Source organism: Mustela nivalis, assembly GCF_964662115.1.
Source record: "Mustela nivalis genome assembly, chromosome: 19".
Classification (NCBI taxonomy): Eukaryota; Metazoa; Chordata; class Mammalia; order Carnivora; family Mustelidae; genus Mustela; species Mustela nivalis.
Window position 1 is genome coordinate 39,209,550 of NC_139038.1, and position 133,265 is coordinate 39,342,814.

The 133,265-nt window shown below is 57.1% G+C and overlaps 9 protein-coding genes and 1 long non-coding RNA gene across 37 annotated transcripts; 5 read left to right on the plus strand and 5 right to left on the minus strand.

The window, feature by feature from the left end:
- Positions 1 to 385: 385 nt before the first annotated feature.
- Positions 386 to 1,204, minus strand: HBM (hemoglobin subunit mu). The gene is made up of 3 exons (XM_082713767.1): positions 1,049 to 1,204; positions 679 to 883; positions 386 to 569 (listed from the first exon to the last, which is right to left on the minus strand). The coding sequence occupies exons 1-3, from the start codon at positions 1,138 to 1,140 to the stop codon at positions 441 to 443; spliced, it is 426 nt and encodes a 141-aa protein (XP_082569893.1). The 5' UTR covers positions 1,141 to 1,204; the 3' UTR covers positions 386 to 440.
- Positions 1,205 to 1,836: 632 nt separating this feature from the next.
- LOC309854490 (hemoglobin subunit zeta-like) lies at positions 1,837 to 3,276 on the minus strand. 2 transcript variants are annotated; one of them, XM_082713763.1, is made up of 3 exons: positions 2,895 to 3,276; positions 2,185 to 2,389; positions 1,837 to 2,061 (listed from the first exon to the last, which is right to left on the minus strand). In XM_082713763.1, exons 1-3 carry the CDS (start codon positions 3,008 to 3,010, stop codon positions 1,933 to 1,935), a joined length of 450 nt encoding a protein of 149 aa, XP_082569889.1. In that variant the 5' UTR covers positions 3,011 to 3,276; the 3' UTR covers positions 1,837 to 1,932. The 2 variants fall into 2 exon arrangements, with proteins under 2 accessions (XP_082569889.1, XP_082569890.1); XM_082713764.1 differs by lacking the exon at positions 2,895 to 3,276 and adding an exon at positions 2,501 to 2,556.
- Positions 3,277 to 11,391: 8,115 nt separating this feature from the next.
- On the plus strand, positions 11,392 to 20,254 carry LOC309854507. Of its 2 annotated transcripts, none has more exons than XR_014306264.1 (4): positions 11,392 to 11,493; positions 12,181 to 12,341; positions 18,198 to 18,343; positions 19,948 to 20,254. It is a non-coding gene; the product is annotated as an uncharacterized lncRNA (long non-coding RNA). The 2 variants fall into 2 exon arrangements; XR_014306265.1 differs by lacking the exon at positions 11,392 to 11,493 and adding an exon at positions 11,666 to 11,760.
- On the minus strand, positions 12,631 to 15,242 carry LOC309854559 (hemoglobin subunit zeta). 2 transcript variants are annotated; one of them, XM_082713848.1, is made up of 3 exons: positions 14,971 to 15,242; positions 12,989 to 13,193; positions 12,631 to 12,845 (listed from the first exon to the last, which is right to left on the minus strand). In XM_082713848.1, exons 1-3 carry the CDS (start codon positions 15,060 to 15,062, stop codon positions 12,717 to 12,719), a joined length of 426 nt encoding a protein of 141 aa, XP_082569974.1. In that variant the 5' UTR covers positions 15,063 to 15,242; the 3' UTR covers positions 12,631 to 12,716. The 2 variants fall into 2 exon arrangements, with proteins under 2 accessions (XP_082569974.1, XP_082569973.1); XM_082713847.1 differs by lacking the exon at positions 14,971 to 15,242 and adding an exon at positions 13,699 to 13,905.
- Positions 20,255 to 22,674: 2,420 nt separating the features above from the next.
- On the plus strand, positions 22,675 to 60,722 carry NPRL3 (NPR3 like, GATOR1 complex subunit). Of its 16 annotated transcripts, none has more exons than XM_082713660.1 (14): positions 22,709 to 22,907; positions 23,453 to 23,553; positions 28,844 to 28,913; positions 36,354 to 36,483; positions 37,931 to 38,005; positions 42,451 to 42,604; positions 44,460 to 44,541; positions 51,181 to 51,318; positions 52,265 to 52,421; positions 55,388 to 55,494; positions 55,913 to 56,042; positions 57,929 to 58,118; positions 58,809 to 59,001; positions 59,762 to 60,722. In XM_082713660.1, the coding sequence occupies exons 4-14, from the start codon at positions 36,400 to 36,402 to the stop codon at positions 59,925 to 59,927; spliced, it is 1,476 nt and encodes a 491-aa protein (XP_082569786.1). In that variant the 5' UTR covers positions 22,709 to 22,907; positions 23,453 to 23,553; positions 28,844 to 28,913; positions 36,354 to 36,399; the 3' UTR covers positions 59,928 to 60,722. The 16 variants fall into 16 exon arrangements, with proteins under 16 accessions (XP_082569785.1, XP_082569800.1, XP_082569786.1 ...); XM_082713669.1 differs by lacking the exon at positions 22,709 to 22,907 and adding an exon at positions 33,098 to 33,136 and having other exon boundaries at positions 23,405 to 23,553; positions 57,929 to 58,149; positions 58,837 to 59,001; XM_082713670.1 differs by lacking the exon at positions 22,709 to 22,907 and adding an exon at positions 33,098 to 33,136 and having other exon boundaries at positions 23,405 to 23,553.
- MPG (N-methylpurine DNA glycosylase) lies at positions 60,656 to 66,821 on the minus strand. Of its 2 annotated transcripts, none has more exons than XM_082713716.1 (4): positions 66,715 to 66,821; positions 64,624 to 64,854; positions 63,640 to 63,844; positions 60,656 to 61,106 (listed from the first exon to the last, which is right to left on the minus strand). In XM_082713716.1, the coding sequence occupies exons 1-4, from the start codon at positions 66,736 to 66,738 to the stop codon at positions 60,694 to 60,696; spliced, it is 873 nt and encodes a 290-aa protein (XP_082569842.1). In that variant the 5' UTR covers positions 66,739 to 66,821; the 3' UTR covers positions 60,656 to 60,693. The 2 variants fall into 2 exon arrangements, with proteins under 2 accessions (XP_082569842.1, XP_082569843.1); XM_082713717.1 differs by lacking the exon at positions 66,715 to 66,821 and adding an exon at positions 66,156 to 66,572.
- A 1,950-nt stretch (positions 66,822 to 68,771) lies between these two features.
- On the plus strand, positions 68,772 to 85,654 carry RHBDF1 (rhomboid 5 homolog 1). 6 transcript variants are annotated; one of them, XM_082713611.1, is made up of 19 exons: positions 71,799 to 71,948; positions 78,719 to 78,858; positions 78,928 to 79,061; positions 79,313 to 79,417; positions 79,948 to 80,161; positions 80,581 to 80,790; positions 80,878 to 81,000; positions 81,072 to 81,229; positions 81,702 to 81,959; positions 82,108 to 82,219; positions 82,338 to 82,412; positions 82,500 to 82,661; positions 83,349 to 83,449; positions 83,581 to 83,644; positions 84,027 to 84,121; positions 84,266 to 84,341; positions 84,413 to 84,513; positions 84,645 to 84,798; positions 85,008 to 85,654. In XM_082713611.1, the coding sequence occupies exons 2-19, from the start codon at positions 78,742 to 78,744 to the stop codon at positions 85,425 to 85,427; spliced, it is 2,679 nt and encodes an 892-aa protein (XP_082569737.1). In that variant the 5' UTR covers positions 71,799 to 71,948; positions 78,719 to 78,741; the 3' UTR covers positions 85,428 to 85,654. The 6 variants fall into 6 exon arrangements, with proteins under 6 accessions (XP_082569733.1, XP_082569737.1, XP_082569734.1 ...); XM_082713608.1 differs by lacking the exon at positions 79,313 to 79,417 and having other exon boundaries at positions 78,928 to 79,058; XM_082713609.1 differs by lacking the exons at positions 71,799 to 71,948; positions 79,313 to 79,417 and adding an exon at positions 72,446 to 72,578 and having other exon boundaries at positions 78,928 to 79,058.
- A 617-nt stretch (positions 85,655 to 86,271) lies between these two features.
- Positions 86,272 to 88,950, minus strand: SNRNP25 (small nuclear ribonucleoprotein U11/U12 subunit 25). Its single transcript, XM_082713744.1, has 5 exons — positions 88,745 to 88,950; positions 87,766 to 87,856; positions 87,439 to 87,544; positions 86,876 to 86,950; positions 86,272 to 86,462 (listed from the first exon to the last, which is right to left on the minus strand). Exons 1-5 carry the CDS (start codon positions 88,784 to 88,786, stop codon positions 86,405 to 86,407), a joined length of 372 nt encoding a protein of 123 aa, XP_082569870.1. The 5' UTR covers positions 88,787 to 88,950; the 3' UTR covers positions 86,272 to 86,404.
- A 181-nt stretch (positions 88,951 to 89,131) lies between these two features.
- Positions 89,132 to 93,000, plus strand: POLR3K (RNA polymerase III subunit K). The gene is made up of 3 exons (XM_082713769.1): positions 89,132 to 89,319; positions 91,183 to 91,270; positions 92,456 to 93,000. Exons 1-3 carry the CDS (start codon positions 89,209 to 89,211, stop codon positions 92,581 to 92,583), a joined length of 327 nt encoding a protein of 108 aa, XP_082569895.1. The 5' UTR covers positions 89,132 to 89,208; the 3' UTR covers positions 92,584 to 93,000.
- A 4,630-nt stretch (positions 93,001 to 97,630) lies between these two features.
- On the plus strand, positions 97,631 to 109,802 carry IL9R (interleukin 9 receptor). Of its 4 annotated transcripts, none has more exons than XM_082713699.1 (9): positions 97,631 to 97,719; positions 101,137 to 101,250; positions 101,544 to 101,655; positions 101,753 to 101,931; positions 102,445 to 102,590; positions 102,911 to 103,118; positions 103,616 to 103,724; positions 104,914 to 104,998; positions 106,489 to 109,802. In XM_082713699.1, exons 1-9 carry the CDS (start codon positions 97,692 to 97,694, stop codon positions 106,987 to 106,989), a joined length of 1,482 nt encoding a protein of 493 aa, XP_082569825.1. In that variant the 5' UTR covers positions 97,631 to 97,691; the 3' UTR covers positions 106,990 to 109,802. The 4 variants fall into 4 exon arrangements, with proteins under 4 accessions (XP_082569825.1, XP_082569827.1, XP_082569826.1 ...); XM_082713701.1 differs by having other exon boundaries at positions 102,450 to 102,590; XM_082713700.1 differs by lacking the exon at positions 97,631 to 97,719 and adding an exon at positions 100,465 to 101,021.
- Positions 109,803 to 133,265: the final 23,463 nt, after the last annotated feature.

The window sequence follows — 133,265 nt, forward strand, 5'->3', positions numbered from 1 at the left end:
GGGAGGGCACGGAGGTAGCACCGAGGAGTGGTGAATGCAAACGTGCTTTGTGAACGGTGTGGCACAGCGGGTGTGTTGAAAATGAACTGCACCCAGAAAACCTCCTTCCTCTTAGCTCCCACTTGCCACCTCCCCCCATTTCCCCATCATAGGAGGGGAATTGTTCTGTTCAATGTTTAGGGATCCACACCCTGTCCAGACTCGGGATTGTCAACCCGGGAACCGTCCCCATTTGAGAGTTCCTGGCCCCTCTTCCCTTGTGCGCAAAGGTCTGGGATCGCGCCCTAAGATTCCGGTGGGCTTCACACCCGACCCGGAGCTTTCTGGCCAGGCACAATAACCTCAGCCTACCCGCTCCCCAAAGACCACACAAGCGCACGGTCCCTCCGTTGGAGCCTGTTTATTGACATGCAGAGACGGGAGCCCGCGGGGCGGGGGACTCAACGATACTTCTCGGTCAGCACCACCGACACGCCCGTCAAGAATTTATCCCACGCCGCCTGCATTTCTACGGTGAACTCGCCCTGCAGGTGGGAGGCCAGCACCACCTGGAAACACTGGATCAGCAGCTGCGGGAGAAGGGGCGGATGAAGGGGCGCTGCCTCTGCCGATTCCCTCTCCAGCCCCAACCCCGGTTGCGCGCGCGCGCGAACCCTACGGGGGCCCGGGCGGGCTCACAGGGAAGTTGGAGGGGTCCACGCGGAGCACTTGCGCGTGCAGGTCGGCGAGCGGACTCAGGGCGGCGCGCAGGTTGTCCATGTGTCGCACAGCCACGCCGACCGCCTCGAGCATGCGTTGTCCGTGGGTCAGCAGCTGAGTCTCGTCAGGGCAGAAGCCCAGGTGCTTGAAGTAGACCTTGGTGCTGGGGTAGACCGTGAAGAGCCTGACGGAGCAGGTGGGTGAGTTAGGAGGGCCGCCGCGTGGGGTCCTTCCCGCGTCTGCGCAGCCCAGACACCCGGAAATCCCCCGTCTCGGCCCCTCCTCCAACTCAGGCTCCAATCCACTGGCACCGCCCCGCTGTGATCCTGGAAACTCCGCCTCAACCCACCTGAGCAGCAGCTCCGCCCCAAAGGACGCCTCGTGGCCGGCGATCAGGTCCCAGACCTGCGCGACCTGGGCGCGCTCTTGGACGCTGAGCATTGCGCTGGCGGGGCGTGCTCTGGGGGCCCCTCCCGCCGCGCCGGCCTCCTTATAGCCTCCCCACACCCCAGGCGCCCCGCCTGCCCTTATCTGTGGGACGGCGGCCGGAGCGCGGGGACCCTCGGCCGGCGCCGGGAAGCGTCTCCAGGCTGGGTCCCTGTGGCCGCGGAGGCCGCCGCCCGGGGCGGGGGGTGTTCCCGCACGGACTCACGCGGTGTGCGTGCGCGCTTTTGCTGCAGACATCAGCAGGACCTGGAATAACCCCCGCACGGGCAAAGTGAGGGCCTGTCCCGGAGACAGCCCGTGGGAGGACGCGTGAAAGAGCGCAGCGCAGCGCAGGGACGGGGCGGGGGCGGGCGTCCAATCATGGGGCCCCGCAGCGCGGGAGCTGTGACAGCAGGCTTGGAGGAAAAGCCCCGGGAGGGTGCACACGCCCGCAGCACGCAGAGTAAAGCAACCCTTGGGCGATTGGGGCTGCAGGAGCGGAGGAAAGTCCTCTCTGGCCTGAGAACCGCATGGGCCCGCCTGCGCTGCTTTGCCGCTCCCCCACTCGGGTGCGTAGGCCCAAGGATCGCCCAAGACCACCCTTGCGGTGGCCTTCAAGCCGGTGGTGACCCTGGGGTCGGCCGCATTCCTGCCGCTCCCGCTTTCTTTCACTCCCCTCTTTCCCGCCAATACTGAGAACACAAGAGCCACTTCCTCCTCATCCATTTATTGGAGAATCCGTGGAGGAATTATGGAAGTTCGGGGCAGGGAAGGGGCGGCAGCCCGCCCTCCGTTGGGCGGCTGCGCTCAGCGGTACTTCTCGGTCAGGACGCACGACACGATGGACAGGAACTTGTCCCAGGCGGTGTGGGCGTCCGCGGTGAAGTCGGCGGGGAAGTGCGAGGCCACGGTGACCAGCAGACAGTGCGACAGGAGCTGAGGGGCGGGAGCGCGGCCCCGTGAGCGCCGGTGCGGGCGGGGGTGCGGTGGGGGGGGCGGGGAACGCAGCTTCCGCCCGCGCCCCTCGCCCCCCCCAGGGGACCCCAGCCTCGCGCCCACCTTGAAGTTGACCGGGTCCACGCGCAGAATGTAGGCGTGCAGCTCGCTCAGCTTGGCCAGGGCGCCCCCGATGTTGTCGATGCTCTTGACCGCCTCGCCCAGCGCGGCCACCACCTTGGCGCCGTGCACGCGCAGGTGCGCCGAGCCTGGGTGCAGGTCGAAGTGCGGGAAGTAGGTCTTGGTCTGGGGGTAGCTGGCGAAGAGCCTGCGGGCGGGGGCGACAGCCACACCTGGTGAGGCCTGCGCGCGAGTGCGCCTCGGGCGGGCGCAAAACTTACCCAGCGTTGAAAAGGCCAGCGGCCTGGAGAAGTCATACTTGAAGGCAGCATTTGAAGACATAAACATTAACGCAAACCATTCCCGTTGAATACGATGTTGTAATTTTACACAAGGACGGGATCCCCATTGCCCCTTCCCCTCTTACCCCAGGCTCAGACAGGGCGCGGTGGAATCCCACCCTCACCGTCCCCTCGCTGGGCAACCCGTTCATTGCTTTACTGATTCCTTCCAGCCATGTTTCTGGACACCTGGGCGCTGGGCCCAGCACAAAAGACAGTCTCACAGCCACACACCCTCTCTGTCCACCTCCTCTTCCTGCTCCCTGAGTGTCGTCCCCCTCCTCCCTGGTCCCTCCGTGCTGGGCCCTGTCCTCCCTAACCCCACACTGTGCCCTACCTGGCTCTGTGCCAGCCCACGGGGCGCCCCCTCACCTCTCCAGGGCCTGGGTGCCAATGGCATCGGCCTGGGTGGAGATCTTGTCCCACATGGACAGGATGACGGTCCTCTCGGCCTTGGTCAGAGACATGGTGGTAGTGGAGCTGGGCATGCTCAGGACTAGCCTCTGTGGGGCTCACCCCCCAGGATCCCTTTATACACAGGGAGGCTGGGTGGGGGCCAGGCTGTGGCCGTTGGTCTGGAGAGGGGACAGGGCTGTGGGGGTGGGGTCTCTTATCAGACCCAGCGAGGGTGGGTGGTCAGGGCCTGGTGGCCTGGCCCCTGAGGGGCTCTCACTCCAACCTCCCCCACTGGGCCACAGCTAGGGTCCACGTTGCAGGGAGATAGGGGCCAAGCCTGGGTGGAGAGTCCACATGTCAGCCCAGCCCTTGGACTGGCCTCCACAGCCCTTGTTCCTGACCCTCTGTCCTTGTGGTAGAAGGTGACCTAGAATGCCTCAGGCTCTCACAGAAGCACTCCCCCTCCTTCCTGTGCTGGCACCTCTGCATTGCCGCCTCCTTTACAGTTTGTGGAGGACTGAACCGATGTCCACGGTGGGAAACTGAGGCTAGCTGTCACAGGGTGTGAGTAGCAGTCTTGGCTTCAGACACTGCTCTGTAGCCCTTGCCCCACCCAGAGGAAGTTCTCCCCCAGAATCCTGACCAGGGGGACTCCCCACACTGGGTCCCCAGGCGGGGGTAGCTGGGCTCCTATGAAGAGCCTGGGACTACAGGAGCCTGGGGTTCCCCTGCCCCGTTCCCCTCACAGCCTCTACTGTGTCTCCTCTCCCTTTCCCTCTCCCCCATAAGGCAACCGTTCTAATGTGCTTAACTAGTCCCTTTAGTTAGTATGTGTTCTTCCAAAGGGTACATTTTTAGGCACGTATTTTAAGTTAAGTTATAGCTTGATTCTTAAAATTTAACATAATCATTTCCTCACAAGCGCACCTTTTTTGAAATACAAGAATATTTCTTCAGGGGCACCTGCGCAGCTCAGTTGGGTGAGTGTCCTCAGCTTGGGTCATGATCCTGGGGTCCTGGGGTCAAGGTCAGAGTGGGGCTTCTGCTCAGTGGGGAGCCGGGGAGCCGGCTTCTCCCTCTCCCTCTGCAGCTCCCCTTGCCTGTGTTCCTTCTCTGTCAAATCAATCCATCAGTCAGTCTTTTTCAAAAGAAGAAATATAGGAATTTTTAAAAGATTAATTGATTTATTATGTGAGAGAGAGAGAGACAGAGGGAAAGAGCATCTGATGCAGACTCCCGGAGGAGCTCGGAGCCTGACACTGGAGCTCTATCAAAGGACCCTGAGAGTCTCTCCACCAACTGAGCACCCACCCCCGCCCCTGTCCCCAGCGTCTCTGACAATGTTTTTCCACAGAAACAAAGGCTGAACACAGCTGCAGCACAACGATAGTGGCCCTTACCCCTCAGGGATGAGGCTTAGAGTTACTCTCCTGTTTGCCTGTGCGCCCCTGTGTTTTCACAGGGCTCCCACACAGTCCTCGTTACTAAGCCCACCCTGTGCCATGAGGGGGAGCCTGAGGTGGGCAGTTCCCGACCTCACCCTGTCTTGGTATGAGCAGGGAGTTGGGGCCTCCAGGCAGATCCCAGAGTCCAGGCTGAGTCTGGTGGGGAGGCCCCAGTTTCCTCAGCTGACTCCCCCTGTCCCACATCCCCCGGAACGGGCCGGGGCTGCCTTCTGGAGAGCACCTGGTGGGGCTCCCCAGGCTGCCACTCAGTTCTGCTCCTGGGCTGGGCCGGCCCTCAGGGGGTGGCGGCCTGGCCTGGCCTGGCGGCATTCAGGGTGACCCCTTTGATTTACCCATGAGGTTGAGCCGTTGCCCACATGATGGTTTGAATCCCTGGGTTCCTTTTCGCTGGCCAGGTGATCTTGGCTTATTTCTGTCATCTGTGTTTTATGAACACACACACACACACACACACACACACACACACACACACTTTCAGGGTTTTCTCTAACACATGCACTGTGCATGTATTTAAGGTTTTTAAAAAATTAATTAAAAAATTAAACTTGTGGGGGTACCTGGCTGGCTCCATTGGTAGAGTGTAAGACTCTTGACCTCAGGGTTGTGAGTTTAAGTCCTGTGTTGTGTATAGAGGTGACTTAAAATCTTTTTTTCTTTTAAAGATTTTATTTATTTATTCGAAAGACAGAGATCACAAGTAGGCAGAGAGGCAGGCAGAAAAAGAGGGGGGAACAGGCTCCCTGCTCAGCAGAGAGCCTGATGTGGGGCTTGATCCCAGGACCCTGAGATTGTGACCTGAGCCGAAGGCAGAGGCTTAACCCACTGAGCCACCCAGGTGCCCCTAAAATCTTTAAAAATAGGGCACTGGGCAGGGAACCTCAGTCAGTCAGGTGGCTGCCTTCAGCTGAGGTCATGATCCTGGGATCGAGTCCCATAATGAGTCCCACACTGAGTGCCACTCTGGAATTGTGACCCCAGTGCAAGGCAGCCGCCCAACCGACTGAGCCGCCCAGATGCCCCTTAATTAACAGCAATCCTGAGGAGAGGACAGCTTAAAGGGACACTTGGGTGGCTCAGCTGGTTAAGCCTCTGCCTTCGGCTCAGGTCATGATCCCAGGGTCCTGGGATTGAGCCTCCCATCGGGCTCCTTGCTCAGCAGGGGGCCTGCCTCTCCCTCTCTCTATGCCTCTCTGCCCCTGCCTGTGCTCATGCATTCTCTCCCTCTAACAAATAAATAAAATATTTTGGGAAAAGTACAGCTTAAAAAACAAAATTTCAAAAAAAAAATTCCCTTTTCACCTACTTACCTTCAGAGATAATCCTTCCATTATTTCCTAGGACCTTCCCCACGAATTAGGAACGCATGTGTTAGGGGGCGCCTGGCTGGCTCAGCCCATAGAGCACGGAACTCTTGTTTTCAAAAAGATTTATGTATTTGAAAGAGAGAGAGAGAGCACAAGACAGAGACGGAGAGTGTCGCGCAGACTCTGCATTGAGTGTGGAGCCGATTTCATGACCCTGAGGTCACGACCTGAGCATAAACCAAGAGTCTGATGCTTGACGGACTGAGCCACTCAGGTGCCCTCAACATGCAGCTCTTGATCCTGGGGTTGTGAGCTGAGGCCCATGCTGGGCATAGAGATCACCAACAAACGTGCGTGTGTGTGTGTGTGTGTGTGTGACCATGAAACTAGGCCTGAGAGCTCAGTGGGTGTCATTCCCCCATTCCAATGTCTGGGGCTGCCAGGGTCCTCGCACCCCAAGAGGGGACCAGTTCACACTGTGTCCTTAAAGCCTTCCTAAAAGCTGCCTTTTCTGTTCATAGAGACGATGCATGGTCCTTGAGACCCCTTGAGGGAGTTTGCAGACTAGAAGGTGAATGGACATTACTTCCTCCTCACCAGGCACACTCACATGCTTGTGTTTTCTTCCTTCAGCTGAATGACCCTGGTAAGGCGTCTTCATGTCCTGCGGTCCAGCGTGTGCATACCCGTCACAACCGGCCCATGGGGCCCGCTGGAGCCGGCCATCCGAGAAGCTAAGTCTGAAACCACAAGTAGGCATTGGAGGCTCACCGTGGGGGCCCTTGCTGGCCGGGTGTTGTCATTGTCCTGGTGCGCACGCTGAAGTCCAGCAGAAATGCCTTCTGCGTCTTACAGAGGATGAGGACAGCGCTCAGGCCCCGAGCTAGGGAGATGACCCACAGGAGACTGCCAACCCTTCCCCTGGAAATCCCTCCCAGGAGGGATCTCCAGGCCAAATGGAGGCTGTAGAGAGGACTGGGGGGGGGGGTCACGGTGTGCAGGCCTGGGCTCCTGCCTGCCCTCATGGGGCTGCCCACACATTCAAGTCTCCAGAGCCACCGGAACAAACAGGCACTGGTTGTTTGAGGTGGAAAGGATCCCTGGGATCATGTGGGGTCCAATGGAAACAGGTCCAGAGCGGAGGAGAGGCTGGGCACAGTCACAAAACCCATAGGAGACTCAGTCTTGGGCCTCTGTTTGCCAAAGGCCCGCTCCTGGCAGGCAGCTCCTGGACAGCCAGGTACGTGGGACCACCCCGCGTGCCCTACGCCCATGGTTGGGCAGGAGTCCTTCTGGGTCCATGTCCACCCTGGAGAGGGGGTCCCACCTTGGGCACTGCCCCTCAGAACAGAGTTTCTCTGTGGCCCTGAGAAGAGAACCCCCAGACCCTAACGCCAGGCAAGGAGCCAGAACCATCTCCGGCAGGTTCCCGAAAGCCCCCAGAAGCTCCATGGGATCTTTCCAGGTGGCATCTGACCCTGCCCTGAGCCAGGCCGGCTCTAACAGCTGGGGGCACAGCACGGGACCCACGGACAGAAACCCCTGCTGGTCAGAGCCTCTGCTCTAGAGCGGAAGCCCTACAATGCAGAGAGAGCGCAACAGGCAAGCACAGCAGCTACCACCCTGACCCTGGGCTGCCACCCCACAGCCCGCGTCCTCCTGTGACGGCGACAACCAAAGCCCCAGGTGAGCATGGAGGAACTGCAGGGGAGCCCAGCATCCCTGTCCTGGCAGAGAAGGCTTCTAGGTAAGGAGTTTCAAGCTACGGGATCATAGGGCTACTCCCACTTCTCGGCAGCATCCCATCGAAGGCAAAGCCCCGCTTCCTCGGGCCCTGATTGTTAAACACCAGGCCCAGCTCTCTAGCTCAGAGGCCCAGCATGTCCCGCGCTCTGCCTCTCACCCCACCTTTTCTCCAAATCAGTGAATTTTCGAACAGTCCAGGCAAGGTGTCTCGTAGAACACGGTCTGTTTTGGGTTGGTCTGCTGGTTTGCCTGAAGTGGGTTTTTTTTTTTTAGATGGATCCTTTATCTGTATATTTCCAGTACACTAGAAGTCAGAGCTAAAGGCCAGAAGTCAGGGCTTGGTTGGTGAAGTGTCTGATTTTGGCTCAGGTCATGATCCTGAACTACAGGGGTGCCTTGGTGGCTCAGTTGTTGAGCCTCTGCCAGTTCAGGTCATGATCCCAGGGTCCTGAGATCGAGACCCGCATCGGGCTTCCTTCTCAGCGGGAGCCTGCGTGTGTTCCCTCTCTCACTGTGTCTCTCTCTGTCAAATAAAGAAGATAAAATCTAAAAAAAAAAAAGAACTATGATATATGTATGTAAAACATGAGTTTACAATATTTCCAATTCAGACTTTATGTAGTTTTTAGTAAAGAAAGTTTAAAGCATATAAAAAACATTTTAACCTTAAAAAGAAGATGTATATTTAGTTATTTTAGTAGGGGAGGTAGGGCAGAGGGAAGAGGAGACAAGCAGATTCTGTTGATCGGGAAGCCGGACGTGGGGCTTGATCCCTGGACCCTGAGATCATGACCGGAGCCAAAATGAAGCATCAGATGTTTAACTGACTGACCCACCCAGGGGTCCCTACCCCTTCTTCCAAGTAAACTTGTGGGGCTGGAACTCTTGAGATGAAGAGTTTGATGCTCTACAGACTGAGCCGACCAGGCACCCCAATCATAAAAAATGTTTTAAAACAAAAAAATGTCATTGTTTTTATATTTGCACCTATTTTCACTTAGGCTGAAAACAGTGGTTCCCCGTGGCATAGTATTTTCACTTATTTGCTTTGATCCTACAAAATCAGTAATGTAGTTGCAAAATTATGATATCAGCTACTGGTGCTGCTTGGTATACGCTGACTCAGTTGGGTATAGCATACAGGAAACTGAGCAAATAAGTCACGGTTTTGACTACAGCCAGAGCCAGGTTTCTCACTAGTGTGGGAGGGAGGCATGGACGTGGACAGGGAGAAGACAAGAAGAATCCATGTGGTCTTGGACTGTAACTAGAGATGCTGGTGTGAGGTTATGGTTTCTGACATGCTTGGACTGACTGAGGATAGATATTCATGTGTGCGTGTGTGTATATAAATATCAACTTATCTCTTAATTCCTTCCACTGAGGGGGACCGGAAGAGGTGACACCCCAGGAGCAGGGAGCCCATCCAGCCCCCACATCCTGCTTTCCAAATTTCACTCCCCGGTGGGAAGAAACAAAACTACGTGCGGATATGGCCGGTGTCAGTCTGGTGTTGGGCTGGTGCAGGGGAAGGGAAAGCACAAGGTGCTCCTGGAGCGTCTTACGGCAGAAATAAGGAGCATACCCGAAGGTGGCCAGGGCCCATCGCAGGACGCATGGGTCAGTTTGTCCGAATCTGGGACACTTTGGGGATCAAAATAAATAATGATTGGTAATAGATCATAAACCCCTGGATAAAATGGAAATTAATGAGTTAAAATGATAAATATTCAAAAAGATAATGGGAAGTAAAAGCTTTTTTTACAGTAGAATGCCGACTGATAATTGCAGAGGGAACGATGGAGAATCGCCTTCGCAGCAACAATTGGTACAGGCAAAGCTCATCAGGGGCTGCTGGGAGCAGTGCACGAAATTGTATAAAGAACAGGGTATTTTCATAGTCTCAACAGATCACTTTGTAAAAAATTTGGGGGTGCTGGGTGGCTCAGTGGGTTAAAGCCTCTGTCTTCGGCTCAAGTCATGATCTCAGGGTCCTGGGATCAAGCCCCGCATCGGGCTCTTTGCTCAGCGGGGAGCGAGCTTCCTCCTCTCTCTCTACCTGCCTCTCTGCCTGCTTGTGATCTCCGTCTGTCAAATAAATAAATAAAATCTTAAAAAAAATTTGTTATCCATTAGAAAACATAAAATACGAATTTGCTTTGTCGTGGAGAAAATTGGCAGACCCCGTTTCAACTAGGTGATCAAGGGGAACATCACCAGTAAAGGACAAATCAATGTTACGAGCATAGGGGTGCCTCGAGGGGGACACGGCTTCGCTTCTGCAGTTTTCGTGCCAGAAATGAATCACCTAAGTCTCATCTTGGTGAAAGTGACTGGCAAGTGCTCTTCAAAATTATGGTCATGCAAGGAAAGACTGAAGAGCAGACCAAAGGAGACTGTTAATGTTTTGTTCTCTTTTAATCTTTACTGAAATTCCAGTTAGTTAAAGGCAAGGTTTGATTCCAGACGGGGAAACGGACACGTGTGGATGAGGTCTCTGGGTTAATGGGTTCGGATCAGTGTTAGTCTCCTAATTTGGGTGGTTCTTCTCTGGCTCTGCTATCCGGTGCTCTTGCTGACCTCAGGAAACTCACCAAATATTTAGGGATATTAAGGGTATTAAAGGGGAACCATGTCTGTATCAACTGGCTCAGAAAGAAAGCGAGTGAAGCCAGCTGTGGGGAATGCTAACGATTAGGGAGTCTTGGTGAAGCGTATCTGAGAGTGTTTTGTCTTGTTATCATTTGATTTTACAGACTCATTGAGCTGTAATTCACAAGCCATACGGTTCACCCACTCCAGGTGGACAGTTCAATGGTTCTTATATATATATTTTAAAGATTTTATTTATTTATTTGACAGAGAGAGATCACAAGTAGGCAGAGAGGCAGAGAGAGAGGGAGAGGAGGAAGCAGGCTCCCCGCTGAGCAGAGAGCCCGATGCGGGGCTCAATCCCAAGACCCTGAGATCATGACCTGAGCCGAAGGCAGCGGCTTTACCCACTGAGCCACCCAGGCGCCCCTCAACGGTTCTTATATTTATGGAACTGTGCAGTTATCACTGCAATCAATTTTAGAATATTTTCATCCCCCCCAAATAAACCCTGTGCTCACTACCAGTCACCCTTATTTCTCCATCTTTGTCTTTTTTTTTTAAATGTTTTATTTATTTATTTGACAGAGAAAGAGAGAGAGAGAGACAGGAGAGGGAGAAGCAGATACCCCACTGAGCAGAGAGCCTGATGTGGGACTTGATCCCAGGACCCTGAGATCATGACCTGAGCTGAAAGCAGAGGCTCAACCCACCAAGCCACCCAGGCACCCCCTATTTTTAATTTTTTTAAAAAGATTTTATCTATTGTTTATTTTGAGAGAGAGAGAAAGGAGGAGGAGAGGGGGAGGGACAAGGAGAGGGAGAGAATCTCCAACAGGCTCCACATTGAACAGGGCTTGATCTCATGACCCTGAGATGATGACCTGACCGACTGAGCCACCTGGCTGCCCTTTGAAATTTAAAATAAATAAATAAATAAAATCTTAAAACAAGGATTTACACGAGCGAGCAAAAGTTTGAAATCATGGAGAAAGCTAGATTGGGGGAAGCGCCCTCCAGCTCTCATTTTCATCCCACCCATATTATTATTTGTAAACATTTCCAATTTATCCTTGCAAAAAAAATTTTTTTTTTTTTGCAAGAATAAGCAATCCCATGGGGTGCCTGGCTGGCTCTGTCCATAGAGAACGTGACTCTCCATCTCAGAGTCCTGGGTTCAAGTCCCATGTGGGGCATAGTTTTTCTTAAAAAAAAAAATAAGGAAACACAAACTAATGAACACTCACCAGTGCACGTACCCAGGGCTATGAACGGTCATACCCACATGCCAAAATGCACATGCACAGCACACACACATTTGTATCTCCTGTCACTTTTTTCCTTTTCTTTTTAGTAAACTCTGCGTCCAGTATGGGACTTGAACTCCCTGCCCAGAGATCAGAGTCACATGCTCCACTGCCTGAGCCAGCCAGGTGCCCCCCCCCCGCCCCGCTTCTTACAGAAAAGGTACTGTGTTATACATACACCACCCTCCTTTTTTCCTTTTTTCTTTCCTTTTATTTGATAAATGCTGGACGTCACTTCACAGCCACTATCAGAAACCTCATTCCTTGTCAGGTGACAGGTTTCTGTGGCTTTTCATGGTTTATTCACTCAGTGCCTGAAGATGGACGGCAGTTCCAGGTGGTCAGGAAACTGAGCTGCCCCCGTGTCTGCACTGTGGAAGGGACCACTGGCAGAGTATGGTCAAAGTCTTGGACTTTTGTCCCTCAGGTAGCTGAGAAGTGGTTTGAGTGAGGTTTCATTTTAGGTGGTGTTAGTTTGCCTTTTTCTAATTTTGAGCAAAATTGAGCTCTTTGCCTTTTTTCCTATGAACTGTGACCTGACTGTAGACTGATGTGCATTCCCCACTCCACGCTCAGCCCCAGGGGCAGGGGCTTTGCTTATTTTAGCTGTTTTTTCTTTTTAAATTTTTATTTATTAAAAAATTTTACTTATTTATTTGACAGACAGAGATCACAAGCAGGCGGAGAGGCAGGCAGAGAGAGAGGAGGAAGCAGGCTCCCTGCTGAGCAGAGAGCCCAATGCCGGGCTCCATCCCAGGACCCTGAGATCTTGACCTGGGCGGAAGGCAGAGGCTTTAACCCAGGGAGCCACCCAGGCGCCCCAAATTTTTATTTATTTTTATTCTAGCTGTTGTATTAGAGCCAGAAAAATACTTGGCGGCTGACTACCAACAAACGTTCTGCAGCAGAAGAATGGAAGAATGAAGGAGGGACGGGGCACACTCGTTTCGCTCTTCTTGCTGCGACCCAGCATCAACCAGGGAGTAGAACGAACTCCAGAGGAAGAGAGTAAGTAGCATAGTGGGCCCCGGGAGGGCCGCGGGGCCACGTGGGCTCCAGCGCTGACCTCGGAAGTAAAGGCCAAGAGGCGCCCTTTCTGCCACCCGCTGGGATCCCCAGTGCCCCCGACCCACGCGCCCAGCCTCCGCAGCTGCGCTGTGCGCTCTGAGAGACCCAGGTCGCCGCGAAGGATGCGCGCAGCCCTCCTGGTGACTCTGTGCAGCCCCCTCCACCTCTGCCGCCCCCCTGACGGCCCCAGTGACTACAGAGGCAAGCGGACGTGCATTCGTTTATTGGCTGTCGGTGGCAGGCTGGAGGGTTAGGGAAGGGCCCAGAGTGGGAGCGTGGAGGGGCCCCAGCCCGCACTCGGTCGGGCAGCTGCGCTCAGCGGTACTTCTCGGTTAGGACACACGACACGATGGACAGGAACTTGTCCCAGGCGGTGTGGGCGTCCGCGGTGAAGTCGGCGGGGAAGTGCGAGGCCACGGTGACCAGCAGACAGTGCGACAGGAGCTGAGGGGCGGGAGCGCGGCCCCGTGAGCGCCGGTGCGGGCGGGGGTGCGGTGGGGGGGGCGGGGAACGGAGCTCCCGCAGCCCACACCCCGCGGCTGCCCGCGCCCCTCGCTCCCCCCAGGGGACCCCAGCCCCGCGCCCACCTTGAAGTTGACCGGGTCCACGCGCAGAATGTAGGCGTGCAGCTCGCTCAGCTTGGCCAGGGCGCCCCCGATGTTGTCGATGCTCTTGACCGCCTCGCCCAGCGCGGCCACCACCTTGGCGCCGTGCACGCGCAGGTGCGCCGAGCCTGGGTGCAGGTCGAAGTGCGGGAAGTAGGTCTTGGTCTGGGGGTAGCTGGCGAAGAGCCTGCGGGCGGGGGCGACAGCCACACCTGGTGAGGCCTGCGCGCGAGTGCGCCTCGGGCGGGCGCAAAACTTACCCAGCGTTGAAAAGGCCAGCGGCCTGGAGAAGTCATACTTGAAGGCAGCATTTGAAGACATAAACATTAACGCAAACCATTCCCGTTGAATACGATGTTGTAATTTTACACAAGGACGGGATCCCCATTGCCGCTTCCCCTCTTACCCCAGGCTCAGACAGGGCGCGGTGGAATCCCACCCTCACCGTCCCCTCGCTGGGCAACCCGTTCATTGCTTCACTGATTCCTTCCAGCCATGTTTGTGGACACCTGGGCACTGGGCCCAGCACAAAAGACAGTCTCACAGCCACATGCCCTCTCCGTCCACCTCCTCTTCCTGCTCCCTGAGTGTCGTCCCCCTCCTCCCTGGTCCCTCCGTGCTGGGCCCTGTCCTCCCTAACCCCACACTGTGCCCTACCTGGCTCTGTGCCAGCCCATGGGGCGCCCCCTCACCTCTCCAGGGCCTGGGTGCCAATGGCATCGGCCTGGGTGGAGATCTTGTCCCACATGGACAGGATGACGGTCCTCTCGGCCTTGGTCAGAGACATGGTGGTAGCGGAGCTGGGCGTGCTCAGGACTAGCCTCTGTGGGGCTCACCCCCCAGGATCCCTTTATACACAGGGAGGCTGGGTGGGGGCCAGGCTGTGGCCGTTGGTCTGGAGAGGGGACAGGGCTGTGGGGGTGGGGTCTCTTATCAGACCCAGCGAGAGTGGGTGGTCAGGGCCTGGTGGCCTTGGAGGGGTGAGGGGCTCTCACTCCACCTACCCACACCTACCCGGGGCCTTGGAGGGGGTGTTGGCCACAGCCTGACCAGTGTCCCTGAGACATAGGGGCCCAGTTAGCCCAGGAGTCTCGGCTTGTGTTTGTAGCCCAGCTCTGACCCCCCCCCCCCCACTTCATTCCAGAATCACAGGACGGGGGAAGCCGGGATCAGGTCAGCACACACCACCTTGGGCTGGGACATGCAGTTTCTGGTGGTGAGAAAAATGATCCGCCCCGTGTCTGTGGCAGCCACGACCCGCTCCCACCCGCAATGTAGAAAGGACTGCTGGCAGAGTGTGGTCAAAGACTTGGAACGCATACTTTATTTTTAAAAAGATTTTATATATTTATTTTAGAGAGAGAGAGGGTGCACACATATGTGAACGGGGTCGGAGGAGGGAGAGGGGCAAGCAGAGGGACAAGCACACTGCATACTGCATGTGGGGCCCATTTGGGGCTCAATCGACAGCCCTGAGATCAGGACCTGAGCGGAAATCAAGAGTCAGTCGCCCAGCGCCGGAGCCCCCAGCTGCCCCTGGAGTGACGCCTAGAGCCCTGTAAAGGAGGGAAGGTGTGAGGTGCCAGCACAGCTGTGCAGAGCTCGTGTGATGTCCCTCCTCCCACCTGACTCTGCAGCTCTAAAACGGTTCCGGTCACTCTAGTCCCCTCGCCTTTCCATGGGAATTTCAGAGGCAGCCCAAGATCCATGTGCACAAAGTCCTGCTGGACGTTTTTAGCCTCCAAAGCCAGCATTTCTTCTGCGGGGCGTTTTGATCACGGGTGTTTTGCGGAACTGTTCTGAGAGATGGTTTGGCCTAGACAAGCCTCTGAAACGTCAGCCAGTGTCAGACACCTGTGCGTTGTGGTGCTCCCTTCCTCTGTGCCTGAGATGGGAGCTGGTGAGGTCGTGGGGCGGGGGAGCCGGACGGATGCCCCCTCTCAGCTCGGCAGACAAGGTCCCACCTCTGTCCCTGCGGGCCATACCCGAGTGGGTCCCAGAGGTGGAGGTCTCCTTCCCAGAAGCCCCTTCCAGCACTGCCTGGGTCCTTCTCCATCCTGCTGTCTTGCTTACATCTCACAGCTGCCTCCTCTCCCTGTGAGATGGGGCTCACCTCTGCTAGGGCTGTACTCCCTTCCCCCGGCTTTATGATTGTTTGCTGACAGTCCCAGGATGTCTGTGCGGCCCCTGGGGGTACACTCCAGATGGCAATGGGCCCGGCCCTCCTCGGCCTACTCTTGCTGTTGCTGGGTTCAGGAAAAAACTCTAGGACCACCTCAGGCCTGTGGGCCTACAGGGAGGGTGGTGGCTGTGCCCATGGCTTCTGCTCCTAGAAGGGACACAGGCAGGGAGAGGCAGGGAGAGAGACACAGATAAGCAGACAGGCTGGCCAAGAAAACAGAATGAGTGAGTAAGATAGAAGAGACAGAGGGTCAGAGGGAAGGTCAGGCGGAGGCGGGGAGTCTGGAGGCCCAGAGAAGTCTCAGGGAGGGATGTACCTGGGGGAATCCCCCCGCCATGGCATCTGGGGAACCGGTGGCCAGAACACACCGCAGGGCTGCCCTGTCTCCTAACAGAAGGGAATGACCGGATTCTGGGATGGTGCTCCCAGGAAACTGCCTCACCCCCATCAGACCTCCAGGGTGTCCTCCCCCTCCAGGCAGAAACTCCATCCCATCCTTGACCTCCACAAGGAGAGGGAGGCCCTGGAGGCCTCTTTGTTCCGGAAACTTCCAACCCCCACAAACCATTGTTGTGGGCAAACATCCCATTATTATTTTTTATTTTTAGTTTTTTACTTCTTTTCCTTGTGAAATGCAGTACAGGCCAACAGGCCACCAAATAAAATAAAGATTTTATTTATTTATTTGAGAGAGAGAGCAAATGAGAGAGCAAGCAGGAGCCTGGGAATGTGGGGTGGAGGAGGGGCAGAGGGAGAGAGGGAGAGGGACTGGCTCTGAGCAGGGAGCCCAAAGTCAGACTCATCCCAGGGCCCCAGGATCACGGCCCGAGCCAAAGGCAGACGCTCAACTGACTGAGCCACCCAGGCGCCCCTGACTCCACTCTCTTAATACTCTTTTTGGTTAAACAGAAGTTTGTCATTTTAGTGTCAAATTCAATTATCTTAAATATTTATTTAAATAAATATAATATTTATAAATTTTTATTTAAATATTTATTTAAACAATTTAAAGATGTTGGGGTGCCTGGATGGCTCAGTCGTTAAGTGTCTGCCTTCCGGTCAGGTCATCATCCCGGGGTCCTGGGATCGAGCCCCACAACAGGCTCCCTGCTTGGTGGGGGAGCCTGCTTCTCCCTCTCTCTCTGCCTGCCTCTCTGCCTGCTCGTGATCTCTCTCTGTCAAATAAATAAATAAAATCTTTAAAAAAATCTAAAAACAAACAAATAAATAAAAATTAAAAAACATTAAAAGGTTGCGCCTTCTGTTTACAAATGCTGAATGTCCGTCAGTGGATGAGTGAATAAACAAATCATGGTGTTTCCATTCAGTGACACAGTGTTCAGCTGTACGTGCCCTGGCGCCCAGCACGGCGTGCATGAACCTCGAGAGTGTTACACTACGGGACGGTGGTCAGATGCCAAAGACCACAGTGTCTGAGTCTGTTTGTGTGATGTGTGCAGAAGGAAAGCAGATGAGTGGGCTCCGGGGGCTGGGGTGCGGGAGCGATTGTGTTGAGGGTTCTGAGTTTCCTTTGGATATGATGGAAATAACTCTGGAACTAGACAGTGAGGACTCTTGCACACTTCGTGAATATACAGAATTATACAAAATGCTGCTGAATTGTTCACTTTCAAATGATTAACTTTGCATTGTGCGAATTTTACCTCAATTTTCTTTCTTTCTTTCATTTTTTTTTTTTTTTTTTTTTAAAGATTTTATTTATTTATTTGACAGAGAGAGAAATCACAAGTAGGCAGAGTCAGGCAGAGAGAGAGAGAGAAGCAGGCTCCCGCTGAGCAAAGAGCCCGATGCGGGGCTCGATCCCAGGACACCGAGATCATGACCTGAGCCGAAGGCAGCGGCTTAATCCACTGAGCCACCCAGGCGCCCCTCTTTCATTTTTTTATAAAGATTTTATTTATTTATTTGACACAGAGAGAGACACAGTGAGAGAGGGAACACAAGCAGGGGGAGTGGGAGAGGGATAAGCAGGCTTCCCACAAGCAGGGAGCCTGATGTGGAGCTTGATCCCAGGACCCCGGGATCATGACCTGACCCGAAGGCAGATGCTTAACGACTGAGCCCCCTGGGTGCCCCTTTGCCTTAATTTTCTGAAAAGTGAAATTAGTGTGATGCTGAATCCTGAGGTGACATGGAATCCGTCCATGTTAGCTCTCTAAGAACTTCAGTGTCTGGTCTTTCGAGTGTGACAACTGTTCAACTGGGGCTGGGGCTGGTGTTGTGTGTGAGGGGAGGCGAGCTGTGCGGGGTCTAGTGGACATCTGTCACGGGTACAGCGCCCGACACTCTCCAAGCTGGGTGTTTGGTCCTCACAGCTCTCCACGGGAGAGGTTTTTCCCATTGTTGTTATGTGCTTTAAGATGAGGAAATCGAGGGGCGCCTGGGTGGCTCAGTGGGTTAAGCCTCTGCCTTTGGCTCAGGTCATGATCCTGCGGTCCTGGGATCCAGCCCCACTTGGGGCTCTCAGTTCTGTGGGGAGCCTGCTTCCCCATCTCTCTCTCTGCCTGCCTCTCCGCCTACTTGTGATCTCTGTCTGTCAAATAAATAAATAAAATCTTTAAAAAAAAAAAAAGAGGAGGAAATCGAGGCTCCAGAGGGTTAGGAAGTGTTCACAGTTTCAGTGAAGGAAGGAAGCAGCCCCATGGGTGAGGAGACCTGGGTTTGGTGTGAGGCCGATTGCTGGCTCTTCGGGAGCTCAGGCAAGTCTCTTCTGTCTCTGGGCTGGGGCTTCCCCCATGACACAAGGAGCCTGAGCCCGGGCCGTGCTTTGGGACCCTGACCTGCTGGATGCAGCTGAGCTCCAAGCCCAGGGCTCACACAGAGCTTGTGTCATTGGGGCTGAGCTCAGAGGGACCCTGAAGACTCAGCAGAAGGCCCTGAGGGGCCACAGACCCTCCCCTAAGAGCAGCTCCTGAGTGGCCCTGGCCAGTCTGGTTAGCCTTGGAAAGCGCAGTTCCACATGCTTTCCTGTTTCCTCTGTTCCAACAGCCCCCACCTCACTGCTGGGAGGGATAATCTATCACTGCAGGACCGTAGGACATTGCCTCGCGAATTCGAGACGACTGCAGCACTGTGGTGAGTGGGTGATTCCTTCCGGGCAGCAACACTGCAGCTGAGAAGGTGGAGAGGTCAAGGTGGGTCCAAGATAGGGAACGTGAGCCCTGCCTGGCCCTCTGACAGGCAGTGGCTGCTCTCCTGGGCCTAGAACAAGTGGCAGGACTGATAAGGCCTGACTAAGTGGCCTCCTAGCCCTGCCTACGGGGACCTGGGTGGGGCGGAAGGGTCAGGAATTTTGGTTTCCAGGAATCCAGTTACCTTCAAAAAAGTAGGTTACTAAGCAGAGTATTTTAAATTAAAAATGAGGATGTAGAGGTGTGGGCTGTTAGCAGGGAAACTGAAGAGCGTGAGCAAAGGCCGGCCCTGGGCACATCGTTGCCCGGGAACCTGGGAGGGCTTTGAGCTAGGACCACAGCTAGAGGCCACCTGCTCCCAATCCTGGAATCCCAAAAGAGGGCCAGCCTACCCTCCGGTCCCTCCAGCTGCCGGCGCCAGACTGGATTGGCCAGGGAGTGACCACGAGCTCTGACTTCGGTAACAGCCCACTGATGCAGACCGATGGGGACGGCGTGGAGTTCAGACCGCTGCTCTCTCCAGTCCGGCCCTGGAGAGCCCTGGCCCTAAGCCCCACTAAGGCAGCCTGGGAAGGGACACATCCAGGATCTCTGTGGCCTGAGTCCTGGTGGTTTACCTGTCATGGATTCCAATGTCATTATGGTGATAAGATACTAACCATATAGCCAGAAAAACAACAGATGCTCTTGTGAAGGTTGCTAGCATGAAGCCGGTCCCAAGGGGGTGATTGAAGAACGGTGGGTGCGGCTTCCTGACGGCCCATGGGAGAAGAACGAGGCAAGAGAGAGGGAGCCGGGGAAGACAGGAGAAAAGTCTGTCGCCCCGAACCACCCCTCAGTCCTGTAGTTATTAGATACGGACAGTAATCAGCAAAGGAGCTAAAGAAGGCTTCACATTAATCATATGCCTTGTAGATAAACAAGAAGGAATAGGAGTGATACACTGATTATAAGTCTTACAGATAAGCAAGAAGAAAAGTAGGACATGTCTGGTCAAGTAGAATAAAGTTAATAGTTGAGCAGCACATTCAAAGAGCTCATCTAGTTAGCCACAGGTGCTCTCCGAGGAAGGAGAGATACTGGGAAAATGAAGCAGGTGGTGTCCCGCCCTGAGCAGGCCGGGCATCCCCAGCTGCTAGGCTCCAAGGACGCATATCGTCCTCTCCCCCAGAGGCCTTTTGCCAGTACGTGTCTTTCTTAACCCCATATCTAAACGTGCTTGACGGCTAGTACAATTCCTTGTAGGTTATATTTTAAGTACTACACTGTTCTTAGGGTCAGTTATAGTGGGTTCCTCCAACTCTGGGCCTTCTCCCAGCCCAGGGGTCTCCCAGCCCAGGGACAGCCCCTGAACATCAGACATCATCCTCCCCAAGGTCTGGGGTCATGAGACCGCCCAGTGGGGTAGCAGCATGGTCGGGGAAACTGGAGGAAGGAGACTGTGCCAGGGTCCTGGGTCTCACATGTGGGTACATGCAGATTCACAGTGCCCCTTAGACAGACCCCCAGGACCACAGCTGGCTGTTCCCCCAGACAGGTTTCCCCTTCCCCATTGTCCCAGCTCCCACCGGCTCACCTCCTGCTGCTGTGCCCTTATTTCCTTCTAGGACACTCCTGGTAACTGTAGGAGAACTCAGAAACCTTTCGATTACACATAAAACCAAAACACAGGAGACCAGGAAAAAGGCTTTTGGCATCTTTAATGGAGGGTGAGTATTCCTCCAAAAGAAGCATACACCCAGACGGCCAAAGAGGGATGAACAGCTCACAGGGAAAGCAAGAAGGCGCTTCTCAGACACCGGGAAATACTCGAGTGATGCCGTTCTCTACCATGGTAATAATCAGAGACATTCAACGTAAAATAAGACATGTTTTTCTTTTTGGAAATTTTGGAAAAAAATAAAATCTGCCATGTACCCCACACTGGGCTATTTGTTTGTTGGCGATGTCCGAGACCTTCCCAGTGTGTGCCCACACACAGGCCTGCCAGGCATCAGGTTTGGTGCAACAGGTGAGTTCACCAGGAAGTCAAGGGGTGAGGAACTTGAGAAAGATTTCAACTACTGTCACTTCCTGGGGAAGCCTGGAAGTATACGGGTGCTTCATTGATTTCTTAGGGAGAGCTGTGATGAGGTATAATGCACATCTCGGGCACCTCACTCGTTTGAAGGGTGCAGTTCAGGCGGTTTGGGTCCTTTCAGAGCATTGTAAAAATATCACCACGATCAATTTTGAATGTTCTCATGAACCCAAGGGAAGCCTGGTACCCTAGTAGCCACACGCTGCAACCCCCAGGCCTGAGCAGCCTCATCCTTTTCCTTCCTCCATCGATCACCCTCCTCTGGACGTTTCAGAGGAATGGAACCGCACAGCATGTGCATCTCCAAGGTTCATTCACGCATCGAGGCTTCCTTCCTTTTCATGACCGAGTACTATTCCCTTGTACGGATGAGACTGTATTTTATTCCCCTGTCCACCAGTGGGGGAGGCAGTGCGGTTGTTTGCACTGTGTGGCTACTCTGAACCATGTTTCTGTGAACAGAAGAGTTCTTGCGCAACCTCAGGCTTTCCTTTCTCTTGAGTCGAACCTAGCAGTGGCATGGTTGTGTCATATGGGAACAGCCTGTCTGGCCTTTCTCAGCAACTGCCCGTTTCCCACAGGGGCTGCACCACGTCCTGTTCTCACCAACAGGGTGTCCAGATTCCAGTTCCACATGCTTGCCAGCACTGCTTGTCTTTCTGACTGTAGCCATCCTAGTGGCTGTGGAGTGGGGTCTGTTTTTGGTTCTGATGTGCATTTCCTTAATGAGGAATGATGTGGGGCATCTTTTCATGAGTTCAGGGTCCATTTGGCTAGATTCTCTGGAGAAATGTCCTTTCACATCCTTTGCCCACTTTTCTCTCTATACCTGCACCTGGGTGCCTTCCACTGAGGTCATGGTCCCAGGGTCCTAGGATCAAGCCCCACATTAGGCTCCCTGCTCCTGGGGCTCCCACTCCCCATGTTCGTGCTCCCTCTCTCGCTATGTCTCTGTCAAATAAATAAATAAATAAATATTGAAAAAGAAAAAGTAAAGTGTACACACACACACACACACACAGGATCTCCAAACTCGAGGTGCAGCTCAGACACGCACCTGGGATTTCCACACTCAAGTGCGGCTTGGACACACATGGGATCTCCAGTCTCGAGGTGTGGCTGGGAATCATGATCCATCTGGGCAAGCCAGGGCCTGTCACCCGTTGTCCTAGGGCTCGTGTCTGGGTTGAGCTCTTAAGTTTGCTTGTTAGCACGTGCTGGATACGGGGCCCTACACGGTCCCTCTGCAGGTGTTTCCCTCTTCTCCGCCTTCTTGGGTGGCACCCTCCAGCCCCAGGCTCTGATCTGGGGGGTCCCCTGACTTCCCTCTCGTCTGAGAAACCCTCGCCTAGTCCAAGCACAGGAGGTTCCGTGTAGGCCCGTGTGTTCTTTTAGGAATTCTGTAGTGTTGGCCCTGACATTTAGGTCTATGCTCCAAAAACAAGAGTTTTTGTTTTACATTTTTTTTTTATTTAAAGATTTTATTTATTTATTTATTTGACAGAAAGAGATATATAGAGAGAGAACACAAGCAGGAGGAGCTGGAGAGGGAGAAGCAGGCTCCTGCCAAGCAGGGAGCCCAACATGGGGCTCGATCCCAGAACCCCAGGATCATGACCTGAGCTGTAGGCAGACGCTTAACGACTGAGCCACCCAGGCGCCCCTTTGTTTTAAAGATTTTATTTATTTATTTATTTTTAAAAGATTTTATTTATTTATTTGATAGCGAGAGATCACAAGTAGGTGGAGAGGCAGGCAGAGAGAGAGAGAGAGAGATGGAAGCAGGCTCCCTGCTGAGCAGAGAGCCCGATGTGGGACTCGATCCCAGGACCCTGAGATCATGACCTGAGCCGAAGGCAGCGGATTAACCCACTAAGCCACCCAGGTGCCCTAAAGATTTTATTTATTTATTCGACAGTCAGAGATCACAAGTAGGCAGAGAGGCAGGCAGAGAGAGGAGGATGTAGGCTCCCTGCTGAGCAGAGAGCCCGCCGCGGAGCTCGATCCCAGGACCTTGAGATTATGACCTGAGCCGAAGGCAGAGGCTTCAACCCACGGAGCCACCCAGGCACCCCGTCTTTTACTTTCTTGCTGCGGTGAAGTCTGTACTTTCTGCTCTACGCGAAGGGAACCGGCCCAGCCCTGCAGGTGCGTGGAGAACCCGGCTCGCAGCCCCGCGCATGCGCGCAGCTTTCCGGGAGCCCGCCCCTCCCCCGCGCGTGCGCACAGACCGCCTGCGCCTGCGCCGACGGCCCCTTCTGCGCGCAGGCGCGTTCTGCGCTGGTACTTGGCCCTGCCGCGGACGTCTTGCGAAGTTGGCGGGACGTGGGTGGTGGTTCGTGGGTTTGCAAGTTCCGGGGGTCGGTCAGCCCGGCTCCTGGCGCCGCACGGTTCCACGGCCTCGGGCGCGTCCTCGTCAGGCTCGTTCAGCCCCGCGCTGGGCGCGTCGTTCCCCGAGCCTCCCGCCCTCCGGCCCATCCTTCTCAGGTTGTGCCCCTGCCGGCCCGGGCGCGTCCTCTTCCCCCCGTCCCCCTCCCGGTCCCCAGCGTCCCCGTCTCCAGCGTCCGCCCCCCGTCCCCCATCGTCCCCGTCGCCCCCGCCCGGTTCCCCAGCGTCCCGGTCCCCCACCGTCCCGCTCCGTTCCCCCCCATCACCGTCCCCCCGTCGGTCCCCCACCGTCACTGACCCTCCCCCACCCCGGTTCCCCGCCGTCCCGTCCCCTCACCGTCACCCCCGTCCCCCACCGTCACTGTCCCTCCCCCCGTACCCCGCCGCCCCCGCCCTGCCCCCAGCGCCCCCCGGGTCCCCCAGGGTCCCCGTCCCCCAGCGTCCCAGTCCCCTCCTCGTCCCGGTCCCCCAGCCCCCCGTCAACGTTCCTGCTCTCCCCCCGTCCCCCGCCGTCCCGTCCCCTCACCGTCCCCGCCTCATCCCCCACCGTCACTGTCCCGTACCCCCGTCCCCCGCCGCCCCCGCCCCGCCCCCAGCGCCCCCCCCCCCCCCCGGGTCCCCGGCACCATGGGCGACAACACCAGCCCCATCAGCGTGATTCTGGTGAGCTCGGGCAGCAGGGGCAATAAGCTGCTGTTCAGGTACCCCTTCCAGAGAAGCCAGGAGCACCCGGCGTCCCAGACAAGTAAGTGAGCGCGGGGGAGCCTGCCCGCCCGCGCTCGGACGCACGTCCGTGACTTGGGTGTCCTCGAGGATGGAGGCGCCGCCTGCCGCGTCCCGAGCAGTCGGGGAGTACCCGGAGTCAGAGAAAATCCTCTCGGGATTCCGCGGCGCCCCTCCGTCAGCGCCCGCCCTGCCTCCAGCCTCGCAAGAACGCGCTCTGGCCCCTCGAGAACGTACTGGGCTTGAAAGACCGGACCCAAGTGCAGGCTCAGGGCAGATGCTCTTCGAGCCTGTCCGGCCAGGTCTCCTTCGCCCCGCGGGGGTGACCATATGCCCCTCTGGGCCACGCCGCTCCTTCTCCCGCATAGCCGTGTGTCCCGGCAGTTCCCCCACATCGTGCATCGCCCGGCAGGCGCCCCTTTGCCCCTTTCCTTGGAACCCCCTTCCCTGGAGCACCCTCGCTCCGGGAGCGCCCCCAAGAACATACCCTCTCCCTGGGGATGGAAGCTTAGGGTACATACAGTGTTTCACTATCCCGAATGTATTCACAGATACTTTGTTTCAAAAACGCTTTTACATTGGTCAGCATGGTACAGGGTCTTAAAGGTGCAAAGGGGTATAGATGACAGGAGTGTCCTTGCCCACCATGGAACCCCAGCCCCTGGACTCCCCATCTACGGGCAGCTGCTGTTACCATGTCCCTGTGCCTTTTCCCAGAACCTTCCGTGTTAGTACACCCATGTGCACACCTTTTCTTTCCTTTTTTAAATTACGTGCTTTTTTAAATCTTTTTTTTTTAAGATTTTTATTTATTTATTTGACAGAGAGAAATCACAAGTAGATGGAGAGGCAGGCAGAGAGAGAGAGAGGGAAGCAGGCTCCCTGCTGAGCAGAGAGCCCGATGCCGGACTCGATCCCAGGACCCCGAGATCATGACCTGAGCCGAAGGCAGCGGCTTAACCCACTGAGCCACCCAGGCGCCCCTGCTTTTTTAAGATTTTTTAAAAAATTTATTTATTTGACAGATCACAAGTAGGCAGAGAGGCAGGCAGAGAGAGAAGGAAGCAGGCTCCCTGTTGAGCAGAGAACCTGATGTGAGGCTCCATCCCAGGACCCTGGGATCATGACCTGAGCCGAAGGCAGAGGCTTTAAACCACTGAGCCACCCAGGCACCCCTATGTGCTTTTTAAAAAGTTTTATTTTAGTAATTGCTACACCCCATGTGGGGCTTGAACTCAGGACCCTGAGGTCCAGAGTCCCATGCTCTTCTGACTGCGCCAGGTGCACCCAGGTGGTTTCTTTTCTAAGCAGAAGTTAGCACACTACACACTCGGTTTTGCCCTGTTGGTTCTGTATTCACTTGACATCTTGGGTATAGATTTGGAATCATGATCAGAATCGTGGGATGAACGTGCTGTGATTGATTTGTTTAATCCTCTGTGGATGGGCATTTCAGTTGCTTCCAAACTTCGGCAATACAGTGGGAGCATCTTTTCTGTATACAGGATTAATTCTCAGAATGTAGGATCAGCTCCCTGAATTGGGGAGGTTGGATCTAGGAGATAATGAACATTCTTATTTTTAGTAAGTCAGATTTCTCTATCTTTGTTAATGAGGTGGGTGAAAAGTTGTATCTGAAAGTGGTTTTCTGGGTTTTGTGTTTTATTTTTTCATTTTTTGAAGATTATATTTTATTTTATTTGTGCGAGACAGAGTGACAGGCAGAGGCAGAGGGAGAAACAGGTTCCCTGCTCAGGGAGTCTGATGTGAGACTGGATCCCAGGACGCTAGAATCATGACTGGAGCCGAAGGCAGACACTTGACGGGCAGCCATGCAGGCTCCCCAAGGATTTTGTGTTTTAGAGAGCATGGGTGAGCGAGTGCGCATGGAGTGGGGGTAAGGGGGGGGCAGAGAGCGAGAATCCCAAGCAGGCTCCGGGCTCAGCGGAGAGCCCAATGTGGGGCTCGATCTCATGACCCTGAGAGCATGACCCTGGCTAAAATCAAGAGTTGGACGTGTAAGGGATTGAGCCCCCCAGGTGTCCGATAGTGGTTTTGAGGCACATTTGTCTTATGACTGAGAGTGCACATGTTTTCTTCCTTTTCGAGCCATTTGGGTTTCATTTTTAGCGTACAGCTTACTCTTCACCTTTCCCTAATTTCATCTTGGGTTGAGTTTTCCCTGAAGATCTGAAAGGGCTCTTCATATATTTAGGGTAAAAATGGGCCTTTGTTACAAAGGCGTATGTTCTTAGTTTGCCTCTGTGTAGTTTTGGCTGCATAGAGTTTTGACTTCATGGAGTCAAGTTTTCATTCTGTCTTTTGTGGTTTCTGAATTTTGTTCAACATAGAAAGGCCTTCTGCTCTCCAAGATTATGAACGAAAAGAATTGAGACTCCTGAGTTTTTCCTTTCTCATATGTATTAGCTTTTTATTTTTATTTTTTATTTATTTTTTTAAAATTATTTATTTATTTGACAGAGAGAGGGAGATCACAAGTAGGCAGAGAGAGAAGGGGGAAGCAGGCTCCCCGCTGAGCAGAGAGCCCGATATGGGGCTTGATCCCAGGAACCTGAGATCATGAGCTGAGCCGAAGGCAGAGGCTTAACCTGCTGAGCCACCCAGGCACCACCAGCTTTTATTTTTTTTAAGTGTTTTTCTTGGTGTAATTGCAGGCTCCTGGTAGGAGTGGGTGTCTTCTGCACACTTTGCCAAGAGTGTGCACATGTCCGGGAGCCCAGTGGAGCAGGTGCAGCGATGGTGAGGGCGGATGTGGGACTCTGGGGCGCCACAGCTGCAGACCGGTTGGTTCAGGAACCACCATAATTTTCTCTTCCCTCCCTGGTTAGTTCCGCTGCTGTTATCATATAGTAAATTCCATGTTTCTTTGACTTTATTTTTCACCTTTCTTATTTCTCCCAGTGAGGTGCGTTCCACATGGATGAGCTGTTGTGACTTTATGCCGTTACGCTTTCAGATGGGACTGGTCACTTACCACGTCTCTTCTTCCACATTATCCAGGCTGTTCGTGCCTCCTGTTCCCTTGGAACGTCACTAGTACTGAATGTATTGGGTCCTGCTCCTGAACTGTTGATGGCGTCATGGGGGTCAGGTTAAATGGATGGGTTAGCAGGGAAGAAGTGGCATCTGCGCTGCTACTCAGGGCATGGCATGTCTTCTTCTCGTTTGTATCTCCCTTGCTAGCATCGCTGGTTTCCTCACAGACCTCTTGCCTGGGACGAGCTTCTTACGTTCATCCCAAGTTCTTTTAGCTCTATTACTGGGGTAAGGTATGTGAAGGATATTGGCACATGGACATTTAAAAATTCTTTCTTTTGCCTATGCGTTTTCCGACCCAGCTGTCGTCATACACTGAGAGGGTCCGTGTGTGTGCACGTGTGTTATCCTTTTTTTTTTTTAAACTAAATATAGTAGCAAAAACATTTGCTATTTTCGTAACTTTTTGGAAAGTACAACTTTAAAAAAATATTTATTTATTTATTTTCTGGGGTGCCTGGGTGGCTCAGTTGGTTAAGCCTTTGCCTTCGGCTTTGGTCATGATCCTGGGGTCCCAGGATCGAGGCCTGCGGCTCTGGTGCTCCCTGCTCAGTGGGGATCCTGCTTCTCCCTCTCCCACTGCCCCTCCCCTTTCTTGTGTGCTTTTTCTTGCTCACTCTCTCTCTCTCTCTCTTTTTTTTTTTTAAGATTCTATTTATTTAACAGACCAAGATCACAAGTAGGCAGAGAGACAGGCAGAAAGAGAGACAGAGAGGCAGGTGGGGGGGGCGGGAAGCAGGCTCCCTGCTGAGCAGAGAGCCGGATGCAGAGTGCCCTCGCTCACTCTTTCTCTCAAATAAATAAATAAAGTCTTAAAAAAGATTATTTGGGGGCACCTGGGTGGCTCAGTGGGTTAAGCCTCTGCCTTTGGCTCCGGTCGTGATCTCAGGGTCCTGGGATCGAGCCCCTCATCGGGCTCTCTGCTCAACAGGAAGCCTGCTTCCTCCTCCCCCTCTGCCTGCTTCTCTGCCTACTTGTGATCTCTCTCTCTGTCAAATAAATAAAAAAAACTCTTAAAAAAAAAAAAAAAGATTATTTGACAGAGTATGCGTGAGAGAGAGAGAAGGGGGAGGGGCAGAGGGAGAGACTCTAAGACAGCGAGATCATGACCTGACCTGGCTCAGGAGTGGGTTGCTTCATTGACTGAGCCACCCAGGCACCCTGGAAACCATAACTTTTTTGAAAAATTATTTGTTATGGAGGGGTGCCTGGGTGGTTCAGTGGGTCAAAGTCTCTGCCTTTGGCTCAGGTCATGATCTCAGGGTCTTGGGATCGAGCCCTGCATCGGGCTCTCTGCTCAGTGGGGAACCTGCGCACCCCCCGCCCGCCCTGCCTGCCTCTCTGCCTACTTATGATCTCTGTGAAGTAAATAAATAAAATCTTTAAAAAAAAAATTTGTGGGACGCCTGGGTGGCTCAGTTGGTTAAGCAGCTGCCTTCGGCTCAGGTCATGATCCCAGCGTCCTGGGATCGAGTCCCACATCGGGCTCCTTGCTCAGCAGGGAGCCTGCTTCTCCCTCTGCCTCTGCTTGCCATTCTGTCTGCCTGTGCTCGCTCTCTCCCCCTCCCTCTCTCTGATAAATAAATAAAATCTTTAAAAAAAATTTGTTATGGAGAAAAATATATAACATAAAAGTTGCCATTTTAAAGTTTACAATTCAGGGCGCCTGGGTGGCTCAGTGGGTTAAGCCGCTGCCTTCGGCTCAGGTCATGATCTCAGGGTCCTGGGATCGAGTCCCGCATCGGGCTCTCTGCTCAGCAGGGAGCCTGCTTCCTCCTTCTCTCTCCCTTCCTCTCTGCCTACTTGTAATCTCTCTCTGTCAAATAAATAAATAAATCTTAAAAAAAAAATAAAGTTTACACTTCAGTAACCTGAGTTACAGTCACCATAATCACTTGGCTGTGTTAGGCAGCTGTCCCCTTATCAGCCCAAACTGAAATCTGTAACCATTAAGCAATAACCCCGTTTCCCCTGTTCTCAGCCTCTGGTAACCTCTGGTCTGCTTTGTGTGTCTGGCTTGCCCACTGAGGTGTTTACTGTAAGTGTTGTGTTTGTCCTTTTGTGTCTGGTTTCCTCCACCCGGCACAGCGTTTTCAAGTTGCCCACGTCGTCGCCTGTGTCAGACTCCACTCCTCCTCAGGGCCCCAGCGTGCATCTGCCATGCTTTAGAAGCCGTCTCTAACGCACCCCCCCATCCTTGGGTCGGTGGTGGGGCCCGTGTGCTTAGCCGCTCTCCCCTTTGTGCCCTCGCTCAGATAAGCCTCGCAGCAGATATGCCGTCACCAGCACTGGAGACCATGCCGAGGACCAGGACGGGGATTCCAGGTGAGCGCCGGGCTGGCACTCGTGATGGGGCAACGCCTGCCCCAGGCCTGGGAGGGCCCCACCTCCCGCTGACCCAGTGGTTTTCTGCCTCCAGAAGCCTGGTGCCTTTTTTCCCGTTTGTGGGGTGTTTGAGGTTGTGCAGAGCTGGGGATTGTGTTGCCAGGGTCTGACCTGTGGCCCAGCATGGCCCATGTTCCAGCTGGGGACCCGGCTGTTTGGTGAGGCCGGAGAGCAGGTTTCTCTTCTGTGAGAGGAACAGGGAGAAAAGCAGACCTGACTTCTCAGGCGAGTGCCCAGAGGTCACGGGAAGGTGCCTGCGTGCCGCAAGCCTGTTCAGTGGGGATGGGGGTCAAGAGCCGGGCCTCATGTGACCCTTGCTCTTTTAGGGCGCAGGTGAGAGGCAGGTTTGGTTCCTTCCTGTGTGTGCTCCTGCTGCTTTTTCTGAGATGAGCTGTCAGGGTGGCAGACGTCAGACGTGACTACGTCTACCGTATGTTTATTGTAAAGCCCAGGGAATGGTAACACAGGCCCAGCTGACGGAGGGAGGATGGTAAACCGGCTGTCCTGGGCGCCTGTAAACGTAGCTGGGACCTGAGTGAGGTAAAGGACTCCACCCGCACTGTCCCGTGGCAGGAGAGCTGCGGCCCCTGCTGGGCCTCTGCCTTGGGGTGAGCCCCTGCGGTCTCCCTGAGTCCTCTTGAGCAGGCTCTGTACCTGCCGTGGTGACATGCAGTTCCACAGTGTGCCTTTATCCTTTCTCGTGAGGGTCGTGGGGCCTCGGGCGTGACCAGTGACCTTCTGTGAGGGCAGCAAGCTTTGAAGGAGAGACCAGCGGGGTGGGGACAGCGTGTGGGGAGCTGTCGGACATGTGTGGCTGGTTCCGCTCCACGGAGAAGCTGTGGTCCCCTTGTCCTCTGAGGTCGGCCACTTGGAATAGGCTCTTAGAAGGGGCGCCTGCACCTTATCCTCCACCTGGGGACACAGATGGCTTTAGAGCAGGGCTGGCCGCCTGCCCGCGTGCTCTAGCTGCGCAGATAGGAGGCTCAGGCTTCAGAGGGTGCAGAAAGTGCTCTGGGTTTCCTGGGACGCTGGCAGCACCTGGCTCCTGCAGGTGACTCACAGGCTTGTCGTGGCGGACTAAGAGGAGGTTTTTAGGGAGTTATTTCAGTATTTAGCATAAAGAAGAAGAACCTTGGGAAGGGAGTGAAGCATCCTGGGTCTCTCGGGGTATCACAGGTAATGCTGTTCGCTAAAAGAGCTGGTTCTCTGTACTGTCTCTTTCATTGAATTGAAGAATTCCTTCCTTTGGGAATTGGAGCACAGTATGGCCTCTGCGGATGCCACTCCCACCCACCCCTGTTGTCAAAGATACAGGTTAATACCTCTGAGTGTCCAGCTTTATTTCGTCACGTCGGCCTGCCAAGCCTTTGGTGCTGGGGGGCAGCCGTGTGATGGCTCAGACACCTTCCTGGAGTAGTTCAGGGTTCTTCCCGATGGTCTTCTCCAAGGTGCTTTTCTTCTGTTCCCGCTTATTTTGCCAGACTGAAGCCACATTAACAGGCCACTCATGCAGCTTCTGAGTGTGGTGATGGAGGTGCGCTGCTCGAGAGAAGTGAGGGCGCGGGGCTGTGCTGCGCACTGTTAAGTCACTGTTGAAACAGAAATGAAACTGGTGAAATCTGTTCCTCCTTTGCACCAGCCAAGTTACAGGTGCTTGGGGGTGGGGCACGGGTGACGACTGGCTGCTGTCCCAAGTGGCTCAGATGGGCAGTGTCTCCACCGCCGTAGAAGGTCCTGTGTTACAACACGGGCTTGAAATCCAGATGTGAAGTTGCAGCAGTCCTGTTGGACGAGTGCTGGGCACCAGGGGGCTTGTGCTCCTTTTTTTCCTCCCTCTTTTTTTTTTTTTTTTAAAGATTTTCTTTGTTTCAGAGAGAGGGAGTGGGACACAGAGCATGAGCAAGCGCTGAGGGAGAGGGAGAAGCAGGCACCCCGCTGAGCTGGGAGCCCGACCTGGGGCTCAGTCCAGGACCCTGGGATCATGACGTGAGCCAAAGGCAGCCGCTTCCCTGACTGAGCCCCCAGGCGCCCTCGGGGAGGTCCTGCTCTTGCATCTACCCACGGCCATCAGAGGAGGTCCTGGAGAAGGCCTGGCCTCAGTCACAAAGGCTGTCGTTGGTGCCTTCCTGCCCAGCGTGGAATGTTCTGGGCACTCTCACAGGAAAGCCGGTAGCTTGAAAAAGAGTCGACTTCATTTCAAAACACTCAGAAATCGTCTTACTTTAGATAGAATCCAGATGACCTCAGAGGTTTTTGTCCACACCCTTAAGTTCTCGGTTAGCATTGTGGGGTGCTGGATTCCAGGGGCCCTCCTGCCCTCCTCAGGCCTGGCCACCTTTCTGTAAGCCGTGGGTCCAGCTTTTGGGCACACTCACCCCCTCAGGTAGCCCAGAACCTCGGGCCGGCGGGCCAGACAGGCACACAGCTAGTCTTCTCCGCCAGGTGCACGGGGCTCCACCAGGCCTCTCTTGACAGCTTTGTTTCTGCTACTGTGCGTGTGCACATATGTTAGAAAGATAGTCCTTGGGGTGCTTGGAGGTGAGTCGGTGAAGCCTCTCCTTTGGCTGGGCCAGGGTCCACATCCTTAAGTTCTCGGATCAAGCTCTCCATTGAGCTCCCTGCTCAGCAGGGAGTCTGCGTCTCCCTCTCCCGCTCTCCCTGCTTGTGTTCCCTCTCTCTCTAAATAAATAAATAGTCTTGAAAGGAAGGAAGGTTCCCCTGTTTCCTAGAGCTGAGGTTGATGCAGAGAATGTGGGTAAGCAGTGTTGTCCCTGGGCTTGGGGATCCCCGCCCCTTTCCTGGCCCAACCAGTAAGTCTGCACTGGGGCCTGCCTGCCCGCGGCATGCTGGGACTCTCATTTTGAACCTGCAGTATATGGTCTCGGGCATGTTCCTTCTGCCATGAGCCTCTGTTTCGCTGTCTTAAGACACCTGAGGGTGGCAAGGCCCCTCTGCCTCTCCCCCCAGGTCTGGGGATCATGGGAACACGTGTGTCTTGGTGAGAGTGCTTACTGGCAGCCCTGGCTCCCTTAGAGGGCAGACGCAAGTTCATGAAACATGCTGGGGGCATTTGACGTGTCCCCACCACAGCTGGGAATGGGGAAGAGCACCACTGGTTCTCGGAAGCCCCACACGCTCTTCCCTTTGGGAAGTGAGGGATTTTGCTGGGACCTGTTTGGTTGTAGAAGACAGAAGTTGTAGGAGCTGCACTGGTGCTCCTAGGGGGCTTCTGGGTGACCTGGGAAGGTCCACAAAACATCTTACTCCCTTCATACTATATGCAGGGATGAGCTGATGTTTGGGAGCTGTTGAAGGGGCTCTTGGCTGTGTGTGTCTCTCACATGGGTCTGTGGCGCGTATTTCTTGGTGAGAGCTGTGCAGAGCCACAGGCCCAGCGGGACAGCCTGGTGGTCCCGGCACGGGGTCGTGGTAGGCTCTCATTCCTCCGTGGCTGTCTCCACGCGGGGGCCTGGCCTACTCTCTGTGCCATGGACACTGGGAAAGCAGCATGTCCTAGAGCACAGTCCTCTGCAGAGTGATGGACTCTCTAGAAGACCGAAGTCGCATGGTGCACAGGTGTCCCAGGCCCCGTCCAGATTGGCCGCAGCCTCCTCAAGGCCGATGGTCCTGTGCTGAGCAGGGCTCAGCGAGCCTGGATGGGCAGGAGGCGTGTGTCACTGGTTGAGGCTGCCACAGTCAGCGGCGCTCACCAGTTCTCACAGGCTCTTCCGTACGGGGTTCTCAGGGGGTCCGACCGAGACAGTTTTGTCAGAAAGATTAAAGTGCTTGCGCCTGGGTGTGCTGTGACACGATTGGCGCTGGGCTCTGACCCTGGGCTTCCGGCCTTGCTCTCGCTCCTGAGAACTGGCTCTTCGTTGTGCCCAGCTCTGCTTCCGTGTGGGAATCGGAGCTCTCGTGAGAGAACGGTGGTAAGTCTTCACCTGGGCGAGTGTCTGTCTTCTTTCTTGTCCGGTAAGTCGCTTAGCTTTGCCCTCGGCAGGTAATGCTGGTGGTGGCCCTTCTGCTAGACTTTTAATGCTGTTTAATAAAACAGCCTTGTAACTCTTCATGAATTTTAAAATCAGTGTGTTTGTTTGCTCTTGATGGTCCTGTTCCCATTCCAGCAAGCCATGTCCTCCAACCGATGAGCGATTGGTTGCAGGGTAAGACGACGCTTCTCCACCATCTTTCTGTCTTGATTCCTGCTGCCTTCTCTTCTTGTAATTGTGCTTAAATCCTGATTGCCCTCAGTGTTGAAGAATGACTAACGAGGCACACAGGCTCTGGCTCGGACCTCACTGCCCGGTCCCCACGAGTGCCCAGGCTCCCCACGGCCCCTGCCCTTTCTCCACCTGGAGTTACTCAGCTATCCCCCACTCCCTGGGAGGCCAAGGCAAGGCTGGCTGCTGCCAGGGAGACTTCTGGGACCAGGTGTGCACGCAGACCTCCCCTCCTACAGGCAGGCACCAGTGGCCTCAGGAAGGTGGTAGGCAGGCAAGAACAGGGCTCCCTGTCTCCCGAGTCAGCGTCCCCCTAGAAAGACCCTTGGTCATTGCCTCTGGTTTGCATTTCTGTTTTTTTTTTTTTTTTTTTTTAAATATGTTATTTATTTATTTGACATACAGAAATCACAAGTAGGCAGAGTGGCAGGCAGAGAGAGAGGGGAAGCAGACTCCCTGCCGAGCAGAGAGCTGGCTGCGGGCACGATCCCAGAACCCTGGGACCATGACCCGAGCTGAAGGCAGAGGCTTTAACCCACTGAGCCACCCAGGCGCCCCCAGGGATATTAGTTTTGTAACGGCTATTTTATTGTGTGGCAGCACACTTACCAGGGCTTTCGTCTTCAGAACGTGGGAAAAGAATTTTTTGGAAACAAATATTTTCACTTGTTTTGTTTAACTTTGCTGTTCATGTCAGTTACGTCCCCTTCCACCAAGTCTCATGGTGCGACTCTGTGGCACTGTGCGTTAGGTCAGCAGACACAGTATGTGAAGTGGAAGCCACTCGCGTGTTTTTTTTTTTTAATCATTAGTGTGTAATATAAGTTACCGTGAGTGGAGTCAGACTGGCTTATACGGGCAGAGCAGCCACAGGCCACCCAGGCCACCCCAGAGAACCACTTAGGGTCGTGTGGCTTTTAACTTCGGCAGCACACGGCTCTCAAGTTGGCCCCCTCTGTTGTGTCCTTTCTGGACCCAGAGTGGGGAGTGCTTTTTATTTGGGTCTTGGAAGGGTACCTCTTGGATCCAGATATTTATAAGCGTGAACTGGACCACCTCTATTTGTCTCTGAATCTCGGCGCATTTCACAGCTGGACTCAGGTTCTGGGACCGGTGGCTAAAGGCCAGGGCTGGGGCCCCTCTGTGGCTCTCCATGATGGAGCAGAGGTTGTTAGTGGAGATTTTTGGATATCACAAGAAAGTGTGAACCTCTGGGATGGTAGGAAGTTGTTTTTCTGTCCGTCATCTCTGTGTCCCTCGTATCGCTGGGTGGCAGAGTGCAGGGGCAGTGTTTGTTTAGATAGGGATGGAATGTTGGCAGAAGTGCTTAGTAGGGCTTTATCAGCGGGAGCCCTCCCTCGGCATCACCGTGTCCCTCCAGTGGGAGGTGTGGGGCAGGGTGAGCCATTGAGAGTTTTTGAAGAAAGCACATCACACCTCCTAAGACTCTGCAAGCTTCCATCTCTGGCTTATTCACTCCAGAGAATGGTGTTCCTGGGAAGGAGTGACCCACATTGGGGAAGGAGTGACCCACATTGGGCGGCCAAGGGCTGCAGCCGTGTTCCGAGTTCCCCAGAATGTCTCTGACAGCGCTGGTCCCGGAAGGTCCAACTGCATTCCTGACTGTACAAGAGGCAGGGCAGCCCGTTTTGGCCAAAACCCTTGCATCTGGTTTGTTTTGGGGACCACAGAGTGATCAGGGGCTCCTAGGGGACCACGTTGGCCCTGGGGGAAGGCTAGAGGCCAGCATGGCCAGCTCCCCTCGGCCGTGCTAGGCTCGCCTGCTGCCTAGGAGAGAGGCTTGGAGAGAGCCCATCGCTGCCTGTCTTGCCTTTCTCCGTGAGCTGGTTGACCTCAGCGAGGCTCTCGTTCCAGGCCGGTTCCAAGTTACGTCTCTCGTGTGAGACACTGAGCCCTGCTGAGGGTGAGGAACCCAGAGCAACGGCCCCTACTAGACCACGTAACGTCAAGGTCATTTGCTGCCTCAGAGTTGGACGGGAGCCGCAGTCTGTGGTAGACTTTCCCTTTGGAGTGGTGGGGGTCCGTTGCCGCCCTCCCTGCAGAGTGAGCTCCTTTAGAAGAGAAACTCTGGAGGGGTCCCAATTCCCTGTGGCTCCTCCATGAAGGCCTGGGACGCACCCTGGTGTCTGTCCTCATCGGCCTCCTCAGGACTATCAGGGCCTCCTTACCCAGGGGCAGAGCGTGGCTGTGGAGCCGCCCTTTCCCACACAGTGGGCACTTCCGGCCCAATGTTAGATGTACTTTTCCCAGGTGGAGAAACGAGCACAGGACTCGTCTCCCTTCTGGCTCCTGACCAGACACGGGGCCTCCGAGTTTCTAGAGTGGAGGCCCCTGCGGCCTGGGCTCTGAGATGAGGGTCTGCACTGTACCCCCAGCCTCTCCTCCCTGCAGTGATGCTCGCTTATCTGGGTCCCCTGGGCAGGAAGGAACAGGGTTGCCCATGGGGAGACCGGTGTATAGGTGCCTCTCGACAAGGGTGAGCTCGACAGGGGTACCGAGGCGGTAGCCAGATGTACTGCCCCACCACAGCCTTCCTCCTTCCCACGGCGCCCAGCCGGTGCGTCCCCACCTTCGTTTCCTGTCACTAGCTCTGCATATCTTGCACTTCTTCAAGGTTTCTCCCCTAGTAAGAGCTGGAAGGTTGAGATGCTCAGCGTAGGGGGACGCCCAGGCAGCCTTGCCGTGAGGAAGGTCAGTGAGTGATGTCCTTTACACACCTGGGGTGGAGGGTGCAGCCCGGCAAACCCGGGCCAGTCAGTCCAGGCGTCCCCACGTGCCTGTGCACCTCGGCGAGCGGCTCCCTGGGGCAGTGCCAGCTGCAGCTGCTGTCCTCCCTTGAAAAGCAAACTGCCATGCGTCCTCTCTCCTGAGTTCCGTAGAGCATGCCAAGAAATGACAGCATGTGCCTTCATTCTATGCTTCTCATGCCTTTTACCTCGTAATCCTGGGATTTATGTCCCTGGTCGCGGGGGCCGCTTCTGAAGGGCGACTGACGGCTGCTTCCAGGTGGGCAGTGGCGGTTGAGCACTGCACGCACGAAGCGGCCCTGTCCTGAGACCCTTCCCCTCGGAGGGCAGGTGGGCCTGGTACCGTGGCACGCTATGTCCTGATTTCCACTCTGCCCTTGTGTTATTTTAAGGTTTTCGGATGTCATTCTGGCAACAATTTTGGCAACCAAGTCTGAAATGTGTGGCCAGAAATTTGAACTGAAGATTGATAATGTGCGGTTTGTTGGACACCCGACCCTGCTGCAGCACGGCCTGGGGCAGGTACGGCCTGGGGCAGGTACGGCGCCTGGCAGGTGGGGCTCTTGCTGGACAGGTGGGGCTCTCCCTGGGCAGGTGGGCTCTCGCTGGGCAGGTGGGGCTCTCCCTGGGCAGGTACGGCCCCCCTGTGCAGGTGGTGTTCTCGCTGGGCAGGTATGGCCCCCCTGGGCAGGTGGGGTTCTCGCTGGGCAGGTGGGGCTCTCCCTGGGCAGGTGGGGCTCTCCCTGTGTAGGCACGGCCTGTCCTGGCTCCGGGGCCCTCAGGGAGCTGTAGCTCACACTGGTGAAGGCAGCCATCGTATCATGCTGTGTCCCTGACCCCTTGCATGTGTGTGTTCAGTGAGCTGCGTATCCCCATAGGCCTGCCATGGTTTTTGCTCTTTGCTTCCTGGGTTCTCCTGACTGCTACCTTCCCCTTTATATCTAGGACGTCCATCTCTGAAGTGGTGCAAGTCTTTTTTCTTATTTATTAAATGACATCATAGCAAATAGGATGATTAATTCAGTTCTTAGTGTTGTGCTAGACTTCTGGGATGAATGACACGCTATGGTACTGAGGGGTTTTAACAAGATCGAGGGCACTATTCCCCAAGGGAGTTTGACACCAAAACCTGCTAGTCAGTCCTTTGCACACAGAATCAGGGCTTTGATAAGATGGGGTAGAATTCAGCTCTATCTATAGGATCCAGAAGCTGCAGTCCTCAAGTCTTTTCCCTGAGTTTCCCTGTGGAAGGAGCTTCTGAGGGGGTTGGCTGTTGCAGGACGGCAGTCCGTGGCTGGTGCACCAGGTCCCACTGGTGACACCTTCCTCTTTACCAGGCCTCTGTAGATAGGCCTCAGTCCCCGCTGCTGACCTGTGGGTGGCAGGGGGAGATGGGACATTTTCCCAGGAGTCACAGCTACCAAACCAGGGATGGTGACCGTCCTGGTGGGTTGGCCCAGGGAGATGTGGCCACCACCCCCTCCCCCAATCCCCAGACACACTCCCGTGCCTTCTGCTGGCGGCACGTGTGACCGACCATGGCCGGGTGCCAGGCACCGCGGTCCCGATTGGCTCTGAGTGTTACCTGTCTCTTCGTCGTCTGGAGCGGTTGCCCAGCCTGGCGGGGACGGGACAGTGGAGACAGCAGTGGGGGAGGGAGGGTCTGGGCAGAGAGTGTCCCGTGTGCTCCAGCCTCTCCCCATCAAGCTCCCTTCCGTTGCCTGCAGTAATCTTGTCCCTTGGGGCCGTGGCATCGACCCTCCCGCTGTCGTCTCAGCCGCGTTTCCATCGGTCTGTGCTGCCCGTGCTTGCCCGTGTGGAGGCGGTGGCCACGTCTCAGAGACGCTAGGGCTGTTTTATTCTGGGTCGGCTACCCTCTCGAGCCTTTTCCTGTGCCTGAAGAATAGCTCTACACAGGGTTTCTTGGGACGTGGTGGCCCTCACTCATTAGATTGTATTTCTTTTCCAGGTTTCGAAAACAGACCCATCTCCGAAGAGGGAAGCCCCCACGATGATTCTTTTTAATGTGGTGTTTGCTCTGAGGGTGAGCTAGTGCACAGATGGCTGGAGAGCACTGGCGGCTCAAGGGCGGGGAGCAGGGCCCCGGGGCGGGGGAGCAGGGTCCTGGGACGGGAGCCGCCATTCATCTCTGGTGACGGTATCATTGGCTCAGAGCTCAGACTGCAGGGTCGGCCCGGCTGCTGCCAGGCCCCTCTGGGGGTCCTGCGGGAGTTTACCCTTCCTGTGTCAGTTCCAGGAGTCACAGCCCCAAAAGGAGACCACTTACTTCTCATTTTCCCTCCTCTCCCGGCCCCTGGAAACCACTGGTGTGCCTTCTGTCTGTGGGCTTACCTGTTCTGCATTTGCGTAGAGACAGGATTCTAGACAATATTTTATTTATTTATCAGAGAGAGTGAGAGAGAGCGAGCACAGGCAGACAGAATGGCAGGCAGAGGCAGAGGGAGAAGCAGGCTCCCTGACGAGTAAGGAGCCCGATGCGGAACTCGATCCCAGGACACTGGGATCATGACCTGAGCCGAAGGCAGCTGCTTAACCAACTGAGCCACCCAGGCGTCCCGCATAGAGACAGGATTCTACACTGTGTGGCCTTCGGCGTCTGTCTGCTTCCACGTGGCTCACGCACGTGGTAGCGTGCCTATCCCTCTCGTGGCGGCAGCGTGTTCCATGTGTGTGGAGCTCAGCGGGCGCGTCCGTCTGTAGATGCAGTCGCAGATGCGCTGTCTCTGCGCTCCAGCCGTTGGGAGCGACGTGTGTGTCGCTGCACTAGGGCCCGTGCTATGACGGACATTTCTGTCCAGGTGTTTGCGTGGATGCCCGGTTTTCTTTCCCTTGGGCATACACATTGCAGTGCCGTGTTGAGGATGGGTCAGACGGCTGCCCACGGCGGCCCACTGTCTGCGTCCTCCACACCAGCACTTGTGATTCTCCGTGTCGTGTTTAATCCGTGAGCCTCGGAGTTTCTCCGGGCAGTTCCCAGACTGCCTGAAGTTAGGTCAGAGGAAGTTTCTCTTCAGTGAAGCTGTCAGGATCTGAGGGACCCACAGGAACATGAAAAGCGCCCCCGGGAAAGCCTTACTGTGTTCCGAAAGGACTGGGAGTTGCCCAGGAAGTCTGTCTTGTGGCCGTCCTGTGACGGGATCCCTGTGAGCTGCCCCACTGCCGGTTCGTACGAAAACAGTCCGTATTCTTTCTGATGGGCATGTGTGGCCCGTGCGCTGGCTTCACAAAAGCATCCCAGACCAGGTGACTGGGTCTCAGTGACACGGAGCAGCGTGTGCTCTGCCGGCCCTCAGAGTGGCCAAAATGACATGCAGCGCAGGGGACACCTGTAAGATGGGGAATCGTTCCACGTCTCGGGGTGCTTTTCTCTGGAGAGAAAACCGCATTCACTGTGAGCGGCTCGAAACCGCAGTGACGCCAGGACAGAGACCCTTGGAGTGAGGCTTGGTCTTTAAAACTGGCCCCCGCGCTGCTTGAGACAGCAGCATGCAGGGTTAGCAGGGGCTGTCCCGGGCCTGCCGTTCCACGTGGAGACCTTTACTTTGTCATTTTGGCCTTTGCACAGTGTAAATAATGTCAGGTGTGACTGACAAAACTACATACTATGCACAGCCACCAAGAGAGCTCCAGTAAGTAAGAAACAAAACCCCCAAATCACGATGAACGCTGTTGGCCTGTGAACCCTGACAGTCCCTGCGGGATGGGCAGTGAGAAGCAGCCATGGGTCTGCCCTGCAGGCAGGTCCTGGTCGCGGCGGGACAGTGCGGGGGAGCCGACTGGGTGCCACCTCTGGACACTGCCGTCCAGAAAACAAGCGGCTTCTGGAGCTGTGAGCAGACTTAGGATAACGGCGAGGCCGGAAGCAGTGCAGGCATCCAGTAGTTGGGCTGCTGAGACAAGGGGGAGTCATCATACTGGTGCGGCCCATGGCTGGCAGGGGTGAGGCGTGGGGGCCCGGCCCGAGCCTGGAGGAGGACGGGTGGATCGCTGCGCCGGGAAGCAACGCGGTAGGGGACCTCACACAGCAGAGGCCGTGACGTTGAAGAGCGGGAGGAATTTTAAATGATGTAAAGCATTGGTATTTTTAGGGGAGAAAGTTATTTTGTCTTTTTTAATAGTCATGAAAACATACATATATACTTTAATACTTTGAAAAGGGTTTTTTTTGAGATTTTATTTATTTATTTGATGGAGAAAGAGATCACAAGTGGGCAGAGAGAGAGGGGGAAGCAGGCTCCCCGCTGAACAGAGAGCCTGAGATCATGACCTGAGCTGAAGGCAGAGGCTTAACCCACTGAGCCCCCCAGGTGCCCTACTTTAAAGAGTTTTAAACAAACCGCCCACTAGTGACAGTAATAGTCTGCCCACCCTCGTACACCCATCTCTGATGTCCCCCGGCTGTCACCAGCCCGCTCTGGCTTCTCCCCTGCCCTGTTGTTCAGGCGTTTTGGGCAAGCCCCAGAGCTCATGTCTGTTCAGTTCTGCGTACTGTGGGTGGCTTCTCTATCAACTGTGAACGTTGGTGTTATACTGTGGCACCTTTTCACCCCTGATAAAGTTCGCTGTGATTTGGTATCAGCTAGTGCCTGGTGGCCATAGTTTTGGCCGCTGGCCTGTCTGGGCCAGGATGAAAACCTCACCCTCACGAGTGTGTGGGCTGTGTCTGTGGGTCTCTGCCGGTCTAGGACCCTCCTCCCGCTCCGGCCCGTTGGTGTTCCGTGTTGGGGTCCATCTCATCGTGCTTGCTCTGTGTGTGTGTGTTGCCTGCAAATTGGACGTCTGCTCTGGAGGCCTCGTTCTGTTTCAGTGCACTTTTTGGGAGCGAGAAAGTCTCACAGGCGATACCCTAAATCTCCTGCTGTTTCACATCACCTATGGGGCAAATGCGGCATTTCTGAGTTTCCCCTCAGGGCCGGCATGTCCTTGGTGGTCCCTCTGTCCCTGTGGCCAGAGTGAGCCTTGGGCTCTGCAGGCACCTGTGTCTGTGGTGTCTGGCCTGTGGAGCCAGGCAGGACACCCCAGGGCACCCTATCAGTGCGGGTCTTGCCTGGGTGCATACCCCGCTGCATGCCTGGGAATGTGGACGTCATGGGCTCAGGCGTATGACTTAAAACGCCGTAGTGGCCCGCCAGTGGGACCTGGAACATAGGGTCATGCTCTCCCGTGTGACTCGGTGGCTCAGGAGGGGAATAGCCAGGTGCATGGGATCATTCCTCCCCTGTTTGCTGCCGGGACCACCTGTGCAGACTCCTCTGCAAGTGTGTTTCGTCGGAAAGCTGTGGCACATGCACGAGGCCCTGTAGTTCCAGCATCTCGTGGGGGCATTGCTGGGGGCCATGCTGGAGGGGCAGGGCTGCTGCCGGGTGCTGGGCATGGCGTGACGGCAGTGTTTAGTCCTGTCCCCTGCATGAGTGCAGATTCTGTCTGTGAGTGTGACATCTACTGGGAGCTCAGAAAATCTCTCCAAGTCCTGGTGACAAAGGTGTTTACCCTGTCTGGTGCAGGGTTTGGTCCAAAGGGCTGACTGTGGACACCTCGCTGGGGGGGCCCTGCCTGCCAGATAAACAGGAGGGGAGGCACCCCTGGGTTTAATCAGCGGTACCAGCGTCCCTCTCCCTTTTCCCACCTCCGCCCCTGGGATGACTCAGCAGCCTTCGTGGCCTCCTGAACCACTGAGTCATGGCTTCGCCGCTATCTGCTCCGTGGTGCATCTTCAGAGACCATCCAGCCGCCTGCCCCACCCTGGCCTGGGCGGGTGTGGCTGCCTGGCCTCCCTGCCCGTCTGATAGGTTCTGGAGCTGGCGCAGGGGTGCCAAGGGAGCCTGCTGGCTTTGGTTAGCCATGTTCCTGCTGGGAAGAGCCTCTTCCCTTGAGGACAGTGTGTCCAGCAGACGGGGGGCCTGGAGCTTCTGTGTCCCGAGCTCCGTGTCCCTGTTGTAGTGGGTCCGTGTGGTTGAGTTCTCAGGAGGCCTGGTCCTGCCCACCAGCAGTGGCTGCGCATGGGTGACCCCAAGCACTCTCGGGTTTGTGCCCTGCAGGGGCTCTGTCGGGCTAACTGCTGGGGGAGGTGCCACTGTGGAGCATCTCCGGAGGGAGCCTAGGGTCCCACTGCGGGCAGGTGGTGGGATCTGTGCCTTCCGCTGCCCCGGCCCCCGGTGGGCTGCCCTGGTCCTGTCTGCATGGCCCTGCTGTGGTGCCCTGCTATGCCTCTGCTGGTGGCACATGCTGGGGGCCCCATAGAGCTATTTCCGTGTTGCCTCTTGGGCAGTCATTCCCCAGCCAGGACGCCGCTCACAGCAGTGTTGCTGTGACGGACCCCAGAGGGGACACAGGCCCGGGGACAGCAGTGGCCCCTGGAGAGGACCATGTGGACAAGGAGTTGAGCAGGTCCTTCACACCCTGTGGCCAATGCGCCCCGTGTGCCCCTCAGTGCACGTGCCGCCTCTGAGCCCCTGCCTTCCCCCGCAGGCCAACGCGGACCCGTCGGTCATCAACTGCCTGCACACGCTGTCCCGGCGCATCGCCACCGTGCTGCAGCATGAGGAGCGCCGCTGCCAGTACCTCACGCGGGAGGCCAAGCTGATCCTGGCGCTGCAGGACGAGGTGTCCGCCATGGCTGACGGTGAGTGCCGCGGGGCGTCAGCGTGTGCGGGCCCACACGCAGGCATCGGGGGCTCCTGGGACCGTCTGCAGGTCGTCCCCAGGCACTCGGGAGGGTGGGACACAGCTGCATAGCAGCCCTGAACTGACCCCGGAAGTGGATTTCCCGGCCTGATCTGCACCCCACAGCGCCCGGCGGCAGGTGCACACACCGGGGACTTGCCCAGGGGCCAGTGGGAATGCAGGGCTGGTGAAGTGGGTGCTTTCCCTTCTCAGCTTCCCGCAAGCTGAGGGAGGACCCGACGGAGTCACCAGCTGACCGGTTACTGGCTGCTGCGTGGACTTGGGCATCCCCAAACCACCTGTGAGCACAGGAGCGCTGCCTGCCGCCCCCACACCCCCATCTCAGCTCAGGGCTCTGCAGCCGAAGGAGGCCAGATGCGGGTCTGAGGGTGAGCCCGGTCTGGCCGTGGCCGGACATCAGAGTAGCGGTTGGGTGCGCTGTCAGTGAGAACTTGCTTTTTCCCTTGACAGCTGTCAGAATGTATAAGTATGTTTTGGTCAGTTGTGTATTGATTCATAACAATCCACAAGTTTTGTTTAAAAAAATTCTCTTTAGAATCTGTGACTTCATCACAGAAGAAATTTTTTAAGATTTCATTTATTTGAGAGAGAGAAAGAGCACAAGCAAGGGGAGCAGCAGAGGCAGAGGGAGAGGCAAGCTCCCCACTGCGCAGGGAGCCCAATGTGGGACTCCATCCCAGGACCCGGGGATCTGACCCAAACAGAAGGCAGACGCCCAATGACCAAGCCCCTAGGAGCCCCTACCACAAGATGTTTAAAAATTCAATTAACTACATATTTTAAGGTATTAATGATAAAGGACTAAGAAAAGACTATTTTTTTAAGGTTTTATTTATTTGACACAGAGAGAGACCGCGAGAGAGGGAACATAAGCGGGGGGAGTGGGAGCGGAGTGGGAGGCTTCCCACCGGTCAGGGAGCCCGATGCAGGGCTTGATGCCAGGACCCCAGGATCACAACCTGACCTGAAGGCAGATGCTTAATGACTGAGCTCCCCGGGTGCCCCTAATGAAAGACTTTGGATCCTAAAAATAAATGGCCCTGGTGTGAGCGAGTGGGATGAGGCCTGGAAGCAGCGGCTCAGCAGGTGGAGGGCGTCTTGGGGGTCTGTGCTCTGGGGCCACCGGTGAAATCGCTGCGGGGCCAGGGGCCCCAGTGCTAAAATCTAACACATGACCCATCTAAAGGCCATTGAACAAATCTGCCAAAGTCTCATCTTCATTCAAATGGGTGCACAGATTTTATAAAATACAGTGCGGAGTTCCATGATGTTTGGTTCAAAATGACTTGAAATTGGGGCGCCTGGGTGACTCAGTCGGTTAGCATCTGCCTTCGGCTCAGGGCATGGTCTCAGGGTCCTGGGATCGAGCCCAACATCAGGCTCCCTGCTCAGTGGGGAGCCTGCTTCCTCTCTCGCTCTGCTTGTGTTCTGTCTCTCACTCACTCTGTCAAATAAGTACATAAAACTGTACAAAAATAAATCAAAAAAGAAAAACTAGTTCAAATTTATTTTCAGTTAAATTTTAAGATTTATTTATTTGAGAAAGAGCACGTGAGTGTGGGGGGTGAGAGGCAGAGGGAGAGCGAGAATCTTGAGCAGACGCCCCACGCTGTGTGGGGCTCAATCTCAGGACCCCGAGATCATGATCTGAGCCAAAACCAAGAGTCAGACTTTGGACCCACTGAGCCACCCAGGCGCCCAGTTAACCTTGTTCTTACGGGTATTTTCCGTTCTAGCCTCACATATTTCCTGGCTTCGGAGGCTCTAAACTCTCTGTGTTCTGATCGTTGCAGCGAGTGATGGTCCTCAGTCCCCATTTCATCATATCCTGCCCAAGTGCAAGCTGGCCAGGGACCTCAAGGAGGCTTACGACAGGTGAGGCGGGCGGGGGGTGTGCCGGGGCACCTGCTGTGGCCCTTGTTGCCTATTCTCCTGTGGTGCCACTGTGATGGGGGTGGGCACAGACTGACAGTGCTGGCCCCCCCAGGCCCCGGACTGAACCTGAAGTCACCCTGTCACGGTGCCAGGTTTGGGGTCTGCCTCCTGAGGTGGGTGTCATGTCATCACTTTGCTGAGGAGGAGGCTGAGGCTCCGAGGGCGCCGCGGACGCCGCGGGACTTGGGGTCTGCGTGTGGGAAGGCGCAGGTGCTGTGGACACAGCAGAGCCACACGGTTTTCCCCGTAGTATTGGTGTCCGCAGCCGGGAACTTCTTTTCCCAGCGTGTCCACTGGTCCCTGACCCTGGGTCTGTAGTGTGGCTGGGAGGTGGGGGGCGTGGGCGGGGGTGGGGCATGGGTCCCTGCACACTGTGCCCGCCGCCCTGCCCCAGGACTGTTGCTTCCCGAGGGGTCACTGCCCAGCCAGCGGTGCAGGCGGCTCTGGGCCTTGTCCTTGCACACCGCCCGTGCCCGCCCCTGGCCTTCTCGGGCCTTCATCCTATCGGCAGGCCCCATGCTCCCCACTGGAGGTGGGCTGGGCCTAAGAGCTGTGGCTGCCAATAGCACACGTCGTCCAAGCCCAGAAAGGGCGGCTTCTCGAGGACCCTTTTCTGTGTTAGTCGTTTTCCTGATCTCACCAACCGTACACGCTTGTTATCGATATTTAGGAAATCTACAAGAGTGTCGAGAAAACAAAGCCCATCTCTAGTCCCATACCTGGGATTATTGTTAGGAGCATTTGGGAAATTTCCGTTCTTTTTGCTGTTTTAACGGAAGGTTTTGAAAAGGTCACGCATCCCTCATCTGAAAATCAGAGTGTTGCGTTTGTTCCCCGATGTCCCTGCACCAGGCTCCGTCCGGCCCTGGCGGCAGGTGTGTCCTAGCCCCAGGCCACGTGCCAGCCACCCAGGTGGGCTGGAGGCCACGCAGGCAAGCATTGGCCACCTCTGCCCCTCCACGCTGTGCGTACACACCGTCCCTGCCCTCTCTGCTCAGCGGTGTGGCCTCCACCCCGCTGAACTTGTATGTAAGGACTTCTCTGTTGCTGCCGCCAGTTAGACAGCCCTTGCCTGGGCCCTCAGTTGCCGCAGCCTCTGAGCCTCGGGGGCCCTAAGACCTGCGCCGCTGCGCACGTGAGGTTATGTGTGTGTTCCTGACAGCGCGGGGGGCCTGCGCCACGGGCCACACCCCACTGGCAACACAGGAGACCCCCCCTTCCTCTGGCTGTGCCGGCCCAGGGTCTCGGTGAGCGTGTGTGTCCACAGCCGTGTCCGGCCGCCGCCCTGTGCATCCCCCTCTCCTATCCAGAGCCTTCTCAGACCCTGTCCGCTGCTGTAAGAGGAAGGCTGCCTTCACCCCGGACGCAGAGCTGTCCTCTGCGACGGAAGCTGCGGCCCGTGTTCCCTCGTCCTGACCTCGGTGGTGGTGGGGGGTCGGCACGGGCACTTCCGTCCTGCGGTCCCCCCCCCGTTTCTCCCGCGGCGTCGCTCATGACCACGTTGAAGTCTGCTGCCCTCTGGTTTTGGGTTGGCTGGTGCTTCCTGGGTGCCGTCTGGTGCCCGGCCTCCCTCCATGAGGGTGGGACGAGAAGCGGCGCTCAGCCTGCCCTGGAGATAAACGCCAGCCCTGAGCCAGGCTTGCCGCGTTGAAGGAAGGAGTGGAGCGCGACTCCTTGGGTTTGAGCTGCAGGATTGGAGGCCGTGAGGTCTGGGGCGCTTGGCCCACCTGCCGCCTGGACTCGAGGCAGCCCGGTGCCCCAATGGGCCCTGGATTGAGGGAGACCAGGGAGCCGCGTTTCAGGGAAGAAACTGCGCCCGGGGTTACTGTTGCGGCCCCGGCTGCTTCCTCCAGCCCGGGCGTCCTGGTGTGAGTGTTCAGGATCCTATTTCCTCCGGGTGAAGCCCCCGCCCGCCCTTTCCTATTCCCAGACCCCACCCTGCCCACTCGTGGGTCCTGGGGCCCACCTCCGTAAGCCAGCAGCAGCGCCCCTCTGGTGGGACGCCCAGGGACAGCGGGGTCCTCCCCTACACCCTGTCCCAACCTGCCGGTGGCAGTGGCTCTGTGACAGCCCAGGAGCAGCCCTGGCCTGGGGCCTTCCCTGTCCCTTGAGGTCTAGCCTGGCCCGCTGCTGCAGGGGGCTTAGCTTGGAGCTGAGAGAGGGCGCCGTGTGTTTACGGAGTGACCCAGCGGCACAGAGCCGCTTCTCCCTGGGGCAGCGTTCCAGCGGGGCTGCGAGGGTTTTGTCTGAGCATAGGTGAGACCCGGAGCTGCGAGGTGTGGGGGTAGGAGATCCGGGTGAGACATCAAAGGAGCTGGATCGGCTTCTTTTTTAAAAATTTCATTTGTTAATTTGTCAGAGAGAGAGCACAAGCAGGGGGAGCCGCAGAGGCAGAGGGAGAAGCAGGGAGCCTGATCCAGGACTCGACCCCAGCAGACACTTAGGCACCTGAGCCCGCCCAGCCTCCTGGGATGTGCTGCTTCACATAAAACCCATGGCTGTGGCGTGGCCAATTGGCCTGGTGGCCTCGTGACCCAGGATCCGAGTGTCTGTGAGGAGGGGCCAGCAGCATGAATCCCTTGGGAGCCTGCCCTGACTGTTGTGGCATCTGTGTCCCCCGTTGGGCTCGGTGACCTCAGTAACTGCCCCATGCCTCTGTGTGACCGTCAGGTTGTGTCTCCCGTGAAGTCAGGGGATGTCCCTGCACTTCCTGTAACAAACCTTGAGGCTGGCCTGTAGGGAAGTGTGGCTGGTGGCTCACCGGTGGTCGAGGGAACGAGTGCGCAGCAGTCACAGTATTGTGGGCCGCGGCTTGACAGTGTGTGCCGACTGGTTTTCAGAGGTAGCAGGGCCTGTGGTGGGGCTGGGAGGCTCGGAGCTCGGTGGGGCAGCCCAGGGCCAGTCTGGGCAGGTGGCCTTGGGAACTCTGTGCTGGTTCATTGCTGCCTCCCACTGCCGTCTGCTCAGAGCCATGATGCACCAGAGACACCTCCGCCAGCATCCTTGGAAGGTTAGTCTCTTCTTCCACAAATCGCACTTCTGTAAACCTTTGAGCCCACTCGGACCTCTTGAATGTGTATGTGTCCCCGCTGCGTTAGCAGGAAGGCTGGCTGTGTGTGGGACCAGAGTGTTGGTGGGCACTGGGTGGCAGGGAGAAGGGTGACCGGGAGACCAGAGAGGGAGGTCTCAGCTCTCAGCTCAAGGGTTAGGAGCTGAAGTTGTTTCTGCGAGGGTGGGAGGAGAGGGTAATGGAGTAAGAGCCACACGCCACCTTCCTTCTGGGGCAGGAGATATAAGGGCGTGTCTTCAAGGCCAGGTGTCGCCTCCTGCGCAGTCATCGCCTTGAGACCTGAGTGTTATCTCCTGCGGCAGATGGTCTGGGCGACGCTGTGTGGCCCAGAGCCGTGTGGCAGGCGGGATAAGCCTCACGCGGGGGCAGCGCTCTTCGGACAGTGTTTCCAGACCAGACACAACTGCCATGCAGACAGAAGTTCAGAGTGGGAGCTGTGTGGGCTCCGCACCTGCTATGGCGTAGGGAATGCCGCAGGGACGTTGTTAGGTGACAGGCGGCAACGGCACACACGGGGCTGGGTGCCGCGTAACGTGGGCAACAGACAGCAGCTGCGTGTCAGCTGCTGTGTGGTGCTGACAGATACACACACCAGATGTAGCCTCCCAGGTTTTCTGAGGGGGCGCCTTCTGTCCTTCAGGGTCAGAGAAACGGGCTGCATTTCCGAGACAGAGACACAGCTGTTTCCCCTCCCCTTGGCTCGCCTCTTGAGCAGGGGTACTCTGGGGCTTCCCCTTCCCCTGTGGGTGGGCATATTGGGCCGGGTCTGCACGCGGGGTCTCGGTGTGCAGTGCTCTGTGGGCGCACGTGACCGGCGGGGGGGGGGGGGTGGCGACCAGTGCCTGGGGGCGTGGAGCAAACTGCATGTGAGACCCAGGGAGCGTCGTGTGCCTGTCTCCCCTGCTCCGGGGAGAGGACCCCGTGCCCATGCGTGCAGTGGCGTCGCCGCGCTCCTGGGGCAGCGGAGCAGCTGCATGGGAAACAGCAGGAGAGTCAGGGCTGACTCCGGTTCCCGGGTGTGGCCACCACGCCTTTGAGCCCCGTCTTAAGGACTGCCGCTTGGAAGCCGGCCTTTCTGTCCAGGTGTCTGGTGGGACGGAGGAGCCTGCCCACATTAGCTTTCAGGCTCGCTCTCCCTGTGGCCCTGCTTTCTTTCCTCTCTCTTCTCTCTTCATTTTGTCCGTGGGTGCTGAGAACCTCATCCACCCGGCGGCTCTTGCGTGCTGTGACCTCTGACTTTGCGAGCTGCCGTTTCTCAGGTTTGGTGGCAGCTGTCCTCCTGCAGACGCCCTTGCTCAGAGCTTGCTGGGGGTCTGGGGACCGCCATCTCCTACGAACTCCTTAGCTCTCCACTCTTCTGGGCCTTGGCGCAGGATCCTGGGTCTCTTACGAGAGCGTGACACTCATCAGACCCACTCGTAGCTGTCACCCTGAGGGACTGTGGCGTCCATGGTGACCAAAGCTTTGCCTTCTGGCCTCAGCCCCACCTGCGGCCCCCACCCTCGCAGCCGTGGGTGCTCTGACCCTCCCTCCAGGGACGGCTCGTGGTGCAGACGTCCAGGGAGTGTGGCGTGGGTTCCCTGCTGACTCGGGGCAGGGCCGGTGGAGGGTGTCTGGGAGTCGTGGGGCAGCGGGCAGATTGTGGTGTTGGCAGGAATCCCGAGGGTCGTCGAGGTCACAGATGTGTGTTTTGTTCCCCCCACGGTTTGTTCTCACGAGAAAATGGCTGACACAGATTCTGCTGGCTCCTGGAGAAGCCTGTGGTAGTTGTTCTGCTGCTTAAGGCTTCAGGGACGCGATGGTAGGAACAGCCTGGGGCTGTGGGCAGTGAGGGCCACACGGCCACCTGCCAGCACCGTGCATTAGTGTGCCCCAAGGGAGGGCTGAGACGGGGTCTTCCTGAGCCCCAGCCTGCCCCACACTTGGCCAGATGTGGGCGTCATGGCCTCTCCGGCTGCTTGGGAATTGCAGAGTGGGTTGGAATGTGATGGGAAGAAGCGGGCTGGGCCAGGCTAGACCTTGACAGTGGGCACCATCCCCATCTTGTCCACCTGCTGGGGGTTTGGGGAGGACCAGTCATGGCACTTTGCCCAAGTAGCCCCTCCTCCTCTGTGTCAGGTCCCAAGTGCTGTCGGCACTTGGCTCAGGAGCCGCGCACTGGGCTTGGAGTGCAGTCAGGCTGGTTCCTCACTGGAGGGCTTCAGAAGTCCCTGCTGGAAACGACTCCCATGTGTGTGGTTCTCGGGGGCAGGGCGTATGGGGCCACATGCCCGCTGGGGGGCTGCCAGGAGCCTATTCTCTGCGCGGGGGCTTCCCGAGGGAGTGTCCCCCAGAGTTGGCAGTGTGTGCCTTCCTCAGTTCCCGAAATGGCCCTCAGTGCCCCCAGGTACCCGACGCTTGACCGGCTGTGTCGGGGGGAGTTAGCACTAAGACCAGAGCTGGTGACCGGGTTCTGGCCGGGGAAACGGCACCCTCTAGCAGACACGTAGGTGCCTCCAGACACGCGAGACCACACGGCGGTCGGATTGCCTGTGGGACGGGGGCAGGGGCCGAGTCCCGGCCCACCCCACCAAGCAGGTGGTGCTTGGAGTGAGACCTGAAATGGGAAAAGAGCCCAGGGCGCCCGGAGGAAGCCCCAGAGGCTGAGAACAACAGAGCGGCTGGTTCGGGTGCATCCAGACGGCCTGAGGTGGGAGACGAGGTTGGGGGAAGAGTCGGCGGGTCATGTGGGTCTCCCGGCATTTGGGGGCCTTGGCTGGGACTGCTGAGGTTGGATCTTTGAGGGTCTGAGTAGGGAGGGTGGACGGGGGTGCTGGTGCTGAGAAGATCTGGACCTTGTACCTCCCTGTAGGTAGAGCAGACAGGATTTGCAGGTGGTCAGGGTGGGATGTGGGAGAAACAAGGCTTCAGGGGCAGGGGGCTTTACGGGACCCGAGTTGTGTTTGGCCCTGAAAGAACCACATTGCCATCAGCAGGGAGGTGGGGAGCGAGAAGTCTGCAGCTGAGGCTGGTTTGCTGTGGGGTGGCTGGCGTGCTGCTGGCCTCTGTAGGGAGCCGGGTGCCCTGTGCTCCTCCCCGACAGGACGTATGGGGACTTGGCACCCCCCCACCTTTCCCCTGCTGCCCACCTGTCCTTTCCGGAGACGGGCCCTGCCTTCCTGGCCGCCCAGCTCTGATGGGGCCCTCCTGGGCTGTGCAAGGGTGTATGCCCAGGTGGCCCCTGAGCCTTGGACTGACAAAGAAGAGGCTTCCCTGAGCCTTGGTGCTCCGGTCGGACTGCAGATTCCAGGGCTTCCCAGAGACGTCTGTGTGTGTGTGTGTGTGTGTTTTCTTCTGGTGAACACCCTGCTGGCTGGGAGGTGCTCTCTGGCCCGGGGCTTCCCGTGCGGTTTGCTCCGGCTGCAGGAGCTGGGGGCTGGGAAGCAGCCCCCTCCGGCGGGGCTGGTGGGCTTGCGAGTGAGCGTGTGGGTTTGCGGGGGCACTGGCGGTAACGGGCCCGCTCTCCGCAGCCTGTGTACGTCCGGCGTGGTGCGGCTACATGTCAACAGCTGGCTGGAGGTGAGCTTCTGCCTGCCCCACAAGATCCACTACGCTGCCTCCAGCCTCATCCCCCCCGAGGCCATCGAGCGGAGCCTCAAAGCCATTCGGTGAGTGCCAGCCCTGCCCTCTGCCTGCGGGCCCTTCCCCAGAGCTGCTGCCTCAGGCTCCTGTGGTTGCTGCCTTCGGGAGTCCTCCTTTCTTCCTGCCCCAGCCCATGGCAGGTAAGGCCCTATGCAGAGAGAAGGGAAGGTGCCTATTTCGAGGTTTGCTTTTTGTCCAGATGGGACCAGCCACAGGTGTCCTCTGAGCCCTCTCAGCACCGCCGGGGCGATGAGGCTCTGTGCTCCCGGGTCTTCAGCCCAGGCCTGGGCTGTGCTCCAGCGGCCCAGCATCCTGGCGAGAAGCCAGACTGGGGGAGGAGTGCGCCCTCCTGGTGTTGCTCACCACTCACTGGGGCACTGCATCCGAATCAGAACTCCGGGAGCTCAGCGTCTTAGTTTAACTGGTCTCCTGCAAGGAAAGAGCTGAGCTGTTTTCGCAACCCCCCTGCCCAATTAAAGTTTCTTGTTTCCTTAAATATTTTTATGACTAAAAAAAGAAATCTGGGCACATTACAGAAGATTTGGAGATGAGAGGAAGCGGGGCACTACCTCGCCCTCTCTCCCTTGCCCAGTCTGTGCTCTAAGTGTGTCCTTCCTCCTGGACTTACTTGCTGAGTCTGTTTTTATGTAGTTTTGTTCATAGCTGCTGTGGGGATTTTGCTTTTCCAAATTTGGGACTCTCTGCTTGGAAAAGATTCATGTATGTTTTCAGTGAATAAATGTTTGCTGGGCAGTCCCAGGGAGGGGAGATGGAGTTGGGTTGCCGAGCCTTCCTCCACTCTGTTCCTGTTGTTTTTTCTGAGGGTCATAGTAATCCCTGTGGCTTTTTAAAGGCCCCTGGACACACCACTGCCCTTCTGTCTAACCGTTCCGATGGTCTCTTCTCTCGGGTCCAGTGTCTGTGGGGCCCGGGTATGTGCCTGGTCAGTTGACCTCGGACTCTGCTCTGCAGCCCGTACCACGCTCTGCTGCTGCTCAGTGACGAGAAGTCCCTGCTGGGCGAGCTGCCCCTCGACTGCTCCCCGGCCCTGGTGCGCGTGATCAAGACCACGTCCGCCGTGAAGAACCTGCAGCAGCTGGCCCAGGACGCAGATCTGGCCTTGCTGCAGGTAACTCCCTGTGGGCCCCGGGCACACGCCCTCCATGGGGAGAATGGTGGGGGAGGGGGGCATCTCAGAGCAGGTGGTCCTCGGGTGGAGGTGGGAGGTCAGGGCGTCAGGAAAGCAGACTGCCTATGTGCCGTGTCCCCAGGACCTCTCTAGTGAGGGGCTCCGCGTGGCCTGCCGTGGGGGAATGGGTCATTCCAAGCTCTGGAATCTGAGGCCTGGCTTCAGGGCTGGCTTTGTGAAGTGGCTGTGGGGCCGACGTTGTCTTCTGTGCCAGCAGTCAGGAGGCATGCGGCTCTCCAGGTGCTGGGGGCTTGCCGGGCGTCACTGTGAGAAACTGGTGGCACGGGTGCACTTGCCAGTGTGGGAGGTGAGGGCAGGCCCACCTGTGTGCGGAAGCGGGACCTGACCTGGGGGCCGACCAGACCCCTAGTGTGCGCGGTGAGGCCTGTGTTCTGTGTGGGGTCCTCCGCTTGCTGGGCTGGGCGCCTGTGCCTGCAGTTTCTCTTTTCGTGGCTCAAAGACTTGTTTGTTTTCGAGAGAGAGCGCACTCGTGCGCGTGAGCTGGGGATACTCGGGGCTGGGAGTCCCTAGCAGACGCCCTGTGGAGCGTGGAGCCAGGGCGCACGCAGAGCAGGGAGCCTGGTCAGGGTTGGTCTCACGTGGCTGAGATGCCGAACTGAGCTGACAACATGCAGAAGGCCCACCCGACGGAGCCGTCCAGGCGCCCCCACAGTTTCTGATGGGATGCAGGGCCCCTTGGTCCTGGCTGTGGCCTGGCTGGAGCCTGGGTGGGGGTCAGGGAATTCGGAGAAGCCCAAGTGGAAGCTGAAGGTCCCAGGGCAGTTGTACCTTCCTGAGTGACCTGTCCGCTGGGGTCTGGGCCTGTGGGCACCATGTGGCCACCAGGGGGCAGCAGGACCTGGCCCTGGAGCTTGGCTCTCTGAGGCTGTCTGAGGAAGAGGAGCCCAGGGGTGAGACCTGCCTGGGCGCCCCCTGTCACTCCCGCCCCACTGGAGACAGGCCTTTGGCCTTTGGTCGTTAGTGTGGGGTTGGGGGCGCTGAACTCCCAGGCTTGTGTGTCCCAAAGCAGCATTTTCTGGTTCTGCCGTCCAGGGCGAGTCCTTCCCTGTGGGTTTCCCATGTGCTTTGTCCATCCCTTGTGAGACTGGCTATGTACGGGTTCTGCCCTTGCGCACCGTCACCTGGACTCCTAGACTGGGGGCCCTGCTGTCTTTCGCAGCATCCACGAAACGGGCCTGATGCGCAGGTGGCTCTGTCCACACTGCAGAGCTTGTGCTCTGACGCATCCGGGCTGCGCTTTCGGAGCTTTCTGGCTTCTCGGTGTCTTCGGACACAGACTAAGCTTGGTGACACCCCCTTCAGTTCCCTGCCCAGCCTTCCCTGCCATCACCCTCCGCACTGAACCCTGTTCGAAGCAGGCTTTCCTGCTGGCTGCTGGTGGGCCTTGCCGGCCTCTTCACTCACCCCCTGGGGCCCGAGGTCAGCAGAGCTGCCTGAGGCCCGTTGGAGCCCCAGGCGCGATGGCCCCACGAGGGAGAAAGTGTCAGCTTCAGCGTGCATGTCCTCAGGTGACTTACCGTTGACTTGAGCTTTCAGGGTGCCCGGCCGGCTCGGTTGATGGAGCATGTGACTTGATCTTGGGGTCGTGAGTTTGAGCTCCGCAGTAGGTGTACGGGTTACCTAAGAAAAACTGAAGCCTTAAGTAATTCACGTTCCATCATCGGCAAAGTCAATATTTTGGGCTTTTCTTGTTTCACTTTTTTTGTTTAACTGTAATTAACATACAGTGTTGTCTTAGTTTCAGGGGTCCAGTGTGGTGAGTCCGAGATAAGGACACTGTTGCGTCCTTCACCTGTCTCCACATTCTCCCACCCTCCTGCCCTGTTTTGGGGTTTCTTGTCGTGATAAGGTTAATACGTTCTTAGAAAGATTCAAACATCAGGGGTGCCTGGCTAGGTGGGTTAATCCTCTGCCTTCGGCTCAGGTCATGATCTCAGGGTCCTGGGATCGAGCCCCACATCAGGCTCCCTGCTCTGCGGGGAGCCTGCATTCCCCTCTCTCTGCCTGCTGCTCTGCCTACTTGTGATCTCCGTCTGTCAAACAAATAAATAAAATCTTTAAAAAAAAAAAAGATTCGAACATCATGCAGATTAGAGGCAGGGAGAGTCCTGCAGTCCTGTGTCACAGAGGTCACTGCTGGAGATTCCTCCGGACCTTCTGCGTGTGTCCTTTCTTCACACATTATCTCTGGATCACAGAACCGGGATCGCACTGTCCATCCCTTGTGATTGGCTCCCCACAGACCTTCACATCCTACTCCCACGTCCTGCCACTGCATCTGCACAGGGGACTTTGCAGATGGTGAAGGGTTTTGAGGTGGGCCGTGACCCTGGGTTGTCCCCGCAGGGCCCTTGTGAGAGATGGCCAGGGGGTATGACCACGGAGGCAGGGAGTGGAGGGAGGTGGTCACGTGCCAAGGAAGGCTGCCGTGAGAGGGGGTTGGACAGCTTCTCCCCCAGAGTCTTCGGGGAGCGTGTCCCTGCTGAGAGCTGGACCTCTGGTCTCCGGAACGGCGCTCTGGCTGCGGGGAGTGGTGGGAGGCAGGCTCTACAGGGGAGGGCGGGGGCAGATGGCGGAAAGTGGCGTATCCTCACTTTGGAGCTGGTGTCATTGGGACTTGGGGTGAGAGGGAAGACCAGCAGTGACAGCTGTGGTTCCGGCCGTGTGGGCTCTGGTGTCCTGTTTGCTGAGGTGAGCTGCCGGCGCACGGAGCAGTGTCCCAGCCTCAGTGCTGGCCTGGGGAGGATCCTGTGGACCCACAGGAAGTGAGCGTCCCAGACCACACCAGGGACCAGTGGTAACGAGGGTGTTGTGTGTGCTGTGCCAGACGCCCAGGTGGGGGTCAGAGAGTCGGGCACTGTCCTCCCAGCTCCCGCTGTTGGCAGGTTTTCCAGCTCGCCGCCCACCTGGTGTACTGGGGCAAGGCCATCATCATCTACCCGCTGTGTGAGAACAACGTCTACATGCTTTCTCCCAATGCCAGCGTGTGTCTGTGAGTACCTCTGGTTGCCAGAGCCCAGGACGGTGCTCCCTGCTCAGCTGGACCCTCACTTGGGCGTGCTTGCTGGCCTCTGCTGTGTCCATGTTTTGATTGTGGCCTGCCCCAGGCCTGTGCTCTTTCGGCATTCAAAACCCCCATGCAGGTTCTGTGCTCCCTCACACCTGCTGGCCGGTGGGTGGTGGATGGGGTCCCTGGTGGGGGTTGGGAGCCTTGGGAGCTTTGGCCTCTGCCCATGGCTCCTGCTGCCCTCGAGGGAAAGCACCTGGGTTTGTCCTCATGGCTCCCACCCTGGGCACCTGCTATGCTGTGCCTCCCTGCTGCCCACTGTGGCTCACAGCGAGGGCATGGCTGTCCAGAAGCGAGGAGAGGCCTGCTGAGCTCATGGGCACGTTGCCTCACCTCTCCCCAGGTATTCCCCACTGGCCGAACAGTTCTCCCGCCAGTTTCCGGCTCATGACCTGCCCTCTGTCCTTGCTAAGTTCTCCTTGCCTGTCTCCTTATCAGAATTCAGGAACCCCCTTGCCCCCCCTGTGCAGGAGGTAAGTTGCAGGAGACCGGGAGTCTGGGAGCCACCAGCCTAGTGTCAGGTCCTCATCCCAGGGCTCTCAGTGCTGCTGCACTCCTAGCCTGGATTTTGGGGAGGAGGGGGCTTGGCTGCGTAGTTGGTACCTGTGACGTCAGGGTGACCAGGAGCTGGCTCCCAGCCAGGCCCACTGCAGACCGTGGGGCAGTCCCAAGTCCCACCCCCACCCCCGCTGGAGGCCGTCCTGACTGCCGAGAGCCGAGTGGTTAGAGCCGCTAAGAGGCCCAGGTGACAGGAGAGTGGTGACCTCTCCTGAGGGGAAGCTAAGTCAGCTTCGTTTTCACTGAGCTTGGGCCCTGCTTCCTGCTCTCTCCCCCTTCATGGTCCAGGTGGCCACAGGGTATGTGCGTCTAAGTCCTGAGCTCCCTGATCCCCAGAACCTCCTCATCCAGGAAGATCTGGAGAGGACAGGCCTGGGACAGGCCCCAGTGGGACCACTAGGGTTGCTGGGTGTGGCAAGGGCTCATCTAGGAAGGTACGAAGTGTATGGGATGAACAGGTGAATTCTGGGTCAGGTGCAGGCTCTGTCCAAGAATGAGCCTCTGCCCTCCTCCCCTGTGCGGAAGGCCTGGGGCTCTGTGGCTCGGGGCAGGGGCAGGACAGAGCCAGAGCCAGGGTGGGGCTGGTGTTGGGAGATCGGGCTTGGTGCTGTCAAGGCTTTGTTTTCAAGAGCAAAGTATCTTTTTAAATAAGTGTGAGATCTGTGAGGCAAAACCAATCCTTCAAAGGAAACCCTTTTCCTTCTTATTGTGAATGAGGAGGAGATCCTGGTTCTTGAGTTCATTCAGATGCTGAGCTGACGGAGTTCTGACGGCCTCTTTCATGAGGCCTTCGGTTTCCAGGAACCGAGCCAGGCTGTACCATCTGGAGAAAAGCCGCACTCTGCATCTGTGCCCCACGTCCCCCAGCAGAGCCGTCCTCACGGTCCAGACGGCAGGTGGATTTCCCAGGCCAAGCCTGGGGGGCCGCCGTGTGCTTGGTCAGGGGCTCGGATGGAGCTGGGTTTGGTTCCGCGCCGTCCCCGGGAGAGGCGTCTGCTTGTCAGGACTCCTGCTTCGGGGCCTGGAGTGCGCTCATTAGTGCTCATGAAGCCTCTTTGTTTTATTTTTTAATGGTAACTCTTTCGCAGGCCTTTTCCACTTTACTTGGTTAGACCAGGTCATAACGTGCCTAAGGTACCTGATGCCTCCCTGTTCCGTGCCTGGTCAGTCATCCCTTCCCAGGAGGGGACTCCGAAGCTGAGCAGGCAGATGTGCGACCTTCCTGCTCACCCGTGCTCAAGCTGGGCCTGCACAGGGCTCCTCGCTGGCCACGGGTGGGAGGGGTGGCCTCCATGTGCCAGGAGGACCACACCGCTCATTGGGACTCCGTGTCCGTGGGCAGGCTTCCAGGCCGAGCCAGGGAGAAGCCTGGGTGCCGTCGGAGCAGCTGCCTGCAGGGTCTTCCTGGGCAGTGTCCACGCCACAGCTGGCAGGTCCCCAGGGTCCCCGCTCCATGACAGGGGGTCTGAGCGGCGGGGCCGCGTAGTCGGCTCTGCTGCTCCGCTCTGGGCGTGAAAGGCCCTATGCTGGCGCTGCCCAAGTGTGCAGTGGGGGCAAGTGCAGGTGTGGCCCCGGGGCTCCTGTGCCCTTGCGCAGAGCAAGGAGCTGGTCTCTGCTGGCCGCTGGCAGGTCCTTTCCTAAGGTGGGGGTTGGGCCTCTCGAGCTCAGGGACCCCTCACCTCTGGCATGACTCGTGGGAGCCCTGGTTTCAGTCATGGCCTGGGTGCACCCCACGGGGACAGGGCAGTGGTGGGGAGCAGCCCCCTCCCTGGCCCTGGGCCACCTGCGGCTTCTCCTGCAGACCCAGCTCATTCAGATGGTGGTGTGGATGCTGCAGCACCGGCTGCTGGTGCAGCTGCACACCTACGTTTGCCTCATGGCCTCACCCAGCGAGGAGGAGCCCCACGCCCGGGAGGACGAGGTCCCCTTCACTGCCAGGGTCGGCGGCCGCAGCCTCAGCACGCCCAATGCTCTCAGCTTTGGCTCCCCAAGTAGGAGCCCCCTGCCCCGAGTGTCTGTGTGGTGGGTGGGGTGGTCGGGAGGGCGTGGTGGCGGGATCCCGATGCGGGCACTGCTGGGCGTGAATGAGGCACCTTCCCACGGCCGCACATGTGCACACACACCCGCCCTTTATGTGGGCCGCTGGGGCCTCCCACGGGCAGCCTCTGTCCCCCGCTGAGCCTCCTTCGAAGGAGGCAGGAGACCCCGCTCCCTGGCCTCCCTGCCACTCTGTGCCTCTGGGCTCTGGAGCAGGGCCTCGTTCAAGCCAGGAGCAGCCTGGGATCTGAGCCCATTTCCCACCGTCCCTGGGAGGGTGGCTGGCCTCGCTGGGCCGGGGCCTGTGAGGGGACACGGACTCTCACAGTCACTTCTTGGCAGAGCTGTTGTGGCCGCTGCGTGCGCCCAAAGAATGCGGTCCATTGCCAAGCCCCAGGTGCCCTGGGCTCCCCCAGGCTCGGGGGACACGAAGGGCTGGAACTAGACTGAGGCCTGACCTTACCTTCAGCTTCAGTGCAAGGACCAGCCTTGCCCGGGGCCGCTCTTGTCCCTCTTTGGTGGGGGGGTGGGATGAGCAGGCCTGTCGGGGGGTGTGGCAGCAGATTCCCGGTAGACATGGGCACAGTGGGTGCACCAGGGCGTGTGTGGGGGACTGGCTGTTCCCTGATCCGTGCCCACCACAGCCAGCAGTGACGACATGACGCTCACCAGCCCCAGCATGGATAACTCCAGCGCGGAGCTCCTGCCCGGTGGGGACTCTCCCCTGAACAAGAGGATGACAGAGAACCTGCTGGCCAGCCTGTCCGAGCATGAGCGGGCGGCCATCCTCAGCGTGCCTGCGGCCCAGAACCCCGAGGACCTCCGCATGTTTGCCAGGTGGGGGCAGGGTGACCCCGGGGCTGGGCCGGTTCTGGCATCAGAGCAGAAGGTGGGTGGGGGCTTGGCCAGCAGGACGCAGCTTCCGTCCTGTGATGACCACTGGCCGTTGCTGGTGGTGCTGGTGTCTTGGGCATGAGGTGTCCCCAGCTGGTGCCTGTGACGCCAGGCCTGGGGCCTCTGCCTGTGGGGTCTCTCCAGGACTTCCTGGTGCTTCCCGTTAACTTTTTCAGAAGCTGCGGCAGGTTCCTGCCCTCTTGAGGCCTGTGGGGATCTCCCGCACTGGGAAGGCTCTTCACCCGGGCTGGGGTTGCTGGTGTCCAGGACCCCCACACCATGAGTGACAGACTGTCAAACCCGGCTTTGACTTGGGGGCTCTGTGGGTTTCAGGTTTTCGGTTGCCCTGGGAAGCTCCCAGTCAGGAACCGCATGCCAGGCAGCCGGGCCCAGGCCTCTGCACTGGCCCCAGCCCACACAGCCCTAGAGCAGTGACCTCGTCTGGGCCCGTAGCCACACGGGAGCCACTGCCACAGCAGCACGGCGGGCCTGTCCCCCCGCACTTCCCCGTCAGGGTGCCGTGGGCAGACGTGGCCTTCAGGCTCAGGTGGCTCCAGGGTGTGAACAGGGCCCACGAGGGCAGCAGGCCTGGAGCCCTCACCCGCCCCTCCGTCTGTGCCGGGTCTGCTCAGGTCTGCGGGATGCTCAGCGCGGACCCCCTCCCATGGCTGCCTGGCCTCACACTGCCTGCCCCTCGCCCCAGGCTCCTACACTACTTCCGTGGCCGCCACCACCTGGAGGAGATCATGTACAACGAGAACACACGGCGCTCCCAGCTGCTCACGTTGTTCGACAAGTTCCGCAGCGTGTTGGTCGTGACAGCCCACGAGGACCCGGTCATTGCTGTCTTCCAAGCGCTGCTCCCGTGAGCCGGGCCCAGGACGACACTGAGGAGGTGGCAGGCTGCTGCTGTGGGCGCTGGGCTGTCCCCCCGCCCCAGGGCCCCCCACGCCCCCGGCTAGGCTGAGCCCTCTGAGGCCCGAGTGGATCCAGCAGCAGCCTTGGGGTGGATGCCCTCCCTGTTCTTGTCCTCACCTGGTCCTTAAACTGCCTCTGTGTCTGAGCTGAGGAGACGAGGCTCCCCGCTGGAAGGAGTGTCCAGGACTCAGGCCTGCTGGCCTCCTGCGCAGAGTCAGGGTGTGCTTCTCTCAGACCCTCCTCCCAACCCTGCCCTCGTTCCCTGGTCCCATCCGCTGCTGCCTTCCTCATGGCCACCCTGGGACTTACAGAGAACTGTGTCTGACATGAGAGCGGAGGAGAGCCCGGCTGTGCCATGTGCCCTCTGCTGCTCCTGTGAGTCCTGGGCATTTTGCAGCCTGGCCCCTGCAACGGCTCTTGTGTTCACCAGGAGCCTCGTGACCAAGCTGTCACCACCAGCACCCCCGCCCCGGGACTCCTGCTGCACAAGGGCCTGGGCCGATGCCCGTCTTTGGGGTGAGTCTGCCCTGGTGCCCTCCAGCTTCCCTCACACAGACCTGAGGGACAGTGTGCCTAGCCTGCACCCGCAGGGCCTCCAGAGTCCGGTGCTGGAGGGGGAACCGACTGCAAGCACATGTTGACCCCTGAGGGGGCTCTGGCCGAGACACAGGCAATAACGTTTTCTAGACATAAAGTGTTTATTGGGTTTTTACAGAATTAAAAAGCCTCGTGGGTGCAGACGCTCACTGCGGGCCCGCTCTGTGTGTTCTGCTCAGCCGTTCTGTCCACCACGCTGACCCAGGGGCTGCCCCGGACATAGAAGCGCAGGGGCTTCTGGGCCCATTCTCCTGCCTGGCCGATGCCCACACGGGCTGCCGCCACCACAGCGGGCTCCCTGGTCCCCGGGGCGCTGTGCTCCATCCACACAGCTGTGTCGGCAGCCAGGTCCCGCTGGTCGAAGCTCTTGTCGATGGCCAGGGCCTGGCACAGCTTGGAGGGGCCACTGCACAGCTCGCGGTCCTTGAGGGCTCGGCCCACGGTGCCCTTGCGGAGGGCGTTTCGAAGCTGCCGCATGGTCTCCAGGCCCCCCAGGGGCTCCAGGGCTCGCAGCAGGACACACGCCCCGTCCCCTGGGTGACAGACAGCCTAGAAAGCCAAGCCTCCCCGGGCTGTTGCCCTCCCTACACCGGGGCGCACACGGTGCTATGGCCGTGAAGCGGCTGCCTTCCTGAGCACCGGACACCTGCTGCCTCCACCCCCACAGACCGGGACCTGCAGGTGCCTGGGCCACTAGGTGGGGTGTGCCTGGGAAGCCCGAATGCCTGACCACCAGCTAGGGACAGCCCGGTGGCTGCTGGTAGCCGGCCTCCTCCTGGCTTGGTCTGGTTTGGAGACTGGCAGCACCTGTGAGGCTGCGGAAGAAAGCCCCGGGAGCCAGTCATCTGTGGGCGTGGCTAGCCCCCCCCCCCCCCCCCGGGAGGCAGCAGGCTCAGGCCTGGGTGCCCCGTCTGCCGTATCCACTAGGTGTCCGCTAGGCAAGGTCGCTGGCTCAGAGCAGCCACTCTGCACTCGTGCACTGAGCGAGTCCTGCCTGGGGACCCGTGCAGGAGGAGACGCCAGCACACAGCCCCTCTCCTCCCCTGGGGCCCCTCCGCGTGTCAGTCCACCGACCCCTGACATCAAGAGTCACGCCTCACTGACTGAGGCTCCCCAGTCTGAGCTACTTTTAGGGATCAGTGGATGGACACCCTGGGTCTAGGGGCTCACTGGAGAGGGCGCGTCTGCCCTAATCCCCTGCACAGCTGGGAACAGTATGACTGGACCCTGGCGAGAAAAACCAGGATCGTCTGGCAACTCTGCTCGGACGGCTAACCGCCCCCCACCAGGGTTCGCAGAGGCTCAGGTGGCCAGCCGCTTTCCACTCTTGGACCTTGGCCACAAGGGCCCCCCCACTGGCATCCGGGAGCCCCGAGTGGACGCAGCAGCCAGGCCTTCTCAAGTAGCCAGCAGCTGGCAAGTGCGGGGGCTTCGGGACCAGATGCCCCTTAAACAGCCAGTCCTCAAAGGACCTCAGGAAATACTTGGTCACGCAAAACCGCGCCGTTCCTGTGCCTCCGGCTCCTGGGCTCGTCCCAGCCCACCAGCGGCATGGCTCCCTGTGGTGCCACACGAGTGCCTCACTGCACATGGGGTGAAGGGGCAGCCTCTCCCAACATCCCCACATCCCAATCCTGGAGTACATCCGAGTCCCTCCCCCTGACGAAAACCTGACACCCTAACCTCTTCCTGCCAGGTCTCCCCGTCCTCACCTGCTAGTCCTGTCTACACGGCCTGCCCTCCTGGTGTCTGTGCTGCCTCCACCCTGCCATGTACTTGGCCTCTCCCTCCCTCCCTCTGCCTCACAACCCTTGGCCTTGACAGTCTGCACCCACGTGGTTTCCTGCCCCCCCCCAACCTGGATGGTCACATGTCCACAAAGTGACGTGCCACCTCCAATGTATGCCCTGTCCACTGTACCTCCCCCCATCCCAAAATCCTGCCCTCCTCCCCTTCCTTGTGACCACGGCCCTGGGTATCGCTAGACCCCGTGAGTCCCCTTGTCTGAATTCAGGCCGGCTCCACAAGAGCGGGTTGGTTCTAGTAAAAGCCAGACAGCCAAGGAGGACCAGAGGACCCTCTGGGATGGCCCCTACCACCCTCTCAACACCTGCTTTGTGCTGGGCACAGGAACCATCCTTCAGCCCCTGTGGCTCTGACACTCGACGTGTCTAGCTCTCTGCTTGGTGCCATCACAACTCCCAGGTCATTGGACTCATTCAGCAAATGTGTGTGACACACAGCATGCCCGACCCAAGCTTCTTACTGGTCTCCTCAAGCATTCGCTCTTCTCGGGATGGGCCCTGGCAAGATTCGACAGATACAGAGGCTGGGACTGGCCAGGTGGAGTGGGCCGGGCAGACCCTGCTCCTGGTCAGCAATGCCTCTGGCAGGACAATGCCGGGGACTCTCCCTTCTGAGCATAGGCCTTCGGCTCCCAGTGGGACACAGGCTGTTCCACAGCAGGTGTCCCAGGCTGAGCGGGTTCTCCCGGGAGCTCCAGACCAGCGTTGCTCCACTCGGCACTATGGACATCGGGGGCCGTTCCGTGCCTCGTGAGCCATCCGGCAGCATGCCTGGCCTCCACCTGCCAGACACTGGTCGCACGTCTCCAGCTGGGATGACCACACCTCTTTGGACGTTGCCTAATAGTGGCTCCCCAGGTGGCAAAACCATCCCCAGTTGAGGATGACTGGTTCAGACCCCGCAACCGACCACCTGATGAAGCTCTGGCTTCAGGTCAACTCAGGCTGACCACACCCTTGTGTTCCCACAACTCACCCTCCCAGATCAGCCCTGGTCATAGGAGATCTCAGCTTTGAGGTTTGTGATCATTGGTGTCCTTGTAGAGCCTGTCAGCTCTGTGTTCAGGTCAGCCCATGACCTCTGTCCATGGGGGGCCCCAGGCACCTACCACCACCCAGACGGCGTAGCCAGAGCTCCTAAAGCCCTGGCCTAGCTTAGCAGGGACACCCGTCCGTGCCTGTCCTCCCGGATCTCCCAGCTGCCAGTTCAGGGGGCAGTGCCCGAGGCCTCCTGCTGCCCTGTCACCCCAGCACCGCTCACCTCGGCTGGAGACGTTCATGCAGAAGTACATGCCATAGATGACGTACACGTACAGAGTGCCCGGCTTCATGAACATGCCACGGTTGCGCGGGGTCTGCCGGCCACCCCTAGAGTGCGCGGCTTCATCCTCTGGCCCCACGTATGCCTCCGTCTCCACGATGCGGCCGCGGAGCTCTGTGCCGTCATCAAGTCGTCGAACCAGTACCTGTGGGCAGTGTGTCTGCTCAGAGCCTGGAGGGGCAGGGGGCACCCTCAATCGTGACAGCCCGCAGCCTGGGCCTCACCTCCCCAGTTCAGGGTGCATCGGGGCACCCAGACCCAGCCAGGCCCCCACGGTCCCCCTCACCCGTCCCAGGAACACAGGCCCTGCTACGTATCCTGTCCCCAGGGGGCAGCTGTTTCAGGCTCTGGCCAGGGCCAGGCTGGGGAAAACCAGCACTAGTGAGTCCGCACACTTCAAGTCTTCTCGGTGGGGTCCTCCATCTCCCTGCCTCCTCCTCACCCTGCCCCCTTTGGATTTAAATGCTTAGCCTGGGATAAGGCAGCATGGAGGGCACAGGGCACCAGTGTTGTCCTCCACACAGCTGCCCAGGATGCCCAGAACCTGTGCGGCCCCTTCCACCTGGACTGACCACAAAGGACCACCCTACTTGGCTCCCACCCCCGGCTCTGAAAGGCCCTTCTGAGCAGCGGGAGCAGCTGCCTGCAGGGGCCCCGGCCTGGACTGCAGGCCTGGGTATAGCTAGCTCCACAAGGAGTAGGTCAGAGCAGGCCGTCTGCCAGGGAGATGAGCTGGCTGCAGCTGGCTCAGGCGGCACCCTGGGGCAGGGGTGAGGCCCGGAGCCGCCCGAAGGGCCAGCTGAGGACGGGGCAGGGGCGGGTGCTCTCGGGTGAGCCGAACACCAAGGAGAGCAGGGCAGGCCACAGGGGAGCCAGGGAGGAACGGAGTTTTCCCCCGCCTGATCCCGGGCCACAGGACAATACCTGTCCCAGAAATGCCCGTGCCAGGGCGACAGCGGGTTGGTCGAAAAACTCCGATCCCAGCCGTGCAGAGCGGCTTTTTGGGCTTGAGAAGTAGATGCTGCGCTGGGGGCCCAGGGAGGCAGGCTGCCCCAAGCAGGGCTCCGTAGGGGAGGGCGTTGGGGCTCCGTGCAGGTCACTCCCGGGCTCTTCTGCCTCCAGCAGTCGCTTTTTCTGCCCGATTCTGCGGGAGAGCTGTAAGGGGAGTGGACCGATCTCCTGAACAGGTTTGGTGGTGACGTTGGACTCAGGGAGGCGAAGGACTATATTCGACAGCCTGCCTCCTCGAACAGCGGAGACCACCCCGTCCTGGGTTGTTCCAGGTGCAAAGGGAGTGCTGTACCTGCCGTGTGCAGCCCCACGCTGAGCCCCGGGAGACCTTGGGAAATGCCTGCACAGCTCGACTGGCTGTGGGTGCAGTGGCCGAGCGGCCACTCTGACCCACACCCGGTCTGCTGCAGATGATGCGCAGGCTGATGGCAAAGGGCTGCACGGCCTGGGGAGGGGACATAGGGCGCGCGAGCCTAGGACGAAGGGCTGCTGTCCTGATTCCCACCCGTGACATGGAGCCCAAACTTCCAGTCTTGTTTTTGGAACCTAGCCTTTTGCAGCAACCCTAACCGGGAATTAATTATTTTCTTTTATATTTACTTACCTAAGTACTCTCTACACCCAATATGGGGCTCAAACTCACAACCCCAGCATCCAGAGTCACATGCTCTTCCACCCGGGCCGGCCATGACCTTGATGGGGCTTGGCCAAGGACCGCTCACAGTCCTTGTGTCCTCCACACTCCCTCCCACCCGGCTGCCGTGTTGGCAAGGCTCCCACTGTGTCATCCCCTCCTCAGAATGTCCAGGAAGGCCTGACATGCAGGGGTCAGGAGGTCTTCTTTGCTCCAACCCAAGTGCTCAAGGCAGGACCCCTGGTGAGTCCCCAGCTGTCCTCACTCAGGACCCAGGTGTCGTCCTAAGGAGCAGTGGAGAAAAGGCGAGGTCTCCCAGGGGACAAGACGTAACCTCCCACCTGCTACCACACAGCCCGGGAAGCCTGAGCAGACACTGTTCTGGGACCAGCTGCTCTACCGGTGGGAGAAGACGATGAGCAGGTGAGCCCCGGGGCCTGGAAACACCCTGGGCAAGGCCTGGTTCTCGGTAGTACCCACACCTCCTCCGCACGTGACAGACCCAGTATTTTTAACATCAGCGCTGATGTTCCATCTTGAAAGGAGACAGCCAGTCTACTGAGAGTGGACGCTGACGTGACCGTCTTCGCAGCCCAGCCCAGCCCATCTGCCAGCCCCCGCCGTGGGCTCAGACGCTGGGTCGCTGCCACCCGGAGTCTGGCCTCCCGCCTGCCTCATGGCACTCGGGTCATTCTCCGTCAGGCGAAAGTGCCCTGGACTGAGGCCTAGAAAGGCCTCAGTTTCTCTATCAGAGACTAAAATCTGAACCTGACCCCGCACCGCACTCAGCGAGCCGGCCTCAGATCCCTACCTGCGCCTCCTGCATCCCCGCTCTGGTTAGAAATGAGGGTTCCCCACAGAGGGGACCCGGGACACCCACGGAGTCTGCCTGTTTCCTCCTCAGAAGGAAGGGAGCCCGCATCTGTGGCGGGGGGTGGGAGGAGGGCCTCCGGCCAGAGTGGTGCCCCCCCGTGGAGGGCTGGAGCGAGCCCGGCCCGGACGTGGGTTAGTCCGAGGGACCCACGAGCCCTCCATCCACACCCGCCAAACAAGGGCTTAGGGCGTCCAGGGCGACCCTTTATCAGGCCACTGCCACTGCGGCCACCGCGGGTCACTTCTGCGGCAGCCTGGCCGCCGGGCAGGACAAGTCTGAGCTGGACCCCAGGGCGCCGCACGCGACCAAGACACCGGAGCCTGGGGCTGCTCCAGGACTCCACCGCCAGCCCCCGGTCGGTCCGCGCCTTTTCCAAAGGCGGAGGAGCAGCCGAGCCGGGGCCGCTCGGGGCGGGGGGGGGGCGGCTCTGGGCCCCGGGGCGGGTCCTCGGGCGAGCGCGGGGCGGCAGTGCGCCCGCACCCGGGCGCACACTCACCTGCGCCGCACCGCGCACCGGCATCCCGCGACTCCCGGCGCCCCCGCCCGCCCCGACGCGACCCCGGAAGTGCCGCGGGCGCCTGCGCGGAGGAGGACGGAAGCCCGGCGGGGCGGTACAGACCCGCCCCCGGAGGAGGGGTCGGGCGGGGGGTTGGTCCTCGGGTCCCGGACAAAGGCCCGGGAGCTGCTGGGACGCTGGCGGCGGGAGAAGGCGGGGACAGCGGCGGGATTGGGGAGAGAGCCCCCGCAGCCCGGTTCCCCTCCTAGTGCCCTGCGTTCCGCCCCCACGCGCGCGGGGGTCCACGCACGGCCGCCAGCCGGGGGTCAGACCCCCGAGAGCGCTGGTTCTCGAGGGGCCCCGGCTGGGGGCTGGGGGTCGCATACGCTTGGGTGGGGTAACCGGGAGCAAGCGTGGGGGAGGCGGCGGCCAAGCTCCGGTCCTCGGGAGACCCCTTCGTTGACGGCGGCTCCGGGAGGCCCTTGGGAGGAGAGGGCCTGGGGAGTGGGCCAGGAAGGCGGGCCGGGAAGCGGATGCCGGGCCCCTCCGGAAGCCCCCGGCCCCGCCCGGGTCATCCTCACCGGCTGGAGCGGGGGTCCTGTCTGCAGTGCGCCCCGCCCCTTCAGCCGCGCGGAGGGGCCCAGAGGAGCCCGCCCACGTCCTCCGCGGGCTGGCGGGATCGTGGCCAGCCTCCTCGAGAGGCCGGAGCCCCGGTCCCGGGAACGCCCGGCTTGCGGCTGTCGGGGAGCAGCCCGCCCTCCACCTCTGATGCTGCCCACCCTGTCTGTAATCTCTCAAGTCGGACAGGAGTCCCCAAGGGCGGTGGCGGGGAGGGCAGTGCCTGGTTCACAGGAAGGAAGGGCCCTGGGTGGCGGTGGGGGGTCCAAGCACAGGGCTGTTGGCTGGGGACGGGGCTGGGGCTGGGGTGGGGGGTGGGAGGGGCGCGCTTCTGGCTCCTGTGGCTCAGAGAGCAGACCTGGAGGGTGAAGGCGGGTCCTAACACCCAGCGGAATCCCCTGCCCCTGTCCTCGCAGCTCCAGGGTCCCCTGCAGTCCCACCCTCCTGGATCACCCACCCCTGTCCTGGGGAAACATCTGAGCAGCAGGGCCTGCAATTGGATTTCTGGGACCCTGGCCCAGACCCCTGGGGCGGGTACCATGGGGCCTCAGAGCCATTGGATACAGGATGATGTCAGGGAGTGCCCCGAGAAGGGGGCCCCAAATGAGCACAGAGCCAGTCCAGCTGGGAAGATTCCGGTCTCCCACTGTGCTCCTCTGAACAGCCTAGGCGCTGAAGTCCAGCCTGGGCCCAGGCCCAGCAGCGCTGCTGGCCCCCTCCCCTCGGGGCTCCCACCAGGACTTCCTGGAGAGGGAAGGGCCACAGCCGTCCAGCTGCCTGTTGGAAGGCGCCCAGCTGTTTGTGGCATTGGGTGCTGCTTCCGGGGGTGGGCCGTGTGTCACAAATCCAAGCTTGTAAGGCCTGGTTTTGACGCCCACCATGTCCTTTCCTCCTTACCCCCTGCAGCCATTCTGCCCAAACAATGACGCCTGCTTCCTGCCTTCCTTTGTGCCCGGTCCCCCTTCTCTCCTCCCTTTCCCCTCTTCCTCTCTCCCCACAGCGGCGGGAAACTGAGTCCTCCTACTGAGGGCTGGGGCAGGGTGGGTGCGGCTTGTACTAATTTTTGTTCTGATTTCACAAATGCGTGCTGAGTCCTTGTAGAAATCACAGGGAGTCGACTCGCTTCCGGAGGGGTGTGTTATCCCCACCTTGAGAATGAGTGCCTCAGAGCACAGACCCCGCACCCGGACGCAGAGTCCAGATGTCCCAGCCAGAGTGCGGGTGCTTGCGAAACCTCTGCAGGGTGGGCCCTACTCTGCCCTGCCCCCATTTCCTGGCTCTTGGTCTGAGGCTTCACCGAGGGCTGGAAGTGGTGGGCCGAGCGTTCCCGCTGTGGCTGTGGCTGGCCGGGGGTAAGAGGAGGGGGTCCCGGCGGGAGGAGGGGCCTATGGCCTCCTGGGTCCTCAGTGTGCCCTGCTGCTGGCCTGGAGAGGTGTGTTGGAGGATGTCAGTGTGAGACGGAGGTGAGGACACCCTTCCTGCTTTGAAGGGGAGCAGTGCCAGGGCGGGCTGCCCTGGGCCCTGCTGTGCCAGGGCCACCAGTGACCGAAGCCTTGAGAGTCCACAGTTCGGTACCAGTACTGTCCCAGGGCACCGGTACACTGTCTCTGTCCTTTTCTCTAACAGTGACGCTGACACGGTGGAAGGGAGAGTTGGGTCTGAGCCCAGGGAGCTGCATGTCCAAAGGCGGAGGGCCCTGCGGCAGGGGGCCTGTGGGGGTCAGAGCCTCCGTGGATGGAGAGGGCAGCCAAAGGAGGTGTGTGGGGACGGCCCTCTCCCTTTCTGGGCTGTGTAGCCCGTGCTGCTGAGCCTTGGGCCCAGGTACTTAGGGGACCACTTGCTGTGCACTCAGACACGGGGAGGGGCCGCTGCCTCGGAAATAGTCGGTGACTTCAGACCCCTGGCTGGCCTGGCCTGCGTTCATCTCCTCCCCAAATAGCCAGGGGCTGGTGCTGGGTCCACCCTGTTGCCCAAAGCCCAGGATGGCCTGCTGAGCTGAAGCTTCCAGGATAGCTGATGGCCACTCACCTTGGTTGGGATCTTACCCCCTCAGGTCCTATGGTGAAGTCCACCACCAAGGGGGTGGCCCAGATAGCCATCCACCCCTCGCTGTCCACAGGCTAGGTGGTTGCAGCGGATTTCCATTTCTCTAGGGCTGGGAGGAAGAGGAAGGAGAGGCACTGGAGCTAGCTTTCCGTGGAGGGGCTCCGCCAGAGCAGAGGGCAGTGGGGCTGACTTGAGGGAGGACGTACGTGTATGAATACGTGTGTCCGTGTGGACCAGGCCAGGCCTGAGCACTCATGGGTCGAGGCCCCTGCGTGCACTGTCCTTTGATTCTGAGGTCCTTGTTCAGGATGCTGGGGTGGGCTGAGAACCTGGGGCTTCCTGGCTTTGCCTGCCAGGGTCTTCCAAGCTGTACCTTAGGAGGAACACCCGGGAGGGGCAAGGGTTTGTCACAGAGGCTGCTGGGAATCCTACTTGAAGTCAGGGACCAAGAGGACCCTTGGGAGGTGACTTGATTACACACAGGGGAGGCTGTTTTCCTGTCACTGAAGGCACAGACCACCCTTCCTGGGGAGGGAGGCTGCCTTCTGTTCAGGCGTCTCTTGTCAACTGAAGGCGACTCCTTGGAGGGGGGTTTCAGCGGGAAGCCAGCCTGGGCTGATGCTCCGGGCAGCGGGGAGTGAGTCTCTGGGTCATGGAGCAGGTCTGGGTGGCACCCTGCAGCGGCCACTGCCCGAGGGGACCTGCCAGCACCGGGTGCCCAGGGCCTTGGATATGAGCCCAGGCCCTGGACTCCAGAGATGACACCACCGCCAGCCTCTGTCTGGGCATCCCGATGGGTGGGGCCCGCCTCTCCCTGGCAGGGGTCAAGAACGCCTGAGAATGCCTGGTATGGAGAGACAGTCCTGTCTGGCCGAGCGCCTGGCATGGGAGGAGTGGCACGTGTAGGCCGCAGGAGCCGTGAGCATCAGGGTGGGGCGGCCTCCCTCTCGCCTGGCGTCCCCAGTCCACCCGCAGTCGCCTTCCCCACGCCCCAGGGAAGGAGTCCTGGAGCTCCTCCAAAGCTTTTCTTGTCTCCCCCTAAGAACTGTGTTGATGTGCCTGTGTTCACAGAGGACCCAGTATGGGCAGGCACCGCTTTGGTCCCTGGTGTGAGGGACAGTATGAGCAGGGTGCCTGTCCCTCACCCAGGTTCCAGGGCCAGCTAGGAATAGGAAGTTGGTGGCCACCTTAAGCCATCAGCGTTGTTTTCTGTGGGTCCAGAGCCCAGTATTGTGCGCAGTCAGGCCCAACATGACTTGTGGACAGTGGCTGCAGCTCTGCTCAGAGAAGGCCAGTGCCACCTGGTCCCAGATCAGCAAGGGGCATGTTTGTAGGTACTGCAAGGCTTGAGGTGCTGGGCCCCATGGGACCCAAGGTGCCCTGGGAACCAGTGAAAGTGTCCTTAGGGGACCTATGGTTCCAGTTCTGTTTTCTGCGGGGCCATAAGCGAGGCCACCGTGAGAAAGTCTGGGTGGTCAGCCCTGCCTATGCCCTGCTATTGGCAGTCCCCGCCCCGCTTCCCTGGTCTTCCTCTGGGTGGTTCAGTCCCACACACTCTGGCGATGTTGAGAGACAGGGATGCTGGGAAGTTCCACCAGGACCTCAGCCTCAAACAGATGGATCATCTTGTGTCCAGCTCCGAGAGTGCAGGGCTGAGCCCATGGTGGGGGGCCGGGGCGGTGGGGGGCTCTGAAAGAGGGAACCATCCACAGTGGATGGAGGTCCTGCTCCCTTCAGAGAAGCGGGCTGTGGAAGAGAGAAGGCTGTAGGCCCAGCTTGGCCTGGGAGCACCTGCTGGGGGGCACAGGGGTCTGGGGAGGGGCCCACTGCCCTGATCCTGCCTTTGTTGTGAGGCAGTGTGAAAACACACGAATGGGGGTGTACAGTGGTTGTGTGCATGTGTGTAACTGGATGGAAGGGGCTATGAAGTCGTGTGTGTGTGTGGATATGTGAGTCGGTGTGAGGGTTTAGAGCATGGGGGCTGTGTGTGTGAGTGTGCGTTTCCATGAGGCTGGCTGAGTGTAGGGGATGTGATTTCGTGTGGCCTTTGGAGGAGGTCGGCAGTTCGGTTTGCAGGAAATGCAGGGACACTGTCCCGCACCGCCCCCTCCCCCTTTCTGAAGCACAAGTCAGGGCAGAATGAGGTCTGGCCTCACCCTGGAGTCCCGGGAAAGGCGAGGAGCCCGGGACTCCCGCGGGACCACGAGGTCTCTCTCCGTGGCCAAGGAGCCCGAGACACCCCCCCCCCTCCGCCGCCGCAGCTATCCCCGCGGGCAGACCGAGCGGAGAGCAGAGCCCAGCGGCCTTCCCGGAGGAGGTGACTCGGGCCGGGCGGGCCGCTCGCATTCCTGAGCCCTGAGTCAGCGCGGCCGCCCCCTCCGGCCGGGCCCGCCCCCGGCGCGCACGCCCCTCGCTCCATGGCATTCCCGGGCGGGCGGGCCGGACGGGCGCGCGGGCGGGGACACGGCGCGGGCGCCCTCCCGGCCGGCGGCGGCGGCAGCCCCTGCCCGGAGCCCTCAGGACCCTCGAGGACCCCCGAGGACCCCCGCGACCCGGGGCCGGCGGCGGCGGTGAGTGAGCGCGCGCGGGAGCGGGGCGCAAGGCTCCGCGGGCCGGGCGGGTCCCGGGCCCGCGTCCGCTGCGCGCGGGGCCCGTGCTCCGTCCGCCGCGGCCGGGGACGCGGGCAGCGGCCGGAGTCGGGTCGGGTGCGGGGTCCAGGCCTGGGTCCGGCCCCGGGGTCGGGCGGGTCCCGGCGCGGAGCGTCCGGACTTTCCTCCCCGGACTTCCCGAGCCACCCGCGGAGGCGGCCCGGCTCGGGATTCCTCGCCCGGCGCGCCGCAAAAATAGCCCAGGGCCGGATTAGCACGTCCGCGCGGCCTGACCGGGCCGGACAGCCCGGCTCCAGCCGCCGCGCAACAGCTGAGGGTCCCGCGAGCTGTAGGGCTCGCGGCCCGGGGCCGTCCCCGGGCCCCTCCGCGCTGTGCCCTGCCCCCCTTCCCCGGACGAGTTCCGCCGCGGCCCCGCCGGTGGGTGGTGCTTCGAGCCGAAACTGCGGCTCCGGGGGTGGGACTCCTCGGATCGTCCCGTCGCAGCCGTCATCTCCGGGTCTGGGAGACTGTCAGCACCAGTAGCCGGAGCTGGGGAGCGAGGGGTGGGGGCCGGCCCTCCGTCCCGCTCCGCAGCCTCTGTCTCCCCACTCAGTAAGTCCCGGAACTGCAGGGACCTGGGAGCGAATCCCCAGGACACCCCCCTACCTTGTGCTTAGTGGCCAGGAGGAGCGGAGGTGGGGGGCGTGGGGGCGTGCCTGGAAACAGGCCTTCTATTGGCAGGCGAGACCCACCCAGGTGCTCCGGGCGCTGGGGGAGGGCCTAGGCCTAATGGGGGCCTGTTAGTGGTTGGATGCGGCCTGGGCAGGGGGTCTCGCAGCCTGGCCTGCCCCTGGCCCAGCTGGCTCCTGACGGGGTGCGTTCTGTGCAGCGTGGGCTGTGTGTCCCTGTGTCCGCCTGGGTGGGCGGGGCCTGGATCTGGAGGCCGTAGCCTTGGACTGGGAACCCCCCCGCCCCCGCCCCCCCCCCCCCCCCACCTTGGGACTTCCTGAAGGAGAAGATTCGAGGATGAAACTGGCTTTTCAGGTTTGGCCCAGCTAGATGCTGGGTTCTCCCCACCTCCCTGAAGCCAGCCCCAGCCCTCTAGAGAGCCCCCAGAAATCAGGAGGAAGGAGAGGAACCCAGCAGCTGTCTGGGGTCCACGAGGTCCCCCCAGGCAGCCCCCTGGGCTGCACCCCCTGTCACCGGGGGACCGTTCTGGGCCAGCTGGGCTCTTTTCCATGAGAACCAGGCAGAGGTAGTAGGTGGGCACGGGAGTCAGTGGCCCCACGTGGAAGGTTCCGGGCCCCAGGCCCCATCCCAAGCCTTCAAAGCAGCTGATCAGTGTCCCAAGGTGTGGACTGGCTGACTGAGGGTGGCCGAGCTGGAGGATGGCCGGGACCGTGTCCCTTGTGCTGGTTAGCGTCCCAGCCCAGTGGCTGTCCTTGGGAACTCCTGTTCTCAGGGGGTCTTGGCTCAGAGGTGCTCACTTAGGTGTCCTCTGCCTTTCAGCACCTCCCTCAGAGTCTTCTCAGCTCCTGGCCCCGGCTCTGGGCATACCCTGTTGCTCTTTTCCCTGGATGTGAGGTGCTCCCCTTCCGGCTCCAGGTCCCCGACTTAGGTGTCTGTGACAGGATCTGCTTTCTGTCCGAGGATTGCGTTCCTGGCTTCTGCCTGTTTTCTGGGTTGGGTGTGTTGCGTGTGTTGGAGGGTGACCCCCTCCTCCCTGAACTGAGAGGCTCTGGGTTGGGATAGGGTGCCCCCACCCCTGGGGGGCTGTGGCCAGCGCCAGCTAGGCGGACACACAGGTCCCTTCGACCCCAGCTCCTGGGCAGACACTGTCCAACGCTTTGAGCCCCCTTGGAGTCACCACTGGCCTCTCAGGGCCTCTGTGTTCTTATCTGGAAGGTGGCTACAGAGAACCCTTCCCAGGGGCTGTGTTAGGTCAGCAGGCTCTGTTGGAGCCAGGTTTCAGGCCAGTGTGCCAGGCTGCTGATGACAAGCCATTTCCGCTCTTACAACAGACTCCAGGACTTGGCTTCCTTCCCCTCCCGGGACCTCTCCAGTGCTCTCCAGGAGCTGGCCCGTCCTGGGAGGAGGTCGCTAAGCCCGAGGGTGTCAGGTCCGTGGGGGAACTTCTGGGGGCGCTGACCTGGGGCCTGGCTGCTCACCTGCCCTTGACCCAGGCAGACTGGTCCCTGTGCAGCTTGAGGGAGGGTTCCCCTAGCCCCAGAGCCCCAGCGAGGCCACAGGCTGGGGGAATTCTGCAGCCAGAATTGGCCATAGCTAGACTCTGCCCTCGCGCCCTTGCTGATGGACGCCGGGGCCCGGCCCCACAGCCTCTCTGAGCCTTGGGGTGCGCTTGCCCTGTCGGGTATTGTCGCAGCCAGTGGGGTCAGGGGCTTTGGTTCCGGCTGTCAGTGACCCCCGGGTTTGGGCGGTACCCCTCCCCGGGACTTGAGCTCCCTCTGCACCACCATCCCTGGGGAGGAACCTGAGTGTAATTATCTCTAGGAATTCCTGTGCCTTCAGGGGACCGCCTGAGCCAGGAGCCTCCGGTTCTGTTACTGGCCTTCTGCATACCTGTTTGGGGTGATGTCTGTCCCGTGATAGGTGACGAGGGAAGGTGGGATTGATGGGTCCCCTTGGGGATGGGCAGAGGGGCACTGTGGGGCCATCAGCAAGGTCTTGGGCCTGCCCTGCCGCTGTCGGACCTCATTTCCTTCACAGACAAGTGGTGAAGTCTGGGAGGGTTGAGGAGGACTGAGGACCCGACCATGACCAATTTCAGCATTTATGCCATTTATACGTAAGACAAAGAGGCAGAGAGAGGCTGGTGACGTGCTTTGCTGCACAGTAGCAGGGGGTGGGGAAGGCCTGTATTCTGGGGTGCCGCACAGTGAGTGATCCCCGCTCTCGGGGGATTTCTGGGGTTAGGCATCCATTTGATGGGGTGGAACCGAAGTGTGAGGGTCAGAGGTCAGGGCTGTGGTGTGGAGGCTGGAGGATTTGGCCCCTCCTGGGATCTCGCCCAGGTGAGGCATGACGGGTCTGGGTGGGTGTCCTGGGGTGGGGCCAACTGCTGCTGCTGACCTTGGTGGTGGGTGGTCCCCTGCAGGGTGTGGCAGGTCTTGTCCTGGGGCTGGGCGATCCCCACTGCCCACCCGGCCTCCAGATGCCCACAGTTTCATGGTGGCTCTGGCCGCTGTCTAAGCTGAGCTGGGGCATACCTGCCCGCGCCCTTCCCCCCCCCCCCCCCCCCAGCGCCGCCAGTGTCCTCCTGCCTCTTGGTCACGGCCTCCCAAACTGGGTATCTCTGCAGGCTCCCATCTCCAGGATCCTCCCATGGCTTCTGCTCCGGTCCTACAGGCTCTTGGGACGTTGCACTCCCCCACCTTGCCCCCCCTTTGGCTGCCCTCAGGGAGTTCTCGGGAGCCAGCAGGCAGGGACCAGCCTGGCTGTTGGGTCCCGCTGTGTGCCCGGCACTGCTGTGGTCCCTCATTTTCAGAGGAGAAAGTGGAGGCTTACAGAGGGTTGCATGTGGTGAAGACGAGCGGGTGTGCCCAGTGTCTCAGGCCAGGCTCTCCCCTGGCTTCCTGGCTCCCCTTCCCGCGGCCCCCACCCAACCCCTGCACCAGCCTCTCATCCCCAGGGCAGGAACAGGCTTCAGTAGGACCTGCCCCTGTTCACCCAGCCCTCTGCGCTGAGGCTGTCCATGGAAAGCAGCCCTTGTGGTCCTCTGACCCAGTGGGTCCCTCTCGTCCCCCAGCCTGGTCTCGGTCCCTCATCCACCGTGAGCCCCACGCTTGTCCTGTGCTGCCTGGGATGTCTGGGTGTCATGTCTGCCCCTGTTTCATGCCCCTGGCTGGGCTTAGGCCCCACTTGTAGCATTTACTAAGCCGCTGTGTACACTTTCTACTTGACGTCTCCACTCCCAGTGCAGGGTCTCCTGGTGGGGCTGGGCTCTGGGTAGGCAGCCTTGACTGTTGTCAGCCTGACTCAGATGCTGTGTGACCCTGGGCCGTCAGGCCCTCCCCGGGCTGCGGTTTCTTCCGGCCCTGAAGGGGGTCAGTGGAGCAGAGATGCTGAGATCCTCTGGGATCCCCCCCAGAGGGGTTGGCTGGGAACAAGAGCCCACTGTGCTCCTGGGGGAGGCCCGGACACTGGGCCACTGTCTCCTTTGGGTGGGCACTCTTTGTCCTCTGGGCCTGCCCCCTCCTGCTGGGGCCCATTCTGGGGCACCCCCCTTGTGAATCCCACCCACTTGAGGCCCAGATGGGGAACTGTGCACAGAGGGGTGGGACAGACCAGGAGCCCGAAGCATGGGAGCCCCTGTGGGTTACAGAGCACCCCCCACTGCCCCTAGAACAGGAAGGACTTGGGTGGAGGTGAGGGGCACCAGGAGATGTGGGCAGACGGGCACAGGGATCGGGTGCCTCCCTCGTGAGCTCAATGGCCCTTGTGTTCTTGGGGCTGCCTGGAGGCCCAGCCTAGCAGGGGTGGGGAGTGTCCCTGTGTACCTCACCACCCTTTTCCCAATTCTTGGCTTGTTCTGTCCCTGCCCCGACCTCGTCCTGGGGTCCGCTCCTCCTCCCAGACCCAGTTGAAGGGTCTTTTTCGGGAACTGTTCATCACTCTAGATCCTGAGGACGGGCCCAGTGTTTCCCAAGCAGCGGCTCGGACCAGGCCTGCCTTGGGCACTGTGGGCCCAGTAGGAACAGCGCAGCCTACACGTGGATGGTGCCCTGGGCTGTGCCCGGGAATCCGGGGCTGGGAGCATCTTCCAGGGGTGGGGCCAGTCTTCTGACCCAGGCTGTGTGCAGGGGTGAGGCATGGCGGGAGCCGTGAGCCGGAGGTAGAGAGCTGGCTGTGGGGAGAGGCTGCGGGGGCAGCAGAGCTGGGAGGGTCCTGGATGTGTGGGGTGCTGGGAGCGGTCAGCTGGCGGGGTTCCTTGGACTCCTAAGTCGAGAACCAGTCCATACCCCTGGGAGGTGCTGGGAATGTCTGTGAAGGCTCCTGGGGAGGCCAGCCCCCTGGCGCCTGGCCTGGGGCCTCCTGGTGGCCAGTCTGGGGCCAGGAGGAGCTGAGCGCTGGCGGGAGGGGCTATTCTTGGTGATCCGTGCCAGCCTGGTCTGTGTTGGGGTTCCGCTCTCTCGGGTTGGGAGAGCTGCGAGTTGCTCTGAGCGGACCCCTGGCTTCACTGTTCTGTGTAAGCGCCGCGGAAGCTGCAGGCGGCCCCTTAGGCCGTCTCTGGGAACGAGCACCCCCAGCATGCGGCCTTGACCTCGGGGAAGGCAGGCCTCTGTTCTCTGAGACTCCGCTGGCCTGTTTGTAAGGCAGGGCGGGGGTTCCGGACCTCTCCTCAGGCAGGCGAAGGGAGGCTGTTTCTAGAGGCATCCGTGGGTGGGGCCCCAAACCCAATTTTTTTTTTTTTTTTTTTTTTTAGATTTTATTTATGTGAGAGCGAGCGTGGGAGCAGGGTGGTGGCGGTGGTGGCGGTGGCCGTGGCGGTGGGGGGAGGGGAGGGGCAGAGGGACATGCGGCCTCCCTGCTGTGTGCGGGGCCTGCCTTCACCGGGCTCCCTCCCAGGACCCTGAGATCCTGACCTGAGCGCGAGTCACGGGCGCCTACCCCAACCTGAGTGTCAGAGTTGGTCCAGCTCCCAAGCTCTTGGATGTGGCAGAGGAGTTTTGGGGTCTCCAGCCCCCTGCTGTCTGCGCCCCACACTGTGCTTTGGACCCCGTGTCCAGACACCTTGCTGTCCTTCTTAGGGAGAGCTGCCCTGAACGGGACCTCCTGTAATGGGAGGGGACGCGGCCGTATGGTCCTCTCCATCCCCTGGACAGAGTCAGACCCTGGACTTTCCAGCCCCGGTCTCAGGTGCTCAGGGAGGTGTGGGGCGTGGCTAGGGGCCGTCCCGGGGGTGCGTGGCGCCCCCTGGTGGTCCTAGCCGTCACCCCCACCCAGGTGGCTTGGGGAAGCAGGCAGGATCTCCCAGACTGGTGGAAGCCCTGTGGCCACTCCTCTGGGAGCTGGAGGGGTCACGCCCCCTGTGGTGGGTGCACAGGGTCTCTTGTCCTTGCAGCAGATGGCACCGGGGCTCTAGGGTGAGGTCTGGGTCGGACAGGGCTGAGATGCAGACTGGTGTGGGACCTGGATGTCACCTTTTCAGGAGGACGTCTGTGGCCCGGGAACCCTAACATGTTGTTTTCCCTGTCATATGTCTCACGTTTTAACATAGCGTGTTGACTGACTTACAGGTTATTGTTTTTTTTTTTTTAAGATTTTATTCATTCACTTGAGAGAGAGCGAGTGTGCGCATGTGTGGGGCAGAGCAGAGGGAGAGGGAGAAGCAAGCTCCACGCTCAGCACACGACCCTGAAGTCACTACCCCAGCAGGAAGCCAGAGTCGGAGGACGCCCAACTGACTGAGGCACCCAGACTCCCCGTGCTTAATTAGGGGTTATGTTTGGACGGTGTGCGCCAGGAAGGCTGGGATTTTGTCCCTTCTTGTTTCCTTGTCTCTCCATCTGTGTATCCCTAAGCTCCTGGGAGTGGCTCTTAATGGACGCTCAAATATTTGTCATGAATGTCTTTCATCAATGAACGGATTTGTGTTGTCTGAGGATCTCGTTCATGCCCTGCAATGTCTCTTGGGGCGTGGAGTTCAGAGAAGGGCTCCAGGACCATCCCTGGGTGCAGCAAACCCTGGGAGGTCTGTGGGCACTGTTCCTGAATGCCCCCTGCCCCCCTAGGGCCGCCGTGCCCCTCCAGCGCCATGAGCGAGGCCCGCAGGGACAGCACCAGCAGCCTGCAGCGCAAGAAGCCACCCTGGCTGAGGCTGGACATCCCGGCGGCGGCGCCCCCAGCGGCGGAGGAGCCTGGCCTCTTCCAGGTAGGCCCCGGCCGGCAGGGGCTGGGGGGGTGCCCTGTCCAGCCTCCTCACTGCAACCCTGCCGCCCAGCCCCTGAGACGTCAGGCTTTCCTGCGGAGTGTGAGTATGCCCGCCGAGACCGCCCGTGTCCCCTCGCCCCACCGTGAGCCCCGGCGGCCCGTCCTGCAGCGCCAGACGTCCATCACACAGACCATCCGCAGGTAGTCTCCTGGTGCAGTGGCTCTGCTGGCCGGGGGGAGTGGTGCTGGGGGGCTGGGGCTTGGCACTTGCGTCCCCTGCAGGCACGGGGGCTGGGAACAGAGCCAGGGTTCCTCCTGTCTTGGCTTTCTCCTTGATCTCGTTCCCCAGGTCACCCTGTCCTCCTTCGTAGATCTGGGGACCAGCTGCTCTCCCCTCCAGCACTTGCTTTCTCCTTCTCTGTCTCTCCTATCCCCACGCTCTGGTCCCTGGATAGCCGACAGGTGCGCTTCGGGCGTGTCCACACTCTGCCCCTCTTGGGTCCCCCCGCTGCCTGCAGGGCTCTCCCACAGCGCTGGTCTCTTTCTCGGTCCCTGCTCAGGTACCTGGGGCTGGGCGTGAGTGTGCGGACGTCAGGTGGCGTGCATGGCTTGTGATCTCTTGGGTCTGCTGGCACTGTTGGTGTTCCCTGGGGTTCCTGAACAGTCGGTGCTGGCAGTGGTTTTCCTTGCATGGCCTGGAGGGACGGATGGCTTGCCTGGGCTTGCAGTGCCCACTGCCTGAGTTCTCGGGCGTTTGAGGTCACGCTGCTGCCTGGGGCCAAGCTCCCTGGCTCCAGGCTGAGCTCTGCGTGCCGCCTGTGGACTTGGTGTCTGTCCCTGAACGTCCCTCTCTGTGACGGGTTGAGGATCTGTGTAGCATACTCATGGGGTGAGGCCTGCCATCTGCGGTTCTGGCGGGAGCCGGGAGCTGGCTAATTATTCAGGGGGTGGCCGGGGCAGGAATCCACTGCCCTCTCAGTGAGGTCCAGCCCACCAGGCCTGCCCCAGTGTGATGGGAGGCTGGGGTTGGGGCGAGTGTCCGTGAGGAGGGCCCCCGAGGCTTCCCCATGCTGAGAGCCTCCTGTGGCAGGGGCACCGCGGACTGGTTCGGGGTGAGCAAGGACAGCGACAGCACCCAGAAGTGGCAGCGGAAGAGCATTCGTCACTGCAGCCAGCGCTACGGAAAGCTGAAGCCCCAGGTCATGCGGGAGCTCGACCTGCCCAGCCAGGACAACGTGTCTCTGACCAGCACGGAGACGCCCCCTCCACTGTATGTGGGCCCGTGTCAGCTGGGCATGCAGAAGGTATGCCCGTCCACTGCCGCCTCCAGGCAGCCTCTTGCGCGGCTCCTGGGGCTGGGGCTGTGTGCCCACCGCAACCGAGGGGATCCCTCAGAGCTCCTGGTGGGGCAGGGTGCTCAGACGGTGCCAGCAGGGCACCTTGGATACCCTCTGGGAACCGGGAGCCAGGCTAGGGGACGGGGTCCTGGGATCGTGCCCTGGGGCCCGTCTCTGGGTGTGAGACCATCTTGGGATGAACAGCAGGGCACAGGCACTCTAGGTGAGGATGGGGACCCTCTTGGGTTCCTGCGCAGCCATCCAGGGACCCACTGACCCACCGGGAGGGGTGGCAGCTGTGTTCTCCACGGCGGGGTCTGGGGTGGGGAAGGACACCCGTAGCGATGACCCTGGCCTTGACTCTTACGTCTCCTTCCGTCTGCCAGATCATAGACCCCCTGGCCCGGGGCCGGGCCTTCCGCGTGGCGGATGACACGGCCGATGGCCTGAGTACCCCGCACACACCTGTCACGCCGGGTGCCGCTTCCCTCTGCTCCTTCTCCAGCTCCCGCTCAGGCTTCAGCCGGCTCCCGCGGCGACGCAAGCGCGAATCAGTGGCCAAAATGAGCTTCCGGGCAGCCGCGGCCCTGGTGAAGGTGGGTGCGGGGGCTAGGGTATGTGTGGGGGTTGTGGAGCGGGGGTCCGGCAGCCCACACGCCGCATGCTCCCCTCCTTGCCGGCAGGGCCGCTCTCTTAGGGACGGCACGTTACGCCGGGTGCAGCGCCGAAGCTTTACTCCTGCCAGTTTCCTGGAGGAGGACACGGCGGACTTCCCTGACGAGCTGGACACGTCCTTCTTTGCCCGGGTAAGAGCACACGGACATCCCTGCGACCCCGCCGTCTGCGTGTCCTGCCCTGATCGCCCCTGTTTGCTCAGGAAGGAGTCCTCCATGAGGAGCTGTCCACGTACCCGGACGAGGTGTTCGAATCCCCTTCGGAGGCTGCACTCAAGGACTGGGAGAAGGCCACGGAGCAGGCTGACCTCACGGGTGGGGCCCTGGACCGCAGTGAGCTCGAGCGCAGTCACCTAATGCTGTGAGTGCTGCTGGGCTGGGGGGGAGTGGTGAGGAACAGCTGGGCCCTGGGACACAGGTACCCTGGAGGCCTGAGGCAAGGAGTAGTCTCATGGGCTGTGGCTGTGGGACCCGGGGCACTCTCCAGGGCTTAGTGGTCCACCTGCCTGACAGCAATGACCCTGGAGGCCCTAGGCTGAACAGAACCCAGCAGGGAGGAGGCGGGTGTTGTACTTAAGGCTTGTAGATCGCCAGGGGTGATGGGGGAGCCTTAGGTAGATAGGTTGGTAGGTCAGGTCATAGGTCGAGTTCCACCTCTCCATCTCCAGAAGAGCTCCGAAGCTTTCTGGGTTAAGGAGGACACTGGTTGACCCCATGGCACCATCCCTGCTAGATGGGAGCGAGAGGTGGGGGAAGGTCAGTCTGGTCCTGCCGGGAGGGATCACTGCAGGCCAGGCATCTAAGGCAGGAGGTGACATCCCCCTTCCCCCCAGGCCCCTGGAAAGAGGCTGGCGGAAGCAGAAGGAGGGGGGTGCAGCGGCCCCGCAACCGAAGGTGCGGCTGCGGCAGGAGGTGGTGAGTGCGGCGGGCCAGCGGCGGGGCCAGCGTATCGCCATGCCGGTGCGCAAGTTCTTTGCCCGGGAGAAGCGGCCATACGGGCTGGGCATGGTGGGCCGGCTCACCAACCGCACCTACCGCAAGCGGATCGACAGCTACGTCAAGCGGCAGATCGAGGACATGGACGACCACAGGTGTGCCAGCGCGGGGGGGAGGGGCGCGGGGGGTGTGGGGGCGCCGGCGCAGGGGTGGGTGGGGTGGGGCGCAGCTTCAAGCAGGCAAAGCGGGGTGCCGGGGGCGCGTCCGCACCCCCCTGAAGCTCTGCCCCGCCCCACCGCGCAGGCCATTCTTCACCTACTGGCTCACCTTCGTGCATTCGCTCGTCACCATCCTGGCGGTGTGCATCTACGGCATCGCGCCCGTGGGCTTCTCGCAGCACGAGACCGTGGACTCGGTGAGCGCAGCGCCCTTCCCGGCCTGGCCCGGGCGTCTGTAGTCTGGGCCTACACTCCCTCTGCCACAGTCGGGGAGGAGAGTGCCCGGGTGGCCTCTGTGAGCTCTCCCACCTCCAGGTGCTGCGGAACCGCGGGGTCTATGAGAACGTCAAGTACGTGCAGCAGGAGAACTTTTGGATCGGGCCCAGCTCGGTGAGGGCAGGGCCTCGTCGGCATCGGAGGGTGGGGCCCCTGGGTCGCCGAACCAGGTCCATCACTGCCCATCTCGCTCGCCCGCAGGAGGCGCTCATTCACCTGGGCGCCAAGTTCTCGCCCTGCATGCGCCAGGACCCGCAGGTGCACAGTTTCATCCGCGCTGCGCGGGAGCGGGAGAAGCACTCGGCCTGCTGCGTGCGCAACGACCGGTCGGGCTGCGTGCAGACATCGGAGGAGGAGTGCTCGGTGGGTGCGCCCGCCCCGGTTTGTGGTTGCTCTGGGGCTTCCCAGTGAGGGCACTCCGCTCCCCTGCACGCCCTGACTCCTGCTTGCGCATCGCAGACAGCAGCTGCATTTGGTCTGGGACTGGGGCACGCTCTCTGTGCGCATGCAAGTCCTGTTCTTGTGCACGTGTCTTATGTTGACACAAGTGGTGCTGCCTTACTCTTTCCACTAAACAATTAAAAGAAACACCCCCCCCCTCCAAGGATTCAAGTTAAAAAAAAACTTATTTAAAAAAAGATTTATTGAGAGTACAAGCTGGTGAGGGCAACACAGGGTGGGGGAGAACTGACTCCCTGCTGAGCACAGACCTGGCCACAGGCTGGAGCTCACCACCTAGAGCTGAATGAAGAGTCGGAGGGGTACCACCGAGCCCCTGATCCGGGCTTTTATCACCTCGTACGTGGAGGTGCTACAGTTTGTACCAGTTCCTCATTTGGGTTGTTTCGATTGTGAAGCTCTTAGGAATTCTGTTGAGTCCCTTTCAACAGTGCCCCCACATGCTTGCATGTTTCTGGAGTGAAATTCCAGTGCCACAGGCTGTGGGCTAGCGTGAGAGTCTCAGTGGCTTTGGTTTTGATTCCTGTCTCCTGTTGGCTGCACTGGTCAAGGGGTGGGCTCTGACTGGGGGTCGACTGTGTCCTCCCACAGTCCACGCTGGCAGTGTGGGTGAAGTGGCCCTTGCATCCCAGTGCCCCAGACCTTGCCGGCCACAAGAGGCAGTTTGGCTCTGTCTGCCACCAGGACCCCAGGTCAGTCTTGATGCCTCTTTGTCCAAGCTCTGTGGGGTTTGGGGGAGAAGGCATAGCCTCCCCTGTTGTGGAGCTGGACAGGTGTGGGTGCCAAGGAGATAAAGGATCTGACCACATACTGGTTCATGCAGAGTGTGTGATGAGCCTTCCTCGGAGGACCCCCATGAGTGGCCGGATGACATCACCAAGTGGCCGGTGAGCTGGAGTAAAAGGCTGTTTGGGAGTCACCCCCATCATGTGGGAGAGGAGTCCACACCTCATCCCTCAGTGAGGCCAGAGACCCCGTCCAGGGACCACCCTGTATGTTTAGATCCTGTGCCCCTGGCCTTTGCCCAGCCTGTCTGGCTACCAGCACCTGCTCCTCTGAGCAGGTAGCCAGAACAAGAGGACCAGGGAACACTAGGGAGGCACATGACCTTGTTCCGACCTGACGGATGGCTTCTCTGAGTCTCAGGGTGTGGCGGGAGGCCGGTTTCCTACCCTAGGACCTGTGCATCTTTGCCCCAGTCCCCAAGCACAGTGTGGGGCCCAGGGTTGGGGGAGGCCCTAACCCAGCTCACCTGCATTTGTGACCCAGATCTGCACCAAAAACAGTGCCGGGAACCATACCAACCACCCGCACATGGACTGTGTCCTCACGGGCCGGCCGTGCTGCATCGGAACCAAGGGCAGGTAGGTGCGCTCGTGTGTGGCCGGTGTGTGGCTAATCTGGGGGTGGGAGGTTGTGTTGCCCTGGGGCCCCTCCCCCTCCCCAGGTTCTGAAACGGCCCCAGCTGCCCCCCTCCAAGTCTTCTCAGCCCTGGCCTGGCCTCGCAGGTGTGAGATCACGTCTCGGGAGTACTGTGACTTCATGAGGGGCTACTTCCACGAGGAGGCCACGCTGTGCTCGCAGGTAGGGCTCTAGGGCGAGTGTCCCTCCCGTCGCCCCGGCTGCAGTGGGTGCTGACAGGCCACTCTGCACAGGTGCACTGCATGGATGACGTGTGTGGGCTCCTGCCCTTCCTCAACCCCGAGGTGCCTGACCAGTTCTACCGCCTGTGGCTCTCCCTCTTCTTGCACGCCGGGCAAGTGATACCATATGGGCTGAGCTATGCCAGGTGGGGTGGGTGCCCCCAGGGACTCTAGGTGTGGCTGGCCAGACGGTGGAGGGGTGGTCTCCCCGCTGAGACCCTGCTGCACCCCGCCCCCCCTGCAGGATCCTGCACTGCCTGGTGTCCGTCTGCTTCCAGATGACCGTCCTGCGGGACCTGGAGAAGCTGGCCGGCTGGCACCGCATAGCCATCATCTACCTGCTGAGTGGGGTCACTGGTAACCTGGCCAGTGCCATCTTCCTGCCATACCGGGCAGAGGTAAGGCTGCCCCCAGGGCAGGGACCCATCCCAACTGGCTCCGTGTCCAGCACGGAGCGTGGGTCCCCGCACAGTCCAGCCTGGGAACATCTCCTTTTGGCTCTTCAGTGTTGACGTGAGCCCCCGGAGGCAGGACGGGAGACGGGGCTCTGGGTCCAGGGAGGGTCTGCTGGGCCTCACCAGCTCACGGACACCCTCATTGTTGCCAGGTGGGCCCGGCCGGCTCCCAGTTCGGGATCCTGGCCTGCCTCTTTGTGGAGCTCTTCCAGAGCTGGCAGGTCCTGGCGCGGCCCTGGCGAGCCTTCTTCAAGCTGTCGGCGGTGGTCCTCTTCCTGTTCACCTTCGGGCTGCTGCCCTGGATCGACAACTTCGCACACATCTCGGGCTTCATCAGCGGCCTCTTCCTGTCCTTCGCCTTCCTGCCCTACATCAGCTTCGGCAAGTTCGACCTGTACCGCAAGCGCTGTCAGATCGTTGTCTTCCAGGCGGTCTTCCTGGGCCTCCTGGCCGGCCTGGTGGTGCTCTTCTACTTCTACCCCGTGCGCTGCGAGTGGTGCGAGTTCCTCACCTGCATCCCCTTCACCGACAAGTTCTGCGAGAAGTACGAGCTGGACGCACAGCTCCACTGAGGGGCTGCCCCAGGCCTCCCGGGCCCGACCTTGGCCTGCGTGCCCGGTGTGCGGCCGGCCGGTGCCCTGCACTGACCTCTTGTGCCTTGCTCACTGTGGTGGACTTCTCGTCCTCCAGGGCGTTTACTACACTAGTTACCACGATTACCTTCTAACGAGTTTTTTGACGACCACCTCGTGTGGCCAATAAATACACCGGGAGCGTTTTAGCTGCCACTAACTTACCAGCGCTGCCTCCTCTTTGTGGTCTCTGGCTACGGCTGTGGAGGGGGGCGGGTCCTTCAGGCCTCTTCCTCACCCTCCCCTCCCGCTTACGGCTCTGCAGAGTGGGGAACAAAGTGTGAGACACACCTCCCAGTAAAGTCCCTCTGCCAGATGGCTGGCTGGACCTTGTCCCCGTCTTTAGGGTGACTGGCAGCTGACAACGAGAGAAGAACCCATGGTTGTGCTATTGTGCCCTCCCCCGCCCCGAGAAGTACATGACCCCAGCCCTCCCTCTCCAGCCAGAGGCTGCCTCCCTTTCCAGGAGCCACAGGGTGAAGGGTGCTGCTCCAGGCGACCCTGGGAACTGAGGCCGGAGACCTCACCCACATACTGTTGGATACAAGGCCCCTGCTGCCCCGTAAGCGCACAAAGCCAGCCATCGACTTTATGTCCCCTTGCCATAGAAATCACGGTAGAATCACTGGTCTGGTGGCCGGGGGATTGTGTGGCCGCAGGGTTTAGAGCAAGCAATGGAGACCTCAGGGCTCCCCTGCACCATTTTCTGCCCTTGTGTCCTCTCTGTGAATGGGCAGCAGCACGGCCTCCTGCTCCCAGACTGTGGCTTTCTTACTTTTCAAACTGAGGAGCAAGTAGATTTATTTTGTATGCAAGGCCAGGCCCACGTGCCGTGCAGCTCGGCTGTTCGGGCCCAGGGCTCAGCTTCGTTCCAGCCGGTACCAGCCACCGGCACAGAGCTGTCCGTGTCCGGATGTTCACTTTTGCCTCAGCTTTTTGATGAAGGACACCTCATCTCGATTCCGGATACCGTAACTGGAAAAGAAAGAGGACTACAGTGTGTGGTCGGCAGAAGCTGTATCTGACTCCTCACCTGAGATCTGTGAGGGACCAAGAAGGAATGGGAAGGAGGAGCGCTGTGTCCAGGGAGGAGAGGAAGTGGCAGTGATCATCCTCTTGCCTGCACACACACTGCCTCCCCCTGGCTCTGGGAGGCCCTTCACTGCCCCTATGCCTCCCATTCCAGGGGGGAGGGCCCCCAGGAACCCCCTTGCAGGAGGCTCTCAGTCCAGCCAGGCACTCTCCGGGTCTTGCGAGTTCCCCAGGAACTGATTTAATCACTACTCCTCATTCCTGGGAAGAAGCCCCAGCCCTCTGGTGGGGCTTGGGGAGCTGGCGGGCGAGAGACCAGATGCCTCCCTGCACCTCAGAGCGTGGCCCACACTTACTCTCGCAGCTTCTTCCTGTCGTCTGTGAGCTTCTCTCCTGCGGAGGTCAGGTAGTAGGTCCTCCACACGTAGGACCTGTAAGGTTCAGGGGTTCAGGAACACCGCGGGCAGGGTGATGGGGCAGCTGGGACACGGGGCTGTGTGTGAGATGGGCTCAAGACACCCAGCTCGGGAGGACCCAGGACAGGCGGCCTCGTCTTGGCTCTTCCTGTACCACGCACGTGCCGGGCCCGATGGAACTCTAAGGAGGCACTGCTCCAGGGGCTGTGGTGGGCCTGGCCTTACTCACGAAACAGGCTGCAGTACCGAGACCCAGACCACAACCTCTGGCCCAGCAGGCCTGGGAGAGCACCCAAGGGACCATGGGCGGGACCACTGACAGCTGCCCCACCTCCAACCCGGGAGACCCCTTACACTGGAAATGCCCCGAGGTGCCCCCGTTAAGGAATCCTGGTGGCATGCTATAGACGCCAGAGCAGCTGAGGCAGGAGTCCCAGGCACCGGCCACGCCTGAAGGCTCACCAAGACCTCACAGCACCAGCGCTTCCCACAGCCCCACTTACCAGCTGATGTGCTGGATGCCCCCCTCACGCTCTTGCCTGAGCTGCACATATCTCTGAATGGCCTTCTTCAGGTCCAGGACGGTAGCATTCTGGACCACAACCACAGCTGCAACACAGGTGGGAGAATAGGCACGGTGGGAATCCTCAGACGGCAGGAAAGGAGGCCAGCAGACTATTCTGGACGAAGACTCAAGTCCAGGTGGAGTGGGCTTGTGCCTGGCCCAATACCCCTGCACATGCCCCTGAGTCTCCCCCAAGCCGCCATGTCAGTACCCCGCCTGTGGGAAAGCTGGGCTGCACGGTCCTGGGGAGATGGCGAGCACTTACGCATGATTTCTCCGTCCATCTTGCATACTCGGACTGTCATTGCTTGGCCGTATTCTAATGCTATTTGGGAATTGACTTCTTCCAAAGTAACCTACAGAAAGACCAAGGGTGGGAGCCCGGCTTGTTGAACAACAAGAGAAAACAAGCTGAGAGTATCCAAAAAGGATAAGAAACAGATTTCTTGCGTCTGTGTCTCTCGGCTCCACCCACATTTTGTATTTAATGCTCAAAGCGGATGACAGCTCAGGAAGAGTACAGAGAGCAGGGAGGACCAGGGTCAGATCTGGGTTCTGGGCTGGGCAGGAGCACAGACACTGTTGAGTCCAGGGCCCAGGACAACGTGGAGTTGAGGCAAGTGGGCAAAATTCACCAGGCCACCCCCATCCCCGCCCGCCAAAAGCAGTCACAATAAATAAGCCAATACAACCTTAAAAGCCCGACAAGATGGGCACCTGGGTGGCTCAGTCGGTTAAGCGACTGCCTTGGGCTCAGGTCATGACCCGGGAGTACCAGGATCGAGTCCCGTGTCCGGCTCCCAGCTCCAGGGGGAGTCTGCTTCTCCCTCTGACCTCCTCCCCTCTCAAGCTCTCTCTCAAATAAACAAGTAAAATCTTAAAAAAAAAAAAAAAAAAAACCCGACAAGTTCAGTCTACGACTCCAGGAAGGGCTGAGAGCCGTACGGAACCAAACTGAAGGCGGATTAACGAACACCGGTCCCGGTCCTGCTCCCCATCAAGGGTGCGTCCCGTACGCCACGGACGACCTCTGCGTTCCGCCCCCGTGTGTCAGAGGGTCCTGCGCGGACGCGCGTTTCCGTGCGCCCCTCTCCATGCCGCGCGCCCCCGCCGCCCAGGCCCGGTTCCCGCGAAGACCCCCGCTTGGGCCCAGAGGCGCCTCCTCCAGGGCTGCGGGCCGCCCCAGGGCCGTGCGCGGCCGGCGGGGAGAGGGCCCGACCCCGGCCCCCGGCGCCCGCGCGCACCTGGATCGGCAGGTCGCAGAGCAGCGGGTCCTGCACGACCATGGCGAGACCCTCCTGGAACACGTCCACCGCCTCGGAGTGCGGCAGTGCCTCCTCTTCGTCCTCCTCGTCCTCCGGCGCCTCGGGCCGCGCGGCAGCCTCCGCCTCCGCCCCCGCCCCGGCCCCGGCCCCGGCCCCGGCCGGCTCCAGGTCGCCTCTCCGCGCGCGCGCTCCACCCGCACCGCCGCGGCGCGCCCGGGTTCCGGCCCGGGCGACCCGAGAGGGCGGGACTGCCGCAGGGACCAATGGGGAGCTCGAGGGGGGCCAGCTGACGGGCGTGCCGGGGCGCGAAGTCGGCCCGTCCATTGGCCGGCCGGGGGGGCGGGGCAGCTGCCCAGACCAATGGGCGCTCGAGACGGGCCCGGCGGCGGCGGCGGCGGCGGGCGCGGGGGCTGCCGGGAGCCTGCGGGGCGCCGGGGGCCGCCATGCTGCTCTTCTGTCCCGGCTGCGGGAACGGGCTGATTGTGGAGGAGGGCCAGCGCTGCCATCGTTTCGCCTGCAACACCTGCCCCTACGTGCACAACATCACCCGCAAGGTGCGGCCCGGGGTCCGCCTTCGCCCGTCCTCGCGCTCGCGGCCGCCTCCCGCCGGCTACGGGTCCTGCCGCGCGTCCCATCGCGTGCGCCCGCGATCCGGCCGCCAAGCCTCAGTGCAGCCCCGCGGGTCCCCGGCCGTCTCTCCCGCGCTGCGCTCCTGACCGCGGCCCGTGCCTCCCCGTCCGTCTCCCCCGGGCTTGCGGCCCCCACGCGCGCTCCCGGCCCCTGCCTCCCCCTTCCCCGGGCTCCCGGCCCCCACGCGCGCTCCCAGCCCCTGCCTCCCTCTTCCCCTCCCCCTCCCCCTCCCGCGGGCTCGCGGCCCCCACACGCGCTCCCGGCCCCGTCCCGAAACATCCCCCTTCCCAGCGCGGACCCCGGGACCCCAGCCAGGCCCCACGAGGGTGCCGCCCATGCCCGGCCTCATGCACGCGCTGTCCCGAGACCCGAGGCGTTCTGCGAGGAGCCCCGTCGCGCACGCAGCTGCGGCCGGGCCTTTGCACGTGCTTTCTGCTCGGTCTGCTTTTCCGGGGGGCGCCGTGCCCCTCGGGGGCCCTGTTTTAAGTGGTTGCTCCTTTACAGCGTTTCGGCGTCTTCCCTGTGTTCCTGAGGGCCTAAGGCGTGGGAGGGCGGGGGCTTCTCGGTTTTGGTGCCGCTTAGGGCCGAGGCCGATCCTCGAAGTAGAGCGGGGCGGGAACGACGCGCGCGGGGTCGTGCCTCGTCGGTCTCCAGCGTGAGCTGCGCGGATGGGAAACTCGCCCCCCAAGCTGCGCGGATGGGAAACTCGCCCCCCTCACCCCCCCCCCCCCCCCCGTGTGCGCGGGGCAGCGCCGGGCTGCCGCGGTCGCCGGCTGCGGGGGGAGCGGACGCCCAGGGAGCCCTGACGTTCCCCGGGCACTTGGCGAGCCGGGGAGCAGCCCAGGTGTGGTCTGCTGGTCAAGGCCTGGGGCTGCGCTCTGCGGGCCGTGCCGGGGAGGGGACGGTCCCACCTACCGGCTTTCCTGCCGCTCTGGTGCGTCCTCCAGTGCCCGGAGCGACGCTCTCACCCCTGTGTGGTCCCTGCGCCGAAACAAAGGAGCGGCCACGCAGGCTCCCTCTTCGAGGGGGGCAGCCCAGCGGGGTTCCGCGCGGAGCTGTCGTTTTCCTTTACCGGAGAAGCAGGGACGCGTGCCTCAGAGCGAGGGAAAGGACCGCGGAGGGTGGCGGGTGCCTTAACGCGGTAAAGCCGGCCTGCACCGTCCTGAGCGCGGGCTCGCCGGGAGGCAGACGTGGGTAGGGGCGGAGTGGGATGTTTTTGCTAGTCATCGCCAGGTGCAGGGAGGGGCGGAGGGGTACCGTCTTCCCTCGCTCCTAACCCGTGCCCTGTCCCTGGGGTCACGGGATCCTGTTCTTAGGGGGCCCTGGCGGTCAGTAGTAGCCTGAGAACAGGACCGCTGCTGCTGTTCCAGCTGCTTCTACAGTCACTCCTTAGGGCTTACAATGCATTTACTTTCTTTGTTCCTGCTTTAAAAAGGTTTTATTTATTTGAGGCAGAGAGAGAGAGAGAGAGAGAGCCTGTGAGCGAGTATGGGTGTGGGGAGGAGGGGCAGAGTAGGGAGCCCAGTGCCTACATCCCAGGACTCTGGGATCATGACCTGAGCTCCACACAGCTGAATCCTCCTCTTTGGAACTGCGGAGACCTGGATTCTTTAAATGCCAGTGCTGACTTCTGCGCTGTGAGAGGAGAAACATGGGACTGCTTTAGTGTCCCTCCAGTCTCTGTTGAAGGAAGCAGGTCTGGGAGACCCTTGAAGACGGGAATGGTTTGGGGGCCCAGGTCTGTCCTCCTCCATTGTGTGGATCCTGAGGACCCGCTGTTCCATTAGGTGACAAATCGGAAGTACCCGAAGCTGAAAGAGGTAGACGACGTGCTTGGTGGGGCAGCGGCTTGGGAGAACGTGGACTCCACCGCAGGTGAGTCGCGAGCAGTGACGGTGAGGCACGGGGCTGCCGTCCTGGGTCTGCATCAGGGACGCCGAGGACGGGGGAGCGCCTAAAGAGAGTTTCCTGAGCACTTGTTAGACTGACAGTAATGGCTCAACTCCCACCCAGAGTTGGATGGGCCTGGGCCGGGGTCTCAAAGTGAGACCCAGCGTTTTAGGACCTTGGAGGCCTCCCCGGCCCTTCCTGGGGCTGTTCCATGTGCGCTGGGTGTGGGAGACAGTGGTGGGCACCCCATGCGCTCCGAGGGCTGGCCGTGGTGGGAGCGGCGGTTACAGGAGTAAGGGAAGTCAGAGCCCGAGGAAACACATGGGGTCCCTTGTTCTGGTGTGGACTTTTACATGTCAATGTCAGAGAGCATTCAGCTGTTTATCCCGAGTCTTGTTCGTATGCGGAGGGGGGAGACGTGACCAGTGAGGGAAAGGGGGGAGCCCCAGACAGTCCTGGACTGGGAGGACCGAGAGCAGCTCCTGTTCCCTGTCGCCTTTTCCCCCTGTGGAAGAGCGTCCACATCTGATGCGGTAAAATTGGCATCGGCAGAATTTGCTAAAAAAAAAAAATGACTCACGTACCTAATGTTTGAAATGGTGTCTGAAAGTGTGATGGACTGGGTCAGTTTCTCAGGGTGAAGTCACTTTGCCTCGAGGCACTTGGCAGAGGTGTGGGGCGGAGGGCAAGATGGCCCTGAGAACAGTCCGAGGGCTGTGGCCAGGATGGGTCCCTGCCCTGGAGGGTACGTGTGTTCACTGCCCGCGGGGGCTCTTCTGGGAGGCGTGAGGGCCCACGCGATGGAAGGGCTGTTGGAAGTCTCGCAGGAGTGGACCCGTGATGCACAGGTAGCCACCGTCCCCTTCCTTGTTCGCAGCCCGTCTTCAGCAGATGGGAGGAGGAGAAGGGGGCCAGGGAGGGAGCTGGCGTGTATTCCCGGTCACAGGTCTCAGTTCCCTCACTGCGGGAGCATAGTGGGACCGGTGCCACTAGTGGTCGCCTGAAATCATGGCACAAGGGTGCCCAGGCAAGGGATGCCAGGTAGCCGGGCCGGGACAGGGTCTTGCTGCCTTTCCGTGACACCTCCTTCTAGCAGGTATGTCTGGCTATGGGCAGTTTGTTTCTGTTTTTGTTTTGAATGACGTGGGTTACTCGTTCTTCTGTTTCCAGAGCCGTGTCCTAAATGCGAGCATCCTCGTGCCTATTTCATGCAGCTGCAGACACGCTCTGCCGACGAGCCCATGACCACCTTCTACAAGTGCTGCAGTGCTCAGTGTGGACACCGCTGGAGGGACTAGGGTCCGGCTGGCCTGGCCGCGTCACTGTCTCGGACCTCACTCCCCAGGGTGCACTCCCCGCCAGGAGTGCGAACTTTGTCCAGAGGCGTCTTTGTGGGGGTGGCGGGAAGCTGACCCGTGGAGGGGAGCTGGCCCAGGGGCCCGTAGATGCAGCCCGCCTGTCGGTCCGCGGATGAGCTCACTGTGCCCAGGGGTCGCGTGTGCGGAGTTGGGTGTCTGCACGGAAGCGTGCTCTTCTGGCGTGCACCTGTCGGGGCCGACAGATGTCCTCTAGCCATCACCCTTTTCAGATGTGTGCCCTGTCGGCAGTTGCGAAGTAAAGTTGTGTTGATAGTACATCGATGTCCCTGAGTATTTAACTGTTAACTTATTTTAGCACCATCTGTTGTGAACGTTTAATTAAAATGGAAACCTTAATGCTGCCTTTTCAGTGTTTCATTTTTTTTTGCCAAGAAGTGTGTTTTATTGTCATTAATCATAACCTGATTTGCTGTAGTAGCCCAGGGCACACTGGAGGGTTGGGCAGTCTGCCTGGGGGTCCTCAGAGACCCGCAGGCCTGTTGTGTCGCCCTGGGTGCCCGGTCCACAGTGCGGCCTGTCACATGTGTCCACCGGCAGGTAGTTCTTGCTCCACGGCACGGCCGGGCGGAGGTCTTGCAGGTGACGAGGGCAGGGAGTCCCCTGGGTGCTTAGGACGGTCACTCTGCTTCTCCCCCAGGGGGGCCTTTGCCTGGGTGGGTGTTCTCCTCCAGCGTCTCCGTTTTCCCCAGCTTGGCCTTCTTGACGTGTCCAGCCTCTGCCATTTCCTTAACGTGACCTGTGGCGTTGTGCTCTGAGCCCGGCGCCTGGTCCTCGCACTCGTGTTGCTACCGCAAGAGACCGCGTTCAGGGTTTTCAGTGCTTTGAGACGTTGACCTCAAACTCCTGCCACCCTTCGGGCTCTTCTGGTCGAGAATCACTGATGACCTGGATTTCAGGCGGTCATTTCTGTTTGGGTTTCCTAGGATTGCAGTAAACTGGTGAGATAGAAGGCATTTCTGCTGTTTTCCTTCATCTTTTCTCCTGCAAAAGAAAAGGGATGTCCCAGCCTGGAGGGGGACTGGATGGCATTTTGCCGCCGGGCTGGTTTCTTGCCCAGGACCTCGGACTTCATTACGTTCCCAAATTTCCCAGTGAAGTCTCGTTTAGGAAGTTGCGGGATGTGAATTCATACCCCTGATACGGGTGTGTACGTTTTCGAGACTCGCATCTTTTCCAGAAATGGCTAATCCTGAAGTCTTACATGGCGGTGCATTCTTTTGGCTTCGTTTTGTTTCAGGTAGGCTCCACGCTGGAGCCCCGCGTAGGGTTTGAACTCCTGATCCGCTGGTCATGGCCTGAGGCTGAGATCAAGAGTTGGCTGGTTCACTGACTGAGCCACCCAGCGCCCCAACCTGATGGCTTTCTTTTTGCCATGACACGTAGCCCGGGTCGTGAGCCTGTGGTCTGTAGTGGGTCATTCCCCGGAACAAAGCAGCGTCTTCCGGTTATGCTGATGGAATGTTAGGATACGGGCATTGCCCTCGGTAGCTTCTGTTTGTTGCATCAGTTTTTGTGGTTTCGTTTTGTTCCCACGTGCACAGTTTCCTCGGATCTTCTGCAGATGCCTGCTGTCTGGTCAGTGGTAAAGGCCAGCACGTCTGCCACTTCGCGGTGAGATAGCGGCGAGCTGAGCTTCTGCCCTCATTCCCCTGTGTACGGTGGCGATGACGATCGTCCAGTGCAGGGGTTCGCAAACTTCCGTCAAGGGCCGGATAGTAAATATCTTCGACTTTGTGGGTCAAGAGTCAAAATCTAGGAAGACAAACTTCGACAGCCTTTATATAGACAAAACCCGACATGGCCGCAGTCCTTGGGTTTTGGGCCGCGTTTTGTGTGTGGGTCTCCCGGTGAAAGAGGGGATATCGGTTCACTTAACGGGGCTTCAGAGTTAGCAGTTCTCTTCGTGCAGACAGATGGCAAACAGGCATCTGTCAGTGCCGGTTAAGTGCCGGGAGCATGTGAAGTCGGCTGTTGGTGTTGCCGGCAGGTTGGAGTCTGCGCCGATGGGAGTGGCGGGTGGTTTCCCCAGAGAGCTTGCTGTGAGGTGTGGGAGCGGACGCTAGTCCACGCTCTACCCACCTAGTGTTTTCTCGGTTTTGAGGATAGTCTTGCCTCTGGGGTTGGGTGGTTCTCTGCGGGCCGGCTCCAGCTCCGTGCGGGGCCCTGACTCTCCGGAGACACCCTTGGGTGGTAGCAGTCACATCCGGGGAGTCGTCGGGGTTCGAGGGAAATCACTTTGGATGATGTGGGTTGCCTTCCTGCTGCTCCCAGTGCCCTTAGGTGTTAGAACCGTTCTCCCAGGGGCCCGGAGTTTTCAGTCTAATCTTTTGGGACACACTTCAGCTGCTACGAATACACGCCAGTCGCCATCCTCACAGCTTTCCTGGCTTGGGTAACGCACGAGCCACTAGGAAATTTAATTTAGTTGCTTCATTTTTGTATTTAATTTTTCTGGAGAAATTCTGTGCCACATTGAGAATCGTGCCAGTGACCGGGTCGGCTCCAATAACGTTGACCTGCTGGGGTGCCCTTGTGCCACCAATTCAGGGTCCACTTTCTGGTTTCGTCTCGATGCGTGTGCACTGGGAAGAGGTTAAGGGAAGGAAACACGTGATATGTTTGTATGACTGCTTCACGCTCAGGATTGACAGTCCTGGGGATTCTCTGGGGCTCTCCCTGGCTCCCAGCCTCCGGGAAGGGCTGTGCACTGACTTTCACGGATGTCCTCTCTTATGTCTTTTTCTTGTTTTCTGCATTGTTACGATACTGTGTTTTTCTCTTATGTATTTTCCTTTTGGTTCTTTTCTGCAGTGTGTATCTCTCCTCGCGTATTTCCTATGTCTTCCTTGGGAGCATATTTTCCTTCACAACTTGGAGCATAAACCTGTGCTCATTCCAACAGGTTGGTCCTGGGAGTCCCTGTCCATCGACGTGGGTCACCTGGTTCTGTGTCTTCCTAAACCCGATACTCTCGGGTTCATCTCGGAAACTGTGAACGATGTAGACCACAGATACTGGATTCTGTTGGGTTTCTCTGGAGAGGGTGTTTCGTACTGCTCCCTACCGCAGGCTGTAAACGCGGTGTCTGATCTTTAACCCTTCGCTGGCTGCCTGGAGTCACTCTTATGCATGGAGTTCGCGGGGAGCTAGAGATTTTGTTGTTTGTGTTGGGGGCAGAGTTTCGATCTAGAATTTGGTGCTCTTCTCCCCTCCAGGTTTCCTCCCTTTCCCACCTGTGTGGTTTCCCCTGGAGGGGTCATGGCTGTGGTGTGGGTGCTGTGGTCTGACAGACTTGAGGTGGTAAATTCTAGTTTTAGCAAGGTGGGAGGGACCCTGTCAGAGGGAAGGAACCTCTCTTTAGACGGGTCCTAGAGAAGCTGCAGTCATCGTAAAGGTGTGTGCTTCTAACAGGTAAGGTGGGCGTCATGTTGACTGAAACTTAAATAGTAGACAGCTGTGTGGGGGTCGCCTGGGCGGCTCAGTCTGACTCTTAATCTTGGCTCAGGTCACGACCGCACCGGGTATGAGCCTTCTCCCTCTCCTGCCCCTCCCATCTCAACAAAACAGATGCGTGATGTATGTTTGCCGCCAGTCCTCAGGTGTTCACGGGCTTAGACTTCTGGTTTCATCTCTCTGTGGGTCCTGGTTCTTTGCAGAGCTCAGAGCTGCAGCTCCGGGTCCTCCAGACCTAAACCGAGATGTTTTGATGCAGAGACACACATGCACACTGAAATGTGCCCTTATTTGGTACCCCAGAGAACACACAGACAGTAAGTAAGGGAAAAGAAGCATATCTTCACTAATAATCAGCAAAGTGTAAATGAAAGCGACGCGAAATGTGTTTGCTTAGGAGATAGGCAAAGATTACAAAGACTGATACTGTGTCCTGTTGGGGACAGGCACTCCCGGACTCCGGGTGGGAGTAGATGTTGATCCGTGTTTGGAGGGCCACGTGGTAGGATCAGTATTTTAAAATGCTGAATCGTATTGTTTTTAGTTTTTATTTTTAAAATAAATTTAGATTTTATTTGTCAGAGAGGGAGGGGGGCGTGTAAGCAGGGGCAGAGAGAGGGGGACGCAGTCTCCCCGCTGAGCAGGGAGCCAGATGCGGGGCTCGATTCCAGGACCCTGAGATCATGACCTGAGCTGAAGGCAGGGGCTCAACCCACTGAGCCACCCGGGTGCCCCATTAAAATGCTGAGCTTCAGACCCTGCATTTCCACCCGTAGAATCAGTTGCACAGAGGTGCTCAATCTGGGTATTAAGGGTCCCTGCCCAGAATCACTCATTACCTTTGTTTAAAATTGCGATTATGGAAATTAACGTAATGTTGCACGTCCTTCCTCAGAAAATAAAGATAGCACACACGGCAGCAATCCCAATGTCTCCCGGCAGGATTATTGAACTGTGGCATGTGCTGCCGTTAAATGCACTAAATGGGCTTTTCTGTGCCGACCTAGAAGAGCATCGAAAATACAGGAGCCAGGAGTCCACCCGCTCGGCGCAGCCTGAGGCCAGGAAAGACATACACCTGTTTGGGCTTCCCCCTCGTGTGGAAGGACTTGTGCCTAACTTCTCACAGAGGCGTCCTCTGGGGTGAGAGAGCGGGGACTCATTTTTTATTTTCTTCTGTGTCGTTTGCTCTCCTTGACGTGGGAGTGCATCACTTTCTTGTTTAACCGCCTCTCCAGGGCTGTTTCTTGGAAGGGTTCCAGTGGACACTGCCCCTTGCTGGACGGGTCCCCACAGCCCATGTTTAGCTACCTTTCGTGTCACAGGGAATGAAGGGTCACCCCATGTCCCAGTCCCCGGGCTTGGGGTTAGCGGTGGTGGTTGTCTCCCAGCCCCACTTGGGGCAGCCGCTCTGCTCTGCGTCGTGGTTTTGATATGGGCGGCCCGTGTGAGCCGCGGGAGGTTCACGTCACTGCTCACTGCACGTATAGCCTGAGTCAGGCTGAGAGGCTTTGCTACAAGCACAGGAACAGTCATCTCCAGGTCTGCAGGGTTGGGGGCCCCTCTGACTTGCCATGGGACCCAGCAGGTGCATCTGGGAAGGTGAGTCTGGCTGTCAAGACAGCCATTCTGGGGCCAGATGGTCTGAGCTGTGGTGGCCCGGACTGGAGATGAGGTCCAGGTCCTGGGGCCGGCAAAACCCCTTCAAGCCCCCATGATCTTCGGGGGCCTTTGAGCAGAAGAGGAGCCAGAGTTTGGGGATCCCCCCGTTGGGGCTGTGGGCGGGCAGCAGGTGAGAGTGTGGTCCTAGAAGGAAGGTCATCTTGACCAGGCGGAGGAAGGGGAGGTGAGGGTTCCTGCTCTGGTCCTGTCCCAGTGCCCTCTTCCCAGGGGCCAAGGCACATACCTAGAGACAAGGTCCGCCTCCGCAGGGGGTTCAGGATGCATTTCTCTTCCTGTTGGGGCAGGCATGGGACCTCACGCCAGTCACACAGGTCTCGCCCTAGAAGAGCCTGGTGTGAGGAGGCAGCAGAGCCGTGGGCTTGGCTGACCTCGCCGCCGGGGGCTGCGGCGGGGAGGTGGGTTCTGGGCAGAGGAGGGCCATTAACAGGTGCAGGAAGAGCAGGTACAACATTTAACCCCCTTTTGCCCCCAGGTCCCCTGCAACCGTGTCAACATCCTTATTCTAGACCTTTCCTACAGCCCTACCTGCTCCCCTGCTCCTTTCCTGAGCTGACTGGCCTGGCTTGGGGATGTCTGGTCTGGCCAGAGAGACACTGGGGGGCTCAGCAGGGCTTCATGAAGGATGTGTCTTTGTCCCCCCGAGGCGCAACTGGGGCCAGCTCATGTGTCTCCGCGGCTGCAGCCTGGTGTCTCCAGGGCTCCCAGACCCGCTCTTTCCAGCTGCAGCCCCTCCTGCCCACCCCTCTCAGTGCGGGGAAGCTGCTCGTGGCCGGCTCTCCCTCTCCCCAGTCTTTCCTGCACCTCTTCTGCACCCACCCTGGCTGGCCTTCCTGCCTCTGAGCCTCCAGCCTGTGGCCTTCCTGTCAGCATCCCTGTAGGAAGCTCGTGTTCAGGTCCTTTCCGCCAACAGCACTGGCAGTTTCCACCTGTGCTAGACGAGCCCCTGTGCGCTCAAGTGGCCTAGAGGCGCTGGGGGGACTCCTGCCTCCATCTCCAGCTCACTGTTTATCACAGTCCCCATGTCCTCCTGTATCTGGTTCTTGGGAGCCAGGGCCTGAGTTTCTCCACCTTCCCCAGCAGAGAGAAGAAAATGCTTGGTAAGTGTCCATTGAAATAGCAGCCTCCTTCCTCTGGAGGGAGCTGGACGGTTCTCCATCCGTTAAAAACACAGCGTCTCTGTAGGAGGGGACAGTAAGTGGATGCAGGAGTTGGCGTGAAGCCTGCTTGGAGGGTGTGCTACAAAGGCACCTTGCTCTGGCGGGGCCTCCCCAGCCTCAGTGGGTCCTTGGGGGCTGAGGCCCATGGCGGGGAGGGGCTGTGTCTCTCTAGAGACCTGCCTCGGGTCTGGCCCTGTCGGTGGGTTCTGGTGCAGGGTCCAGCTGCAAGGCAGCCCATGGCTTTGTGGTGGGCCAGTAAACCAGGGCAGGAAAGCTGTGAGGCCCCAGCGGTCAGACCTCATGGCCAGATCTTGACCCCAAGGTCACGGAGGAGATGGGTCCTGAGAAGGGACCAGAGTGCTCCAGGGCTGAAGGCGTGTCCACAGACGTGGGGCTGTAGTGCTGGGTGGTGGCGTCCCGAGGGGGATGCCCTGGTTCACCCCCCAGCCCTTCAAGCCGTCCTGCGAGGTGGTGTCGTGTTGTCCGAGCGGTGATGAGGTCCCCCTGCTGTCCTCGCAGTGCCTGTTCCTGGACCAGGGAGTGTGTGGGTGGGGGGTTCCACACTGCCTGGCCTAGTGCCTGTTGTCGAGGATGCGGGTGGCCAGAGGAAGGACAGGCCAGCGGTGCCCAGGGCGAGGTGGGTGCTCCCAGGCTGGTGTGACTACAGGTCGGACCTGTGCTGGGAACAGAGGTACCAGGTGCCGGCGTTGGGCACATTGCTCCTGACCCCGGCCTTGACGGCCACAGCTCGGGGAGGGGCGGCCCCATCCAGCTCACGTCGTAGACCCAGAAGCATCCTATGTGGAGAGTTCGAGGAGAAACGTCCCCGTGTCCATCTCTGCTGCTCCCCCAGAGGGGTCCTGGCCCTGGTAGCTCGCTCTTGTCCCTGCCCTGGGGCCAGCCGAGCTTGGAGCCACCCCACACCATGCTCTGGAACCATCCGCTCCTAGGTCAGTCTGGGGCAGGAACGGCCCAGTTCAGTGTGCACAGAGGAGTCCTTCCACCAGGGCCTGGCCCAGCTCCTGGCTGGGAAGTGGCTGCCATCCCTCAGGCCCCCAGACCTTGGGGCTCACTGTGATTCTGTCATCCCACACCCTGCCTTGGGCTCTGATCAGGCTGCTCCCTCATCTCCAGCCCGGCATGCATGGGAGGGGATGCGAGGTGTTGGGCAGAACTTGCCTCCCATGCTGTGGCTGGGGGTGCCGGGGGATGGTGTGCCATTTTCCTGAGCAGGGATTGTACTGGGGTCTGTCCTGCGGGTCCACAGAGAGGCTGCTGGCATGTTGGAGGGGTGTGTGCTGCCTGGGTGCGTGCGGGCTCCCCAGGAGCTTGCGTGCTGTGGTCTGTGAGCACGGTGCTGCTTGTTGGCCTCCTTATCACCCATCAGGCTTGCATAACCAGGCTCACCCTGCTTCCTGCTTCGGAACTATCAGTGCACCATCTGGAGCTACGAATGGGGTGATCGGATGTCAACGGCCTCCCTGCACCCAGGCACTTCCTAACACCCAGCGCCTTTGTCTCCCGTGAACCTCTGGTCCCCCCGGGGCCCTGCTCTCCTTCCCAGGGCGGGTAGCTCTAAACAGGGGTGTGGCCGTTCGGCTCAGGGAGGGCCCTCTGTTGCACGGACACCCCACTCACTGCCATCCTCCTACTAGTCCCCAGCGGGTCTTTATTTACGGATGCAGCGGGGAGAGAGGGTGTGTGGGTGTCAGCCACATGACCCTGGGCGAGGCACTACCCCTCCTTGGGACTTGGCTGGCTTGTCAGGAAGCGGGGACGGTCTCTCTACCTCACGGGGCTGCCGTGGGAATGCAAGCGTGTGATGCGTGCTGCATGGTTGGCACAAGGTTGCTGTGACCTGATCTCCCTTGCGTGACGGGACCTGGGACCATGCTGGCTGAGGACATCTGTCCCAGAGAGGAGGCTTCTAGGCAGACTCAGACACTTGTTGGTTGGGAGTCCGGAACCCAGCAGGAGGCCTGGGTCTGCGGGCACCATGCTGTACACCGCGGCCATTCGGATCTTCCTGAGCTTCCGTTTCTTAGGAGAACAGCTTAGCCTCTGGTGCCCAGTGGTGGGACGTGGTGAGGGGGCAGGCGGTGACCCACTTGAAGCCCTCCACAGGGGAGACCTCCTGGGGACAGTCCCACGGGGGTGCGCTCAGCCCAGTCCCTTGCAGGACGGACCTTGGAGGCTGAGGCCCTGACGCGAGAGCTGAGCGCCTGGCTGCTGATCTGTGCCTGCATGGGTGCCTGGGTCGGCGCAGCTGTCTCCGTCCAAGGGCAAGGAGGAGGTGAGCAAGGGGCACTCGTGTCTGTGGGGGTGGTTGGCAGAGAGCTTGGGGGCAGGGCAGTTGTCTGTCTCACTCCACAGGGAAGGGTTTGGCTGGACGTGCTGGGGCGCTACCTCCTGGGACCAGCCTGGAGGTCCCACCCACACTTCGTGGGTCAGAGCCCTTCACCTCCCAGCCCTGCCCTTGGAGCCTCCTCCTGGGACCACTCTTGGGGTTGGCCCTCTCAGAGTGTCCGCGCAGGTCTGACCCTGCCCTGAAGCACGCTGTGGGCTGCAAACCGTGCCTGTCCCCAGGGCTCGGGGCCGGGGCTGTCACCTGTTTGAACAACAACATCCTGAGGATCCACTGCCGCTGGTCGGCCCCGGAGCCGGGCCGGGGCCCCCATGCCTGGCTGCTCTTCATCAGGTGAGGCCGCAGGGCCCTGAGGGCAGGGTCCCCACGGTCGCGGTGCAAGGGCCGGGCTGGCGCAGTGGCCCTTGGTGCCGACACACACCCTTTCCAGCAACCACGCGCCGGGCGGCCGGCACAGATGTGTCTTCCGGGCCGGAGAGTGCACCCTGGTGCTGCCCCCCGAGGAGGTGCTTGTGCCTTCTGACAACTTCACCGTCACGCTGCACCGCGGCGTCTCTGGGCAGGAGCAGGTCAGCCTGGTGGACCCGCAGTACCTGCCTCGGAAACATGGTGAGGCCAGGTCTGGGCGCCCTGACGGGGAGTGTCCTGGCTTCGGGGGGCCTGGGGGCAGGGTCGCATGGCCCCTAATCTTCGTGGCCCCGTGGAACACCCGGGGCTCGGAGATGGGAGGGGAGGGTCCCCAGCTCCCTGGAGACAGGGTTTGGGAGGAGGGTGAAGATACCGGGCTTCAGGCTGGGCCCAGGGCACAACTCCAGTTACCTGAAATGCACCTGAGGCGCAGCAGGAAGGGACACAGTGAGACACGTAGGACGGGAGCGGCCGGCCAGACTGGGGGCTCTCTTTGTCTGGCTGCAGGGCCTGGAGTTGCTCACCGTTGTCTTGTTCCGCCTGGGGCCTCGCTGGGAGACGTCACCAGCGAGGAAACAGAGTCCTGCCTCCCAGGAGGGCCCCGGGCTGGGAAGGCCATGACCATGCCCCCGCCCCCTGACCCCCAACCTGTTTCAGACCTCGTTCCTGGGCATGCCGGCAGACACACCCTCACGCAGCCCCACTCTGTTTCAGTGAAGCTGGACCCTCCCTCTGACTTACAGAGCAATGTCACCTCTCACTATTGTGTCCTGACCTGGAGGATCAGCCCTGCTCTGGAGCCCCTGACCCCCATCCTCAGCTACGAGCTGGCATTCAAGAAGCAGGAAGAGGGCTGGGAGGTAATGCTGGGCCCACTGCTCCGGAGCCTTCTCTCTCCTGGGAGCCGCGACGGGGGGGCCAACCCTCCCCCACAGGAAGATGTCCATGTGGATGAGGGGGAGGGGGTACCCTCAGAGCCCGGAGCGTGGCTGTGCACACGTGTGTGTGAGCATGCGCAGGTCCACAGCTGTGTGTGTGCATGGGGGTGGATAAGTGTAAGTGTGCTTATGAGCCTGTGCCCGCGTGCATGGGCATAGCTGTGTGGCCGTGTGCGGGCGTGGTCTCGGGGCCACGGGCCCTGTCCCCCCTCTGCGCCTGCTGACGGTCCTCTGCCCCACAGCAGGCCCAGCTCAGGGACCACATCGTCGGGGTGACCCAGCTCTCGCTGGACGCTGTGGAGCTGGACCCCGGGTCCCGCTATGAGGCCCGGCTGCGGGTCCGCATGGCCACCCCGGAAACGGACGTGGAGGAGGAGCTGCGCTATGAGGGCCAGTGGAGCGAGTGGAGTCGGTCTGCCCGCTTCCCCTCGCCCCCTCGCCCTGACCGAGGTGTGGCTTTCCCTCCCGGAGGACCTTATACCCATCCAGGCCTCTCAACCTCCTAGAGCCCCGCCCGGAGGTGGTCCTGCCCCGGCTGGCCACCTTTCCCTGGAGGTCTGGGGTTTTGAAGGAGGGAACACACAGCTGCCCAGCGTCAGGCTTCTTGGAACCTGTAGTTACTGTGTCATGGGGAGAGACTGTGGCCCTGGGAGGCATGCTGGGCCTCTGCTTCCGTCCGGAGTGGGACGTGATCTCACCTCTTTAGGGAGGGCTGGGCTGACCCTTGTGACCAGCTAGGGAGGGTGCCTGACCCCGATGACCTTGCAGATGGAGGAGGTGGGGCCCTGCGGTGGCTGATTCGGGAGCAGGCATGACACAGCCCCTGGGCCTGGGAGGAAATTCCCATGGTGGCCCCGGGCACTCCTACTAGAGCTTTGCCACTTGGGTTTAGAGGAACACCTTGGTTCCAAGGAAGCTCACTGCCCCGGGGCCCTTCCTGCCCACAGGCCCCTTGTCCTCCTCTCGGGGGCAGCCCGGCAGCAGCACCCTTGTTGCTGTACCCGTCTTTCTGCTGCTGACCAGCCTGATCTACCTCGTGTTCAAGCTTTCACCCAGGTGGGTAGGCAAGGTGTGCGTGCGTGCGTGCGTGCGTGCGTGTGTGTGGCGGTGGGGAGGGGCATCTTGGACCAGAGCGGCCCTCCCTCTCACCATCTGCCCTCCCCGCTATCTGATCCTGGATGGGCTAAGCCTCTGCCCTGGGCCTCTAGAGAGTTCCCCACTTGTCAAGTGTGTTGGGGGTTGTAGGGCCCCAAAGACTCTCAGGGGGACCCAAGTTCACTGGGACCGCATCACCCAAGAGCCTCTGGGGGTGCTCTGTGGTCTGCTGACTTTTAAATGCCTTCTCTGAAAAGACCGTTTTGGGGCCCTGGTGTGCTCAGGGCTCCAGTGCACGCCACAGAGAACCTACCAGATGTAGGGCCCATCTGAAGTAAACCATCACCCGTGTCAGGGTGAGGGAGGGGCCCGGAGGAGACTGACCGGCTGCAGACTCACCGCAGAAAGGACGAGAGCGGGGTGGGTGGGGGTACTGGGCGGTGTGGACGCCAGACTTGACCTGGAGCAGAAGAGAGGTCTTCAAGCTCATGAAACAGTGTTTGTATTGTGAGGATAGATTTTGGGGGGTCCGAGGGGATGGGGAGGACCCACCAGGAGGCCGGGAGGACCCACCAGGACGGCTGTGTGCCAGAGCAGTGGGGAGAGACAAGGAGGGAGCCAAGGGAAGGCAATTGCAGGCCTAAGAAGGGAAGCGGAGGGGGCAGAGGACTGGTGATCCCCGCGGTGGGGACCTGGGGGGGCCACGTCCCCCCTGGGGAAGCTGGTGAGGCCAGTTTGGACCTGCTGTGTTGGAGTTGTGGGCCACATCCTTGTGGGATGGCCCGTGGCTCTGTATTGCTCAGGGAGAAGTCAGGTGGGGAAGGGAGCTGCCTCCTGTCTGCTTCCTCTGTGGGATAAGGACCCAAGAGGCACCCTGTAGCCCTGAGCCCAGTGTCATGACTCACCCTGTAAAGGATGTGTGTCTTGGTGTGTGTCAGTTCTACAGGGTCATTGGTCTGGCAAGCCACAGGGATGGGTGTCAGGTTTTGCCCTGAGAACAGGTTTGGACCCAATGAGAGGCAGGAGGTGGGGCGGCCTCTGGCGGGAAGGGTGCAAGGCTCCCACGGGGTCCAGTGCTTGCTGGAGCCGGGCCTCCAAGGACCCCTCGCTGGGCATGCAGAGGCCTCTAGCTGTCCCGTCCTGGCCTCAGGGTGAAGAGGAGCCTCTCCTGGAATGTGCCCTCTCCGGCGGCCTTCTTCCAGTCCCTCTACAGTGTGCACCACGGGGACTTCCAGGTGCGCGCAGCCCGCAGTGGGGAGAGGGCGGGGCTGGGGTCTCCCCCAGGTCGGGCCTGCCGAGGATGTGGGCTTCTGGTGAGATTGGGGCCGGTATGGGGCCTTTGTGGGTGCTCGGAGCTGTTTTTGGTAGACGTAGTGGGTTTAAATTTACACACGCCATCTCAGATGCGTCCAGACTATTAGCCTTATTCTCTCTCGCGGGTTTCTTTTTCTTTTGGGGAAGCGGCCCCTGTGAGGTATGTGGTCACGTCACAGGGAGACTATGGCCGCTGTGTCTCGTCCCTGCTTCTCTGAAGGCGTCTGTGGGGAGGGTCTGCTGCTCACGCCGGCCTTGGGGTCCTCAGAGGTCCGGGGGGCAACGGCTGTGCCAGTCACTGAGGAGGGTCTGGCCCCTCTGGGTTCCCGTGGGTAGCACTGCCACACTCCCTTTTTCTCCCTTTGTGGGCCCTGGTGAGCCCCACCTGAAGGGTCTTTACACCTGACGCCTCCCCTTCCTGCCAGCCTCGTGGCTCCTGCCCCCTGGGTGTGTGTTGGGGGGAAGCTCCCGCGGGTGGTCTCCGGATCCCCACTGCGGGCAGAGGACAGGATGGGATGCTTCCTGGGGTCCTTCCCCGTGGCCCCTGCCGCTGCTGGGCTTCCCTCCGCCTCCCACTTCTGTCTCTCAGAAGGGAGCCGGGAAAACATGCGACAAGGGAGCCCGGGGTTCGAGGTTGTTGTCCAGAAGTGTACCTCCGAGCTTAAAGCTGAGTGTTCTACCCTCGGTGGAGGCCGCCTCCTTCTCCCAGGCAGCGGCCGTCACAGTCGAGAGCCCCAAGGTGACCGTCCTGGAATGCGTCATCTCAGCCACACGCACCCGGCCCTCCTCTTGACCCCAGTCACCCTCCCAGTGATTAGACCCCTCGGGGGCTCTGTGTTGCCGTGACTCGGCTCCCGGCACCTGGGCAGACACACAGGGTCGTGTAGTATGTGGTCCGCCTGGTGCGGTTCCTGGTCCCACCGAGGAAATACTTTCCTTTGGGAGGTGGGGGCCTCCTGCGACCGCATGGGGGGCCCGGGTCTGCTGCCACCAGCCCAAAAGTGGTGTCCCCACGGCATCTCCTGGTGTGTGTGTGAGTGTGTGAGAGTGTGAGTGAGTGTGCGTGTGTGAGTGAGCGGGGGTCCAGCAGCTGCTGCCCAGCCTCTGTAGCTGGTGCCTGGAGCAGAACCAGGGATATTCTCTATCCCCGGCACCCGTCGGCGCCTGTACCCTGTTCCAGCCTGCTGTGAGCGGGAGGCGGGGGGTCGCTGAGCGTCCTGACGGGCCTCGGGGTCCCGGGGCAGGTCTGTGGGCAGGCTGGCACGTGGCGGGTGAGATGGAGTGCTCCAAACACAGTTGTTGCTTGGACTCGGGGTGAGGACGCCGGGAGAGCTTCTGGGAGGAGAGGGGAGGGTCCCGAGCCCGTTGCCTGAGCCCTTCCCACCCCCTCCCCCCATGCTGTCTGTCCTAGACCTGGACAGGGGCCCGCAGAAGCGGTGTGCTGCCGAGCCAGGACAGTGGCTGTTCCCCACGAGGAGCCTCGGAGTCCGGCGTCCATGAGGACATCGCGTGGCTGACCTATGACCCGGTGGACCCCTGGCAGTCAGTGATCCTGGAGGAGGAGCAGGAGGGCCCTGGGGCTGGCCTCCTGGAGGCTGCACTGCTGGCCAGGCCTGTGGTCCAGGGAGGCCAGCCGCCTGCCTACCTGCCGCAGAAGGACTGGGCCCCCACGTGTCCCCTCAGGCCAGCTCCCCCACCGTCAGAGGGCGGCAGCCGTGACTACTGGACCGTGGGCTACTCCGGGGGTTGCCACACCCCCACTTTCCCAGGAAACTCACCCAGCACGGGGCCCAGCCCGGCTTTGGCCGGGGGCCCTTCCTGTGACCAGCAGAGCCTGGACGCCCAGTCAGGAAGTAGTGCTGTGGGAGCCAGTCACGGCCAGTGGCAAGACCCCGCTGCACAGGGCGTGTGAGGACCCCAGGGCCTTTGCTTCACCCCCGGCCTTCAGAGTCACCCGTTTCATCTAGAATGCTGACTCGGCCAACTGCACAAAGTCCGTTTTGTGGAAAATGGATGAAAGTCTCTCTGAGAATGGAGCCCTGTGCAGACGTCCTGTCTGGATGGGGGCAGGCCGGCCGGCGACCCCTACCCCCATTCTCCCTGCCCTGCCCGCCACCTCCCTCCCTGCTCTTGGGCTCTGTCCCGGCCCCCCAGAGAAGGGTGGTGTTGGCCCCGACCCCTTAGAGGGCCGGCTTGCTCCTGGCCCACTGAGGTGGTGCTTTCCTGAGCTCTGTCTCCTGCTGTGACTCCAGGAACCAGCTGCCTGTGGGGAGGGGGGCCCTGAGGTGGGCAGGGGGATGGGGTCTGTCTACGCTGGGGCTTTCTGGGGTGGGGGCTGCTGACGTTGGAAATGGAGGAGCAGACAAGCTGGTCCCTGTCCATGGGGCTCCGGTGACCCCTAGGCTCTGCGCAGAGACAAGCACTTGTGGCCCCCAGGTCCCCCAGGTGACAGCTCCCTCTGCCTCAGACAGGCATCCCCCTCCTCCACACCCATGGAGCCCCTGGGGTTTTGTGGGGAGCCTCAGCAGAGCCAGAGCATGGTCAGCAGGGGTGAGGCAGGGCCCAGAATGTATTTGTAGCCATAGAGAGCGGGAGGGGTGTGGACAGACGTGACGTGCAGCATCTTCAGTTCTAACCAAGGATGAGAAAAACCAGCGTGAATTCACGTCCTGGAACCCACCCCCGGTGGGCCCTGGGCCGGGGGCTTAGAGCAGCCTCTGTGAGCAGTGTGGCTCCTGTGGCTTCCCAGGGAACGTAGGCCACCTGCGTGTGACAAGTGACCCCCACAGCTGGGATACCTCTTCCGTGTGGCCAGAGACATCGCTCCTGTGGGTCCCACGTTTTCTCTTCACGGTGTCTGGAGCTGGAGCACCCCTCAGAGGCTGTGGGATTGTGGGTGAGCTGTGCCGGCCCCTCCAGCTGTGGGGTTCCCCGTCCCTCCTCGTTGTGCTGCTGTGAGTTCCCCTGCGGGTCGCTGCACACCTGCATGCCCAGATAACACTTGCTTCCCCCGCTGTGAGGAGACGAACCGGGGAGGCCATGTGCCGGGGGTCCCCCCGTTTGAAGACCATGGATGAGGAAGTGGTTGAGCCCTGGGCCCTGAGGGGGTTGGAGTGCAGGGGCCTGGGAACGGATCCTGAAGTGGGCACGTGTTTCCAGGAGTTGGAGGCAGGGCAGGGTCCCAAATGTGGCCGGCTGGACTATGGAGGGCCTGGGAGGCCAGACAGAGCAGTGAGCCTCAGGAGGCCAGACTGAGGCAAGCGGGCCTCCCTGGCGAGGGGGGACGTCCAGCAGTCTCTCTGTTTTTGTTTTTAAAGATTTTTTTAATTTTTAAGTAATCTCTACAGCCAATGTGGGGCTTGAACCCATGACCCCCAGATCAAGAGTGCCCTGCGCCGCCAGCTGAGCCAGCCCCCTCTGTGTTTTCCAGTGTGGTGAAATCCCCATAGCTTAACCCCAACTTTTAAAGGGCGTATCTTAACCCCCCAATTTTATGCATGATGTGGGTGTTTCCACGTTTCCCTGCTGTGAGCGGCACTGCTGTGAATGCTGACATCAACGTTTTTGTTTCACACCTGTTTTCTGTGTTTTTGGGTACATTCCTACAAGTGGAATTGCTAGGTCGTACGGCGACTCAGTGTTTAGAATTTTTGAGCAACTGCCAAACCGTTCTCCACAGAGACGTCAGCACCTTCCATCAGAAACATACTCGCATTCCCCTTCTCCACATCCTCACCGACTACTGTTAGTGTCCTTTCCTAAATTTGGTTTGTTGTATCAGTTTCCTTATTTGAGGAATCTCTACACCCAGTGTGGGGCTCAAACTCACAGCTCTGAGGTCAAGAGTCCCGTGCCCAGGGTGCCTGGGTGCCTGGGTGGCCCAGTCTGTCGAGTGTCCGACTTTTGGTTTTGGCTCAGGTCAGGATCTGGGGGTCGTGCGGTGGAGCCCGGCATCAGACTCCGCACTCCTTGTGGTCTCTGTGGAATTCTCTCTCCTTCTGGTCTCTCTTTTCCTCTAAAAGTAAGTCAATACATTCTTAAAAAAAAGAAGAGTCATGTGCTCTTCTGAGTGAGCCAGCCAGGGCTCCTTGGATCGCCATTCTGACCGGTATAAGGGGGTACCTCAGTGGGATTTTGACTTGCGTCTCCCCAATGGTTGGTGATGGTGAACATCTTTCATGGGCTACTGTATCTCCTCTTTGGAGACAAGCTGTTCAAGTCCTTTGTCTATTTCTTACTTGGTTTGCTTGTCCTGGAGTTGTTGAGTCGTCAAAGCTCTTTGTATATTCTGGATACTGAAGTCATAGTACATATTCCATCCCCAAATGTTTTGTTAAATCCTGCATGTTATTTGGTGTCTTATACGTGGGTCACTGCTGAATCCAATCCCAACACACACATGAAAAGATGCTTCACGTCCTTAGACATCAGGGCAATGAACATGAAAACCACAGTGAGGTGCCAGTTCACACCCACGAAAACGGCTGTTATCTAAGAAAACCGGAAACAACTTTTGACAAGGATGTGAAGAAACTGGAACTCTCGTGCACTGAGATGAGAGATGACAGTGGTGATGGTTACCCGGCCGTGTGAACGCTCACTTGAAAACGGTGAAGATGGTTTTAAGTTTTTATGGTGAAGATGTTTAACAGTGAAGATGTTTTATGGTTTTATGTTGTGTGTATTTTACTAGAGTTTTAAAAATAAAAACTAATGAAAGGAAAAGTTGATGTCATATATATGTTACCACACCCTCAAAAAAAAAAGTCTCCCTATGAACTGCTCCTGAAATAGTGACACACGTGGTAGAGGAGATCCTTGTCCCCTAGAGCTGGAAGGACTTCTCCCAGGGACCCCGCTGCTTCGGACATCTAGCGGGGATCCCCTGTGGACGCCCGCGGTCGCCCTGGCCTGTGGGCACCTCCTTCAGCGCTCATTCTCTGGGTCAGACCCCGCCAGCGACTCTCTGTCACTGCCGGTGGCCGTCTCTGTGATGTCTCCTTCCCAGCTGTCACACACGTGGTACGGTATGGTCAGTCAGATAGTCTCCCGTCACTCGGTGACATGCACGCACGACTCACCCGTGTCTTGGCGGGGCTCGATGGATCATTGCTCCCTGTGGGTAAGTCGCGTCCCGTCGCACGCATGGACGCATCTCGCTTGGTTGTCCACTCACCTGCTGAAGGGCACCCTGGTCCGCTGGAAAGTATCTGGCCGTTGGAGAGAGAGGATCTGTGCGAAGAGCAGGCTGGGCTTGGCTTGGGAGCTGTTGTCTAAATACCCAGGAGTGCGCTTGTTGGCTTACACGGTGAGATCGTGTGTGGTCTGGAGGGAGCAGCTCCGGGGCCTTCAGCATGGCGGGGGCAGTATGCGCCGCGGCAGCGGCGAATGCCAGTCCCGCTGCCACCGCCATTTCTCCGGAGATCGTGGCGCTTCAGCAGATGTGCGGCCCAGCTCACTGTTTTCATTTGCTTTCCCTCGTGACTGGTGGTGCGCAGCTCTGTTCTCTGTGCTCGTCTGTCGTCGGTACCTCTGGTTCGCCGAGGGCTGTGTTTGGATCTTTACTTTCTTTAGTTGGGTTGTGGGTTCTCTTTTTCGCTTTTGGAGTTTGCCTGGATATTTTGCACGGGAGTCTTTCTTCTGATATGTTTTCTGAAAGTTTTCTCCCCATCTGTGGCTTTTCTTCGGGTTCTCCTAAGTGCATCTTTCACAAGTACATTACATTGTGCCAGAGAGAACATCAGCAATTGTTTTCTTTCAGGGACTGGCTTTGGTGTTTTAAAACTCATCACTGGGGGCATCTGGGTGGCTCATGGGATAAGCCTCTGCCTTCAGCACAGGTTATATCTCAGCGTCCTGGGATTGAGCCCCGCATAGGGCTCTCTACTCAGGGGGGAGCCTGCTTCCTCCTCCCTCTCTGCCTAATTGTGATCTCTGTCAAATAAATAAATAAAATCTTAAAAAAAAAAGACTCATCACCAAGCCCAGGTTCATGTATGTGTTATTTCTTTATCTTATGTTATTTTTTCTTTTCTTTTCTTTCTTTCTTTATTTTAAAATATTTTATTTATTCATTTGACAGGCAGAGATCACAAGTAGGCAGAGAGGCAGGCAGAGAGAGAGAGGAGGAAGCAGGCTCCCCGCTGAGCAGAGAGCCCGATGCGGGGCTTGATCCCAGGACCCTGAGATCATGACCTGAGCTGAAGGCAGAGGCTTAACCCACTGAGCCACCCAGGCACCCTCAAACCTGAATTTCTTAAAGATTAAAACTGTTCTGGCTTTAATGGACGTAAACGCGTCAAACATTTTTTTTCTTTTGTTGGGAAAGTCCCCGTTGAACTGGGAGCACGTTTATGATGGTACATACAATCATGTGTACTTTGGAATCACTGGCATCCCACTTTAGATGAACTATAGAAATCCATCCCGCTTTGATACTATAATCAGAACACTCGGGTGTTTGCTATGAACCCCTCTATTTCTGGGGGAGATTCCAGTGGGAGATTTCCAAGGCTTACTGTACCTTTCCATGCTCATTGGTCTGTTTCTGTTTTCTTTATATTAGCGTCCATTTCGTTAATGTGCGTTTTTACTTGGAAATTACTCATTCCCTCTAGTCTTCCAGTGTTCTCTCTAATTTGACTTTTACAATTTTTAAAAATTTTAAGTAAAATTGGCAATGCAGGGCTTAAACTCATGACCCTCAGATCAAGACCTTAGCTGAGATCAAGAGGCCAATGCTTACTTAACCAGTTGAGCCACCCAGGTGCCCCCCTCTTATTTGACTTTTAATCTCTGTTCTGCTTCTATTTTTTTCCCCAGAGTTGTCACAGTTGATGGACCAATATTGATATCTCATGTTTTTAAGATTATTTATTTATTTGACAGACAGAGATCACAAGCAGGCAGAAAAGCACTCAGAGAGAGGGGGGAAGCAGGCTCCCCGCTGAGCAGAGAGGCCGATGTGGGGCTCAATCCCAGGACTCTGAGATCATGACCTGAGCCGAAGGCAGAGGCTTTAACCCACTGGGCCACCCAGGCACCCCACTTCCTCATTTTCTGATACTTCTGATCTTGGGTCCTGCAGCCACTGTCCCAACCCCTAGAGCCAGACATGTCTTCCAAGGGTCCTTTTTATAGAGAATGGCATAAAAGACTCATATACCGCGGGAACTCTGTTTAGACGACGATGCAGGGAAATATATGCGTGTATTCTAACCCGCATCTACACACCTGATTTTAAAGATTTTGTAAAAATTAAATGGAGGGAACCTTACTTAAAGTGGAGCCAGGAAGCCTGAAGGGGAGAGCTTTCACAAGGCTACCACCAGTTGGGTCACAGCCAGGGGAAAGAACCTGGTCTAAGCATGCCCTTTTTTGATGCAAAAAAGTGGTTTTGTTAACGCACAGGTCTTTCCTGGGCAGAAAGAGCTGCACCGGGATTGTGAGGAGTGACTGATTACAGACTTTCAAGGTGGGCTGTTAGGGATACTGTCAGTCTCTAAGGAATTTGGAAGCAAGGTGGACCTCAAGGGGTCATTTACTACAGTCCGGTAAAAACCTTAATTCGTGAGACCCAGAGATGTATGTCAGTGGGCCATATGTTTAGAGGATAGTTGGTAACATACATCTTGGGGGGTGGTGAGACAGCGGAAGTTTCTAAAGGAATTTTTTTTTAAAGATTTTATTTATTTATTTATTTGTCAGAGAGAGAGAGAGAGAGAGAGAGAGAGAGCAGGCAGAGGGGAAGCAAAGGGAGAGGGAGAAGCAGGCTCCCTGCTGAGCAAGGAGTCTGATGGGGGACTCAATCCCAGGACCCTGAGATAATGACCTGAGCCGAAGGCAGCTGCTTAACCAACTGAGCCACCCAGACATCTCCCTTTTATATGTGGGAGAAGACATAGGATCCTGATGGCCGGGCTAATGTCAAGCCAAGGTTCCTTTTGTCCTTAACAAAGTATCAGTATTGAGGTAGCTGAGTTCCTGGAGGAAGACCTCGGGGCTGGTCTTAAGTCTGTATCGATGGGCTATGATGAGGGGACAGAAGGCTGGCTGAGGACAAGACACAAGCTGACACCCTGCACCCGCCACCCCCCCCCCACTCCTGGGTGCAACATGGGTGGCATTCTTCCAGGAATCTCACAACTATCTTAATGTCAAAACCTTGCTAGATCAAGTCCAAAAAATGGGCAGAAGGCATGAGCAGATACTTCTGCAAAGAAGACCTACAAACGGCCAACAGACACGTGAAAAAGTGCTCCACATCATTAGTCATCAGGGAGATTCCAATCAAAACCACCTTTGTGTGGTTTTGTGATACACTGTGATACCACCTTGCACCAATGAGAGTGACAATAATCGAGGCAGGAAACAACAGATGCTGGAGATGATTCGGAGAAAGGTGAGCCCTCTTCCACTGTTGGTGGGAACGCAAGCTGGTGCAGCCTCTCTGGAAAACGGCATGGAGGTTCCTCAAAAAAGTTAAAAACAGAGCAACCCAACAACCCAGCAATTGCATTTCTGGGTATTTACCCCAAAGATACAGATGTAGTGAAAAGAAGGGGAACCTGCACCCCAATGTTCATGGCAGCCATGTCCACAATAGCCAAACTGTAGAAAGGGCTGAGATGACCTTCCACAGACAAACGGATAAAGAAGATGCGGTCCATGCGCACCACGGACACGACTCAGCCATCAGGAAGGATGAAAACCAGTGTGCACCGACATGGCTGCACTGGAAGGGATTCTGCTGAGTGAAATAAGTCAAGCAGAGAAAGATAATTATCATATTGTTTCACTCATATGTGGAATGTAAGGAATAGCACAGAGGACATTAGGAGAAGGAAGGGAAAATCGAAGGCGCGGGGGAACTGGAGGGGGAGATGAACCAGGAGAGGCTGTGGACTCCGGGAAATAAACTGGGGGTTTCCGAGGGGAGTGGGTGGGGGACGGGTGAGCCCGGTGGTGGGGATGAAGGAGGGCACGCATTACAATGAGTACTGGGCGTTATAAGCAAACAATCATGGAACACTACATCTGAACATTAATGCAGTACTCTGTGGTGACTAACAACATAACAAGAGAAAAAAAAAACCTTGGTGGAGGGGAAAACAACCTTAACTTGACAATGGCTTGACCTCTGATATCTTGTAGGTATCTTGTAGGTCAGTACCCTTCAGCATTCGAATGTTCTTTTTTTTTTTTTTTTAAGATTTTTTTATTTGTTTATTTGACAGAGAGAAATCACAAGTACACTGAGAGGCAGGCAGAGAGAGAGAGAGAAGGAAGCAGGCTCCCTGCTGAGCAGAGAGCCCGATGTGGGACTCGATCCCAGGACCCTGAGATCATGACCTGAGCCGAAGGCAGCGGCTTAACCCACTGAGCCACCCAGGCGCCCCGAATGTTCTTTTGAAATCTCCTTCTTCTTACTTCCTCCAACACCCACTAATTAATCACCACTCCTCACGACCCTGGTGAAGCTCTTCCTGTCCACGGGCCCTGTCCCCATTCTTTAATAAACTGCCATTTTGCATCAGAGAGTCTCAAGAGCTCTTTCTTGGTGGTTGGCTCTGGACCTCACCCCTCCGAACCTCACCTGTGTTCCAAAACCTCATTAGGCTGCAAAAGAAATCCAATCTTTTGTGTATTTGTTTTGCCTTTGTTCTCCATATTAAGATGAGGACCTCTTGGGGTGCCTGGGTGGCTCAGTGGGTTAAGCCGCTGCCTTCGGCTCGGGTCATGATCTCAGGGTCCTGGGATCGAGTCCCGCATCGGGCTCTCTGCTCAGCAGAGAGCCTGCTTCCTCCTCTCTCTCTCTCTGCCTGCGTCTCTGCCTACTTGTGATCTCTCTGTCAAATAAATAATAAAATAAAATAAATTAAAAAAAAAAGATGAGGACCTCTTGCCCTACTGCCTACAGCCAGTTTTCCCCCATACGTTTCTTCTTCTTCTTTTTTTAATATTTTATTTATTTATTTGACAGACAGAGATCACAAGTAGGCAGAGAGGCAAGCAGTGGTGGGAGGAAGCAGTCTCCCCACTGAGCAAAGAGCCCGATGGGGGGCTCGATCCCAGGACCCTGAGATTATGACCTGAGCTGAAGGCAGAGGCTTTAACCCCCTGAGCCATCCAGGTGCCACTTTCTTTTTTTTTTTTAAACTTTTATTTATTTGTCTCAGAGAGAGAGAGAGCGCGCACACATGAGCTGCAGGGAGAGGGGGAGAGGTAGGAGGGGAGAGCATCTGAAGTAGACTCTCCACTGAGCGCAGAGCCCAGTCGGGGGCTCCGTCCTGAGCAAGATCATGACCTGAGTGGATACCAAGTCACCCACTTAACTGACTGAGCCACCGCCCCCCCCCCCATATATTTCTAATACAGTTAGATGACGTGTCACATTTTGTATTGCATCTTGTGATGATCACGCATTCCAGGTCACTTTATCTGAATATATGATGATTGACTCTTCAGGTCCACAAATGCAAAGATGTTATGTTTTCTTTTGGATAATCTGATAGTTGTGCTTTTAAGAGCAAAGACTTGGGTATCCGTCATTATTCTATGTGAAACTTCTTTTTTTCTTTTTTTAAGATTTTATTTATTTGAGAGAGAGATTGAGAGAGCACGAGTGGGATGAGGGGCAGACAGCCTGCTGAGCAGGGAGCCTGAGGGGCGGGGGTGGGGGCAGGGTGGGGGCCCGGGTGGGGGTTGGGGGTGGGAGGGTGTGGGAGGGGCACTGCTCAGTCTCAGGGCTTGGGGGTCATGACCTGAGCCGAAGGCAGAAGCGTAAAGACCGAGCCACCAACGTGCCCTTCCATGTGAAACTTTTAACCTCAACCCCAGAATCTGTTTATCATTTCTTTAGTTTTGCTTTTCCGCATGTCATCTAAATGGGTTTGTGCTGGATGTAGCCTCTTCAGACTGACTTTTGTCCACAGCAAAATACATGTAACATTCATGCATGTCTTTCCATGGGCTCACTGTTCGTTCTTTCCTGTTATTTGACAGCTCTGCATTACATGTGCAGGTGAGCAAAAGTAATTTTCCCTCTCTCCATTAGGTTCTTGGCTGAGACTCCCAACTCCCCCCAAATAAAAGGAGGGAAAAAAACCCACACAAGTGTAAGACCACGGATACCTAGGAAGATGGAGTCACTCTCCCGAATGCCTCAAAGCCATCACGGTCAGTATCTGCAGCAGAAGACAGAGGGAAGCTGTCAGATGGTGGGAAGGTCCGTTAAGGGACTTTGTTAAGCCAAACACAGTAAATGAGGCTATGGTTGTCAAGCAGATTTGAGTCTGCCCTTCTCTTTTGATAAGAGTTTCTTCCACCTTAGTCATTCTGTTCTTGGTAGAGACAGCCTTACCAATGGAACCTTCTTTTAGAAGCGTAAATTGAAAATAAAAGGAGAAGTATAAATTTCACTCACCAAATAGTTGCTTCTGCCCGGTTTCAGAGGTTCTCCCGTGTCTGCTGTTCTTCAAAATGAATCAGCCCAAGTAACCCTCGTGCAGTGGTACATTCTGTCTGCTTCACAAGGAGGCCTACGGACCCATCGATCGAAGGACATTCTGATTTTTTCAAGTTTTTAAACCATTATGCATACAGCTGCCGTGCATAACTGTCTGCTAGTTTTTGTTTGGAAATGGTTTTTCAAAGCAGTTGTCCAAACACTAGAAGCGCTCTAGTTGGATCCTAAAATGGGACCTGTTCAGCCTTGGGAGAAACTGCTCTGATGCCTCCCAAAGTGCCGGGCCCTGAGTCCCCAGCGTGAAAGCTCATTTCTATCACTCCCCACCCTCCGCCAATGCGGAGGACCTCACTCAGCATTTCTTTTTTTTTTTTTTTTTAAAGATTTTATTTATTTTATTTGACAGACAGAGATCACAAGTAGGCAGAGAGGCAGGCAGAGAGAGAGAGAGAGGAGGAAGCAGGCTCCCCGCTAAGCAGAGAGCCCAATGCGGGACTGGATCCCAGGACCCTGAGATCATGACCTGAGCCGAAGGCAGCGGCTTAACCCACTGAGCCACCCAGGCGCCCCAACCACTCAGCATTTCTAATAGGAGCACAGTGCTATCTCACTGTTGTTTAAATTCATAATTTCCTAATGATAGAGGATAGACTGTCTGTGGCTTGTCTTTGAGTTCCCTGAGCAAGGTCTTTCATAGTAGAGGTGTTACATTTTTAAAGTTCACATTTTAAAGTTCACAGTATCCATTTTTCTTCTTTTTTTGTATTGGCTTTTGGTGTTGTGGGTTAGAACTCATCACCAAGCCCAAGGTCACGTAGGTTTCTTTTATCTTTTCTTTTGGATGATCTGATAGGTGTGCTTTTACGTTTATGTACAATTATGGTGAATTTTGGTGTTGGTTGTGAAGTTTTGATCTGCATTTCATTTTATTCTCTATGCTTTCCAAGTAATTGTTCGTTAGGTATCCTGTTCGTTAGGTTTGTTAGCCAGGACATCCTACTCCGTTTCAGTTAGAAAGTTCCAAAATCTGTTGGATTCAGCTGGGCCCAGGGGAGGGGACAGGTGTTTCCACTGAGCTGAGAGCATGGGGTCCTGCACCGCCTCCCCTGGCCTTAGGGGGCTTCCTCTCTGCCTGTGGGAGACCAGGGGAGACGTGGGACCTCCTTCACAGCGACAGGAGCCCAGCTTCCTCGCGACCCTCGGTGGGGGCTTCAGGAGGACGTGCGGCAGTGTCCACACGGACAGGAGCCCGGCCTCCTCCTGACCCGTCCTGGAGGTTTCTAGAGAAGATGGGGTGGTGTTCACGCCAACCAGAGCCGGGCCTCCTTGGGACACGCTGTGGAGGCTGTGGAGGACGCGGGGCCGCGTCCAGGCCAACAGGCGTCCGGCCTCCTCAGGCCCGGTCGTGGGAGAAGGTGAGCAGAAGCCGCCGGAGCGGGGACCGCCGAGGGGGTGCGGGGCTCGCGGGGCCCCGCCGAGGAAGGGCGCGCTGTGTAGACGGTGCGGCTTCCGCGGCTTTGTGTGCGGCGCGGTGGTCCTGCGGGGCTGAGCGCGGTGCTGTGGGGTACCCACTGTCCGGGCTCGGATGCGCCGCGGGTCGCGGCTGTGTCTGTGCGCTGCAGACTCGGCTCCTGCCGCCCCCTCGGGGCTCGCGCTCCCCGCGCCCCGCCCGCCTCGGCCCCGCTTGTCCTTCCCGCGTCCACACCCACCGCGGGGCCGGCCGGAGTCCGGGCGTCCGGGCGTCCGGGAGCGACAGCGCGGGCTCTGAGGGCGGCTGCGGGGACGTCGGGTGTTTCCCGGCGCCCTTCGTCCCGGAGCCCGAGCGTCTCCCGTCCCCGCGCGTCCCGCTGTGTCCGTCGTCAGCGGCGCGCGGCGTCGGAGGACCGACCTGTCCGTGGCTCGGCGGGTCCCGGACAAGGCGCGGGAAGCCGGGAGGGCTGGCGGGATGGCGCGTCCGTGGGGAGAGGCGGGGGCCAGGAGGATAGAGGTTCCCGCCTTGGAGCTGCGGGGGCGGCGACTTCCTGCGGGGGATGAACCGCGGCTCCCGGCCGGGAGCTGGCGCTTCTGCACCGCGGGCTCTGTTGTGCGCCGAGCCGCCCCCTTCCCGCGGCCGCTCGGGCTCCCTGGCCGCCGGCCGGAGGCCCGACCCGCTTCCTCACGGCTCCGGGCTGTGGGGGCGCCGCGTTGACCTGGGACCCCGAGTCCCGCCACGTCTGACTCGGCCCCGACTCCATCCTCCCGCGAGTCTCGAGCCCGCCACGGCCTCCTGCGAGGGCGAGTGGCCCGTCCGCGCGGGGGGCCTGGACCCGGCCGGCTCGGCCTCCCTCCCGGAATCTGACGTCGTCTCTGCTCCTGCGACCTGGTGCCGCGTGGGTGCGGGAAGCGCCGCGTCCTCTGTGGTGACCTCGGATCTGCGGGACCGGGTCGTCGTCGCACAAATACGCGACATCTCCGCATGCAGACCCCCCGCCGTCGCTTCCGAACCGGGTCTGTCGTGTGACACGGGCTGCTTCGGGCGTTTGACCCCTAACAGGGACACCGTCCCGCGGAACCCCCACGGAACCCCAGGTGAGGAAACCCTGACGGCACCCGCACCGCAGGCCCACGTTGGCGGTCACCGCCCGCCGCACCATCAGCGCCGTCTTCTCCGGTCCTGGCCCGTTTTCTCCCTCCAGAGCCGCTCCCGAGACTCCCCTGTGTGCACGACCCGGACGGGTTTACGGAGCGCAGAGGGTCCAATCTGAGGGGCATTTCAACAGGGTTGTGTCACTGGGGCCATTTCCGGGGTCCACGCGCGTGGTGACAGGCGTCATCCTTCGTGTTCTCACGGCGACTACACACGACAACACGGACCGCTTCAGACACGGTGGGTGGCAGTTCCACAGCTGAGGCCGAGGTCACGTGCCGCACGTCGTTCTCCAGAACGTTCTCGCTCTCCCCGAGGGGGACTGTGTGCGCGACACACCAGCTCCCTGGTCCCCTCCCTCGGCCCCGCAGCTGCGTCCGACTGTGTCCCGGACGCCTCCTCCGAGTGCGGTCCTGGGGTCTGTCCCTCTCTCACTGGCTGGTTTCACTCAGCGAGCGACTTCAGGTTCAGTCCGCGACGTAATCTGGGTCAGGACGTCCGTTTTTAAGGCCAAATCGCGTTCTCTTGTGTATTTACCAAATTTTGTTTGCCCGTCTGTCTGCCAGGGGACACTTGTGTCACTTCCACCTTCCGGCTGGTGTGAAGGTGCTGTTCTGAAGAAGGCGCAGGATGCCTGCTCCAGTCTTTGTTTTCAGTTCCTTTGGGTCCCCCGCTGAAATGGAATTCGGTGTTAAATTTTTTGAAGAGACATCATCTTGTTTCCACAGAGGCATCGCTTTTTTTCCATCTTAAAAAGCTTTATTCATATTCTAGTCAACCTGTTAAATGAATCCATTATGGGCTAAAACGTCTATGTATTTTATTGTATTTATTTATATTATTTTTATTTATTTATTTATTTTTAAAATAATTTTTTAAAATTTTATTAACATATAATGTATTATTAGCCCCGGGGGTACAGGTCTGTGAATCACCAGGTTGACACACCTCACAGCACCATAGTACATGCCCTCCCCAATGTCCATAACCCCACCACCCTCTCCCTCCCCCCCCCTCCCTCCCCCCCCCCCCAGCAACCCTCAGTTTGTTTTGTGAGATTAAGAGTGTCTTATGGTTTGTCTCCCTCCTGATCCCATCTTGTTTCATTTATTCCTTTCCTACCCCCAAACCTCCCATGTTGCCTCTCAACTTCCTCATATCAGGGAGATCATTTGATAATTGTCTTTCTCTGATTGACTTATTTCACTCAGCTTAATACCCTCTAGTTCCATCCACGTCATAACAAATGGCAAGATTTCATTTCTTTTGATGGCTGCATAGTATTTCATTGTATATATATATACACCACATCTTCTTTATCCATTCATCTGTTGATGGATATCTAGGTTCTTTCCATAGTTTGGCTATTGTAGACATTGCTGCTATAAACATACAGGTACACGTGCCCCTCTGGATCACTACGTTTGTATCTTTAGGGTAATTACCCAGTAGTGCAATTGCTGGGTCATAGGGTAGCTCTATTTTCAACTTTTTGAGGAACCTCCATGCTGTTTTCCAGAGTGGCTGCACCAGCTTGTGTTCCCACCAACAGTGTAGGAGGGTTCCCCTTTCTCCGCATCCTCGCCAGCATCTGTCATTTCCTGACTTGTTAATTTTAGCCATTCTGACTGGTCTGAGGTGGGATCTCATTGTGGTTTTGATTTGTATTTCCCTGATGCTGAGTGATATGGAGCACTTTTTCATGTGTCTGTTGACCATCTGGATGTCTTCTTTGCAGAAATGTCTGTTCATGTCCTCTGCCCATTTCTTGATTGGATTATTTGTTCTTTGGGTATTGAGTTTGATAAGTTCTTTATAGATTTTGGATACTACCCCTTTATCTGATATGTCATTTGAAGATATCTTCTCCCATTCTGTCAGTTATATTTTAGTTTTGTTAACCGTTTCCTTTGCTGTGCAAAACCTTTTGATCTTGATGATATCCCAATAGTTCATTTTTGTCCTTGCTTTCCTTGCCTTTGGCGAAGTTTCTAGGAAGAAGTTGCTGCAGCTGGGGTCAAAGTGCTTGCTGCCTCTGTTCTCCTCAAGGATATCAATGGATTCCTGTTTCACATTAAGGTCCTTCATCCATTTTTTTTTTTTTTTTTTTTTTTTTTGTTTGAACAGGAGAGAGATTTTTATTTAGTATTTAAGATGAATACTCAGAAGGGAGAGTTTTATTATTCCATGTATGGTTGGTCATAAGGTTGTGGCTGCATGCACATCCACATATGTATTTGTGCAATATGTATTGCATGTTCACCTGAATGAAGCTTGTATTCCACCGAGGGCAGAAACTTCAACGTTAGAATAAAGCAGAGGTAACTGTTGGACAAGGGAAAGGGACTCTGCAGGCTTCAAGAGCAGATAGAAACTAGATGGGGTCTTGGGCTCATTTTCTGGGACAAGGAATGCAAGGCCTTGATTGCTTTTGAAATAGCACTAGGAGTTTTGCCACTGATTTATTGTCTCAATAGCTTAGGCTATTTCCTGCTCTGGTGGTGACTGTTAGTTTTCCCATTGCCTTGTTCCCTCAAAATCCTTAAGGAGTGAGGTTTTTGCATTTCTTTGTAAGAACCTCCCAGGAAGTTTTGGAAGAAGTGTGCTTGGGCAAGTACACAGGTGGGGTATAGATCATTGAAAATAGCTGGGGACAAAAAATGACTTTTCTTATGTCAGGAAAACTATATGTCATCTTAATTTTCTGGGAACCTCTAATTCTTTCTGCTGATGTTACCAGCAGGCTTCTGAGATATTACTGATTGTTCTCTTGAACCTCCGTGTACCAGGAAAGAAGTAGCATATTTCTTGAAAGACACAGCTATCAAAGCTCCATTGAGAAACTCCATAGCCACCTCCTCTTCCAAGAACCTGTGAGCAGAGGGTCCTCCAGAGAAGCCATTGGGCGGGGAGGGGCAGCAGGCGGCGGGAAGGGGAACAGGACACCACGGCCTCATGGGCTAGGCTGGAGCATGAGAGTGCAGGGGCAGCGAGTATGGTGGGTCCTGCAGTCCCGAATGGGCTGCAGCACAGCACCCTGGCGCTGCGCGCCCCCTCCTTCATCCATTTTGAGTCTATTTTCATGTGTGGTGTAAGGAAATGGCCCAATTTCAGTTTTCTGCATGTGGCTGTCCAGTTTTCCTAGCACCATTTGTTGAAGAGACTGTCTTTTTTCCATTGGACATTATTTCCTGCTTTGTCGAAGATTAGCTGACCATAGAGTTGATGGTCTATTTCTAGGCTCTCTGTTCTGTTCCATTGATTGTGTCTGTTTTTGTGCCAGTACCATGCTGTCTTGATGATGACAGCTTTGTAATAGAGCTTTGAGTCTGGAATTGTGATGCCACCAACTTTAGTTTTCTTTTTCAACATTCCTCTGGCTATGAAGTCTTTTCCTCTGGATGAAGTCGATTCCTCTGGAATCGAAGTCTTTTCTGATTCCATATAAATTTGAGGATTACTTGTTCCATTTCTTTGAAAAAAATTGATGGAATTTTGATAGGGATTGCATTGAACATGTAGTTGTTTTAGGTAGCATAGACATTTTCACAATATTTGTTCTTCCAATCCATGAGCATGGAACATTTTCCCATTTCTTTGTGTCTTCCTCAATTTCTTTCAAGAGGACTTCATAGTTTTCTGAGTAGAGATTCTTTGCCTCTTTGGTTAGGTTTATTCCTAGGTATCTTATGTTTTTTGGTGCAATTGTAAATGGGATCAACTCCTTAATTTCTCTTTCTTCTGTCTTATTGGTGTATAGAAATGCAACTGACTTCTGTGCATTGATTTTATATCCTGACACTTTACTGAATTCCTCTACATGTTCCAGCAGATTTGGAGTGGAGTCTTTTGGGTTTTCCACATAAAGTATCATATCATCTGTAAAGAGTGATAGTTGGACTTCTTTTTTTTTTTTTTAAAGATTTTATTTATTTATTTGACAGAGAGATCACAAGTAGGCAGAGAGGCAGGCAGAGAGAGAGGAAAGGAAGCAGGCTCCCTGCTGAGCAGAGAGCCCGATGCAGGACTCGATCCCAGGACCCTGAGATCATGACCTGAGCCGAAGGCAGCAGCTTAACCCACTGAGCCACCCAGGCGCCTGATAGTTGGACTTCTTTGCTGATTTGGATGCCTTTAATTTCTTTTTGTTGTCTGATTGCTGAGGCTAGGATTTCTAATACTATATTGAATAGCAGTGGTGATAATGGACATCCCTGCCGTGTTCCTGACCTTAGTGGAAAAGCTCTCGGTTTTTCCCCTTTGAGAATGATATTTGCTGTGGGTTTTTCATAGATGGCTTTGATGATATTGGTATGGACCCTCTATCCCTATACTTTGAAGAGTTTTTTTAATAAAGATTTTATTTATTTATCTGACAGACAGAGATCACAAGTAGGTAGAGAGGCAGGTGGGGTGTTGGGGGGGAAGCAGGTTCCCCGTTGAGCAGGGAGCCTGATGCGGGGCTTGATCCCAGGACTCTGAGATCAAGACTTGAGCCAAAGGCAGAGGCTTAACCCACTGAACCACCCAGGTGCCCCACACTTTGAAGAATTTTCATCATAAAGGATGCTGTACTTTGTCATATGCTTTTCCAGCATCTATTGAGAGTATCATATGGTTCTTGTTCTTTCTTTTATTAATGTATTGTATCACATTGATTGATTTGCTGATGTTGAACCAACGTGCAGCCCTGGAATAAATCCCACTTGGTTGTGGTGAATGATCCTTTTAAACTACTGTTGGATCCTGTTGGCTAGTATTTTGGTGAGAATTTTTGCATCTGTGTTCATCAGGGATATTGGTTTGTAATTCTGCTTTTTGATGGGGTCTTTGTCTGGTTTTGGAATCAAGGTAATGTGCTGCTTCCAGTCGGCAACGAGGGAAGAATTAGGCACAAACAAGTCAGCTGCAAAAGATTGGGAGCAGGGGACAACAGTGGAAAAGGACTGCTGCCTCGAACAACTCCACAGTCTCACTTTTATTGGATAGAAAACAATAGCCAATAGAAGGATTGATGAAGGTCAAACGTTAATCCCATCTAGCAGACAAGCAAGAAGGAGGATAAAGTTTATAGTTAAACAAGCACATTCAAAGGACTCATCTAATTAACAACGGGTGCTTCTGGGAAGAGAAAGGAACGATAACGGATAAGGGAAGCAGGCGGTTTTCATTCCACCCTGAGCTGACCAGGCGTTCCTGGGTGCTCAGCTTCTCTGAAGCAGGTGGCATTCTGCCCTGGGTGGGCCGGGCGTTCCCAGCTGCCCGGCTTTGGTGAAGGGGCGGCGTTCCACCCTGAGCAAGCCAGGTATCCCCAGCTGCCCAGCTTCTGTGAAGGGGTGGCATTCCACCCTGAGTGAGCCGAGCATCCCCAGCTGCCCAGCTTCACGGTCGTACATCGTCCTTCTCCCCAAAGACCTGTTGTCAGTATATGTATTTCTTAAGGCCATATCTAAATGTGCTTGGTAGTTGTAACTAGTAAAATCCTCCAGGGGTTACAGTTTAAGTAACAAATTTTTCCGAGGGGTAGCAGCAGTAATGCTCAAACTCATAAAATGACTTTGGAAGTTTCCCTTCCATTTCTATTTTTTGGAACAGTTTCAGGAAAATAGGAATTAATTCTTCTTTAAATGTTTGGTAGAATTCCTCTGGGAAGCCATCTGGCCCTGGGCTTCTTACTAGTTATGGATCTATTAAGACTTTCTGTTTCTTCCTGGTTCAGTTGTGGTAGTTTATATGTCTGTAGGAATGCATCCATTTCTTTTAGATTGTCAGATTTGCTGGTGTATTGTTGCTCATAATATGTTCTTATAATTGTTTGTATTTCTTTGGTGTTGGGTGTGATCTCTCCTCTTTCATTCATGATATTATTTATTTGGGTCCTTTCTCTTTTCTTTTTGATAAGTCTGGCCAGGGGTTTATCAATCTTATTAATTCTTTCAAAGAACCAGCTCCTAGTTTTATTGATTTGTTCTATTGTTTTTTTTTAATCTCTATTTCATTGATTTCTGCTCTGATCTTTATTATTTCTCTTCTCCTGCTGGGTTTAGGCCTTATTTGCTGTTCTTTTCTCCAGCTCCTTTAGGGTTAGGTAGTTAGGTAGGGTTAGGTAGTGTATTTAAGACCTTTCTTGTTTCTTGAGAAAGGCTTGTATCGCTCTGTATTTTCCTCTCAGGACTGCCTTTGCTGTATCCCACAGATTTTGAACCACTGTGTTTTCATTATCATTTGTTGCCATGATTTTTTTTTTTTTTTCCAATTTCCAGGTTGACCCATTCATTCTTTAGAAGGATGCTCTTTAGTCTCCATGTATTTGGGTTCTTTTCAACTTTCCTTTTGTGGTGGAGTTCTAGCTTTAGAGCATTTTGGTCTGAAAATATGCAGGGAATGATCCCGGACTTTTGATACATATTGAGACCTGATTTGTGACCCAGGATGTGATCTATTCTGGAGAATGTTCCATGTGTACTAGAGAAGAATGTGTGTTCTGTTGCTTTGGGATGGAATGTTCTGAATATATCTGTGATGTCCTTCTGGTCCAGAGTGTCATTTAAGGCCTTTATTTCCTTGCTGATATTTTGCTTGGATGATCTGTCCATTTCAGTGAGGGGGGCTGTTAAAGTCCCCTACTATTATTGTATTATTGTCAACGTGTTTCTTTGATTTTGTCATTAATTGGTTTATATAGTTGGCTGCTCCCATGTTAGGGGCATAGATATTTAAAATTGTTAGATCTTCTTGTTGGACAGACCCTTTGAGTATGATATAGTGTCCTTCCTTATCTCTTATGATAGTCTTTGGCTTAAAATCTAATTTATCTGATATAAGGATTGCCACCCCAGCTATCTTTTGGTGTCCATTAACATGGTAAATTGTTTTCCACCCCCTCACTTTAAATCTGGAGGTGTCTTTGGGTCTAAAATGAGTTTCTTGTAGGCAGCATATTGATTTTTTTTTAATCAATTCTGATACCTTGTGTCTTTTGATTGGGGCATTTAGCCCATTTACATTCAGGGTAACTATTGAGAGATATAAATTTTGTGCCATTGTATGCCTGTAAGGTGACTGTTACTGTATATCATCTCTGTTCCTTTCTGATCTACTGCTTTTAGGCTCTCTCTTTGCTTAGAGGACCCCTTTCAATATTTCTTGTAGAGCTGGTTAGTGTTTGTAAATTCTTTCAGTTTTTGTTTGTCCTGGAAGCTTTTTATCTCTCCTTCAGTATAGAAGAGCCGGAGGTAGTATTCTTGGCAGCATGTTTTAGTGCTCTGACTATATCATGCCAGTTCTTTCTGGCCTGCCAGGTCTCTGTGGATAAGTCTGCTGCCAATCTAATATTTTTACCATTGTATATTACAGACTTCTTGTCCCGGGATGCTTTCAGGATTTTTTCTTTGTCACTAAAACTTGTAAGTTTTACTATTAGATGACAGGGTGTGGACCTATTATTATTGATTTTGAGGGGGGGTTTCTCTGTGCCTCCTGGATTTTGATGCTTGTTCCCTTAGCCATATTAGGGAAATTCTCTACAATAATTCTCTCCAATATATCTTCTGCTCTTCTCTCTCTTTCTTCTTCTGGAATTCCAATTATTCTAATGTTGTTTCATCTTATGGTATCACTTATCTCTGGAATTCTCCCCTTGTGGTCCAGTAGTTGTTTGTCTCTCTTTTGCTCAGCTTCTTTATTCTCTGTCCTTTGATCTTCTATACCATTAATTCTCTTGTCTGCCTCATTTATCCTAGCAGTAAGAGCCTCCATTTTTGATTGCATCTCATTAATAGCTTTTTTGATTTCAGCTTGGTTAGATTTTATTCTTTTATTCTCTTCTTTTATTTCTCAAAGGGCTTTTATTTCTCCAGACAGTGTTTCTCTAATATCTTCATGCTTTTTTAAAAAAATGCTTTCTTTCTTTCTTTTTTAATTTATTTTTTATTTATTTTCAGCATAACAGTATTCATTATTTTTGCACCACACCCAGTGCTCCATGCAATCCGTGCCCTCTATAACACCCATCACTTGGTACTCCGACCTCACACCCCCGGCCCCTTCAAAACCCTCAGATTGTTTTTCAGAGTCCATAGTCTCTCATGGTTCACCTCCCCTTCCAATTTCCCGCAACTCCCTTCTTCTCTCTATCTCCCCATGTCCTCCATGCTATTTGTTATGCTCTATAAATAAGTGAAACCATATGATAATTGGCTCTCTCTGCTTGACTGATTTCACTCAGCATAATCTCTTCCAGTCCATTCATGTTGCTACAAAAGTTGGGTATTCATCCTTTCTGATGGAGGCATAATACACCATAGTGTATATGGACCACATCTTCCTTATCCATTTGTCTGTTGAAGGGCATCTTGGTTCTTTCCACAGTTTGGTGACTGTGGCCATTGCTGCTATAAATATTGGGGTACAGATGGCCCTTCTTATCACTACATCTGTATCTTTGGGGTAAATACCCAGGAGTGCAACGGCAGGGTCATAGGGAAGTTCTATTTTTAATTTCTTGAGGAATCTCCACACTGTTCTCCAAAGAGGCTGCACCAACTTGCATTCCCACCAACAGTGGAAGAGGGTTCCCCTTTCTCCACATCCCCTCCAACACATGTTGTTTCCTGTCTTGCTAATTTTGGCCATTCTAACTGGTGTAAGGTGATATCTCAATGTGGTTTTAATTTGAATCTCCCTGATGGCTAGTGATGATGAACATTTTTTCATGTGTCTGATAGCCATTTGTATGTCTTCATTGGGGAAGTATCTGTTCATATCTTCTGCCCATTTTTTGATATGATTATCTATTTTGTGTGTGTTGAGTTTGAGGAGTTCTTTGTGGATCCTGGATATCAACTTTTTGTCTGTACTGTCATTTGCAAATATCTTCTCCCATTCCGTGAGTTGCCTCTTTGTTTTCTTAACTGTTTCCTTTGCTGTGCAGAAGCTTTTGATTTTGATGAAGTCCCAGAAGTTTATTTTTGCTTTTGTTTCCTTTGCCTTTGGAGACATATTTTGAAAGAAGTTGCTGTGGCTGATATCGAAGAGATTACTGCCTATGTTCTCCTCTAGAATTCGGATGGATTCCTGTCTCACGTTGAGGTCTTTTATCCATTTTGAGTTTATCTTTGTGTACAGTGTAAGAGAATGGTCGAGTTTCATTCTTCTACATATAGCTGCCCAGTTTCCCCAGCACCATTTATTGAAGAGACTGTCTTTTTTCCACTGTATATTTTTCCTGTTTTTTTTTTGAAGATTATTTGACCAGAGAGTTGAGGGTCCATATCTGGGCTCTCTACTCTGTCTTCCATGCCTTTTTGGAGCCCGGCTAGCACCTTGAAAATCATCATTCTGAACTCTAGATCTGACATATTACCAATGTCTGTATTGATTAGGTCCCTAGCCTTTGGTACTGCCTCTTGTTTTGTGTGTGTGTGTGTGTGTGTGTGTGTTGAGTTTTTCGGCCTTGTTATTTTATCCAGATAAGAATATATGAAGGAGTAGAGAATAAAATACTAAAAGGGTGGGAAAGACCCCAGAAAAATGTGCATTAGCCAAATCAGAAGAGACCCCAAATTGTGGGGGGATGAAAGGGGGTAAAAAGAAGTTTAAAAAAAAAGAAAAAGAAAAAATATATAGACTGGTGAATAGAACAGAGCCATCAACTTGATTTTGGGAGTATTTTGCTCTCTTAGAAGAAACTACCTCCCAAAATTTTAAAGAAACACACACACACACACACATACACACATACACACACGGATAAACACGATGATTGGATAAAATATGACTATATATGAAAAATTTAAAAAATTCTATAAAATGAGTTGATAAGATAAGTTGGTTGGGAAAAGAAAGAAAAAAAAAGTGGAGAGAATTTGCTCAGGCTGGAGACTAGAACAAAGCCCTGTGCTAGATTTAGGGTATACTTTGATCTATTAGAAGTTGTATCCCCGGGGCGCCTGGGTGGCTCAGTGGGTTAAAGCCTCTGCCTTCGGCTCGGGTCGTGATCCTGGGGTCCTGGGATCAAGCCCCACATTGGGCTCTCTGCTTAGCAGGGAGCCTGCTTCCTCCTCTCTCTCTGCCTGCCTCTCTGCCTACTTGTGATCTCTGTCTGTCAGATAAATAAATAAAATCTTAAAAAAAAGAAGTTGTATCCCAAAATATTTTAGAATAAAAAACCCTATGTGTATACAAAAAATAAAGCTAGATACAATGAAGGATAAAATATGACTATAATAATGAAAGTTCAAAAAGATTTTTTAAAATGAAAGGTATTGTTAAGATAAACTAGTTAAAAAAATGTCAAAAAAGGAAAGAGGAAAAATTAAAAAAATTAGAATAAGAAAAAAAATAAAATTAAAAAAATTTAATTAACTTTGCAAGACTAAAGAATCATGGGTAGAAAACCATGAATTCCAGGCTTTGCTTTCCCCTCCTCTGGAATTCCGCTGTTCTTGATCAGTGAGCTTGGTCTTGGCTGGATGTTCTTGTTGATCTTTTGTGGGGAGGGACCTGTTGTAGTGATTCTCAAGTGTCTCTGCCCAAGGCGGAATTACACTGCCCTTGCCAGGGGCCGGGCTAACTAATCTGCTCGGGTTTGCTCTGGGAGCTTTTGTTCCCTGAATGCTTTCTGTAGAGTTCTGGAGGACAGGAATGAAAATGGTGGCCTCCCAAGCTCTGGTCTGGAGGAGCTGGAAGTTTGGGGCCCTGCTCCTCAGTGCGCCCTCGGAGAAAAGCGCCCAATCACTCCTGTCTCCCTGGTCTCTGACCATGCTCCAAACTCATCTGGCTTGTGACTGAGTGTCTGTCTCTGGCACACAGCCCCATCTGGAGTCTCCAAACCCAGCAGATCCCTGCCACTCTTCCAGGGGGTCTCCCTGGATGTGCCACTTGTGGGGTCCCTTCTCAAGGAGCAGTGGCCCAACTGTGCCGCAGATCACAGTTTAAGGTAACCCTGAGCTGAAAGCTCACTCCTCGGCTCTGTCTCTGTAGCCAGCTTCCCTGCTCTGATACCAGCAGGCTCTGTGATACTCAGACACCCCCAATCCTTCTGTGACCCGGTGGGACCTGAGACCACATTGTCCCTGTGAGGGCTCCACCCAGCTTAGCCTCTGGAAGATGTCCCTCAGTGGGGCAGACTTTTAAAAGTTCTGATTTTGTGCTCCATTGCTCCGCTGCTTTTCATGCAAGGAGCCAGCCCCTCCCCCTGTGGTCTATCTTCCCATTGTTTCGGATTCATTTCTCCACACGTCCTACCTTTCAGAAAGTGGTCAATTTTCTGTTTCTAGAATTGCTGCTCTTCTTTTCTTTAATCTCCAGTTGGATTTGTAGGTGTTCAGAATGGTTTGTTGACTAGCTGATCCCCTGTGACCTGATGTCGTCTCAGCCTGCTACTCCTCTGCCAACTTGACGACTCCTCCTATTTTTATTTTTATTAACAAATAATGTATTATTTGTTTCAGGGGTACAGGTCTGTGATTCATCAGTCTTACACAATACACAGCATTCACCACAACATATACCCTCCCAATGTCCATCACCCAGCCACCCCATCCCCCCAGCCACCTCCACTCCAGCAACCCTCAGTTTGTTTCCTGAGCTTAAGAGTCTCTTATGGTCTGTCTCCCTCTCTGGTTTTGTTGTGTTTCATTTTTTCCCTCCCTTCCCCTATGATCCTCTGTCTTATTTCTCAAATTCCTCATATCACTGAGATCATATGATCATTGTTTTTCTCTGATTGACTTATTTTGCTTAGCGTAATACCCTCTAGTTCCATCCACATTGTTGCAAACAGTAAGATTTCAATTTTGATGGCTGCATAGTATTCCATTGTGTGTATGTATATATGTGTGTGTGTGTCTATATGTATATACATACATACATACATATATATATCATCTTTTTTAAAAAAGATTTTATTTATTTCTTTGACAGAGAGAGAGATTACAAGTAGGCAGAGAGGCGGGGTGGGGGGCAGGCTCCCTGTTAAGCAGAGAGCCCGATGCAGGGCTCGATTCCAGGACCCTGAGGTCATGACCTGAGCTGAAGGCAGAGGCTTAACAAACTGAGCCACCCAGGTGCCGCTCACATCTTTTTTTTACACAAAATTTTTATTTTAAGATAATTGAAGATTCACATGTATTTGTAACAAATAATACAGAGAAATATCACATACCCTTTATACAGGTTTCCCCAAAGTTCACCTGTATAAAACCATATAGTAGAATATTACAACCATTATATTGACAATGATTATACCACATCTTCTTTATCCATTCATTTGTTGATGGTCATTTGTGGTTTTTCCATAGTTTGGTTATTGTGCATGTTGCTGCTATAAACACTGGGGTGCAGGTGCCCCTTTGGATCCCTACATTTGTATCTTTGGGGTAAATACCCAGTAGTGCAATTGTTGGGTCATAGGGTAGCTCTATTTTCAATTTTTTGAGGGCTGTCCATGCTGTTTTCTAGAGTGGCTGCACCAATTTGCATTCTTACCAGCAGTGTAGGAGGGTTCCTCTTTCTCTGCATCCTTGCCAACACCTATCATTTCCTGACTTGTTAATTTTAGCCATTCTGATTGGTGTGAGGTGGTATCTCATTGTGGCTTTGATTTGTATTTCCCTGATGCTGAGTGATCTTGGGCACTTTATCATGTGTCTGTTGGCCATTTGGATGTCTTTGAAGAAATGTCTGTTCATACAGTCTGACTATTTCTTGATTGGATTATTCATTCCTTGGGAGTTGAGTTTGATAAGTTCTTTCTAGATTTTGGATACTAGCCCTTTATCCGATAAGTCATTTGTGAATATCTTCTCCCCTTCTGTTGGGTTGTTTTTTTTGTCCACCATTTCCTTTGCTGTGCAAAAGCTTTTGATCTTGATGAAGTCCCAACAGTTCATTTTTGCCCTTGCTTTCCCTCCCTTTGGCGGTGCTTGTAGGAAGAACTTTCTGTGGCTGAGGTCAAAGAGGTTGCTGCCTGTGTTCTCCTCAAGGATCTGGTTGGATACCTATCTCACACTGAGGTCCTTCATCCATTTTGAGTCTGTTTTTGTGTGTGGTATAAAGAAATGGTCTGGTTTCATTCTTCTGCATGTGGCTGTCCTATTTTCCCAACACCATTTGTTGAAGAGACCGTTTTTTTTCCACTGGACATTCTTTCCTGCTTTGTCAAAGATTAGTTAGCCGTAGAGTTGAGTGTACATTTCAGGGCTCTCTGTTATGTTCCATTGATCTATGTGTCTATGCTGCCTTCCTAATGGTGCATGGGAGAAGAATGAGACACAAACAAGTCAGCTGTAAGAGAGAGGGAGCAGGGGACAAAAGCTGGAAGGACTGTTACCCTGAACAACTCCTCAATCCCTTATTTATTAGATACAAGATAGAAACAGAGGAGAAGAAATGAAGGTCATACAATAGTTATATATCAGTAACAAGAAGGAACGTGAGTCATATGTTGGTCTTAAGTTTTAGAGGTAAACAAGAACAGAAGTAAGGTGTGTCTGGTCCAGCAGCATGTGTCTCTAGTTGTGCAAGCACACTTAAAGGGATTACTTTGACAGGAGGCTTTCTCTGAGCTAGAGGAGACTATGAAAAAGGAAAGTGGGTGGCGTTCCACCCTGAGTGAGCCAGGCATTCCCAGCCATTTGGCTTCAGGGACGTGTGTCATCCCCTCCACCAGAGGCCTGCTGCTAGTACACGTACTGCTCAAGGTCATCTTCAAGCATGCTTGCATGACCAGTACAACTCCTCATTGCTTAAAGTAATAGTTTAAGCAGTATATTATTCTGAGGGATGGTTATATGTCTGTTTTTGTGAAAGTATCACACTGTCTTGATAATCAGAGATTTGTAATAGAGCTTGAAGTCCAGAATTGTGATGCCACCAGTTTTTGCTTTTTTTTTTCCAGCATTTTTTTGGGGCTATTTGGGGTCTTTTGTAACTCCATACAAATTTTGGGATTACTTGCTCCATTTCTATGAAAAAGTTGATGGCATTTTGATAGGGATTGGATTGAATGTATGGATTGTTCTGGGTAGCATAGACATTTTCACAGTATTTGTTCTTCCAATCCATGAGCATGGAATGTTTGTCCATTTCTTTG

Coding starts and splice junctions, on each gene's coding strand:
- HBM (XM_082713767.1), bottom strand. CDS start 1,140: ATGCTCAGCGTCCAAGAGCGCGCCCAGGTCGCGCAGGTCTGGGACCTG. Junction 884..1,048: donor GGGGCGGAGCTGCTGCTCAG/GTGGGTTGAGGC, acceptor CTGCTCCGTCAG/GCTCTTCACGGTCTACCCCA. Junction 570..678: donor TGGACCCCTCCAACTTCCCT/GTGAGCCCGCCC, acceptor CTTCTCCCGCAG/CTGCTGATCCAGTGTTTCCA.
- LOC309854490 (XM_082713763.1), bottom strand. CDS start 3,010: ATGCCCAGCTCCACTACCACCATGTCTCTGACCAAGGCCGAGAGGACC. Junction 2,390..2,894: donor GGCACCCAGGCCCTGGAGAG/GTGAGGGGGCGC, acceptor CCCCGCCCGCAG/GCTCTTCGCCAGCTACCCCC. Junction 2,062..2,184: donor TGGACCCGGTCAACTTCAAG/GTGGGCGCGAGG, acceptor CCCGCCCCTCAG/CTCCTGTCGCACTGTCTGCT.
- LOC309854559 (XM_082713847.1), bottom strand. CDS start 13,793: ATGTCTCTGACCAAGGCCGAGAGGACCGTCATCCTGTCCATGTGGGAC. Junction 13,194..13,698: donor GGCACCCAGGCCCTGGAGAG/GTGAGGGGGCGC, acceptor CCCCGCCCGCAG/GCTCTTCGCCAGCTACCCCC. Junction 12,846..12,988: donor TGGACCCGGTCAACTTCAAG/GTGGGCGCGGGG, acceptor CCCGCCCCTCAG/CTCCTGTCGCACTGTCTGCT.
- NPRL3 (XM_082713669.1), top strand. CDS start 23,436: ATGGGCGACAACACCAGCCCCATCAGCGTGATTCTGGTGAGCTCGGGC. Junction 51,319..52,264: donor CGGAGCCTCAAAGCCATTCG/GTGAGTGCCAGC, acceptor TCTGCTCTGCAG/CCCGTACCACGCTCTGCTGC. Junction 55,495..55,912: donor CCCAATGCCAGCGTGTGTCT/GTGAGTACCTCT, acceptor ACCTCTCCCCAG/GTATTCCCCACTGGCCGAAC.
- MPG (XM_082713717.1), bottom strand. CDS start 66,266: ATGCGGGCTCCCTTCCTTCTGAGGAGGAAACAGGCAGACTCCGTGGGT. Junction 64,855..66,155: donor CGGGGATGCAGGAGGCGCAG/GTAGGGATCTGA, acceptor CTCCCCTTACAG/CTCTCCCGCAGAATCGGGCA. Junction 61,107..63,639: donor CATGAACGTCTCCAGCCGAG/GTGAGCGGTGCT, acceptor TCTGTCACCCAG/GGGACGGGGCGTGTGTCCTG.
- RHBDF1 (XM_082713611.1), top strand. CDS start 78,742: ATGAGCGAGGCCCGCAGGGACAGCACCAGCAGCCTGCAGCGCAAGAAG. Junction 81,230..81,701: donor GAGCGCAGTCACCTAATGCT/GTGAGTGCTGCT, acceptor CCTTCCCCCCAG/GCCCCTGGAAAGAGGCTGGC. Junction 82,220..82,337: donor AGCACGAGACCGTGGACTCG/GTGAGCGCAGCG, acceptor TCCCACCTCCAG/GTGCTGCGGAACCGCGGGGT.
- SNRNP25 (XM_082713744.1), bottom strand. CDS start 88,786: ATGGTCGTGCAGGACCCGCTGCTCTGCGACCTGCCGATCCAG. Junction 87,857..88,744: donor TCTGCGACCTGCCGATCCAG/GTGCGCGCGGGC, acceptor GTCTTTCTGTAG/GTTACTTTGGAAGAAGTCAA. Junction 86,463..86,875: donor GACAGGAAGAAGCTGCGAGA/GTAAGTGTGGGC, acceptor TTTCTTTTCCAG/TTACGGTATCCGGAATCGAG.
- POLR3K (XM_082713769.1), top strand. CDS start 89,209: ATGCTGCTCTTCTGTCCCGGCTGCGGGAACGGGCTGATTGTGGAGGAG. Junction 89,320..91,182: donor TGCACAACATCACCCGCAAG/GTGCGGCCCGGG, acceptor CTGTTCCATTAG/GTGACAAATCGGAAGTACCC. Junction 91,271..92,455: donor GAACGTGGACTCCACCGCAG/GTGAGTCGCGAG, acceptor TTCTGTTTCCAG/AGCCGTGTCCTAAATGCGAG.
- IL9R (XM_082713698.1), top strand. CDS start 100,954: ATGCTGTACACCGCGGCCATTCGGATCTTCCTGAGCTTCCGTTTCTTA. Junction 101,656..101,752: donor GCCTGGCTGCTCTTCATCAG/GTGAGGCCGCAG, acceptor CACCCTTTCCAG/CAACCACGCGCCGGGCGGCC. Junction 101,932..102,444: donor GTACCTGCCTCGGAAACATG/GTGAGGCCAGGT, acceptor ACTCTGTTTCAG/TGAAGCTGGACCCTCCCTCT.